Raw genomic sequence first — 144,179 nt, 5'->3', positions numbered from 1 at the left:
GGAAACATGACATGTGCTTCAGAAAAGGGACACATTTTGCAGATGTGACACTTGGACTGTACACTTTTTTTTAACAGAGCCGTAATGCAGCTGTGATGGAATTTTCATTTTTAGCCCTAAAGGATTAAAGGCCTTTTATACATTTTTTTTCTAATCTATGTAAAATAGCTTTATTAAAGTCTCTGTCCAGAGGAAAATATTGCTACTCCCCAGCCTTTAGTATATATCCTGTATACTAAACAAACATAACTATTAGATTCAAGCACGGGACAAGGCACAGAACATTAACCGTATATTGCACTTTTCTCCTGGTAGGCCCAAAGCACCAGACCTGCAGCCACTAGGGAATGCAGTAGCAGTGTTAGGGATTCTTGCCCGAGGTCTCCTTACTGAATAGGTGCTGTCTTACTGAACAGGAAGAGCCAAGGTTTAAATCCTGGTCTCATGTGTCAGAGGCAGAGCCCTTAACCAGTATCCAGCCATGTGTAAACCCTGGATTCAGCTGTTGAAGTGTGTGGTCAGAGGTCTGGGCCCAATGCAAGTCACTTTTTCACCTGAGTTATCTCCTAGAAAATAACTTTAATTTTCTCTTTAAATTAACTTATCAGCATTTTGCAATTGAAAAACAAAAAAACAAAAAGTTGTTGAAAAGTACTATCAAATTTATTTGGAGTATTTTCTTGCTTGCTGGTGGCTTAAAAGCCATTTTATGGCAAATTGTGAAAATATCACCTCAGGAGAAAAGGTGAATTGCATATGGGTCTGGTGTCATGCCTGGTGTTCTGTGGCTGGCAGGAAGGCTCCTACTGGTAATGTTGCCAATATTCTACTAATGCCTCCCCTAACCAAACGCCTACTTTAACCCTACCCTGGTAGAAGACACCCAGAGCCTCCACATCACAACAGTAGAACACACCCTGAGCCTCCACACCACAGCAGCAGAAGAAACTCTGTACCTCCACACCACAACAGTAGAAGACACCCAGAGCCTCCATACCACAACAGTAGAAGACACGCTGAGCCTCCACACCACAACAGTAGAAGACTCCCTGAACCTCGACAGCACAACAACAAAAGATGCTCTGAACCTCCACACCACAACAGTAGAAGACACACTGAGCCTCCACACCACAACAGTAGAAGACACGCTTAGCTTCCACGCCACAACAGTAGAAGACACCCAGAGCCTCCACGCCACAACAGTAGAAGATACCCAGAGCCTCCACACCACAACAGAAGAAGACACCCTGAACCTCCACATCCCTACAATAGAAGACACTCTGAACCTCCACATCACAACAGTAGAATACACCCTGAGCCTCCACAGCACAACAACAAAAGACACTCTGAACCTCCACATCACAACAGCAGAAGACACTCTGAACCTCCACACCACAACAACAGAAGACACTCTGAACCTCCACACCACAACAACAGAAGACACTCTGAACCTCCACACCAAAACAACAGAAGACACTCTGAACCTCCACACCAAAACAAAAGACACCCTGAACCTCCACACCACAACAGTAGAATACACTCTGAACCTCCACACCACAACAGCAGAAGACACTCTGAACCTCCACACCACAACAGCAAAAGACACCCTGAACCTCCACACCACAACAGCAGAAGACACTCTGAACCTCCACACCACAACAGCAGAAGACACGCTGAACCTGCACACCACAACAACAAAAGACACCCTGAACCTCCACACCACAACAGTAGAATACACCCTGAACCTCCACACCACAACTGCCTGGAACCTGGCACCGCAGCAATGAAGACAGGTCCACTTTTCCAGTTTACAGTATCCACTACTGAACAGCAGAAGAAACCTTGAGCCTCCACACAACAAGTGTCAGTTTGTGAAGGTTACAGAAGAGATATCGTGCTAAATACAAGCATCTCTGTCACCTCAGACACATTATCCATGTCCAAAGTCATTTTCAACATGAATGTTTCCATAAACTCATTACTTGGCGCTGAGCGATGGCGTTCCTCCTGATAGCTCGTAGAAGGTTTCATATTTTTGGTTCTAAGTGTCATTCGCTGTTCCTGGCAGGCTTTACGCGGGGATGTGCGCGCTCCTTACAAGTGGGAATTAAATATCACGGAAACGCATTCAATCGAGCATGACACTGGGTTTCGTGACCCCGCTGTTAGTTCTGAGCCGGAGGCTTTACAAGTTCCCCCGGGAGTACAGGAAAGAGAAATTCATTACAAAGATGCATTAATTATCATAGGGAGCCCAGAAACCGCAAAATTCCAAACAGATTAAGTGCCCAAGTCACTGTCCTTATTACATTCATATATAAATATAACAAAAAAGAATGTTTCTGCTGCGTTCTTTGTTATAAAATATATGAGGGTTCATCACCGTGGATGGACTGAATGCTGCAGAATTCTGTAGATGTTTTTTTAAAAAAAAAAACCTTGCAACGTTTTTATTTTTTTTTAATTAAGGAATTATGATCATGCAAATTTAGTCAATTAGTTGTGTGATATTCGGGCCACATTATACAATATGGTGACTGTGGCATTACGGTGACGAGTGCGGAAGCCTTGTCATCAATAAACAGGCGGAATTTGGCAGGTGGAGGTATAATGTATACGTGGCTTCTATGTGTAATAATTATGTGCTACTGGCCGTATCTGAGATCCTGGCTCATGCTGCTTTTATACGACTTGCTGCATACATGCCGCTTACTGTATAATCGCCCGGTTTATTATCCTGCTAGGAATATGTACAATTAGCAGTCACCAACGTTGGTGTTATTTAATTAGCGTAAGGTGCATTGTATTCAGTATTTATTTGCAGCGCATGAGCAAACATTACTACATTTTATCTCGATAGGTAGCACAGTGCTGTAGTGGTGGTTAGCTTATATCCCAGCCAGAGCAATAGGTGAACAAAGTTTTTATTTTCTCCCTGTGTTTCCTCTGGGCTCTCCGGTTTCCTCCCAAATCCCAAAAACATACAGATAAGTTAATTAGCTTCTGCCTAAAATTGGCCCTAGACAACAATACAAACACTACACAATACAAACATAGACATATGACTATGGGTCTCACCCCCCCCCTCCCCCCTGCACACCTGGGCGGAGCTACAAACAGCCAAACAGATTTCACCCATTCACATCAATGGAAAAAATGTAAAAGGCTGCAATTCTCACAATGATAAAGCCAGAGTTCCCAAACTTGGCACAGTTGGTCACTTGGTGACCAAGGTTAAAAACTCTGGGAAAGTGGGCAAACCATAAAAACAGCCAATCAGTCATTCATTTTACATGGCAAAATGCAAACTGTAGCCATTCCTACATTACTAATGGCAGGGTTGTCAAACTTGTAACACTTGCTCACTGGGTGACTGGGATTAATATTTAGGAAAGTGGGTGGAGCCTACAACAGCCAATCAAAATTCACCTAATGGTTTTGAGGGTGAATATTTAAATTGCTGCCATTCTTACACTGGTAATGCCAGAGGCCTCAAACATGCTACAGTTGGTCATTGGGTGACTGGGGTTCAAATTCAGAAAAGGGGGTGGCGCCAAAAACAGCCAGTCAAATTTTTTTTTTATTATTGATTTCAGTCATTCTGTTAGTGGCAGGGTTCTCAAACTTGGCACTGTTGGTCACTGGGTGACTGGGATTAATATCCAGGAAAGTGGGTGGAGCCTACAATAGCCAATCAAAATTCACCTATTGGTTTTCAAATGGAATATTTTAATTGTTGCCATTCGTACATTGTTAATGGCAGAGGCCTTAAACCTGGTACAATCGGTCATTGGGTGTTCAAATGTAGAAAAGGGGCAGAGCCACAAACAGCAAATCATTTGAGTCATAAACTGCTTCCATTCTCACATTATTGATGTCAAGGTCCCCAATGCTCACAAACATAGTCATTGAGAAATGGTGTGTCAGGGTGATAAAAAGTGGGCGGAGCCAACAACTACCAAATGAGATACTGCAGCTATTCTTAGACTGTTAATCGCAGGGTTTTCAAACTTGCCACAGATGCTCACTGGGTGAATGGGATTAATATTCAGGAAAATGGGTGGAGCCTACAACAGCCTACCAAAATTCACCTATTGATTTTCAAGGGGAATATTTAAATTGCTGCCATTGTTACACTGTTAATGGCAGAGGCCTCAAACCTGCCTCGGTTACTAGGTGAATGCAGTACAAATTCAGGTAAAGGGGAGGACCCACAAACAGCCAATCAATTTATTTGCTTGCTTTCAATGGGAAAATTTAAACTTCTTCCATTCTCACATTATTGATGCCAAGGACCCCAAAGCTTACAATCTTGGTCATTGAGTAACGGTGTGTTAAGCTTGGAAAACATAGTCGGAACCAGAACAACCAAATACATACCTGGGCAACATCGGGTCTTCAGCTAGTTATTGAAAAAAAAGATAAATAAATTAAAAAAAAAATCTATGAAACAACCGTTGCTTCTTCCACATTGGCGGGCTGGTTAGCCAGGTCTCTCCCATCTACTACTCCCACGAGCCTGCACAGAGTGATGGCAGCATAGCGCACATTCATCTGCCACCATGCAGCCTGTACCCCGTGACCAAGCAGTATATATGTTATGTGATCACACACATGCCATGAAGTCACAGGGTAAAAACGCCCTAGCGGAGATGGAGAGAGGACACAGGAGGAAGAGTTTCAGCAGACAGCCGAGTTACTGCTCCACTGCCAACACTCTGCGCGGGCCCAGGGAGCACAATTTTAGATGGGGGACCGGTGATTGTTGTGCACCTGACCCCCGCCTCTTTCAAGCAAGATCTTTCTGTCCAAAGCGATTGATAGTTTCTATTGATTTTGACAGGAAATCAATCAAAACTATCACTGGTTGGAGCATTGATTTCTGGCAGATTCCGTTGGATTGCCACCCAATGTGGCAAGTTATAGCTTTCGTTAGTGACCACTTTCAAGGCCCTTTTCACACTGGGACCATGCGGTGTGGTATTTTTACCACACCACACGGCAATGAAAGTTCATGGGGATTTTCATACTGACACGGTGCAGCGCGATGCGATGGAAGTAGCGTTTTCGCTGCATCCCTGCAAGGGCAAACCTACATTACAGTGCAGTTCTGTGTCGACCTGTAGCGGACCAGAAGTTATGTAAGTCTATGGCGACATGTATATTTTAAAATATTTTAAAATGCCCGTCGCAAGTACTCACGTCTTGCATGCGGGAAAACGTATTTTAGCATCAAGCTTCTGCGCACGTGATTGTTTCGGCCACAAGAAGTGAGCATCACTTCCTGCTTAGCCTGCCAGACGGGAATTACCTTATATACTAACGCGGTAATCCTCGAAGGCCTGTTTTTGGCAGTGTGGTACGGCTGCTGCTAATACACAGTGTGAAATCCGCCTCAGGGTTATAGTATCTGATTGGGAAAAATAAATCATATGTGTATGGCCTGCTTAACGTATCCATTCACTGTATGTTTATAAAGGTGGCGATACATGATACAATAAAATTATTTAATTATTTTACAGCAAATTCGATAAAAACAGTTGTACTTCGCAAAAAAATTTAAAGCTTTTTTTTAATTCAAGCAACAAATCCGATTGGATTTACCATTTTTTCTCTATATATATTTTGATCGGGAGTGGTGGATTTTTCTGATCAGTTTTTATTAAAAAAAATGAATTGTGTAGGGTAGAGTGTAAATTTCTTAATATACCTTATATACTCACGTATAAGCCTAATTTTTCAGCAGAAAAAAATGTGCTGAAAAGTTACCCCCCTCGACTTATATGTGAGTCAGTGGAGCAGAACGCACGGGGGGGGGGGGCGGGGGGCAGGTTTTGTTAGCAAAGTGTCAGAGGGATCAGGGATTCTTTCTGTTTGGCAATCTCTCTGTCTCATATCTATGATGCCATCTAGTGGCATCTTGAGACACAGCTGAATCATCTTGAGGCACACCTGGCTATGGGGAGTGGGGCTGACTTGTACTGAGGGCACATTTGGCTACTGTGGAGGGGGCTATACTGCGGAGGAGGGCTTATACATGAGTCAATCCCTTTCTCCTGGCTTATGAGGGAAAAGTGGGTACCTCAGCTTATATGCGAGTATATACGTTATACACCCAAGCAATTTTCTGAGAGTTTCCAATCTTTTTTTTCTTAATTAGGGAAAACTGAACAAATGTGTGTGATATAGCAGTCACTCAGTAGCACTATGCGATTCACATCTAGTTGCTACCATTTAATTCTTCCACCTCCAGAGATCCCATATGGGTGCAGGTTGAACTATATCAATGTTACTTTAGATCAGACGTGCAGTATTGACCACGCTCGTCCCGACTAGTTTCAGCCTTCCGCCGTCATCAGGGGATACCGGAAGGCCGAAACTAGTCGGGACGAGAGCGGGCAATACTGCACGTCTGATCACAAGTAACTCTGATATACAGTAGTACCACATTGGGTGGGAAGTGTATTTGTCAAGAGGGTCCCTACTGGAGTAGGACCTTCTGAATGTGAGTGTTTTTACTGCATATCTGGACATTTATGCTCAAATAAAAGTGTCTTCTTGAACATTCCACTGAGAGACTTCCTTTTCCATTGTATTTTTGTGCACTGAGTGGCACATCCAGGTACAACCGGCACCCATATGGGATCTCTGGAGGTGGAGGAACTAAATGGTAGCAACTAGATTTGTATCACATAGTGCTACTGAGTGACTGCCATACTCTATTGGTGGTGTCCAGGATACGCCTTGCAGTAGCTGCTTTGTGGCAATTGGAATACAGCAAAGCTACCACTCTGGGGCGCCTCTTATACAAGGGCTACAAATGTGTGTGTTACATTGGTCAGATTTTTCAAATGTTACAATCTGAAAAATTGTTTGTAATCCTTGAATTGAAAAGAAATGTAAAAAATAGTGTTGTGTGTGGCCACCTTAAGACATCAGCAGTGCTTCCTGTGAGTATAAGCATTTGCCACATGGACTGCAATGATATTTATGATCTAAACTTACAGCAAACTGTCTTTATGCAGACACAAGTTCCTCTGCCTTGTGGCCTCCTCTCTGTACACTTCATTAGTAGCTGCACTGCTTACAATTTATGTGCTGAGGTACAGGGAGGGTAATAATGTGCATAATTTCTGTATCTCTCTCCACATGATTACTGCATCCGCAAAGAAAGATAAATGTCTCCATGCATTAACTCAATTTACAGTAAATTCATAATGTTTTGTAGCGAGATTGCATTAAAAAATAGAAAGTTATATTTTGTTACAAACACAATTATTCTCCTTGGTGTTGCAGACCGTTTCTTGTATGTGCTCTCGCAGAATCAATTTCCACAGAAGAGCAGATCATTCAATTTTATAGCTGCCATTCTGTATCATCAAGAGATTTTTCTGACAGTTCCATCAGGTCCTGTAAGAAAAAAAATAAATGAGTGTACAGTCACAAAAACACGCACATACACACACTGCATATACATAGTCACACACTCACACAGACACACACACACTGCAAACACAAAGACACACACACACTGCATACACAAAGACGTGCGCACACAAACACGCACATACACATATTTCAAACACAAAGACACACACACACTGCATACACAAAGATGTGAGCGCACACACAGTGCAAACACAAAGACACACACTCTCACACACACATAAATACACACTGCATACACAAAGACACATAGATCACAAACACACACACACCAATCACACATACACAAAGATATACACATTGCATACAGACACACACACATCACAAGACACACTGCAGACATGCACACACACTGCATAAACAAATATAAATGCATACTGCATACATACACATACTTGTTTTGAAAGTTTGTAAACTCTTTTGAATTCATTATAGTTTCAGGGTCTTTTTACACTTGGCGTGAGGCTGTGCAATTTGGAGCAATCGCACCACAGCCAAAAAGTCGCATTATAGCCACAGTACAATGCAAGACAAAAAATGAACATGGAAGGAACCTCCAGTGCATTTCCGGGATTACCGCAGAAGTCACACGGTAACGCACTGCAACTTCTGCGTTACCCGTGACACTTCTGTTGCACCGCATTGCAGGAAGTATGTCATGTTCCATTGCCTGTAATGGCCATTGCAACAAGCTGTGGTAGGATAGACTACACTGATGCAACGCACCAGTGTACAAGGACCATAAGGCTGTATTCACAGTGAGACGTTGCGTTTTAATGCAACGTTAAAGTCTCAACATGTCTGCATTAAAGGATACCTGAAGTGACATGTGACATGATGAAATATGTACGTGTATGTACAGTTCCTAGCACACAAATAACTATGCTGTCTTCCTTTTTTTCTTTCTCTGCCTGAAAGAGTTAAAAATCAGGTATGTAAGTGGCTGACTCAGTCCTGACTCAGACAGGAAGTGACTACAGTGTGACCCTTACTGATAAGAAATTCCAACTATAAAACACTTTCCTAGCAGAAAATGGCTTCTGAGAGCAAGAAAGAGATAAAAAGGAGAATTTCTTATCAGTGAGGGTCAGTTCTTGTCTGAGTCAGGACTGAGTCAGCCACTTACATACCTGATATTTAACTCATTCAGGCAGAGAAAGAAAAAAAAGGAACACAGTATACAGTAGTTATTTGTGTGCTAGGCACTGTACATACACATGTCTATCTCATCATGTCACATGCCACTTCAGGTATCCTTTAAGAGGTAACGCACTGCATGCAGTGAGTTACCACAACGCAATATTTTTTAATGCGACTTTAACGTCGCACTGTGAACGGCCCATAGGATTAGCATTGCAGTGCGGTAATCTGCGTTATAAGACTTTATAACGCGTGACCATAATGTCCCACTGTGAATGCGACCTAAAGAAAAATGTGGATTAAGTTTATAAAATTTATTGGCTAAAAGATTTAAAGAGTAAATCCTCATTCACACCACATACAAGGTATGGTGCCCAACAGGGATTGGGACTTGATCTCTTTGCTGTCTTTGCAGGGCCGATGCTAAACAGAGGTGTCATTAGCCTACACGCTAGCAATGTGTTGTTGATATGGGGAGGACAGAATGGCGTGTGACGTGTGTCACACGGTGGGCAAGGCGAGTGGGGAGAGTAATGTGCTCACCTGAGCAATCTGGCGGGCCAACGGCTGGCCATGGCGTTGGGGGCAGCTGTGCACATGCTAAATACTTGACAGAGGCAGGCTTTCTCAGCGATTGCTATGATAATACAGTAGAGTCTTGGTTAATCGGCACTGACCGGCATCAGCTGATGACGGTTAAGTGTGCTTTCTGGTTTCTTAAGATTTATTGGGCTTGATTCATTAAAAGCAGCGCACCTTAATGTGAAGGAGAGGCCACTATGAATGCCTTAGGCTAGGTTTCCATTGCTGTGAATCCGGGCCGATTCCTCGCCCACGAATTCGGATGGATTTTAGCAGCTTATAGAAGTCTATGTAAGGCATCCGAATTCGTGGCCGAGGAAAAATCTGAGGCCCTGCAGCATAATTCTGTGCGGGACTATCCGAATCTCATAGCCGCGCATGGCACGGCTAGAGGGATTCGGCTGTGAGAGGCAGCAGCTGTGTCGGCATCGCGTCTCGCAAGACGCATGCCGGCACACAAGTGGAAACATAGCCTTACATAGCAGTGCTCGCTGCTATGTAAAGATGTAAGGAGCGTGCCTTCCTTGGATAGGAGCATGCCTTAACTATAGTTACTATGTATAGGAAGGCACTCTCCTATCTAAGGAAGGCACGCTCCTTACATAGCAGCGAGCGCTGCTATGTAAGGCGTGCATAGTGGCCGCTCCTGCACATTAAGGTGCGCTGCTTTACCAGTGCAGCTTAATGAATCAAGCCCCTTGTTAGAAATGGGCCTAGCTAATACACTACTATACCCCACTCTATATACATACTATGAACTCTTTAATAAATGTAAAAATACAGTAAGTGAAAGTATGTTAAACTTGTTGGAGCTGTGGAATCCAGTCTTTAAAGGGACCCAGAGCAGTGGTAAAAAAAAGCAAATCTGGACTTACCTGGGATGTTCTCCAGACCTCCGTAGCCCACAAGGTCCCTCAGTGCCCTCTGGGCCCCTTCCATGGTCGCGCTGGCGGCTCTGTAAACCTGGCAACTTTGGTCAAAATCGCGCATACGCAGCCCATCCACACACCCAACATAATTACGTGCCCATCGTCATAAGCATCCTGCGCATGCGTGGCTCAGTCTTTCGAAAACAGGAAAGTCTTTCAAGCTGAAGTTGCCAGGTTAATAGAGCCACCAGTGGGAGCATGGAGGGGAACCACAGGACGAGGAGGAACCTCATGGGCTACAGGGGCTGGAGGAAGCCCAAGGTAAGCGTATGTATTAATACTCATCAGTGAGCTGGGTGGAAGGTGAGCCAAATAACGGCTCTCCCTACTGCCGTTAAACTCCCCGGCGGTGTAAAATACTATTCCCCCTCTGACCCGTTGCTACTTGTGGGGAGATGTCATTCAAAGTCCGGCAATCACCGGATCCCCGAATTACTCTCATCGCTGCAATGGGACGTCTAGTTTCGGCAAAACTAGTTTAAGTCTGGCCTCGCATAAAGCAATACAACCCTGCTTCTGAGACTGGAAAATAAAAAAGAACTGACAAATTTATAGATTCAAAATACACAGTACTAAGTTAAAAAAAAAGTAAATTTCCTATTTCCCAAAAGGAAGCATAATATTTAAGTGCTATAACATTCAGAGCGAAGCGGCATAAAGCTGTACAGGGTGTGTAGGTAGTATATTTGCTGGAAAACATAAACTTCAAAGGCAAATTGGTTGCATTTTTTTACAATGACTTTGCCCAAGGATAGTCATGTAACCAAGGGTGCCAGCTAGGTGGAAAAAAAAAACTGCTGTTAGTGCTTTATCACAGGCCACAAGAGCTCCTTAAGGCATATGTCTATGCACAGGGCGAACGCAAGATGGAGATTTATTCATTTAAACTGTCGAGTCAAAAGGGATTCAAACTAAACGCTCTTACACTCATAATAGCTTTTAATACTAATTCTTGCCCTGGGCTTATGGATAGCCATTATAAAAACCAAATTCCGATCGGTTGCAGCCATTTTAAATAAGTGAGGTTTTAACAATAATTTGGGTGCATTGTTGTTTCTCTTCCAGTTCATGGTAATGAAATTCCAAATATAGACTGTTTTTTTTTTCTTTCTTTATCAAAGATAATTGCCACTTAATTGTCTATTGCTTAGCAATTCAAAAAATACAGCTGATTAAGCATTTTTGCCAAGGGCCTTTTTCTCTTCTGAATATGGATAATTCCTACAAGGGAGTCAAGCTTTGATCATCACAATAAAAGACATTGCAGCAATTAGCGAGGACTATTAGTAAACACAAGGCCTAGACCTCCTAGTATATGACTGTTTAGTGTAACGTGATAGAGAAGACATATTATAGCAACCAACGGCTTTAGGAAGGTACTAATAATTAGATGCTGAAAGCCAACACTCACTGGAGATGGGCAGTGATTATACGCAGATTGCTTGAACATTGTATTGGAAATGGCCCAGTCAAAATTAGTAGGAAGGGAGAGGCGGTAAACGGTATAGATTTCAATTACTGGAGTCCGAAAGAGGTTAATACCAGGCATACTGTTTTTAAAGAGGAACTGAAACAAAAAAAGGAGCCCCTGGGGGTACTTACCTCGGGAGCCAGAAGCCTCTGGATCCTAATGAGGCTTTCCCCGTCCTCTTCACCCACCGGGATCCAGCGCTGGGAGCCACAGAAAAATCCACCGACAAGCTTGTCGGCTGTGGCGCAGTACTGCCTGCAATATTTACATTCTGCACTCCTGCGCAGGCGCAGTAGTGGCTTTCCGATGGGCTCCGGCAGAAATAGCCGATCCGGTCTGCTCTACTTTGCAGGTGCGAGTAGCCTGTACCTGCGCAGTAGAGTGGACCTAAATAAGCTCGGCTATTTCTGCCAGAGCCCATCGGAAAGCTGCTACTGCACCTGCACAGGAGTGGAAAAGGTAAATATTTCCATGTGTCCTGTTTGGGGTCTGCCAGTGCTGGATCTCGAAGGGAGGAGAGGACAAGGAAGCCTTATTAGGATCCAGAGGCTTCCTCCTCCCGAGGTAAGTAACCCCAGGGGCACTTTTTTTTAAATTAGAGATCCTCTTTAAAATTACCAGGGGCATGTGACAGGTGCTGAATCACAACTTTAACATAGAATATCATCTTCTCCTCTTATGTTGCGATAGTCATGAAAGTTGGGGCTTACTAATTGCAGTCATTTTTTAAAAGGGGACTTGAAGTGAGGAAACTTGCTTCTGGTTAGATACTTACCTATGTAGAGAGAATGTTCTGGATACCATGGCACCCTCCTTGTCCTCGGTCCGTACCACAGTTCCTGCATCATCCCCTGTTGAAGTTACTTGACCTTCTAGGTCAAAAAGCTCTTCAGCTCTCCTCGGGCAGCGTTTGGAAGTATCTCGCGTCTTCCAGTGTTTCCAAGGATGAGCGCATCTATATTGTACAGGCATGAATCAGGACTCGCACATATAGTCTTTGGTACTCCGCAGCAGTGGCGTAACTACAATTCATGGGGCCCCACCAATGTTCACACCCCTCCCCTTGGCGCCCTTCACGGCCTTGGGTTCCATCTCACAGGGGTCATAGAACAAGTGTGGTCATCATGATCTCCTCACCCATAACAAGTATAACAACAAAAACACCTGATCTGAAGAATAGTCCTCTGTATTACAATATTAATTTATAAATGATTTAGTCAGTGTTTGTCCCTTGTAAAATCTTTCCTCACCCTGATTTACATTCTGAAATGTATCACTGGTGGTGACATCTTTACTTCTGCCAGGTGACCTGTACGGAATGTTCGTTACTGAGAGTTCTATGCACAGATGGAAATATTGATTGCTTGGCAGTTGGGCAAAGCTGTTATTTCCCACAATGCGACGAGCTTCACAGACAGCAAACTGTCATGACCTTGGTCATGACATTGGTCATGACATCACACTGTGGGAGAGATTTCATCACAACTTTTTGCTCGATATATCCGACAACGATCGTTTTTTTTGTCCAATGGGGGCTCATTCCTTGCATTTCTCAATGTGGCGTTGTGGGTTTGGGGGCGCAATTAACCAAATTATGTTTTGTGATATGCGGCAATTACAGCCGTCACGGATCAGATCTTTAAGATCCCTGATGACTACCACGCAAAGTGCCATGATCGTTTGACCTCCTGTTCGTGCCTGTCATATGCCATCAGGCGACACTGCGTGTTCAGGAAGATGGATCAGGGAATGCCTGTTCGTTGGGAGGTGCGGTGTGAGGTTACCCCATCCTTCTTCTGGCGTCTTCAGGTGAGTATTCAGCTTTAAACAATGCTCGCTTTACTTAGGTGCACACCAATGCATGCTACCTTATCAACAGAATTAACAGTAAAATTGCAGTATCTCTCCACAGTATCTATCTGGTCTGTCTATCCATCTACCCATGTAGCCCTGTAATATGTCCATATCTCTCTATACTATCTGTCTGTGTAAGATTCTCTGCCACTCGCTGCAGTCTGTGAGGAGTATCTATGTAGCCCTGTAATATATCCATATCTCTGTCTGTGTGGGACTCTCTGCCACTCTCCGCAGTGTGTGAGGAGTATCTTTGTAGCCCTGTAATATCTCCATATCTCTGTCTGTCTAGGACTCTCTGCCACTCTCCGCAGTGTGTGGGGAGTATCTATGTAGCCCTGTAATATCTCCCTATCTCTGTCTGTGTAGGACTCTCTGCCACTCTCTGCAGTGTGTGAGGAGTATCTATGTAGCCCTGTAATATGTCCATATCTCTCTCTGTGTGGGACTCTCTGCCACTCTCCGCAGTGTGTGAGGAGTATCTACGTAGCCCTGTAATGTCTCCATATCTCTATCTGTGTGGGACTCTCTGCCACTCTCCGCAGTGTGTGAGGAGTATCTATGTAGCCCTGTGATATCTCCATATCTCTGTCTGTGTGGGACTCCCTGCCACTCTCCGCAGTGTGTGAGGAGTATCTATGTAGCCCTGTAATATATCCATATCTCTGTCTGTGTAGGACTCTCTGCCACTCTCTGCAGTGTGTGAGGAGTATCTATGTAGCCCTGTATGGGAACGGGTAAAAAGGGCGCAGGCAGCTAGTGGACAAAAAGGGCGCAGCCATTCACTCCCATAGTAAATAAAGTTTAATGGGCGCCGAGCAGGAAAAAAGGGCGCTGGAGAGAAATAACGTTTTATAAACAGCGCCCGCAGCTTTTTAATGTTTTATAACTGTGCTTGTGATGATTTACGTTTACAAAATGCACATGTGACAAATAACGTTTATAAAAATACTAAACATATTTATCCTATTTATAACTAAAACATTATTTAACATTTTATCCCTTACTGTTTGTAAAACATTATTATTCACAAAATAAAGCAATCAGTACGTAACGTAAATTGCAATATATTTTTTACAGTCACGATTTGTAAAACATTACTATCCACATAATAAGGCGAACACTAAGGGGGGGGTCTTAGGTTTAGGCACCACCAGGGGGGTCTTAGGGTTAGGCACCACCAGGGGGGTAGTTAGGGTTAGGCACCACCAGGGGGGTCTTAGGGTTAGGCACCACCAGGGGGGTCTTAGGTTTAGGCACCACCGGGGGGTCTTAGGTTTAGGCACTACCAGGGGGGTCTTAGGTTTAGGCACCACCAGGGTTTTTTTAGGTTTAGGCACCACAAGGGGGGTCTTAGGTTTAGGCACCACCAGGGGGGTCTTAGGTTTAGGCAATACCAGCGGGGTCTTAGGTTTAGGCACCACCAGGGGGGTCTTAGGTTTAGGCACCACCAGGGGGTCTTAGGTTTAGGCACCACCAGGGGCGATCTAGGGGTTAGGGATAGGTACAGGGAGGGTTCTGTGTGAGAGTAGGGTTAGGTATAGTTACAGTACAATATACACCACCAGAGGATGGTTAGGGTTAGGCACAACCAGGGGGGTCTTAAGGGTTAGGCACCACCAGGGCAGGGCCGGCCCGCTCATGAGGCGGGGTGAAACTTTTGCCTCAGGCGGCAAATTTCCAGGGGCGGTCCTGCCAGCTACCCCTCCAGCTCGGCGGCCCCAATTTTTTAAAAAATTTGCCTCAGGCGGCAAAAAGTCTAGGGCCGGCCCTGCACCAGGGGAGTGGTTAGGGTTAGGCACCACCAGGGGGGTGGTTAGGGTTAGGCACCACCAGGCGGGTCTTGGGGTTAGGCACCACCAGGGGGGTCTTAGGGTTAGGCACCACCAGGGGGTGGTTAGGGTTAGGCACCATCAGAGGGGTGGTTAGAGTTAGGCACCACCAGGGGGGGTCTAGGGGTTAGGGATAGGTACAGAGAGGGTTCTGTGTGAGAGTAGGGTAAGGTATAGTTTTATTAACATTTTTGTATTACATAATAATTTTTTTACAACACTTTTTAGGAACCTACTTATATATATATCATCATTATAAATAATATTTTCTGATTTTATTATAAGAAGAAACGATAAATGAAGATTATTCACAATAAGATACAATTATAACGATTAAACTTTTATTACCGGTAATGATTTTTTAACAAACTTAATTATAAGTTTTACTTTTTAAAGAGGGAAGATTAACGATTTAACAATTGCCGATTTCATACACATTATTTAATGATTTATAAATTTGTAAATCGTTATTTGTAAATATTTCTATAAACAATATTTACACCCCGCGCCCTTTTTGTCCAGGCGCCCTTTTTGTACTTACGCGCCCTGTAATATGTCCATATCTCTGTCTGTGTGGGACTCTCTGCCACTCTCCGCAGTGTGTGGGGAGTATCTATGTAGCCCTGTAATATCTCCATATCTCTGTCTGTGTATGACTCTCTGCCACTCTCCGCAGTGTGTAAGGAGTATTTATGTAGCCCTGTAATATGTCCATATCTCTGTGTGGGACTCTCTGCCACTCTCCGCAGCGTGTGAGGAGTATCTATGTAGCCCTGTAATATGTCCAAATCTCTGTCTGTGTAGGACTCTCTGCCACTCTCCGCAGTATGTGAGGAGTATCTATGTAGCCCTGTAATATCTCCATATCTCTGTCTGTGTATGACTCTCTGCCACTCTCCGCAGTGTGTAAGGAGTATTTATGTAGCCCTGTAATATCTCCATATCTCTGTGTGGGACTCTCTGCCACTCTCCGCAGTGTGTGAGGAGTATCTATGTAGCCCTGTAATGTCTCCATATCTCTATCTGTGTGGGACTCTCTGCCACTCTCCGCAGTGTGTGAGAAGTATCTATGTAGCCCTGTGATATCTCCATATCTCTGTCTGTGTGGGACTCCCTGCCACTCTCCGCAGTATGTGAGGAGTATCTATGTAGCCCTGTAATATCTCCATATCTCTGTCTGTGTATGACTCCCTGCCACTCTCCGCAGTATGTGAGGAGTATCTATGTAGCCCTGTAATATCTCCATATCTCTGTGTGGGACTCTCTGCCACTCTCCGCAGCGTGTGAGGAGTATCTATGTAGCCCTGTAATATCTCCATATCTCTGTCTGTGTAGGACTCTTTGCCACTCTCCGCAGTGTGTGAGGAGTATCTATCTAGCCCTGTAATATCTCTGTATCCTATCTGTGTATCAGATACTGTGTGAGAAGTATCAGATTGAGGAGTTGATGATCTGGAGCTGTATTGCCATCATCTCACATATTTGCAGCTGAATAAATAGACTCCGCAGGAATCCTCTCCTGATTTATTTCTGCTGCAATTTGCACAGAACAGCTTTATACATTTCCTCTGCTTAAGATTTACATTAATTGGTTTTCTTGTTCTTTTTGTGCCATTTATAAAGCTCAGCAGAAGAAACAAGACAAGTCCATAAAAGCTATTGTCCGCCTATGATGGTTACTTTATTGGCTTTATGACAATTTCCCCGATCATGAGACTATGGGGATGACAGGCTAGTGCTTTTACATACAGTGATTCATACATCTCGGCAATGCATCAATTCCTGCATAAATCCAATAAATTACAATGAAACAGTATTATGAATAACATTACAGTCGTGTGACGATCGATGGTGCAGCAGTGATTTGAGATGGTTGAGAGCTCTCCTAGTCAGACTTGCATATTGTACAGAAGAAACAGGAAGTATGTACTGTTTATGTTGCAGATATCATTCATTGATTTATCCCCTTTTAACCCTTTAGCAGCCAAATACGTAGGCATAGCTAGGGTTTTCATTGTCCGGGGACAAAGACGGGTTTAGCGCCCCATTCCCCATGTTTAGGCCTGCGGTGCTTGTAATGCCCTCCTCTGACCGCCTGTGCCCTCCAGACGGTCTAATCAAGACCTTTGACCCAAAACTAATGGCTGCCGCATGCCCAGTAACTTTTCTTTACATGGGTAGACTGTGCTGTCCTTACTCCCAGCGGCTCTCTCTGCCAGGAAGTCACATTCTCCTCAGCTTAGTTTCTCTAGGTGGGGGGCGGGTATCTTTCGGGCAGGGAGGGGGGCTTCTCCCAGTCCCAGCCAGGCATGCTCTCCTTCACTACTGTATCTAGTTTCTCTGGTGGGACGGGCATCTTTCAGGCAGGGGGCAGGGCTTCTCCCAGTCCCAGCCAGGCTTGCTCTCCTCCACTGCTGTATCTAGTTTCTCTGGTGGGACGGGGTCGAAGAGGCTGCAGGATAATTGTTCATTCTGTGCATCATGGTAGATATGCTGCCAGCGGTAGTAGGCAGCGACTGAGCGCCCCTAAATCGCTGTGCTCGGGACATATGCCCCCTCTTGCCCACCCTTAGCTATGCCCCTGGCCAAATAAAGTGAGTGGGCGGAGCTCTAGCTGATGCAGCTAGCGTGTGTTCTGTGACGAAGCATCCCCCGCTTCACACGAATAGTGACTGGCGGCCAGCGTGTTTGATGTGCACGCGGATCTACACAAACAGGCAGCCTTACTGGTAGCCGAGCCTGCTACACGCATGGAAACTTGGCACGAGTATTACTACTTGGAGTACCAGCAGAGCCATGAAAGTACAAAGGAGACAACTCTACGGGTGAGATCCATCCATATTGTATGACACGTGTAATAAATGGTATGTGGAAAACATTACAGAAAGCTATCCTGGTCCTTATCATTCTGGAACTAGAACTTGTTGTGTATACATGGATTTGCCTCCTTCAGAGAGAGGAAGGGGGCTCCCCGACATTTAGACAGTGTGGCAGTATGTGTGGTTGATGCATGCGCGGAAGACTGTGCAATGTGACAATATTATTCTCTGGCCAGAGAAAGAAAAATTGTTCTTGTTGCTCAACCTATTTAATGATTGCTGGCTGCGATATGGTTATATACTCCACCATTGTTTTCTGGTTTTAATGGATGGGGAGAAGTTTTTCACATTGATTATTGTTTTTTGTATCTGGGGGGGGATTGTTTTTTAGATCTTTGTATACTTAATAAAGTGACATTTTTTGGTATACTTATGGTGGCCTTTTGACCTTTTATTAGTTTATTTGGCTGCAGGGCTGAATTTTTCCTGCTGCTGGGTAAGTGTGCCGTCCCCAGCCTGGCAGGCTCAGCAGGGTATGCAGAGCGGGCATCAGAGAGCCTTTATGGTTACCTATCCGGAGGGCTGGATCGGCTTCTTCTTCCTCCACCACGGCGGCGATGTAATCCCGACATGTTTTCCGACTCCGATTTCATGATATAACATGATAGGGATCCAGGAGACTGTGTCAGCATTACAGCCCCACCCGGTGGTGGAAGAGGGGTGATGGAAGGGTCTCCTCCATCTCTTGCATCACCCCTCTTCCTCCACCGGGTGGCAGTGAAACGGTGACAGGGACCCAGGATGTGATCGGGACCAAGAAGACCTGTCGAAAGTTCAGAGCCGCCGCTGGAAGAAGAGAAGCAGCCCCCCGGAACAGGTAACTATAACCAAACGAGATATGGAGACAGAGGTTTAAAATGCACAGCAGCTTTCAAACTAAACATTTTGTTTGAAGCTGCTAATAATTTAAAACATCAATAAAGAACATCTAAGTAGATGTTTAAAGGTGTACATATGGAACCATGTTGTATAATTACAGATCATGGGTTCCTGTGGAAAGACTTTAAAAGGGCTCCCCCAAGCATGGTTTGTCCCCCACATGACAAGCCTGGTAGGATGTGGTCTTGGTGTGACTTTTAAAGGGAACCTGAAGTGAGAGGAATATGGAGGCTGTTAGCTTCCGTCTATAATAAAAAATTCCAGCTGCCTGCCTTCTGTGCCAACGTGCTGCCTCTAATACTTTAAAGAGGAACTCCAGTGAAAATAAGGTAATAAAAAAGTGCCTTATTTTTACAATAATTATGTATAAATGATTTAGGCAGTATTTGCCCATTGTAAAATATTTTAAATCCCTGATTTACATTCTGACATGTATTACACAGTGACATTTTTACTGTTGGCAGGTGATATAGCTGCTGCATGTTTTTTTGGCAGTTGGAAACAGCTGTAAACAGCTATTTCCCAGACAGGAAACTGCCAGGAGTACGAACTTAAAGGATACCCCAACTGTAATGTGACATAATGAGATAGACATGTGTATGGACAGTGCCTAGCAAACAGATAACTATGCTGTGTTCCTTTTTTTCTTTCTCTGGCTGAAAGAGTTAAATATCCGGTATGTAAGTGGCTGACTCAGTCCTGACTCAGACAGGAAGTGACTACAGTGTGACCCTCACTGATAAGAAATTCCAACTATAAAACACTTTCCTAGCAGAAAATGGCTTCTGAGAGCAAGAAAGAGGTAAAAAAGGGGAATTTCTTATCAGTGAGGGTCACACTGTAGTCACTTCCTGTCTGAGTCAGGACTGAGTCAGCCACTTACATACCTGATATTTAACTCTTTCAGGCAGAGAAAGAAAAAAAGGAACACAGCATAGTTATCTGTGTGCTAGGCACTGTACATACACATGTCTATCTCATTATGTCACATTTCAGTTGGGGTATCCTTTAAGAGTTTCTTGTGGGAGGGGTTTCACCACAATATCAGTCATACAGCGCCCCCTGATGGTCCGTTTGTGAAAAGGAATAGATTTCTCATGTAAAAGGGGGTATCAGCCACTGATTGGGATAAAGTTCAATTCTTGGTCGGAGTTTCCCTTTAAAGCAAACCCGAAGTGAAAAAAAAAAAAAGTATGATATAATGAATTGCATGTGTAGTACGGATAATGACCGGCAAAGAACAGCAAAAAAAAATAGTTTCTTAATTTTATTTTCAGTTATGTCGCCTTTTTTTTTATAACATTGCATCATTCTGTCATATTTGCAGTTTACAAACCACACTCTGGCTGCTATGCAATTCACTTTTTCTCCTGAGTTTTCCTTACTTATTTGTGGTGGGGGGAATGGGGAGGCAGCAGCAAAGTGGCCTCTGTGGGGGGAGAGCAATTGAAGACAGTAGTGCTTGTTTGATCTTTAACCTCCTGGGGATAAATGTCATTCAGATGCTTTAAAGTGGAGCTGAACCCTTGCACAGGACAGATGAAAAACAGAGAAATGTACCATGAATGTATTTAGAGAGCCTGTCTAATTCCCCCTCCTCTGTGTCTAATCACAAATTGTAATTTATCTCTACAATGTGTCACCTGACTGCCACAACATCTAAGCTCATTTGAAAGCACAGGATGTTAAAAATATGTCTGCTTCCATAAAAGCAGGAAGTAGACACACTGCAGATTTATTGCAGGATTTGTATCAGCTGTAACAAAGAAATGTTTTTTATTTAAAGGTTATGTTGTTGCATATCTTTTAGAGCAGAGAGGAAGTTCTGAGTTCAGGTCCACTCCAATTACAACAGAACATCCAAAGTGGGTCTTGATAGGATGTTTGCTACTTACCTGTTCTCTGTTTTGGATGGGCTTCTCTCCATTGCACTGCCCTGCCACCTGTTTGTGGCTCCGACTGCAGCTAGTCGCACACAGAGGACAAAGAAGCAGCGCATGCTCTGGCCACTCGCGCTCCCTGTAATTTCTCGCTCCTGCCCATGGCCGGTACAGTGTTGTGCATTCTTGACAAGTACCGGTCATAAATCAGCGTCATTTCTCAAGTATGCATGCCCAGAACACTATCAGCTGCTGTGCACATCCGGGCAGGAGTGCAAATTACATGAATTATTTGTTGACTGGGGGGCAGAGCAACACAACTGAAATGAGCCCATTCAAACCAATGATCACTAGTCAGGGTGTTGGACAAAATATTTTTTTTTTGGGGGGGGGGGGGGGGGGGGCGGGAGGGGGCACTTGGTGACAGCAGGCCTAGGGCACTGGATAGTACAAATCCGGCCCTGCTCCTGATCACGTGATCACTACTATCACTGGCGATCGTCACTCCCCTCCGCTCTGGCTGGCATCTCTGCCTCTAATGTCATGTCCCGGCTTCATGACATCATCAAGCTGGGACCCAGAACTTAAGGGCAGAGCGAGCAGGGATGCCGGCCAGAGCAAATAGGGATAGAGCTGCTCATCGCAGGACCCTGGGAGGTGAGTAATGGCTGCTGGCTATACAGGGGACACCCATCTATACGGGGGACACCCATACCTAGCTATCTACAATGGGGATACATCTGCCTGGCTATATAAACGCCCCTTAATTCGATTTTTCTACTTTACAAACTTTTTTAAGTTTTTAAAAAATGTCCGCTTCCCACAACTGTTTCCCCGCTTAATATTTTTACTTCTAAAACACAGTGGCAAATTGTACATAATTATACCGCTTCAAAGGCATCATTAATCTAGACCTTATTAGAATAAAATAGAGATTAATATGGCAGAGACCCTCTGCTTAATCTATTTGTAAAATTAATTAGCAATATTGCTCACAGTGATTTTATAATGAGAAAGATTATGTATAATCTACATCCGCCAGACATGTTCAGCATGATCACAGACATAAATTGTAAGCTCATACAACCTCGCTGCTTCTCGCCACAGTTCACTGTCCCTGTGAATAATGGGCGTGTAACTCGCAAACCGCAGACCAGGAAAGATTAGCTGCACGGCGAAGCAATTCTCATACTAGCAGCGGGGACTCGGAGAACTACGGCAACTTGCAGTCATTTGTATTGGGCTCTGGTGCCGGGAATACAATCATCTCTCACTGACAACTCACTCCCTCTCTCTGCAGTCTGAGGCTCAAGTTACTCTGGCCACACTGCTCTGTTAACTCCATTAGGACTATATGGACTGGGCATTAAATAAGCATGGCATTTACACTTTATTGTTTTTTTAAAGAAGCACCATAGTGACATATAGTAGAATGCAGTAATGCATTCAGTATATTCACTTTTACAATAATTTTCCTGGTTTCAACATCAGAAACACTTCCTCTGTATACCGTAATTGCCGCTGTACAAGATGCAATTTTTCTCCCCATGTCCCTGGCTCCCCCCTGTATGGTCTGCTCCGCATGTCTCCGCCCCCATGTAATTAGCAGTGTAGTAGCAGTGAGTACCAAATCTAGAAAAGATGAAGCGCTCCATGGTGCATTATCAGGGGAAAATTTTTAATCGCAAATTAAAAGTTCTACTTACAGGAGGTAAAATGACAACTCGCTCATCAGCGGTACAGTCCACCGCTACACAGGCATGCAGGTTTGGCAACAACGCGCTGTGGCCAGTAGCGCGTTCTCCGATGTCCGGGGAAGCCGTCCCGCAGTGGGTGTGGGCGTGGCTGTGGCTTAGCGTGCGTATGGCGTCATTACGCGTTTCAGCGCTCTGCGCCTTCGTCAGATGACGCCCATACGCACTACACGCTATCTTTATCCGTCCCTGCAGCCATTGTCATGGCAACAGGGTGAAACATAATGAGTTCAAAAAAACTTTATTGAAAAACGAACAATTTGTATGCGTACATAAGGAAATCAGTACGCTTTTCTCATAAATACTGCACTTAGAAAAAATGGTAAGAATAATAAAAGAATCGCTTAAAAAAGTTCGAAATGAGTGGTAGTGTAATTCAAAATAAATAAACACAGGTTCATATCAATATGTCCTTTTATGTCTTTATTTTTATATCCATACGTTCACAGCGCGCTGTGAGCCAGCGCCATTTGTTTACCCATCTTTCAACTTTTACCCCAGTTTGTGCCCCCCCTTATTTTATTCATTGATGCATTTATTATTTATTTTGAATTACACTACCACTCATTTCGAACTTTTTTAAGCGATTCTTTTATTATTCTTACCATTTTTTCTAAGTGCAGTATTTATGAGAAAAGCGTACTGATTTCCTTATGTACGCATACAAATTGTTCGTTTTTCAATAAAGTTTTTTTGAACTCATAATGTTTCACCCTGTTGCCATGACAATGGCTGCAGGGACGGATAAAGATAGCGTGTAGTGCGTATGGGTGTCATCTGACGAAGGCGCAGAGCGCCGAAACGCGTAATGACGTCATACGCACGCTAAGCCACAGCCACGCCCACACCCACTGCGGGACGGCTTCCCCGGACATCGGAGAACGCGCTACTGGCCACAGCGCGTTGTTGCCAAACCTGCATGCCTGTGTAGCGGTGGACTGTACCGCTGATGAGCGAGTTGTCATTTTACCTCCTGTAAGTAGAACTTTTAATTTGCGATTAAAAATTTTCCCCTGATAATGCACCATGGAGCGCTTCATCTTTTCTAGATTTGTTGCCCCTTGCCAATTGTGATCGGAGCAGCACAGTGCATTGCGAAAAAGGAAAATCAGCATCTGTAGCAGTCAGTTATCAGGACAGGAGCGCAAGGTTTTTTGGGATAGTAGCAGTGAGTGCCCACTTCCTCTCCGCTTCCCCCCTTATGTTTGCGTCTCCCCCTCCCCCACCGTGTGTAATTAGCAGGTTAACGCAGGAGACAGGTTTGCGATCCCTGCGGGAGCTGCTAGATTAGGTAAGACACTGCACTACCATGCTAATTACACCGGGGGAGCAGAGACCCACAACGGGGGGAGCGCACATACAAGGGGGGGGGGGGGGGGGGAGCGGAGAGGGAGCGGCACTTACTGCCGTTACACTGCTTATTACATGGGGTGGGGGGATGGAGAGATGCGGACACATGCTGCCAGGAAGTGGACCACACAGATGGAGCCAAGGACACTAACATGGGCATACTAGCAATAGAAGGGGGCACACTAGGGACATAAGAGGACGTACTGGTGAGAGAAGGGGACATACTAGGCACTGAGAACAGAAGGGGACATACTGGGGACAGAAGAGGACATACTGGGGACAGAAGGGGACATACTAGGCACTGAGGACAGAAGGGGACATACTGGGGACAGAAGGGGACATACTGGGGACAGAAGTGGACACATGGGGGACAGAAGGTAACACAGGAGGACAAATGGAGGACACAGGAGGACACCAAATGTGGGAGAACATCTACAAGACTCTCCTGGAACATGGACGCACCAGGTTTAGTATCTATTTTTTCCCTGGTTTTTGCCCTCTAAACTTAGGTACGTCGTATATTTCGGAGCATCTTATATGGTGGAAAATACGGTACATATTATTATTTAGTATTTATGTAGTGGCAACATCTTCCGCAGAGCTGTACAACAGAGTATTTTGTCTTGTCACTTAACTGTCCCTCAGAGGGGTTCACATTCTAATCCCTACCATAATCAAATGTCTATGTATGTATCGAAGTCCAGAGCCAATTTAGTGGGAGGTCAATCAACTTATCTGTATGTTTTTTGTGATGTGGGAGGAAACCGAAGTGCCCGGAGGAAACCCACCCAGACACGGGGAGAACATAGAAACATAGAACATATACCTCTCATTTCAGATGTCCTTTAAAGGGGATCCACGATGAAAAACTAACTATAACAAGTAATATGTCTATATATCTTATCTAAAGTTTAGTTTACACAGCACATCTAGCACATCTAGCTGCAAACAGCTTCAACAGTTTATGATTATTTAGTCCTGCGTTACAATGAGAGCAGCCATGTTCTGTTTGTCACATTACACAGGGGCAAACTGATAGCATCTCCAGCCCTCAGCCTGTCCCCTGTCCTCCTCCCTCCTCCCCTCTGCCTCTGAAATCTCTGGCTAGCATTTTCCTCCTGCTCAGACTGGGCTTCCATAAGCCCTTGCTACCAAGGCTTAGAGCGCCAAGTCACACTGGAGAAGGTGTGGGTGAGGCTTGTTTAGTTTATAGGGAATTAGTATTAAAACAAACAAAAAAAGTATTTGGCTTGAGGAATGCCCTATATAAACTATATGAAAGGAACACAATTATGCAATCAGTAAAAGTTTATCTCGGATCCACTTTAAAGGATCATTCAAAGTAAATTATAAAGTGAAGAAAAATAAAAGCTATTTGAAAATGAATTGCAATAACCAACATAACTTGGGGATCCTTGAATTTAAAGCATTTTGAAATTTTTCAAGGTGTATAAAGATGTTTTTCTTACTTGTCTGGCTTGCAATTGGACCTGATCTCTTGCACAGGACAGAAGGAAAACAGAGAATTGCACCCTGTGTATATTTAGAGAGTTTAGCCTGTCTAATCTCCCCTCATCTGTGTCTAGTCACAAGTTGTAATTTGATCTCTCCCCGTGCCACTTGACTGCCATGGCAGATCAGCTCATTTAACAGGATGTTAACAATATGTCTGCTTCCATGAAAGCAAGAAGTAGACACACTGGAGATTTATTGTAGGATTTGTATCAGCTGTAACAAAGAAATGTTCTTCTTTGAAGGGTATTATGCTGTTGTGTGTCTTTTAGAGCAGAGAAGCAGTTCTGAGTTCAGGTCCGCTTTAAATATATAAATCAAGTAGGACAAGGCAAACACCTGCCAAGCCTTGTAACATCCAACCTGTCTTTATTAGGGCGCCAGCAGAAAAAAAATAAAAAATGCGTGCACGTGTCCCAGCGATCCCGGCTTCATTAATTCACAAAGTCCTGGCACGCAGTCCTGAGATCTTGTAGATGACTTCAAGGTAAATGAATTTATGACGATGGGGGGTCTCCCGTCCCTATAGGGGGCTGGAGATTAATGGATTTGTTGTGAGGGCCAACTCTTGGATAAGGTCACGTTGAGCCTGTTGAGAAGCTAAAAGGATGGTTGACATACACAGCGAATTAAATGTAATTATGAATTTTACATGGAAATGCAACCCACTCTCTTGCTTACGGAGGATTCCTCCATTTGTTTTGTAATTACGCCAAGCTCTAAAAAATCTCTTCTCAACTTTGACAGTAACATACGATCTAATGGCCATACATTAAAAGAGACGGGTTTGGGATCTCTGGGTGAAGGCGTATAATTTGTCTTTCCTGACGCGGCTCATTAATTTCTCGCACTACACCTGATCTGTTCCTCAAGGATTAGGAATGTTTCCTCTGGTAAATATTTCTTATTCGGCTTCGAGGCTGGCCTTTCTGGTTTGATGTAGTGGTCATTACCAAATTCAACTCTCACCTGGTCTTGTTACCATGGAAACTAATTCTGTTCTAAGTGTGCTTTGACTTTCCTGCTGCTTTGGGGCCGCAGTCCGCGAACTATGACCCGGCAGTCACCTGCCAATGCAACATTCCGACATCTGTGCCCCAAACACCATGCAGGTTTATTGTGAGGATGACAACATTTTGCAGGAAAGCTCAATTAGATCTGACAAGTGCAGGCTTGCAGGTTTACATATGATATACACATTTCCACTCTCACCTACCCCGACACCTTGGTTGCACGCAGAAGCAATTGACCCCGAAAAATCCTCCAGTCGAAGCCAATCGGCACAGTCTGCATTCTGAGCCTGCGCGGAGGGTGGGGATAGGTGATGGGGGCGCGCAGGGGGCTGGGGAAAATTGCGGAGGATCCAGGCGGTGTAGAAGGACAGCGCGGGAGCGATCAGCCGGGAGGGGGCTGGAGGAAGCCCCAGGTATTTATAATTTTTTTCTTGTCCACCATCTCTGGGTTACTTTAAAGGAAACCTGTCACTTTAAAAAAGTTACCCACGTTGAGCGAAGCCTCTGAATGGTCCAGATCCATCTTGGATATTACCTGATCCATCCTGCTTCCTGATCCATCTTGGATATTACCGCTTCTGTGCAGGGTCCCTCTGAACTTATCCAGCAAGAGCTTGTCAGATATATTCTCTTGACTGGCTCCCCTTCATGTAAGGGTGTGCTTGTACTGCGCATGCCTGAGTAGGGCTGCAATCATACACGGAGGAAAGCAGTACTGCGAACTAGAAGAAGGTCTGGGCAGCAGTGCTGAGGTCACAGGAAACCTCTGGACGATCCAGGGGCTTCCCTCTATGTGGGTAAGTATGTAACTTTTTTTAAGTTACAATTTGCTTTAGCCACTTAAGTACCAGCGGTCTCAGCCTCATTAAGGACCAGAGACAACTGGTACCAGAAACCACCACATACCAACGAAATTGCCGTACATACCTGCCGCAACCGCCATCCGCACTGCACACTCGGAACCTCAGGCCACTCTCTCTGCTGTCTCTTATGACAGCAGAGCTCTGTGCGCCGGTCAGGAGCCGCTTTCATTGGCTCCTGACCGTGTGATAAATGTAAGCCAATGGGGGTTGCTTACATTGATGACAAAGTCAGGAGCCAACAAAATCGGCTCCTGACCGGGTCTCAAGGCTCTGCCGTCAGAGAGAGACAGCAGGTCAAGTGAGCTGCAAAGAGCGGCGAGAACGGTGAGGTGACATCTATGCCCTGGCAGGTATTAGGGGATGAAAACAGGGCGTAGCATTCAGTCACCACCGTCTGTAAGTGGTTAAAGGGGGATTGTCAGTGTATAGAGTATATTATGCAGTCTACATCCTGACCCTGCATTCCAAGCATATCAATATAATCATAAATGTGTCTGTTGTAATGAATCTTACCTTAGTCAGCCCGGCTCTATTCTGGTACATTGCCAGGAAGAGGGAAGCTTGTTATGTCCCCTCCCACATTCCTGCTCCTCACTGATTGGCTGACGGCAGTTTAGAGTGACAGGTTGAGGCTGAGAAGGGAAATACACCTCACCCCTCTGCAGAATCTGCTGAAATTTTATCTAAGCTGTACACACATGTGTTTACAAAGCAAGCTAGATATGACAGTGCAGTTTCTAGGAGAAAAAAAGAGTAAGGGAGCAAATTACATTAGGATTGGCTTCAGTCAGGTGGTAAAGATGGAAAATGCCTGGAACAGTTTTCTCTTTATTTACTATATAAGATTCCCTGAAATCAAAACGTGGACAGTACAATACATATTGTATGCAAGTAGAACAAATATTAATCTGCTTAGATAGGTGTTTTTCCTTGGATAATATGTCTGTCCCTGCTGCTTTAAGTTACAGTTTGCTTTAAAGGAAGGCTGAGGTGAGAGGTATACCGGAGGTATACGGCAGGGTTGCCAAGCGTCCGTAAAAAGACGGACTGCCCGTACAAAAGCACTTAAAATACAGCTGTCCGTACTGCCCGTATTTCAAGTGTAGTCGTCCGTCCAAAACGCATTAAATGTGCAAATGTATTCTGCGCATGCGCCATGCGCTATGCACACTCTATTTTCCCCCTCCCTCAGCCTCCCCTCTCTTTGCTGGGTCCCTCCCTTCCAATCAGATAACCTTTTTTGGCGCAGGCGCCACTCGCTGCCCAATAATAGAGATGCAGGCAGCCAGCCCAGCCCACCCAGCCCAGCGAGCGAAGAGGAGGACTGTGAGTGTCACGGCTGGTCGGAGCTGAGGTCGGAGCGCCACAGGCAGCCAGCAGCCGAGCAGGAGCAGGCAGCCAGCCAGCCCAGCGAGCGAGGAGGAGGAGGAGGACAGTCAGTGTCATGGCTGGTCGGAGCTGAGGTCGCAGCGCCACAGCCAGCCACCAGCTGAGCTAGTAGCAAGCAGCCGAGCAGGAGCAGGCAGCCTGAGTCCACAGACTGATTGGAGCCCAGCAGCCGCCGCCAGGAGGGACCACCAGGGAGACAAACAGCCGACCAGCACACTGACTGTGAGTCACTTTGTATCTGTGTGTGAGAGAGGGGGGCCGCGGCTCTACCTGAACTACAAAGCATTCCAAGCTAGCCTGCCTCCTGTCACTTATGTGTCCCCACCCCCGATTCTTCAGCCTGAGTCCCCTACCTCAATCACTGTCAGCCCAGAAGCTGCCATAGGTCCTCCATAGTCTCCTGCACACAGCCCACCTCCTCTCTACAGTCACAGTGACCAAGTTAAGGGTAGAGATGGGACGAACGGTTCGCCGGCGAACGGTTCCCGGCGAACTTCGGTGGTTCGCGTTCGCCTCCCGCAGGCGAACGTTTCCGGAAGTTCGGTTCGCCCCACAATGCACTATGAGGGTCAACTTTGACCCTCTACATCACAGTCAGCAGGCCCAGTGTAGCCAATTAGGCTACACTAGCCCCTGGAGCCCCACCCCCCTTATATAAGGCAGGCAGCGGCGGCCATTACGGCCACTCGTGTGCCTGCATTAGAGAGAGTAGGGCGAGCTGCTGTCTGTCTCTCATAGGGAAAGATTAGTTAGGCTTAGCTTTTCCTGGCTGCATACCTGTTCAGTGATCCTGCCACTGCATACCTGTTCTGTGAACCCACCCACCACTGCATACCTGTTCAGTGATCCTGCCACTGCATTCCTGTTCTGTGAACCAACCCACCACTGCATACCTGTTCAGTGATCCTGCCACTGCATACCTGTTCTGTGAACCCACCCACCACTGCATACCTGTTCAGTGATCCTGCCACTGCATTCCTGTTCTGTGAACCCACCCACCACTGCATACCTGTTCAGTGATCCTGCCACTGCATACCTGTTCTGTGAACCCACCCACCACTGCATACCTGTTCAGTGATCCTGCCACTGCATTCCTGTTCAGTGAACCCACCCACCACTGCATACCTGTTCAGTGATCCTGCCACTGCATACCTGTTCTGTGAACCCACCCACCACTGCATACCTGTTCTGTGAACCCACCACTGCATACCTGTTCTGTGAACCCACCCACCACTGCATACCTGTTCAGTGATCCTGCCACTGCATACCTGTTCTGTGAACCCACCCACCACTGCATACCTGTTCTGTGATCCTGCCACTGCATACCTGTTCTGTGAACCCACCCACCACTGCATACCTGTTCAGTGATCCTGCCACTGCATACCTGTTCTGTGAACCCACCACTGCATACCTGTTCTGTGAACCCACCCACCACTGCATACCTGTTCAGTGATCCTGCCACTGCATACCTGTTCTGTGAACCCACCCACCACTGCATACCTGTTCTGTGATCCTGCCACTGCATACCTGTTCTGTGAACCCACCCACCACTGCATACCTGTTCAGTGATCCTGCCACTGCATACCTGTTCTGTGAACCCACCACTGCATACCTGTTCTGTGAACCCACCCACCACTGCATACCTGTTAAGTGATCCTGCCACTGCATACCTGTTCTGTGAACCCACCCACCACTGCATACCTGTTCAGTGATCCTGCCACTGCATACCTGTTCTGTGAACCCACCCACCACTGCATACCTGTTCAGTGATCCTGCCACTGCATACCTGTTCTGTGAACCCACCACTGCATACCTGTTCTGTGAACCCACCACTTCATACCTGTTCTGTTCAGTGGACCCGCCACTGCATACCTGTTCTGTTCAGTGGACCCGCCACTGTATACCTGTTTAGTGAACCCGCCACTGCATACCTGTTCTGTTCAGTGAACAGTTTGGTGTGTCAGTGTGAAGCAGTACCTTAATTACACTACCTGATTGATGTATACACATGCAAGATGTTTTAAAGCACTTTAGGCCTGTCATTTAGCATTCAATATGATTTCTGTCCTTAAAACGCTGCTTTGCGTCAAATCCAGATTTTTCCTGGGGACTTTTGGCGTATATCCCACTCCGCCATGCCCCCCTCCAGGTGTTAGACCCCTTGAAACATCTTTTCCATCACTTTTGTGGCCAGCATAATTATTTTTTTTTCAAAGTTCGCATCCCCATTGAAGTCTATTGCGGTTCGCGAACTTTAACGCGAACCGAACCTTCCGCGGAAGTTCGCGAACCCGGTTCGCGAACCTAAAATCGGAGGTTCGGCCCAACTCTAGTTAAGGGTCAACACATAAAGGCAGGTCATATCTTAATATATTGTGCAAATGTAAATGCTGCTGTTATCCCTGACTGTAATGGATGCCATAAAAGTGAGTGTTTTGAGCTGTGAACAAAGAGGGAAATAGAGGTTTCTAAATTTAAATCCTTTTAAACAATGCAGGTTGCCAGGCTGTTCTGCTGATCCTCTGCCCCTAATACTTCTAGCCATAGACCCTGAACAAGCAATCAGATCAGATGTTTTAATCACACAGCTGAAACAAGCATGCAGCAAAAGCAGTCAGACACTACTGCAGCCAACGAGCTTGCCAGGGCAGCCAGGCAACTGGTATTGTTTAAAAGGAAATAAATATGGCAGCCTTCATTTACCTTACTAGGGCAGTTGTAATTTAAAGGAAATCTAAAGTGAGGGAATTATGTTTTACTTACTTGGGGCTTCTTCCAGCCTCTCCACAGTCAATGACAGCCCTCGGTGTCCCCTCAGCCCACTCGGTTGTGCTGCTTTCACTCCTGGCTGTGTGCGCCTCCTTTATCGTGCTCTTGTGGCTAACGACACTGAGAGGAGCTCACAATTTAATTCCCACCATAGTCATAGTCTAATGTCCTACCATATTATTATTATGTATTTATATAACACTGACATCTCCTGCAGCACCTTACAGAGTACATAGTCATGTCACTGACTGTCCTCAGAGGAGCTCACAATCTAATCCTACCTTAGCCATAGTCTAATGTCCTATCATATTGCTATTATGTATTTATATAGCTCTGACATCTTCTGCAGCACATTACAGGGTACATAGTCATGTCACTGACTGTCCTCAGAGGAGCTCACAATCTAATCCTGCCATAGTCATAGCCTAATGTCCCACCATATTATTATGTATTTATATAGCAGTGACATCTTCTGCAGCACATTACAGAGTACATAGTCGTTCACTGACTGTCCTCAGAGGAGCTCACAATCTAATCCTACCATAGTCATAGTCTAATGTCCTACCATATTTATGGGAAAAAAATCTTCTCCGTTCAAGAGGGCTGCTTCACATGAGCCCTACGCAGCAATCTCCTGCTTCAGCTATGTTTCTTTACTCCCGAAATTCACAAAAAGTTCCCTAAAAAGCCCGCTACTGATTCCGCCCATGACTCCGCCCCCTGTCCATCCAAAATTTGGGGTGTCCAGATTTTTTGACCATTTTGTCCAGGAAAAATGCGAAATTGGGTTGGCAACCCTGGTATACGGAGGCTGCCATTCTGCTTTCCTTTTAAAAATGCTAATAAAGTGACTGTCGTAGATCTTTTGGCTTTAGTAACTTCCCACTCCTGGAACCAGCATGCAGCTACCGCAATGGTTCAGAAGGTGTGAAGGGTAGAGATAACCAGAAAAGCTATTTAAATAGTGTTTTCCAAAATAGAGTCAACAATAGCACCTTCCATATTACTCCCACATCAGTCTTCCTTTAAAGAGAGACTGAAGCGTAAAAAAAATCTCTGTTTTTACATTGAAATTCTCTTCAGCAGTAAAGCAAGAGCTGAAACTCCACATCCCTGCGGCACAACGAGGTTTTAACCGTCCAAAATCCTGGGGCAAAAATCCATGACTTTTGAAAGTCGTGGATTTTGCTGCCCGGGGGAGGCAGAGCATTGGGCAGTAGTTCTGCCTCCAGTCCACTCAATCTGCACTGATCGCCGCCTCTCCCCGCCGCAACGTCAGCGATTGGCTACACTGCGTGTGACGTCACACATCATGGGGTGAAGGCGTGTCTATCCAGCGCTGGCCGGGATTGCCATACTCCAGACGGAGCTCCGCACTATCTACTTACCAGCTGGAGAGCGCCCTTCACACCCCATTGGAGCTGGGCAAGTTGCCCGATGCTGCGAATCGACTACTCAGCAGTCAGTCTAGTCTCTCCCACTCTGCTGCCGGCCGGAGCGAGTGGGATTGAGCGGCTCCTAAGCTGTCCAATCATTGGTACTGAAGGAGTGTGAGTATTGCTGACACAACCAACAAAGCTTCATTGCAGGAATAAACGTATAAGCAACTGCTATACATCCTATCATGCCTATTACTATTCCATGCAATGCATGTGATTATTCCACAGAAGGAAACACAATATTATGCAAGCAAACTATCCTGAAAAGGAACTAAGTAACTTTAAAGGATCCAAGCAAGTTATTTAAACAGTGCACTTCACGATTGCACAGGAATACGTATGTCTGCGTTATTTTAATATTCTTTTTTTTTTTTTAATATTTTACATTTTATATATTTTTATGGCCATCTCTTCCCTACTGCAGTAGGAAAGGGGTGTAATTGTTTTATAGCAATGCGGGTGAGTGTCTGATTGCAATTTTTGACACAGAATCTATGTCCATTTTGATGTGAATAAATTATGATTTATAAGAAGCTTTAGCGCAGTCTGATATTATATACATATATAAGTAGATAAATACTTGAGCTACTTACATAACACATGTATTGTACTGTCCACGTTTTGATTTCAGTGAATGTTATATAGTAAATGAAGAGAATTCTGTTCCTGGTGGGAACCATGTCTTTTGCCCACAATTTAGGCTAAATCCTGATGTCATTTCTGCCCTTTACTTTTTTTTCTTTTCTCCTCCAATCGCTGAGTCACCTCACCCCTTCTTGTAAGCACAAGTGAGTTGGGGATTGTGTTTTAGATAAGCAGCTAGGCAGGGAAATAAATGAAAGAGGAGGAATATATTATAGATAAAAAGAACCCCCTGCATGTAAATGTTTGGCAATGGCAATTAAAGGGCCAGCGCTCCTAAAGTATGTGATAACTCCAAACCATAACAGCAGAAAAAGTTTTGCAAGTTTTGAATGCAGGATTAGCATCTTTATCACTTAATACACTCAGACCAGTTGCAGTTGAAATTTGACATTTATGGTGACACAGCGGCAGGGAGCGGTTATAGTTACCTGTTCCAGATGGCTGGATTGGCTTCTACTCTTCCTCCAGCCGCGTGAACTTCCGACATTTCTTATGGGTGCCAATCGCATCCGACCACATGATGTGAGATGTGATCGGGATCCAGGGGATTGTGTCAGTGAGAACACACACATAGCATTACATTAGCAAGTGCTTAATCACAAGTGTTTAGAAAGCTCTTGCAGTGTAAACCCGAGCTTTGGGTTAGTAGGCGAGGCATCCATCCACATGACTACAGGCAGCTTCTGTCCCAATGCCGAGTTGAATTGTCAGGTGGGTGGGACTGGCTACAGTCACTTCTGCAGGTGTATTCCAATACTAGCAAGTCATGGGAGCAGAGAGACCTGTCACAGTTATTATCATGCAGTAATACAGTGCTGACATCACCTGCAGTGGTTTAGAGTCAGAAGAGTCACGTTACTGTTACTCAAAGGATTTCACAATCTCATAAAAACCCAATCCTGAAGGCAACAGATCCAAGATCAGAATTTGATCAAGAATTAGTGATTCATATGGCACTTTACCCTCAGTAAAATAATACACTTAGGCTAGGTTCACAGTGGGCACTGCATTGCCTATAAAAGCTGCAACACAACAGAATGGGTGAGTCGCGTTATCTGCGTGTTGCGTTGCATACAATGAAACATGCAGTCAATTAAACGTATGCTTCACTGTCATTGCTATGCGGTTTTTACAGTAGCACACTGCATGTAGTGCGTTAGAATGACGCACGCCGTTATACAGCACTGTGAACGTCACATAGGTGGTGCATTGCGGAAAGCTGCATTACAATACGGCCGTTACGCCGCACTGCTACACTGTGAATGGTAGCCTTAGCAAATTATAGTACTGCACGTTTTCAGTCATTAAACTTTGCTGAATGCATGGATACCCTGGGATCCATAGGTTACTGGCATTAGATGAACATGATCAGGACCCTTATTTCATTCACTTTTTCTCCTAGGCAATCATTTTTGATCTTCTGTTTAAAGTGTACCTGTAGGTGAAATAAATAGTTTAAGTTAGATACTTCACCAGAAGAAAACCTCGGCACTAGTCTACTACCCAGCGAAAAAATAGGGCACAATTCTCCAATCACAGCACCCTCTGCAACACAGAGTGCTGAATAGAGTGTTTACTACAACTTATCAGAAACCTAGCAGCTTAAGAGGGTTCCATCCACTCAGTCACTCAGCAGAATTTCCCTATGAGGTTTGCTGCTGGGTCCCCTAGACTAGTGCCAAAACCTCTGCATAATCCAGAGTCTCCTCCCATCTTCCTTGCCCCCACCCATCCAGCGCTGGGACATTCCAAACGCATCTGACAAGGGCTTTTTGAATATGTTCATGTAGCCGCACTGCACAGGTGCAATGACAACTCGTGCCATATCATGGAGCCACTTGTGCATGCATTTTTCCTCCATGCTATGGCACAGGCTTTCAGTGTGCTTGTACAGTACAGCCGCGCTTGTACAAGGACAGGAGCATAGCCGTGAAGAGGCGGGTCCAGGCAAGCATCAGTGGGCTGCAGGAGGATTGGAGATGCTTCTGGATCATTCAAAGGCTTCCGTCTATTGAAGTAAGTACCGTACATATTTTTTTCTTATTTTCCCTCATAGGTTTACTTTAAGGCTAATTTCACATCAGGACGTTGCGTTTGATGCGACGTTAAGGTCGCACAACATGCCCCTAACACAACGCATGGTGCACTATAACTTGGACGTTATAGTGCATTCTTTAGCCCCGCATTTGGTGCGCCGTTTTCGTCGCACAGTGATGGAACAAAAAATGGCGCATGCGTTACATTAAAAAAAAACATTATTGAGCATGTGCAACACAACTAACGCAGCAGATTCATTGCTAAACGCACAGCATGCAGCACTTTCTAATAACACCTCACGTTACACACAACGCAACGTGTGCACTGTGAATGTCGCACAGACTTTAGTATTGCTGTGCATTAGTCTGCGTTATAAAATTTTCTAACGTGCGACTTTAATGCCGCATAGTGAAAGAGCCCTAAAGCAAACCTTTGGAGAGGGAATGCTCCTAATTCCATAGAGCCTTCCCAGTTCTCGCTACATCCCCTCGTTCCATTGCTGTCCCTTTTTGAAGTTATGTACTTTCCAGACTCCTCAGCAGTCTTCAGAAGTTGTCAGGAATGCGAGTACTTCCAAAGCAAGAATAAGGCCAAAGACGTTATTAATCAAGCTGGTTGAAGAACTTCACCAGGACCTGGTGCTGGAATGAAGGCACAAAGAGAGGACCTAGAAGGCTCTATGGGATCCAGAGCCTTCCCTCCTCAATCCCATAGGTCTCAATTTTTTTATTTACTCCAGGTTTACTTTAACCAGTTACTGGTTTGAGTACAGTATATCTACACCCCTTGAGATGTCATCTTAGCCTCAGGGGCATAGATATACATACTCCGCTGCGATTGTCCACCGCATGAGCTTCCGCACGTGTTCTGATCGTCACCTGTTAGTGCACTGATCGGTGAATAGGAACAGGTGTTCCCAAAGCCAATTAAAGTGCCTGTAACCAATGATACCCGGCATCAGTGAGATGCCGGTGGTCATTAACAAAGTGAAAGTAAAAACACACACACATTCCTTCCTGTGTACTGTTCACAGTACCCAGGAATAAAGTGGAGGGATATCTAGTGGCCAAATAGTAAAAACACACCTACAAACATTACATTAAATAAAAACAATCCCCTGTAACGATCGGTGAAGCACAGAAAGGTCTGATTACCGGTGATCTGCAGTATCACGGGGAATACAGACGTATACCAGATTATAAGTGATCTGCAGTCTCACCGATAATCCAATATACTAGCTAACCTCTGTTCACCTGAGTAGAGTGTAGTGTTTTGGTGTAACAGTAACAAGCCTCAGCGCAGTCGGAAGTACTGCGCTGATTCCTTCCGCAGATCTGGACTCTCCAAGACGGGAGGAGTCAGACTGATAGTAGGAAGGTTAGTCTGAAAGTGACACTCAGGAGGAGATGCCACTGACAGGACGGGGAACCGCCTCCAATAGTGAGGTCGGTTCTCGAGGTCGGACAAGCCAGGTCGATACACGCGGACAGATAAGGTACAAGATCAGGAGGCAAAAGCAGAGTCGAAGTACAGGCAAGGTTTGGCAACAGGGTATCAGATATATCAAGGTACAAAATCAGGAGACAGAAGCAGGGTCTAGGACGAGCCAGGGTTCGGCAACAGAGTATCACAGATATCGAGGTACAAGATCAGAGTTCAGGAGGATAGTCGAGACAGGCAAAGGGTCATAACAGATAATCACAATCAAACTAGTACTTTAGCTATCAACAGAATCTAGCTAAGTGTAGGATTACAGCTCCAGCTGGTCCCGGCACACTTGCGGATCTGACTACGGATCTGAGTGCTCCCACGTATGTGATCGCACGCCAGACAAGGAACAAGTGAACAGCCAGCAGTATATATACTCAAGGACCTTTCCAGGACCTCCCTAATTGCTGGACCAATGAAAGTTGTGGAAAATGTCAGCTGACCAGCCTGATCAGCTGACTACTTCTGGCTGTTATATAAGCTCTGTCTCTGTGCGCGCGCGCGTGTCACTCTGAATCCTGGTGGACTATCAGTCCCAGCCACACCAGAACTGTCTTGCAATGTATCTTGAGCACCACGTGTGGGGGCCGCTTCCAATGCGGATTCCGCCGCTCTGCCTAAGCGGCATGCGGCGGTTTTTCCGCGTTGTGACGCCCTGCTGGTCGCGGAAACAGCCGCCTCACCTTGAGAGACGGCGGCTTTTCCGCGTTTCCTTACAGTACCCTTAACCCCCCCCCCCCCCCCCCCCCCCGAGGAGTGGACTCCGGACAGCTCCTACCAGGTTTCTCGGGATGTAAGGCATGAAACTCCCTCTTTATGTCGTCTGCATGCATGCGTGTCCCCGGTACCCATTGCCTCTCCTCAATGCCGTACCCTTTCCAATGTACGAGGTACTGTACCGAGTTTTGTACCGTGCGTGAATCTAAAATCTTCTCCACCTCATATTCGGGTTGGGCATCTACCAACACAGGAGGAGGAGGAGTAGGACCCACCTGGACTGCTGGTTTAAGAAGGGACACGTGGAAGGACCTTACCCCCCGCATGCTGGTGGGGAGATCAACGGTATAAGTAACATTGTTGATCTTCCTGGCTACCGGGAATGGACCCACAAACCTGGGACCTAGCTTGTCAGAAGGTTGTCTCAGGGTCAAGTGACGTGTGGACACCCAGACCAAGTCTCCAGGTTGGAACCTCCACTCCAATGACCGTCTTTTGTCAGCTTGACCCTTCTGACTCAAAAAAGCCTTTTCCAGGTTACTCTTTACTGTTCCCCAAAGGTCCTTAAGTGACCTTTGCCAGGTCTCCAGGGCTGGGAATGGAGTGGAGGCTACTGGCAATGGGGAAAATTTGGGTGATCTCCCCGTCACTACCTGAAAAGGAGAAAATCCGGAGGACGAGTTTTTTAAATTATTTTGCGCAAATTCTGCGAAGGGCAAGAATCTAACCCAATCGTCTTGCGCCTCAGCAACGTAACACCTCAGGAGACCAGTGCGTGGTATCTGCCCCTTTCTTGGTGAGACTGGTAAGGGGAGAAATGACCGTAGAGTACCCCTTTATGAACCTCCTATAATAGTTGGCGAAGCCAAGAAACCGCTGAAGAGACTTCAACCCAACCGGCTGAGGCCACTCCAGAACAGCGGAAACCTTGGCAGGATCCATAGACAGGCCTGTGGTGGAAACTATGTACCCCAAGAAAGCGACAGAAGTTACCTCAAATATACACTTTTCAAGCTTTGTGTACAAAGAGTTCTGCCTTAGTTTGTTCAAAACGAACCTCACATGGGTCCTATGTTCAGAGAGGTTGTTGGAGAAGATAAGGATATCGTCTAGGTAGACTAGGACAAATTTCCCCAACACCTCCCTGAAAACCTCGTTGATGAGTTCCTGGAAAACGGCCGGGGCATTACATAGCCCGAAGGGCATCACCAGATACTCATAATGCCCGTCTGGTGTATTAAAGGCCGTTTTCCACTCATCGCCCTTTCTTATGCGTATCAGGTTGTATGCCCCCCGCAAATCCGGCTTAGAAAAGATCTTGGCGTCAGTGATCTGTGTGAACAAATCGTCTATCAGAGGTAGCGGATAGCGATTCTTCACTGTAATCTTGTTAAGACCGCGGTAATCAATGCAGGGCCATAGGCCTCCGTCTTTCTTTTCTACAAAAAAGAAGCCTGCCCCGGCAGGCGACCGGGAAGGGCGAATAAACCCCTTGGCCAAATTCTCCCTGATGAACTCCTGCATAGCCAATTTTTCGGGCCCCGACAAATTGTACAAATGACCCCGGGGGGGGGGGGGGGGGGGGTACACAACCGGAACGGAGATCAATGGGACAGTCAAAAGGGCGATGGGGAGGCAATTTATCGGCTGCTTTGGGACAAAATACATCAGAATATTCAGAATAATGGTCAGGTACACCCTCCACCTGGACTCTGGTTTGCCCCAATGTTAACTTCCCCAAACACCGCTGAAAACAATGCGGTGACCAGGTGGTTAACTGACCCGTGGCCCAGTCAATATGCGGTGAATGGACTTGGAACCACGGCATGCCTAGGATGATAGTGGAGGTTGACATATGTAACACAAAAAATTGTAATTGTTCCCCATGCAATACCCCTATGGTGAGCTTCACCACCGGGGTCTGTGACAGGGCACGATTCCGTTGCAGAGGGGAATCGTCCACTGCCGTGACCTGTATGGGGGGTCTCACGGGAGTGAGTGGAAGACCCAACTCCTGAGCGAATTCGAAGTTCATGAGTCAATAAAAGCCTCAGTGGCTACAGATTTATCATCCCATGTAACAGTACAAGGGAGAAGCAATTTTCTTTCTTTAACCTCCTTGGCGGTCTGATTCTTTCCAGATTTTAGGGTCTAAAAGCGGTGCAATTTTTTTTCACTCTTTCAGACCCTAAAACCTGAAAAAAATCATTCTGGCAGGGAGATCTGCAGCAAAATTTAAAAAAAATTACCTTCCTGGGCTCCTGGGCTGCAGTTTTCTCTTTGCCCACAAGATGGCGCTAATATACATATAAACAAACTTCTCTATATTTCTCTAATATAGAGAAGTTCGTTTTCAATGTTAGCCCCGCCCCCGATGACGTCACGCTGCCACCACCGCTCTGCTGCCACCACCACGGCTGCGCTGCTCCAACTGGCTGCCGGGTCCCCGGAAGAATAGCGGGTACATGGGGGATCCCGGCGGCCAGGGAAAGACCCCACACTGCCGGGGAGAGAGGCTGGAGTCCCGCTGTGCAGCAAGATCGCGCGCGGGACTCCACAACTGCAGGTAAAGCTCTGCAATGCCTAACCCGACCTGAGCTCGGGATCACCGATAGCAGCTGCTTTTTTCTACCCCGAGCTCAGGTCGGGAAAACCGGCAAGGAGGTTAAGGGGTGAAAATTGTGTGCCCAGGGTGTCACCCCCCACTACTCCTAGGCAAACTCGTTTCCCGACCTGTTAGGGCAGTTTCGCACCCTATGCCCTGCTGCTGCACAATACAGGCACAGCTGTTCCGTCATTCTCCGCCTTCGCTCCACCTGGGTCAGTTTCGATCGACCAATCTGCATTGGTTCGGGCGGAGGCAAGGCCGGAGAGGGTGAGACAGGCGGAGAAGGTGCTACTAGAGGTGCAGCGGACGGTGCCGCGTAAGATGTCACCCTGACACGGTGACTGCCCCTAGTCTGCCTCTGATGGCGTAGCCTGCGGTCAACTCGAATGGCCGATGAGATGGCCTCATCGAGTGTTTTGGGCTCGGGTACGGTTAGCATTAGGTCAGAGACCTCCTCCGACAACCCAGACAGGAAGTAATCCATCAGGGCATAGTTGTCGAATCTGGCGGTGACTGACCACCTACGGAATTCTGCCGCATAATCCTCGACCGAGCCTCTGCCTTGCCGCAAAAGTTTGAGCTTCCGCTCAGAGGACGCAGCAAGGTCAGGGTCGTCGTAAATTACGTCCATGGCCTTAAAGAATTCCTCTACCGAGGTCAGAGCTGTATCAGTGGGAGGCAGGTTATATGCCCAGGACTGGGAGTCGCCAGTCAGCAATGTTTTAATAAAGATGACCCGTTGGGTCTCAGTCCCCGAGGATCGGGGTCTCAACTCGAAATACGATAACACTCTACTCTTAAAATTCCGGAAGTCAGACTTATGGCCGGAAAATTTATCTGGTACGGGCATACGTATGTCATCACTAGGAGGGGATCGCACCGAATCAACTAACGTCTGAAGGGTTTGCACAGAGCCTGTTAGGGCATCAATCAAAGCTTTGTGCTGGCCCAGTGCTTGATGGATAGTATCCACCGAAGTGGCAAGCACGGTCAGAGGGTCAGCGCGTGCGTCCATCAGTTTATTGGTCTGGCGTTCTGTAACGATCGGTGAAGCACAGAGAGGTCTGATTACCGGTGATCTGCAGTATCACGGGGAATACAGACGTATACCAGATTATAAGTGATCTGCAGTCTCACCGATAATCCAATATACTAGCTAACCTCTGTTCACCTGAGTAGAGTGTAGTGTTTTGGTGTAACAGTAACAAGCCTCAGCGCAGTCGGAAGTACTGCGCTGATTCCTTCCGCAGATCTGGACTCTCCAAGACGGGAGGAGTCAGACTGATAGTAGGAAGGTTAGTCTGAAAGTGACACTCAGGAGGAGATGCCACTGACAGGACGGGGAACCGCCTCCAATTGTGAGGTCGGTTCTCGAGGTCGGACAAGCCAGGTCGATACACGCGGACAGATAAGGTACAAGATCAGGAGGCAAAAGCAGAGTCGAAGTACAGGCAAGGTTTGGCAACAGGGTATCAAATATATCAAGGTACAAAATCAGGAGACAGAAGCAGGGTCTAGGACGAGCCGGGGTTCGGCAACAGAGTATCAGAGATATCGAGGTACAAGATCAGAGTTCAGGAGGATAGTCGAGACAGGCAAAGGGTCATAACAGATAATCACAATCAAACTAGTACTTTAGCTATCAACAGAATCTAGCTAAGTGTAGGATTACAGCTCCAGCTGGTCCCGGCACACTTGCGGATCTGACTACGGATCTGAGTGCTCCCACGTATGTGATCGCACGCCAGACACGGAACAAGTGAACAGCCAGCAGTATATATACTCAAAGACCTTTCCAGGACCTCCCTAATTGCTGGACCAATGAAAGTTGTGGAAAATGTCAGCTGACCAGCCTGGTCAGCTGACTACTTCTGGCTGTTATATAAGCTCTGTCTCTGTGCGTGCGCGCGTGTCACTCTGAATCCTGGTGGACTATCAGTCCCAGCCACACCAGAACTGTCTTGCAATGTATCTTGAGCACCACGTGTAGGGGCCGCTTCCAATGCGGATTCCGCCGTTTTCAATGCGGATTCCGCCGTTCCCAATGCGGATTCCGCCGCTCTGCCTAAGCGGTATGCGGCGGTTTTTCCGCGTTGTGACGCCCTGCTGGACGCGGAAACAGCTGCCTCACCTTGAGAGGCGCGGCTTTTACATCCCCATTTATTAACCCCTTACCTCCCCTACTCTCACATAATTACCAAAATTAACAAATAGTGAAATAAAAAAAAAATTACATACAAAGTTACCTTAGGGACTTAAATTTTTTTATATGTACGTCATGAGGGTATATTACTGTTAATTTTACAAATAATCGCTTGTAATTAGTGATATAGTATAAATGAGCACAAAACTGAAAAAATACACCTTATTTTCAAATAAAATATTGTCGCCATACATTGTACTAGGGACATAATTTAAATATTGTAATAACTGGGACAAGTGGGCAAATAAATTGTGTGGGTTTTATCCACAGCAGCACATTTTATTTTAAAACTATAATGGATGAAAACTGAGAAATAATACATTTTTTCAATTTCTTTCTTATAATTTCCATTAAACTGCGTATGTATATAATAAAATAATAAAATAATTCTTCGCAAAAAGTACCACCGAAAGAAAGTGAATTGGTGGCAATAAAACAAAATATAGATCATTTTGGTGTGATAAGTAGTGATAACGTTATTGGCGAATGAATGGGAGAGCTGAAAATAGCGTTTTGTTGCAGTGATTTTTTTCATGATAAACACTCATTTTTCACTGTACCTTTTCCTGATTTTTGAGCGATCGCAATTTGTGTCTTTTTTAACATCACAATTGCTCAAAAATCGCTGCATGAACCACATTGGCGTTCACCATGAATTGACAGCAATTGTGGCAGTGAGATTACTGCCATATACTTTTAATTGCAAACCCAGGCTTCTCTCCCCGGCCGCCGGGATCCCCTTTACCTCCATCCTGATCCGGCGGCCAATCGGGACGGCAGAGCGGTGGTGTGCGGCGTGATAGCAGCGGGGGCGGCACAAAAAATTGGAAAAGTGGACCTGAACTTTCTCACAGGGCAGAAGGAAAAACAGAGAACTGCGCTCTCTATGTATATAGAGAGTTTAGCCTGTCTAATTTCTCCTCATTTGCATCTAATCACAAGTTGTAATTTGATCTCTCCCTTGTGTTACCTGACTGCCATGGCAGATAAGCTCATTTTAAAGCACAGACACAACAAGACAAATAACATTTATATCGCGCTTTTCTCCTGGCAGACTCTAAGCACCAGAGCTACAGCCACTAGGACACTCTCTAGAGGCAGTAGCCGTGTAAGGGAGACTTGTTTAAGGTCTCGTAGTGAATAGTTGGTGGCTTACTGAACAGGCAGAGCAGAGATTTGAACCCTAGGCGCCTCTGTCAGAGGCAGCGTCCTTAACCATTACACTATCCAGCCACAGGATGTTAACAATATAGCCATTTGGTTCCAAATCCTCTGCCTGGATTTTGACTACTCTCTGCCTGCCGCCTTCACCGACCTATGCCTGGATTTTGACTACTCCCTGCCTGCCGCCTAATACTGATAGCAAAAGGAATAAAGTCATAAAGGAATCTCGCTTCTACTGCCCCAATTGTGATGTCACCCTCTGCGCCATTCCGTTTCAAAATATACCACACGCGGGAGGTGTATTAGGTGCGTACGTACAAAAAGGGCGCCTGGACAAAAAGGGCGCGGGGTGTAAACTCTAAATAATAATTAATCATTAATAGGGTTTATAAATATAGTGTGCTATATTTCGTTTACAAATAATGTTTAACAAAATTATAAATCATTAAATAATGTTTATGAAATCGGAAATTGTGAAAACGTTAATCTTCCCTGTTTCAAAAGTTAAACTTATAATTACGTTTATAAAAAAACCAATAATATATGTTTAATTGTTATAATTGTATATTATTGTGAATAACCGTCATTTATGGTTTGTTCTTATAATAAAATCTGAAAATATTGTTTATAAAGATGATATAAATATAACTACGTTCGTAATAAGTGTTGTAATACATTAGTAATTATTACTAAAATTTTACTAAAACTATACCTAAGCCTACTCTTACACAGAACCCTACCTGTACCTATCCCTAACCCCTAGACTCCCCTGTTGGTGCCTAAACCTAAGACCCCCCTATTGGTGCCTAAACCTAAGACCCCCCTATTGGTGCCTAAACCTAAGACCCCTCTGTTGGTGCCTAAACCTAAGACCCCCCTGTTGGTGCCTAAACCTAAGACCCCCCTGTTGTTGCCTAAGTACCCCTCCATGTACCTACCCCTAACCCCTAGACCCCCCTCTTGGTGCCTAAACCTAAGACCCCCCTGTTGGTGCCTAAACCTAAGACCCCCCTTTATTATGTGGATAATAATGTTTTACTAATTGTGGATTCAAAAAATATTTTGCAATTTACGTTACGTACTGATCGCTTTATTTTGTGAATAATAATGTTTTACAAACAGTAAGGGATAAAACTTTAAATAATGTTTTAATTATTTAAATAAGATAAATATGTTTAGTATTTTCATAAACGTTATTCGGCACGGGTGCATTTTATAAATGTAAATCACCACAAGTTCAGTTATAAATCATTAAACATCGCCGGGCGCCGTTTGTAAACTTTATTTAGCTCCTGGCGCCGTTTATAAACTTTATTTAGCTCCGGCGCCCTTTTTTCCTACTCGGCGCCCATTAAACGCTATTTATTATGGGAGTGAATGGCGGCGCCCTTTTTGTCCACTAGCGGCATGCGCCCTTTTTTCCCAGCTCCGTATTAGGTATATATGTACTGTACATACTGTATAGTCTGATGCCTTATTTTGTAGATTCACTATTTTTTAAGTTTATTTATACATTACTTCAACAATTTTGTGTTCTAGTCTTTTATTTATACACAGGATGTCTACCAGGCCTTTATTATGATATATTTTGGTAAGTTAAGTTTAGGGCTCTTTCACATTACATAACACTTGCAGGAGCTGATTTCCTGCAAGCGTTATGATCTGTGGCGTGGACGTCAGGATGTTGCGATGCGACTCTGATTAGCAGCGGCAGTTCTAATTCACCCGACGGGAAAACACCGATGGCGTATGATTAAAAGCTCCTGGCTGCGTCGTACCGCAGCACGCATACCTCCCAACTTTTTGAGATGAGAAAAAGGGAAACTTAAGCCACGCCCCTGTCACACCCCTGGCCACACCCCCACCACGCCTCTAGTCACGCATACCATAAAAATTTCATAAGAAAAATATATTGTTTTATTATATATTATATATTGAATTCAAACCACACTGGTCCTTTCTATTCTGGTTAATTTTCCTTCATAATAACATTTTAAAATTAGTAATATATCAATTTAAAGGCTGGGAATAACGTTTAGAGTCAATCAAACACATGTTTAGTATAGAAATGTATATATGTATACAGAAAGAGGGACAAAGCCCTGAAAGAGGGACAAATCAGGGTGAAAAAGGGACAGAGGGACAGGGCTTCAAAAAAAAGGGACTGTCCCTCCGAAAATTGACCCTTATGGTCAATAACTTTCTCTCTGCATTTTAAAAAGCACCAAAAAAATACGAACTGACAAAATGATTCTGTGTATTCTCCTAAGTGAATTAAATAAAACCCCAGATTTGCAGAAAGTGTCGACCTGTGCATATGTCTATAGCTTTCTATAGTTTCTTGCTGTTAGCCATCCAGGGAGAGCTCACAACACTGGTATCCTAGGTTCAGACTGCCCACCCCACATTAGTACCGTATGTACTATAGCGCGACATTGCTATGTCATGTGTGCATTCATCAGCCCCCCCTCCTGACTCTGTGGGGGAGGGGGGTAATCTGCGTTATCCGCTCCACATACAGGTGCGGCTGTCAGCTGATCACATGACACAATGGAACGCAAATGACATCTGCGCAGGCAGGTGAAAGCTACTCATCGAGTCATGTGACCTCCGAGGAGGGGCAGGCAGATGGGATCTCCAGGGTGACGCGGACGTCACGGGAGGGGCGGGGCTGTGCGGGACGGAGGGCTGGTCACGTGGTGGGGCGCAGTAGAGGAACCGGTTCCTGGTTGCAGAGTGGAGGAGGAAACAGGACGAGCGGACGCAGCCATGGCCTCCCTGTTCAAGAAGAAGACTGTTGACGGTGAGTGAGACGTGCCAGCCCGCTGCTGTCATATGTTCGTGTGGCTTCCGCCTGGCAGCAGGTGGCATTGCTCTGCAGTGTGATCAGCGATCCTCTCCCCCACAGGGGGCTCGTTACTCGAGGTCCAGGGGCTGGCAGGGCACTGGGCTGGGGAGCTGAGCTCAGGAAACTCGGGGATGGGATGAGTCAGGGGGCTACACCTCTGTATCTATGGCCCCAAACGTCAGGGCACTGTATGGACTGCAATGCTGAGTCATGTGATCAGATTGGACCTGTGTTGCTATGGCCTCAGGAGACTGGATTGCAGCGACCCCTGTAGGTCTGGTCCTGACTGAGAAGTGATACTGACTTTGTTGTTTGCACTGGCCATAGAGTTTAGGGAACTCTTCTGGACCTTTGCAGTACTGGCCTTAGGAATCAGTGGACTGGACTTATCGCTTACTATGCTGGCCTCATTAGTCTGGTCTGATCGCTTGCTATGCTGGCCTCATTGGTCTGGTCTGATCGCTTGCTATGCTGGCCTCAGAGGTCTGGACTGATCGCTTGCTACGCTGGCCTCAGAGGTCTGGACTGATCGCTTGCTACGCTGGCCTCAGTGGTCTGGTCTGATCGCTTGCTATGCTGGCCTCAGAGGTCTAAACTGATAGCTTACTAAAATGGCCTCAGAGGTCTGGACTGATAGCTTACTAAGCTGGCCTCAGAGGTCTGGACTGATTGCTTTCTGCGCTGGCCTCAGAGGTCTGGACTGATCGCTTGCTGCGCTGGCCTCAGAGGTCTGGACTGATCGCTTGCTGCGCTGGCCTCAGAGGTCTGGACTGATCGCTTGCTGCGCTGGCCTCAGAGGTCTGGACTGATCGCTTGCTACGCTGGCCTCAGAGGTCTGGACTGATCGCTTGCTACGCTGGCCTCAGAGGTCTGGACTGATCGCTTGCTACGCTGGCCTCAGAGGTCTGGACTGATCGCTTGCTACGCTGGCCTCAGAGGTCTGGACTGATCGCTTGCTACGCTGGCCTCAGAGGTCTGGACTGATCGCTTGCTACGCTGGCCTCAGAGGTCTGGACTGATCGCTTGCTACGCTGGCCTCAGAGGTCTGGACTGATCGCTTGCTACGCTGGCCTCAGAGGTCTGGACTGATCGCTTGCTACGCTGGCCTCAGAGGTTTGAAGTGGGCTTCTTAGTACCCAAGATTAGGAATCCTGTATCTTTCCATGCTTGTATCTGTACCTCTACAGCTGCACTGTGCAGGTCAGACTGTAGTTTTTCCCATATCTCAGAGTTCTCTATGTAGTCTTTTTCTCTCTCTTCTTCCATGCATTGATGCCTCAGCTCCTCAAATGCAGTTTAGTTTAAAAGCCCATTATGTTCCTAGAACCTATGCACTGGCACCTCATCTGCTCACTATCCTCACTTGCCCACAATGTTTTCCGACTCTTTTATCCATTAGTTTCAAAGTGACATAAAAATTAGAAAACCTTATGTAATAGGCATACTGGTACTTGTAGTTCCAAAGTAGAAGAGCAAAGGCTTCCTATATAGGTCAGTTTTGTTGATGTGACAGCCCTTCTGCATTTCTTCCTGATGTCTCACTGTCATGCTTGACATTGTCCCCAATGGGCAAAGGTGTCTAGTATGATGTCTTGTGGTGTTTGGGGTTCTCTGTATCACACATAACCCTTGGCAAAGTGTTGCCCCTATCTCCTACCCATTGCTGTCACTGGGTAATGCTTAAACTGCTGTCCTCAAAGTCCATATATTCCGATTTCCTTTATGTCTGAGCTGTCAATCATCATATTCAACTTTATGCCCAGACTGTCCTTATAATCCCCTTCTCTCCTTGCCCTGACTGCATAGATGCCATTGTGCATTTGTTTCGTCTGAGTGTATGTTGCTCTGTGTCTGGCTGGCTCTCTGCACCTCCCAGCTAGGCTATCACTGCAGTGTCTACACGTGTTTGCTATGCTTTATTTCCCAAATATGCCTCTGCTTTAGAACTGTCTTTTTGTTCACCCAGGCATACATTCCTGAAATCTATTAACTATTTGCCTTTTAATTACTTGCTGTGGAGACTGTCTGGCCTGCGATCTTGATTTACTGACTTTTTGTATGTGGCTTTATAAATGTTTTCACATATTGTGGGATTATGTGCTTTTTGAGACCTGCTGCTCCAGTAACCGTTCTGTGTGTGTATTAGCCTGATATGCCTGTGACCGTAATCTTCAAAGAACTTGTCTGCAGATTTCCCAGGCGCTTTTGAGGATTATGCTAGATGTTGTGAATATTAAGTTTTGACTGTTCACATTCAGTTTATTAAGTATTGCCTTTATGTGATAATAGTATTTGGTTGGGTTTTGAGTACTTTCTTGTGTCATTTCTGTTGCTTTTGTAACTTTGAACAAGTTTTCTGTGGTTAGGAACCTCCCACGCTGACTCCTGTCTCTTATTTACACACGTGACACGGCGTATGACTCGAAACTGATGTCACTGACGTATCTATCAGGTGATCACAAGGGGCTGGTCGAAAGAGGCTGATTCACACTTAGTCATTGAAAATGTTCTGTGGGGTTTTTGTATTTTCTTTTTTCCTTCCAGCGTACATCAGTAGTTATAGTTTAACAAGCGCTGGTCTGTCCTCTCCTTTTTTCCAACATGGGTCTTTATTGCATGTCGTTACGCTATACCAGTTCTACCAGTATTTTTGGAGTTACCTGGGAACGCATTTCATTAGCTGTATTGAAAGATTTCTTTGCTTGCAAACGGAGGGAAAAGTTGCTCATGGCAATCAGCAATTTCCTGGATGATCATTGCACCACCAGTCTGCAATCTATCAGAGCAATTTTTGGCTACCTGGAGTCAGTGGTTTCATAAACTGAGAAGTCGGAGTTGGGTGATTTGGGCAGCACGTTGGCATAATGGACTTGCAGTGCTGGGTGCCTGGTTTGAATTCCAGCCAGGACACTATCTGCATGGAGTTTGTATGTCCTCCCAGTGTTTTATGTGGGTTTCCTCTGGGCACTCCAGTTTCCTCTCACATCCGCAAAACATACAGATAAGTTACCTTGCTTCCTTCTAAAATTGGCTCTAGACTAAGATGGAAACCTGACTATGGTAGGGATTAGATTGAGTTCCTCTGAGGGACAGTGACATGACCATGTACTCTGTACATCGCTGCGGAAGATGTCGGCGCTATATAATTACTAAATAATTATTTTTGCAGGGCTGTGGAGTCGGAGAAATTTTGTGTACCTGGAGTCGGTGGTTTCAATGAAGTGAGGAGTTGGAGTTGGATGATTTTTAAACCAAATCCATAGCTTTTGTAAAAATTAGACTAAGGAGACAGAGTTGGAGCAATTTTGGGTACCAGGGGTCGGTGGTTTCATAAACTGAGGAGTCGGAGTCTGGAGATTTTTGTACCGACTCCACAGCCCTGGATTTTTGTACCAACTCAACAGATAGATGTTATTATACTGTTGCTCTACAATGCAGCAGATTTTGCTGAATATAGATTTCCGCCCCCCAAGTAGATTTTGGTGGTAGGGGTTATGTGAAATTGTGGGGTCAGGTTAGGATTAATAATAGTACAGAGAATAGGTTAGTTGGGGCTAGTTTAAAAGGGTAGGTGAGCTAGCTAGCTGTTTTAGTGTAATCTATTTGGCAGGGAAGATGTTAAAAGACCACCATGGTGAAAATGTAACCATTCTGGTACTCCTGTAGGCAATCGGGGGAATAGCAGCGTAAAAACTCACAATACAGTTTGTTTTTAAAAATCTATTCAGAAATGTAATCCTTACTACTTCATAGGGTAGACTGGGTGATGGAGAATCCCCCTCTTTACTGGACACTGTAGAATAAACCTTTCTAATAGCCGTTTCTGTCATCTCAGTATTCTCTGTTCTGCTGCAATTCACACCACAGAACTGACTGACTTTGTTCATCAATGGGCTCATTCACATCTCATGTTCATTTGCATAATGCCAGCTTGCTACATTTCATTCAGACAACACATGCGGTTCTGTTTCTCATGCAGATCTCAGCATATTTTGAATCCAAGGTGGACTGATAAGTTTGTGCTGCTAAATGACTGCTTGGGTGATGGTCTAAGATTAGTGTTACACAGACAGAGGTGGTAGGCGTGTTGGGGATTGTTATGCCTGGTACACAACATGCAATTTCCCATCTGATAGACGGGTCGAAATGATTATTTCTGACAGATCTGATTTCCGATCATTTTTCTGATTGATTTTAGGTAGAAGTGATCAGAAAATCGATCAGACAGACTCGGAAATCAATTTGACTCGTCTTTCTGACAGGGAATTGCATTTTGTGTACCAGGCATTAGACTAGCCGAGTTTGAGTTATTGTTATGGTTGGCTGAGAGATTCGGTTCAGAGCAGGATGGGTGATCAGGCAACTCTGTGGGTATTTCATTAATGCTGGGAATACTCCATGAGATTTCTTTGGCAGGTAGGTGGTTCAGTAGATAATTTCCGACAGGTTTGATCTGAATTTTTTTTCTAGAAGTGATTATAAAAACAATTGGAAAATCCATCGGACAGTAAATCTGCTGAAAAATCTAATTGTGTATTCCCAGCATAAAGGTGCCCATACATTGGCAGATGGAGCAGCAGATTAGATCGCCAGATCTTTTTGCTGAAATCTGATCAGAGGGGTATATTGCTGCTGCACATGCAGACAAATTCCAATAGATTTTAGCATGCAGTCACAGTTGGGAGCGCCTATATCACCAGTGCATGTGTGTTACGTCAGTACATGTGGTGAGATCACTGGGATACATCTGCCCCTGGCGGCAATGAAGAGAAGACATAGAAGGTGGCGCGCCAGGAGACAGGTGAGCCTAAACTATGCTGCACACTCATCATGGGTCCAGGGATACATATTACATATCGGGGGTGAAGGGAAATGACACCAACCAGGGGTCCATCGGTTGTCGGAAATTGAACGTCAATAACGCTGCGCACCTGACTGAACGCTTTCAAACAACATCTTTCTAGCGAGCCAGGACACCAATCTGTGGCATCATTCTATAGCAGATTTGATCATCATGATTGCATTTGTGGGATGATCTTACTCAGAGGTACACACCTAGCCGCTCCTCCAATGAACTTCGCCTGACCGCCCCCCCCCCTGCATCCCATGCATGCCTCCAGGACTTCTCAAGAGCTGCTCCAACACTATGGAACTTCCTACCTCCACCCATTAGTGCAGCCTCCTCCAACATCTTCAAGAAGGCCCTCAAAACTCACCTTTTCACTTTGACCTACCACAGCTGAACTCTGGTCCCCTACTTTTCAAGTCCCTATCTCTCCCTCTAGATCAGGCATGGGCAAACTTGGCCCTCCAGCTGTTAAGGAACTACAAATCCCACAATGCATTTGCCTTTCAGTCATGATTGTGGCTGTCAGACTTCTGCAATGCATTGTGGGACTTGTAGTTCCTCAACAGCTGGAGGGCCAAGTTTGCCCATGTCTGCTCTAGATTGTAAGCCTTCAGGCAGGGTCCTCCTCTATTTGTGTCCTACCTGATCATGCACCTCCATTACTGTGCACCATGCTTTGCATTTGAGTGAACAGAACTTGCCTAATCTCCATGCTCCCATCCAGTGACTGACTAAGCATTACCTTGTACTCATACTGTGCCGTGTGATCTGGTTTTTCTTGTATTCATGTATTGTCATTGCTGTATGTCACCCTAAATATTGTCTGTAACCTGAACTAATGTCCAGCGCTGCATATGTTGGCGCTTTATAAATACAATAAATAAAAATATTAATGCCACAAATTTCTGTATTGGCACCTTTACTCTAATATTCTGTGCAGAAGTCACCAGGATAGTGATGCCAAAATCAGGGGTGTGCTGTAAGGAAGATACAATTATGAGTTCTTCATATTCACTTATAATGCAAGTCCTAAACTTTTTGGTGAAGTCACCCTGTAGTGAAAGGGATATGGCAGCTGCCATATTTATTTTTTCTTTAAACCGTGCCTAGTCCTGCAGATCTTGTACTTCCAAGACCTAGCAGCCTTGTGCACATGCTAGACAAAACTTCGGCTGTTTCAGCCAAAAATGATATGTGTGCTTGCAGGTATCCTCTGAGACTTCTTTAAGATCCTACACGCAACATAACACCGCTGTTCCTCTTCCTGTCCACTGGGAAACATTAAATGTCGCTTGGCTATGGCCAAGGGACACGTCAGTATGAGCTTGTGCTCAGAACTGTCTCCCTGTTGAATGAGTCCTGATTACTACAGGCAGCAGTTCTAGTGCTGTGCTGGTACCTAAGATCCTAGAGTCTCAATAGGTGGTATGCGAGCCTCGGAAGGCACTTGAACATTTTACTGTCTATCCATTATGAGGCGTTAAAGGGAAACGTGCACAAAGTTTTGAAAACTTCTCAAACGTACCGTGATGCATGCCGAAAGATGTAACCACCAGGGCTGTGAAGTAAGTACAAAAATCTTCCGACTCCTCAGTTTATGAAATATCCGATTCCGGGTAACCAAAATGGCTTAGACTCCGACTCCTTAGTCTAATACTTACCAGGACTCCTCAGTTTATGAAATCACTGACTCCGACTCCTCCGTGTACCCAAAATTGCTCCGACTCCACAGCCCTGGCAACCACATCAATGAACTACCTCTCCCAGCATGCATTACGACAGCCGAGTACACTGAGAATCACAGTGGGTGTTTCAAGCTGTGGTAGAGAACACAGAAAATGGAGACTTCCATAAAGACGGGACTAAGGAGCAGGCCCCCGTAGGTAAGTAAATGCATGTTGTACCCCACAAAACATTCACAATTAAACCTCCCTTAGGGGGTGGTTTTCTGAACTTATGAGCGCCCAGGTGCTCAGTATACTTTAAATATAAATGGATACACCTAAAGAGTAAGTATTTTAGTTGATTAATATAAAGGGATATTTAGACAAGCCTTTATACTAAAAATCTGTACTCTTTTGTAATATCTGTACTAATACTTAAGATGATTGTACGGTACTTTGCAAACAATATCTTTCATGAAAGGATAGGTAATAATGTTGAGGAACACTACTATGGTCCACAGACCTACTACAACTGTGTAGATCACATGCTCTGACTACAGTGTGACCACACACAAACCACGTTTGTTTGGCATGAGTGACTCAGACTAATCGGAGGCCAGAAACGCCAACAGGACAGGGTGGAAACTAACTGGAATAGTTTTTAAAAGGAAATAAAGTGGCAGCTTCCATATCCCTCTTGCTACTGGGTCACTTTTTGTAAGCATTGGGGGCGATGTACCATGGTAACCATGGATAGAGGCAGGAAAGTGTACCATTTAAGGAAACCAGTGTTAAAAGAAAAAAAAAGTAGCTACTTACCCGCGTAGAGGCGAGCCTTTGGATGGTCTAGAGCAGGCATGGGCAGACTTGGCCCTCCAGCTGTTAAGGTACTACAAATCCCACAATGCCTTAGCTTTCATGAGTCATGACTGTGGCTGTCAGACTCCTGCAATGCATTGTGGGACTTGTAGTTCCTCAACAGCTGGAGGGCCAAGTTTGCCCATGCCTGGTCTAGAGGCTTCCTGAACCATCATTTGTGCAGGGTTCCCTCCGAACATATCCAATAAGGGCTTGTCAGATATGTTCCCATGGCTGCGCTCCCCTCCATGTATGAGGGTGGGTGGCATGCACAAGTACGGCCACCCCTATGCATTAAGCCATGATGGGCTTCTTGCTACTGTCCAGGCCGCAGCCAAACTCTCACATGGGCAGTACAGCCATGCTTGTACATGGAGGTGAGCTTGGTCACAAACAAGAGGAGATTCCCAGACAGTGAGGTTGGGTTTGAGGGGGACATGGGAAGCCTCTCTATGTGGGTAAGTAGTATATAACTTTTTTTTTTTTTTTTAAATCTCACCGGTTTGCTTTAACCCTTTAGCTGCCAGTTTATTTAGAGCCTTTCAAGTGTTCCAGACCAAATTGTTTTAGCACTTTTTTTTTTTTTAATGTATGTGTTACATTTCCTTGCTAATAATTAGTACTGCTGTAATGTGTATTTATAGCCACTTGTCACTAGGGGGCTGTGTGAGACAATAACAGAGGACTTATGCTTTCTGTTTCTGCTAACAGAGAGACGTCAAAGTATTCCAAGGATTTACAGCAGGACGAGCTCTGCCCGAATGGGGCCAAAAGCAGTGCACTTATCTCAAACAAGATAATTCCTTTGAAGCTGCTAAATAAAGGGAACCTGAAGCAAGAAGTATATGGAGGCTGCTATATTTATTTGCTCTTAAAGAAAACCCAGGGCGATGGGCATATGTAGGCTGACATGCTTATTTCCTTTTGAACAATGCACATTGCCAGGCTGTCCTGCTGACCCTCTGTCTCTAATACTTTTAGCCATAGATCCTGAACAATCATGGAGATCAGATGTGTTTTGACTGGATTAGCCACTTGTTCCAGGCATGTGATCCAGATACTACTGCAGCCAAAGAGATCAGCAGCATGCCAGGCAACTGGTATTGTTTAAAAGCATTTTAATATGGCAGCCTCCATATCCCTTTAAATTCCTATATCTTTCACTATAAAAATTGCCATCTGCACATTGTAGAAGAGGAATGTTGACTGTGTCGCACATTTTGAAATAACTGCTCTATGATGATCTGTACTTGCACGCTAAGCTTGCCTTCTATTATCCTATTCCATTCGCTACATTTTCCATTCTAATCACACTGCTTGAAGGTGTTTATTTGGTCTCAGTTTCTGCCCAGCTACTCCCTCTTGTGGAATGTCTGGTTTCTGCAGGCCTTGGCTTGTTGCAATGCATCAAATTCATTCTGCCATAGTGTCTGCTTTTGTCTCTGCTGCAGACTGTGTATGAAAATAAACTACTGCTTAGTAATGCACACAGAAGCCATCAATGTCAGCCAGAGCTCAGCACATCTGACAGAATAATCTAACGCTTCAAATCCTTGCAGGTAGCAGGGGAAGGATAAGTCACTCTTTGTGACTTCTATTTGTCAGGACAGGGTGACAAAGCCAATTAGCTGCACAAACACCATTGTGTCTGTGGAATGTTGAGGCTGGACTCTGTCCCTGGAGTGCAACACTACATTTTTTTTTTTTTGTTGTTGTTCTGGATAAAACCACGAGCTGAAAAATTTTGCACTGGCGGTACTGAAAAGACTTGCAGTTTTCTTCATGTAGTACGCTTTGTAACTTTAAGAAACTTTATACAACAAATCCATCCTCCAGTTGCTGGGTGAAATTTAAAGAGAAACTCCAACCAAGAATTGAACTTTATCCCAATCAGTAGCTGATACCCCATTTTACATGAGAAATATATTGCTTTTCACAAACAGACCATCAGGGGGCACTGTATGACTGATTTTGTGCTGAAACCCCTCCCACAAGAAGCTCTGAGTACTGCGGTACTTTTGGCAGTTTGTTACAATGTAACAAGGTTCACAGACAGGAATTAGCTGTTTACAGCTGTCTCTAACAGCCAGAACAGCTAGGAGCAGCTACATAACATGCCCACAGTAAAAATGTCCCCATGTAATGTCAGAATGTAAATCGGGGAGAGGAAAGATTTTACAATGAGCAAACACTGACTCAATCATTTATACATAATTTATTGTAAAAATGAAGCCCTTTTTTGTTGCATTACTTTCACTGGAGTTCCTTTTTAACTACCTAAGGACCGCGTCACGCCAATGGGCGGCTACTGCTAATAACATCTGGGGGGGGCGATCAAACACCACCAACAGAAAGCTCTGTTGGTAGGGAGAAAAGGGGGGGGGGAATCACTTGCGTGCTGAGTTGTGCGTCCCTGCAGCGAGGCCTTAAAGCTGCAGTGGCCAATTTAGTGAAAATTGGCCTGGTCTTTAGGGGGGTTTAACACTGCGGTCCTCAAGTGGTTAAAGGAACCCTGAAATAATGTGTAACATGAGGTGCGTGTGTGCGTACAGTCGTGTTTTTTTTTTTTTTTCTTACTGTAAGGGTTAAGAATCCAGGGCTTTAAAGGAAACCTGAAGTGAAAAAAATATTCCCATGTACTTACCTGGGGCTTCTTCCAGCCCGCCTGAAGTCTTCCTTGTCCCTCGCTGTCATTCTGCGCTCAGCCATTCCTCCAGTGTACCCCTCCAACGCTGGATGCATAGCCCATGTTGCGCACCTCCAATGCACTCTCGTGGGTTACTATGCTTGCACAGAACTCTCCTGGCTGTGGGAGCACTATAGAGGACCCACACGGCTGGCACCATGCATGCACAGTGGCCTGGTTACAGAGGGGTACAGAGTAGGAATGGCTAAGTGCAATGTCACGGCAAGGGAGCAGGAGGACTTCAGGGAGCTGGAAGAAGCCCCATGTAAGTAAATGGGCATTTTTTTTTTTCATGTTAGGTTTACTTTAACACAACTATATAGGGAAAAAAGGCAGACCAGATGTCCCTAATTACTTGTCCATCTTACCCACACTGAAGATAGTGGGCGGGGCCAAACCCAAACACAGATAACTACCAACATATCATACAAAATTACGGGTTATCAGCCACCTTAATGTGCCAAGTATCAAACATTAATTGGGGAAAGGGAACATGGTGAATCTTCAATGATATACACATATAAAAAGAACACTCATGATTCAATAATTAAAATTGCATATGCAAAAGCTAGTATAGCCATCAAACCAGCAATAGACAATACATATTCCAGTTCAGTATAGCATATATATGGAGAATATCTCACACATGCATACTCCAAGCATCCCGCGCTAGCATACTGGTGCCCTGTGAATATTATATTCGATGGGGGCCCCCCTTAAATATTCCACACTCCAGTGGGAACTCCAGGCAATGGCCACAGTTAATGGAATAGAATAATTGCCCCACTATGTGTCCATATAGTCGGGGCCAACATGGCATATATCCTGGGAGTGATGACAGTTCACATATCCACATAGGGGAAATAAAGGATGGGTCTCACCAATCACAGATACTGGCGTTTCTTTGGCATTTCCGGTACACAGGATGCGGTTTCTCTCACTGCTCATAAGGCTGCTTGAACAAGTGCAGAGCCGTCCTTGTCATCTACTCCCCACAGCGATCAAGCTACCCCACTCTGGGTGCGATGCAGTCAGCTGTCTCCCTCCAGCGAGACCATCAGCGGGAGGATCAACCGGACACGAGACGCCAAGCACTCATCAGCGCGGAAGCGTGGCTGGAAGCTCAGGCTGCGTGGCTCCGCCCACCGACGTTTCGCGTCATGTGTGACGCTTCATCAGGGTGTGGCTTCAGCATACGGCTATGTGATTAAGAACAGTCTGAAGGCCCGCCCTATCTCCGCACTCGCAGCATGACCTCATGATCTACGGGCAGCTAGATAGGCTGACAGCCATACAAAAATGTGTCAATCTTGAATCGGCATTTGCACAGGACAGGCGTGCCAGTTCTTTTAGGTTTACTTTAAAACGGAAAACTCTTGCTGATAACTTATCAGAGGTCATAAAACCTCTGTGTGGCTGAGAAAAACATTTTGTGAGTGCAAGGAACAGATAAAAGAACTTCAGTAGTTAAAGATTTGTATTTCTGGCAGCCGAATAAACATTAGTATTCACCTAAAATGGTCAAAACGTTAATTGTTCATTTCTGGCCTCAACCTACCTTTTGTCGGGGGTGGGTGTTTTTTTTATTTTTTAGAATGAGAGACTCCTAGCATAAATGTGCAGCTGAAATATTTGAAATTGGATAGATTTTGAGCTCCTCTGGGGACTGCTAGTGACATGACTTCATATCCTATGTACAGCGCTACGGAAGATTATTATTATTATTATTATTATTTAGTATTTATATAGCGCCAACATATTACGCAGCGCTGTACAGTGTGTATATATATATATATATATATATATATATATATATATATATATATATATATCTTGTCACTAACTGTCCCTCAAAGGAGCTCACAATCTAATCCCTACCATTGCCATATGTCTATTTTATGTAGTGTAAGTACTGTAGTCTAGGGGCAATTTTTTAGGGGGAGCCAATTAACTTATCCGTATGCTTTTGGAATGTGGGAGGAAACCGGAGTGCCCGGAGGAAACCCACGCAGACACGGAGAGAACATACAAACTCTTTGCAGATAGTGCCCTGGCTGGGATTCGAACCAGGGACCCAGCGCTGCAAGGCAAGAGCGCTAACCACTACGCCACCGTGCTGCCCCCAAGATGTCAGCATTGTAGAAATGCACAGTGATAAACTGCTTGATGCAGTCACATCACCAAGGAATGTTTTTTAAAGGTGTCCATACATTACTCGATATTCCTGTGCAATCATTCATTCGATTTTATCATTCTATAGAATTAGAGATAGAATCGATTGTGTTCCATTCTGCTCAATCGATGGAAATTGGCTGCTATCTGGTCAACTCAACTGATTTACTCGACCGGACAAGATGGAAAATATTGGTCGATCTGTAATGAAACCGGCTAGTGTTCACATAATTTGGATCAACACAGAATCGATTTTTTTTAGGTTCAGAGCATATAGGCACAACATTGTTTAGATCGAATAGTGAAGGAGAATTGCATAGAATCTTGTTTGTTGTGTTTGGGTCAATATACATTGTACAACGATGCGAAAGAAGCCAGGGCTATATTAATAATAATAATAATAATAATATAATTCAGAGCTCTGCAGCACTACCAGTAGCAGAGGGTAAACTTTTCATTTTTTTTTTCTCTTGCTATGAACAGATTGATGTAACAGTCAGGGTCTCTTAAACTGTGTGCTATAAAATATTCATATGCACAAGTCATTGTGTAGCTCCTGCAGATTATTACTGCGCTCATCAGCAGCCGTATAACTGACCTAGCCCGTTATTAACACTGGCGTTATTAGTCTTCCTGTGTCGTGCAGCGGTGGTGGAGCGAGAGGGAGATGTGCTCAGAGAATATATGAATTTCTCCCTTTCACATTTATACGGAGCATTCTTTATGTGCTAACACTTGTCTCCTCCTCGCAGACATAATAAAGGAGCAGAATAAGGAGTTAAGGGGCACTCAGAGGGCCATAACTCGAGATCGGGCAGCTTTGGAGAAGCAGGAGAAACAGCTGGTAAGTGAATTAAACACTCCTATAGCTTTTAGTGTCTTTGTTGACGTTTTTTCAGTTTTTTGTGATCTGGCGCTAATCTCAGCAGCGGAGGTAAATGACTTTTATGTTTCATATCTTCTTCTTTTCTGTGTAACCGTAATATAATGAGTTACTAGGAAATGTGGGCCCATTGGGGACTGAGTCAGGTCAGGCCACAAAAATGTAAAGATTTTCCTGTAACATGGAAAGCCATTAGATTAAATTAAAACAGTCACAAGTTCAAAGTTGTAAAAGTATAACTATATAAAACTCACAGGGTGGTGTCGCGGCCCTCTGGTGGCCAGAGGCTCTGCTAGTAAGAAGCAGAGTGGCTGCAGCAGATTTAAAGGGAACCTAAACTGAGAGGGATATGGATTTTTCCTTTTAAACAATACTAGTTGCTTGGCAGTCCTGCTGATCTCTTTGGCTGCAGTAGTTGCTGAATCGCACACCTGAAACAAGCATGCAGCTAATCCAGACTGACTTCAGTCAGAGCACCTGATCTACATGCTTGTTGAGGGGCTGTGACTTAAAGGGATACTGTAGGGGTCGGGGGAAAATGAGTTGAACTTACCCGGGGCTTCTAACGGTCCCCCGCAGACATCCTGTGCCCGGGTAGCCACTCACCGATGCTCTGGCCCTGCCTCCGGTTCACTTCTGGAATTTCAGACTTTAAAGTCTGAAAACCACTGCACCTGCGTTGCCATGTTCTCAATCCCACTGATGTCACCAGGAACGTACTGCGCAGATACAGACCATACTGGGCCTGCACAGTATTCTCCTGGTGACATCAGCAGGATCGAGGACACGGAAACGCAGGCACGGTGGTTTTCAGACTTTAAAGTCTGACATTCCAGATGTGAACTGGAGGCGGGGCCGGAGCATCAGTGAGTGGCTGTGCAGGCACAGGGTGTATGTGGGGGACCATTAGGCCCCGGGTAAGTTCAACTCATTTTCCCCCGAACCCTAACAGTGTCCCTTTAAAGTATTAGAGACACAGGATCAGCAGGAGAGCAACTGGTATTATTTTAAAAGGAAAATATCCTTCTCAGTTTAGGTTCCCTGTAAAGCATACCTAAACTAGCATTAGACCTTAAACTTGTAGATATGTAGCAATCCTATTTAGAACAGCAATATCTATGTTTTCAAAACTAATTAGAGGCTAGAAACCCCCTACGTGGTTGTGCAAACACTTGTGAAGTTTGACAGGTCATCATTTATCTGTGTGGGGGCTGAATGAACCAGATTTAATGACTGTGACACAATTGCTGTTTGGACTTCAGGAAAACTAGTATGGTTGAGGTGAGCCAGCCAGAAAGGCCATAAGGTCTCCAATCAAGCAAAATCTACAATTTGAAACATTCTAATTGGTTGAATAGTGTGGGTGTTTTATAACTACAACCTATCTGAAACCTAGAAGTTTGGGATGGTGCTGTCCACTCATTTTAGTGGACTTTACCTAAGGACTTTCTCACTGGCTCACCTCAACCCCCCTAGTGCTGACTTCAGACCTGGATTTTCAGCCCTCAGAATGAAAATAGTATGTCACTTCAGGCAAGACCAGATACAGAACATTTATATTACGCTTTTCACTCAAAGTACCAGAGCTTCAGCCACTAGGGTGCACTCTATGGGTTGTAGCAGTGTTAGCGAATCTTACTGAATAGGTGCGGGCTTACTGAACAGGAAGAGCCGAGATTCAAAACCAGGTCTCCTGTGTCAGAGGCAGAGCTCAGTACACTATCCAGCCACTAGAAATACATATTTGGGATTAGTTCTACAGATAAAATTATTTGTCTCATAAGTTTATTTTCACCTTAGGTTTGCTTTAAGGACCAATTTATAAAAATCTAATGCTAGACTCCTAAAATCCATTTTTTTTTCTTTTACGCCTATTGTACACTGTGTTTATAAAGGACAGCAAATGTTCTGTGCAGTGTGGGGCCTCTGTCAGCATTCTATTGTGGGGTGTGCTGTACAGTACCAGTGCTAATCTCTACTGTCCTATTCACATAGTTCCAGAGCGGTGCTCTATCCATATAGCCGTTCAGCTTCAAGTAAGCACAGTTTCAATAACCATCACAAGCTTACCCAACGTCACTGTGTAAGTTCAGCTGTATCGAAAAGACCATCACATTGGAGTAGGAGCCAGGGACTATGCCGGAACATGCTGCAGCAGGGAAGACAGCTGACATGGATGGCTCCAAGCCAGGCCACGTGGCCATATTCCGCATATGACGTGACTTGACTCGTTTCACTAGCACATTGCTGTGCTCAATACCGCAGATCCTACACAGTAGGATATCCTGTTTTACAATGTCTAATACCAAATTAATGCCAGTTTCCTTAACTGTGGGTAGAACCCAGCTGATAGTTTTACCTAACGAATAACACCTCCGTAACCTTGGCCTGCCTAGAAGTGACCAAAGCTTTCATGTATCTTCCTCTAAAATAAATTAGACATGATCTGGACGTTATTAGACCCAGGCAGTAGTCTAGTACAGAGTTCCCCAACCCTATCCTCAAGGCCCACCAACAGTACATGTTATGCAGAAAACCACAAACATGCACAGGTGAGGTAAATAGTGTCTCAGCACAGCTGATTTACTAGCTGTGTGGATTTCCACAACATGCAGTGTTGGTGGGCCTTGAGGACAGGGTTGGGGAACACTGGTCTAGTATACCAAGTTACCCTCTAGCTCTTACATTCTTGGTGATGAGTTATTGTCAACTCTTCATGCCCTCTTGGAGTTTGTGTTTTCTCTCCACCTTGGAGCTGTTACCATAATATAAATTAATAAATACATAGAAGATAAATAATAACAAATGAATATTTATATTTTTCCCCTTATTAGGAAATGGAAATTAAAAAAATGGCAAAGACAGGAAACAAAGATTCTTGTCGGATTCTGGCCAAGCAGCTGGTACAGCTACGGAAACAGAAAACGCGAACATATGCCGTAAGCTCTAAAGTCACTTCTATGTCAACGCAGACCAAAGTCATGAGCTCACAAATGAAGATGGCGGGAGCCATGTCAACCACAGCTAAGGTGAGATGGGGGAGGTACTCAAAGGGAACCTTCAGTGACATGAGATAGACATGTGTATGTACAGTGGCTAACCTACAGATGCTGTGTTGTTTTTCTTCTTTCTCCCTGAAAGAGTTAACATTCAGCTATGCAAATGAGTTTCTCTCCAAACAGGACCCAGTCTACTATAGTGTCCTTTACAGCCATAAAACACTTTCCTGGCAGATAAGGCTTCTAAAAGCTGTGGATAGATTAAAAAAAAGGACAATAGCTCTTATATTTTAGCTCTGTGAGATACAAACACTGTCATTGAGCAGAGATTAAACAATAAATCTACTTTAAGGCTGCTTTCACAGTTGGACGTTACAGGCTGACGTTACAGCAGCATGTAACGCAGCCCAACTCACAGCAATAGTAAATCAATGGGCTGTTCACAGTGCCCATGTTGCGTTGGGAGTATAACGCAGTACGTTAAATGAAAGTGCAGCATGCTGTGCGTTATACTCGTATTCGGCTGCGTTAGACTGTGTGCACATGCGCAGTAATGTCTATTGTGAGTAGGCACATGGCTAATTATTATTCCCTGCATTGTGCTGACTTCACTAGTGGGACCATGTGATGCGGAGTGTTCCGATCACGTGGTCTCCACAGTCTAACGCGCACCAAGAGACGCGCAACGCGGCTCTATTTAGCGTCCACCGTTAGCACCACCATGCGTTGCGTAAGGGGAACGTTATGCGACCTTAACGTCCCCTCTAATGCAACGTCTGTGTGTGAAAGAGCCCTTAGTTTTTAAACACAGCTTAAAACTGGAATCTCTAAAGAAAAGTTATTTAGTATCAGGATAGATGCAATGGTTTCCTATCTGTTTATTTTTCACTCAGAGATGGAACTGTAGTGAAAAGCAGAGTTAGTACCTGCTAACGATGTTTTGAACAATCCTTCAGGGCAAGGTGAGACGTCGCCCCTCCCAGACGCAGGAACAGACAGCACTTCCCCTATAAAACATTGTAACAGTTAGTCCACCCTCAGTGCGTTTAGACAAGTACCGACAGGTGAACAACCAACTAACCCACACAAAGTGCCATTATCCGACAAAGACAAAACACCCGGGTGGGATCGTTGCCCTGAAGGATTGTTCAAAACATCGTTAGCAGGTACTAACTCTGCTTTTTTCCCACAATCCTTCAGGGCAAGGTGAGACGATTAACAAGTAATACAACCTCAGGGTGGGACCACTGCTTGGAGAATCTTCCTTCCAAACGCTTGGTCGTGAGCCGATAATGCATCCACTCGATAATGGCGAATGAATGTAGAAAAGGTCGACCACGTCGCCGCCTTACAGATTTGCTCAGGAGAAGCTCCTGCCCTATTTGCCCATGAAGCTGCCATGGCCCTTGTAGAATGAGCCTTAAAAGAAGCTGGAGGATCTACTTTCATTACTCTATAAGACTCAATAATAGCTGACCTGATCCAATTTGCAATTGTAGATTTAGATGCAGCCTGCCCTGCATTCTTGCCTGCAAATAATAAAAATAATGAATCTGATTTCCTAAACCTAGCCGTCCTGGCTAAATATTCCAATACTGACCTTCTAACATCCAATGTGTGAAATACTCTTTCCTTCTCACAACTTGGATCTACACAAAATGTAGGTAAGACTATATCTTGTGATCTATGAAATTTAGACATCACCTTTGGACAGAATTTCGGGTCAGTCTGTAGCACCAACCTATCCTGAAAGTCCTGAAAATATGGATTTTTAACTGATAAAGCCTGCAATTCGCTTACCCTTCTTGCTGAAGTTATTGCAATTAAGAACACTACTTTAAGCGTGAGATTCTTAAGGGAACATTCTGTCAATGGCTCAAACGGCCCTCTAGACAATCCCTGCAACACTATGGATAAATCCCATGGAGATACATACGGTCTAAAAACCGGAGATTTCCTTGATACAGCCTTCATGAATCTTAAAATTAGAGGAGATGAAGAAATCGGAAGACCCGACAGAGCCGAAAGGGCTGCCATCTGAACTTTTAATGTACTGACCGATAACTTCTTATCCCAACCATCCTGGAGAAAATCCAAGACTGCTGGGATAGATAGATTATCAAACTTTGACTTTCGCAACCAAAGGTGGAAAGTCTTCCAGTATTTTAAATAGATCTTTCTCGTAACATCTTTACGACTTCCGATCAATGTCAGAGCTGCTTTATTGGACACTCCTAATCCCCTTAACCAGTCTAATTCAGGATCCAAGCTGCCAGATTCAGGCGCTCTGGATGCGGATGCCACAGGTTCCCCTGAACTAGCAGATCCGGTATGAGAGGTAGCATCCAAGGCTCCTCGATTGTAAATGACTTCATCATTGCAAACCAGCTCCTCCTGGGCCAGCGAGGCGCAATCAGAATCATGCGTCCTCTCAGATCCCTCCATTTCATGAGGACAGCCGGGATCATATTTAGAGGTGGAAACACATACATCAAATGAAAATTCCATTGGTGATTGAACGCATTTACTCCAATCGCATCGTCTCTCGGGTTCAAAGAATAATACCTTTGTACCTGAGCATTCTCTTGTGTTGCCAACAGATCCACTGATGGTGTTCCCCATTTCTCCGCAATCTGTAAAAATATTTTCTTGTTTAAGGACCATTCTGAAGCCCGAATTGCATTTCTGCTTAATTTGTCTGCGTCTATGTTCAATGTGCCCTTGAGATGGACTGCTCTCAAGGACAACACATTCCTTTCTGCCCAAAATAAAATCTCTTCCGCTTCTTCCTGCAATAACAGGGATCTCGTGCCTCCCTGTTTGTTTAAGAACGCCACCGTTGTTATATTGTCTGACTGAATCAGGACGTGTGATTGACCCAGAATGGTCTTCGCTTGAATCAAAGCCAATTTCACAGCTCTCAATTCTCTCCAATTCGAGGACATTTGGGACTCTGTTTTTGACCATTTGCCCTGGAAGGCCAAATGCCCCACATGAGCCCCCCAACCCCACGAACTTGCATCCGTGGTTAAAATCTGATCTACCGGCTCTTTCCACAGTCTTCCCTTCAACAAATTGACCTCCTCCAACCACCATCGAAGGGACAGGGAGACTGATGCTGGAATTCTTACACGAATCTCCAGGCTTTGAGGCTGACCATCCCAATTCTCCAGGAATACACGCTGGAGTCTCCTTATATGAGACAATGCCCATGGCACTGCCACCATTGTTGAGGACATCAACCCCAACACTCGGGAGACCAATCTTAGCGTAGGTCGTAACTCCTCCTGCAATTTTTGAACTGCCAATTTTACCTTTTCCACTTTTTCCTGTGGAAGAAACAACTTTTGACTTAAAGAATCTATCAGAATACCCAGAAATACCATATTTTGGCTTGGATCTAGGCATGATTTTTCTCGATTTATAATCCAGCCCAAGGATTGTAAATGAGTTGATACTCTCTGCAGATGATGCTTTACTTGTGCCTCCGAATTTCCCAATATCAGTAGGTCGTCCAGATAAGGCACTACAAGGACCGACTCTTCTCTTAATGGCATTAGAGCTTCGCCTAGGATTTTTGTAAATATCCTTGGTGCAGAAGTGATCCCAAACGGGAGGCATAGGAACTGAAAGTGCCTTACCTGCCCGTCTATTTGGAGGGCAAATCTTAAGAATTTCTGTGACCTCTTGTGAATTGGGACGTGCCAATAGGCATCTCTGAGGTCTAGAGATGCCATAAAAACCCCCGGAAATAACAGATCTCTTACTGTAAAAATCGTTTCCATACGAAACTTTTTCTTTCTCATGAACGGATTTAGTCTCTTTAAGTTTAGAATCAATCGGAATCTTCCCGATTGTTTCTTTACTAGAAATATTGTTGAATAGAAACCCTCTTTTTGTTCCTTCTTTGGAACATTGCAAACCACATTTTGATCCAACATATTTTTTAATATTTGCAGGATCTCGGGAAAAAGAGCCGGATCCTTTGGATGTCTTGACACAATGAATCTTGACGGAGGGGGTAAAGCAAACTCTATCTGATAACCGAATTTGACTGTCTGCCGAATGAATGGACTTTTTGCCATCATCGACCATTTGTGGGCAAAGTATTTTAGTCTTCCCCCCCACCGCCACAAACGAGTCATTGTGGCTTCGTTTGAGATTCAGAGGGCTTAGACCTAAAACCCCCTCTTCTGGATTTGTCAGAGAACCATCTTTTGACTCCTTTCTGCTCTCTAACCGGTTCTTTTTGATCAGCTTTTGGTTTACGAAAAAAACGTTTATTTGCCGTTTTTTGCTTCTTAGGGAAGGTCTTTCTTTTATTCGAAGTCCTTTCTAGAGCCAAGTCCAAATCTGGACCAAACAGCAAATCTCCAGAAAAAGGAACTCCACACAGTCTGTTTTTGGATGCTAAATTACCATCCCAAGTTTTTAACCACAGAGCCCTGCGTGCCACATTCACCAGAGCCGTTGACCTAGCGGTAAACCTAACCGCTTCCGCCGAGGCATCTGCCAAATAGTTAGCCGCCTTATTTATAACCGTGATGGATTCCAATAACTGTTCAACTGAAGCACCCGCCAGAATGCTAGCTTTCAGTTGATTGACCCATAATTCTAGTGTTCTGGCTACACATGTAGAAGCTACCGCAGGCCTAAAGGAAGCTGCCGTTGCCTCCCAAGATCTCTTGAGATAAGCATCAATTCTCTTATCTACCGGATCTTTAAGATCCCCTAAATCCTCAAATGCCAAATCACCTGGTTTGGAAACTTGGGAAAAAGGAGCGTCCAATTTTGGACATTTGTCCCAAAGAGCCGAATCCTCAACAGTGAAAGGAAATCTGCGTTTTACTGTTTTGGAAATAAGCAGCCTCTTCTCAGGATCTTTCCATTCTCTAAGAATCGACTGCTTAATAGCATTGTGGACAGGAAAAGTAAGACCTTCTTTCTCCTCCATCCCCTTATATAATTGATCATGTGTGGACAGACCAGACACTGTATCCTTATTCAATTCCAGCGTATCATTAATAGCTGCAATCAAGGCTTCAGTATCCTCCACACGAAATTTGAATCTAGAAGATGTATCAATTTCAATCTCTCTAGAGTCAGACTCAGCCGAACTAACCCCTGTCTCCCCCTGATCCTGATTCTCACTTTCTGAGATAGGATTCAAAACAGGAACAGACACAGTAGCAACCTGAGAAGTAGAAGCACATGCTACTGTTAAAGAGGATTTAAATGAAGCCAATGAAGAGTTAATCTCTTCCCTAAAAGCCTGCAAAGTCTCCTGTACAGAGGGACCTGACTGCTCTCCTAAAACTTTCTCCATACACTGTTGACACAAAGTTTTGGAGTATGGCAATGGCATCTTAACGCTACACATAGGGCATCGCTTATAGGTAGGAGGAGGCCTCGCCTTATCTCCTGCATCATTCTGTTTAGTCTGAAAAATATATAGAGAAAAAACAGCAGATATAAGCACCATTCAAATGCACCTTAGCGTATGGCTCAGAAAGAGATCCCATACTCTCACCTTCTGAGCGGCTGGGTTACTCTCTGCCTTATCCGGCGCCGACATCCTGGAGACATCCAGCAGCCAAGACAGCAGTCTCTCCTCTGCAGAGTAACTAATGCCCGCCAGCCACGCACAGCGTTCTCTTATGCTTCCGCCTAGAATTCACAGAGGCGGAACCGGAAGTGACGGAGAGAAGGCCTGCACAAGCTAAAACGCGTCTTCCGACATACCCGCCGGAAGATACACGCCACAGGGGAACTATCTGGACCAGCGTCCATCATGCGCCATGCACCTCCCCACGCTCAGCCCGCAACAGCACGCCAGCGGCTTACCTGCGCTCCGGAACCAACCTCATTCAGAGCGGGAAAAGAACGCCATGCCTTCCACACTTGCCCTCCTACAGTTAGGAGCAGAAAGGTAGGCAAACTTCACTCGGGTGTCCAGTGTGAAGCGAAGGCTAGATGGCCTCGGTACCACCATCTCAGCCGCCCATAGAATTAAAACCTGCAGCCCAGCACACAGGCTCAATCCTTAGGGGAGATGCCGACCTGCCTGGACGCAGGAACAAACAGCACTGAGGGTGGACTAACTGTTACAATGTTTTATAGGGGAAGTGCTGTCTGTTCCTGCGTCTGGGAGGGGTGACGTCTCACCTTGCCCTGAAGGATTGTGGGAAAAAATAACATAATGAATAAACTTGCTTATTTTGTACAATATTCATTTATAGATTATTTAGTCAGTGTTTGTCCATTGTAAAAATTTTTCCTCTCCCTGATTTACATTCTGAAACCTATCACTGGTGGTGACATCTATAGTCTTGCCAGGTGATCTGTACAAAATGTTTGTTACTTAGCATTTTATGCACAGAGGGAGATATTGCTTGCTTGGTATTTGAAAAAAGCTGTTATTTCCCACAATGCAACAAGGTTCACAGATGGCAAACTGTCAGGACCATGGTCATGACATCAACCTGTGGATGGGGTTTCACCACAATTTAAGCCATACAGACCTCCCTTATGATCTATTTTAGAAAAGGTAAAGATTTCTTGTGGGAAAAGGGGGTATCAGCTACTGATTGGGATAAAGTTCAATTCTTGGTTAAAGTTCCTAATCAAGCTTCACTTTGTGTCACTAATAAGTGACTCCATGGTGTTGGAATTGAAAATTCAACCTTGAAATATGTAGAGACAGTACAGACACAGGACGATTTCTGTATTTGATTACACAGCAGCCCTTTGCTTACTAATAAAAAAAAAAACACAGGCAGTGTGTTCCCAGTGCCTCCTGCTCGAGATGTCATACTGTTTTTTTCTAATACACAGCTGGAAGAAGTTGTATAGAGTTATTTAAAGGAGCCATACACTACACTGATTTCTAAACTGATTGTGGAAGATCAGGTAATTGATAGCATCTAGATATGACAGAATGCTCTGGCTCCGAAGGTTTTTAGTTGGACTCTGGGGGTGGTCAAGTTATTGGATCTCTGATCTGAGGTTGTGTGGGTGGCGTGACGCAGGTAAGTATCTAACTTTTTGTTTTTAAATCCTTTTAAATCAGGTTGAAGAACATTCATTAATTCCTGGACACATTGAAGGATTATTGTTTGCTATACATTTTTGTTTTAGCTTGGAGCTTATTGTAATCCTATTTGTACTAATAGTACTGATCTGTTTCTTAGACAATGCAAGCCGTAAACAAGAAGATGGATCCACAGAAAACCCTCCAGACAATGCAGAATTTCCAGAAAGAAAATATGAAGATGGAAATGACAGAAGAAATGAGTAAGCATAGGTTTAGATTCTTCTTTGGACTCACTTATGTAGGCACATAAAGAGACTTTCCACTCTCACTCCACTTTTTTTTTTTTAGTTAAAAAATAGATTGAGGTTGCTAAAGTCCTTTTTATGATTCAATGTTATTAAAAATGTCTTTACATTTCTACCTGTAGCCAGCCAAGAATTTCCAAAATGGACAAAGTTGCACTTGTTCTTTGTAACCATAGCAACAGTGCTCTATGGCTATAGTTCCTGTGACTGTGTCCGGAAAGTCCCACATTACAGCAGGAATAATTAGCTGTGTGAGGCAAGAGGCGCTTACTGGCAATGAATTATTATTTTACTATCTCTTAGAAGCGCTGTCAGTTGTTTTGAATCAATTAGAAGCGCTGTGGAATGCTTATGTCATCAAGCTGAAAAAATGTAATCAAAGCTAGCCAACACCCATCTCCATCACTCTTAACCCTTTCCAATCCAATGTGGAGAACACTCATGTCTCCGTACGTAACCAACTGACCAAAATAATATTTTAGTCTACTTGGTTTCACGTGCCAGGCTTTATTATAGCCATTTTTTTGTTTGTTTGTTTTAAGCCTGACTGAATGTTGAACCCTGCCAGAGGAATAACACAGTCCTAGTAAAGTTTCTATAGGAATACTATGCCAGGATTTGAGTAAATTCCTTAAAGTGAACCCGAGCTGAAGCTTGGGTTCAAAATAAGTTCTTACCCTGAAGAGGGAAGCCTCATGATCCTATTAAAGCTTCCCTCTCTTGTCCGCAGCCCCTTGCTGCAGAGCACCCCCCCCCCCCCCCCAATAAACCCACCTCCCCCACCCACCCACCTACCTCCATTTCGGGGCTGTGCAGCTTCCCTTCCGTATTAATGGCCGCACTGTAGACTTGCAAGTCCGCCCGCTCTTGCGCAGCAGCACCGTGGCTCTGGCTTACTGCGCAGGTGAGCTCAGTCTGCTATTGTGTGGCCATGTACACGGTAGGGAATCTGTGTGGCCCGATCTGTTTAGCAACAATGCATTGCCACTAATTTTCTGGGGGGCACGGTCAGTGACGGTGGACATCAGGGAGGGAAGCCTCAATAGGATCCTGGGGCTTCCCTCTCTTTAGGTAAGTATCTGGTTTTGTGTACCCAAGCTTTGGCTCAGGTACACTTTAACAGCTTAGTGATGTTTGCAATACTTCTGTTTAGAATGGAGTACAAAGCCATTTCAGTCTGAAAATGTTACACTGTCAGAAGCCTGTAGACTGTCTGTCTGTAGACATTTTATAGTCTGAAGTAAGGCCCCATTCACACTCGAGCGTTCTGGCACGATTTCGGCAAAGCGCTCTAACGCTAGCGTTTTTTAAAAGCGCTAGTGTAATGACTCTATGGGCCCGTTCTTACTTGGGTGATTTGCGCGAATCGTCCAAAGCCGCGAAACGCAAACGCGTCGCCTGCACCATTCAGGCAATTCCCGGCGATCGCTTTTCAGTGCTATACAAGCGCTAAACGTGATTGCGGCAAAATCGCCGCAGTGTTCAGTGATTTATTTTTTTTCCGCGTGAAATCACGGAAAAATCACTCCTGCAAAAATCGTCAGCCTTTTCAAAATGCAAGTGTGAATGGGCCCTCAGCGTCATGTATTGGCCTGTTATTTGGAATACAAGGAGATGGAAGTCCTTAAAATCTCCTTCTCTTCATGGTGGCACTGCTTTATGCTTTACAGCCTGCCTCTGTGCTGGCCATTCCTCCCGCAGTGTGATTGATGCCGTGCAGGGAATAATTAGGTGTTAATCTAAAGACAGATACTGCTGCTTTAAAAAAATTCAGAATTTTAATCAGTACATAACTGGATTATAATGTGTATTTTAAAGTGTACCAAAGCTGACTTAATCTAAATGTTTTATACATACCTGGGGCTTCCTCCAGCCCCATCTGCTCTGATCGCTCCCACGCTGCCGTCCTTAGCCTTCTGCATCTGTACCGGGTCCCGTAACTGCGCAAGAGAAGTGCGCCCTCTACGTATCTCTCCGGGCGCAGTAGAAGGCTGAGGACGGCGGTGTGGGAGCAATCTGTTCGGATGGGGCTGGAGGAAACCCCAGGTATGTATAAAACAATTTAGATTAAGTCCGCTCTGGTTTCCTTTAAAGGATACACTGGAATGTGTAGGAGGCTCTCCTTATGCTCACCGCTCCAATGTTCTCCTCTGTCCTCCATTATGTTCTAATGGCCCCAGAAGCTACTTTCAGGTTAGGAGACTCAGTGAGCAGTGTGCAGGTACAGCCCCAGGACGTGCTTCCCAGATCACGTGGCCAGGGGGGTCTATGCATGTGCACTACGTAGTTGTGACCCCTGCGCACTGCTTAACCTGAAAGTAGCATTACAACATAACTGAGGGGGGCGGAGGAGAACTGGGAGCGGTGGGCATGAAGCCTCCTATATATGCCTGCTCCCCCGCTTAAATAACTGCATTAGAACAGCGCTAAGGTATCCTTTAACCATTTAAATCTCCTTGACGTAAAAGCTACGTCCAGGAGGCCATGTGCGCTACCGCAGCCGATCGCGTGCGTGCACACAAGCTCCCGGACGCGGATCGTTAGCCAGGAATCAATCAATCGGGACATGGTGCCCAATGATTGATTCCTCTCCCCCGCAGAAAAAGCGACCGCTTCTCTTCGAAGCCTCGCTTTTTCTGCCTCTTGCATCCCCCTATGTCTCTCTCTAAGCATACATGTTATGCTTAGGCCCCGTCCACACTTGCGTTTCTCTGCCAAACGGACCGGATGACCGGATCGGATCCGGATCGGAACCGTACGGTTCTGATCCGGATCTGGTCAGGTTGTATCAGGTGTACATCATGATGCGATCCGGATCAGTTTGGCAAAGGAGAGTAGAAATAAATAAACATTTTGGGGTCTGGGAGGTCAGCAGAAGGTGCACCTGTGGAATCAGGTCCTCCGCTGTTTAGGCCTCACCTCCACCTCCGACATACTGCCAACAGCTCCAGCACGTTAAGTCACTGCTGCTCCACTCCAAAATGCTTGCCCATGTGTCCCCATCCAAAATCGCCGCTAGAATACGCATAGGAAGTGGGGTAGAACGTCAGGTGTTTGTAGCCAGAGTGTTATGTGCTTCTGTTTCCCATTGGTTTTCTATTTCCGGATGGTGCAGTCAGGCTCCGGTCCGGGTGCGTGGGCCGGATGAGCCGGACCAAAAAATAGCGCATGCTGGAAAAGTGTCCGGATCCGGTCCGGCTCCGTACTGTACGGAACGGACGCGTGTGAACGTCCGCATAGCCTTTGCATTTCTATGCGGAACGTACGTTCCGTTTGTACAGTATACGGTCCAGATCCGATCAGGCGGATCCGGACAGGGACCGCTAATGTGAACCGGGCCTTAGAGTGACGTTGTGTAAACAAACTCATGGCTGCCATCTTGTGGCCAAAAAGTAAAACTACATCTACACACAAAAAAAATACTATTTACATCCCACCCTCCCAAAAATACCCAAATAAAATGTTTAATAAAAAAATTAAAAGAAATTATAATTTAAAAAAAACACACGGAAATATTTACCTAAGGATCTAAACTTTTTAAATATCTATGTAAAGATGAAATATTTCTCTATTTTTTTTTTTATTATTATTATTATAAGCTTGTAAATTTAGTGAGGGATGCAAAAAGGAAAAAAATGCACTTTTATTTCCAAATAAAATATTGTCGCCATACATTGTGATAGGGACAAAATTTGAACGGTGTAGTACCCGGGTGTATTAGGCAAAATACAATACGTGGGTTTTAATTATGGAGGCATGTATTATTTTAAAACTATAATGGCCGAAAACTGAGAAATGATGAATTTTTTTCTGTTTTTTCTTCTTCTTCCTGTTAAAATGCATTTACAGTAAAGTGGCTCTTAGCAAAATGTACCACCCAAAGAAAGCCTAATTGGTGGCGGAAAAAACAAGATATAGATCAGTTCATTGTGATAAGTAGTGATAAAGTTATAGGCTAATGAATGGGAGGTGAACATTGCTGAGATGCATAACGTGAAAACGGCTGAAGGCTGAAGTGGTTACGTTTACCAACAGTTAGGGCTGGTTCAGACGGACGCTTGCAGAGCGTTTACAGCCAGCGTTCAGGGCTTGGTGTTAAACGCTCCCATTCAAGTGAATGGGAGCATTTGTACCAAGCTTTCAAGCGCGTTTACACAAACGCGGCGTTTGGGTCCCGATTTTCCCTGGCGTTCAAGGAGCCCCTGGAAGCTACATGTAGCTTCCAGGGGAGGTTAACCGCGACGGCTAATGTCCCCCTAGGGGAAGAAAAAACGCGACCGCATCCAAACGCACACGAACGCTGCTGAACGCGACGCCAGCAAACGCAACGCCTCCAAACGTCCGTCTGAACCAGCCCTTAGTCTTTGAATGATACATACATGTATGTGTGTGTATATGTATGTATATATATATATATATATATATATATATATATATATATATATATATATATATATATATATATATATATATATATATATATATATATATATATATATATATATATATATATATATATATATATATATATATATATATATATATATATATATATATATAATTTATTTTTTTTTTAAACGCTTTCAGGGGAGATGCAGTGTTTTCACTAGACTTGAATCGTCTGTAACAAGCTGAAATGCCCTGTAGGGATAGACGTAGCCGTGAGTTGGATGCTGTGGAATAAAATAACAAAACAACCTCTGACCTTTATTGGATAATGCAAAGAGCAGTGATTCATACTGACAGTCTGGAAATAATCTTTCTGGCTGGAATATATTAACCTCTGCCTTCCCAGGCTGAAGTTTAATACTTTGAAGCACTCTCTGTTTTGAGGCAATTGGTGTCCAGTTTTGGGTGGTAAAAACTTCTTCCTGGATTATTTTGTACCAAGGTGAGGGGTGCAGAAAAGTGAATTTAAAGTAAACCTTAGATAAATACAACCTAAGGATCTATACTTACCAGGAAAGGTTAGATAAACTGGGTTTATTTAGTCTAGAGAAAAGACGCCTTAGAGGGGATCTAATCAACGTATAAATACATCAGAGGGAAATCTAAAAGCTTGGCAGATGAGTTGTTGTGTTTTTTTTTTTTGTTTTTTTGTTTTTGTCACTAGACTTTTGCAAAGGTCTAGAGGACATGTTCTGCGCATGGAGGAAAAAAGCTTTCGCTATATACAGTGGAGGAAATAATTATTTGACCCCTCACTGATTTTGTAAGTTTGTCCAATGACAAAGAAATGAAAAGTCTCAGAACAGTATCATTTCAATGGTAGGTTTATTTTAACAGTGGCAGATAGCACATCAAAAGGAAAATCGAAAAAATAACCTTAAATAAAAGATAGCAACTGATTTGCATTTCATTGAGTGAAATAAGTTTTTGAACCCCTACCAACCATTAAGAGTTCTGGCTCCCACAGAGTGGTTAGACACTTCTACTAAATTAGTCACCCTCATTAAGGACACCTGTCTTAACTAGTCACCTGTATAAAAGACACCTGTCCACAGAATCAATCAAGCAGACTCCAAACTCTCCAACATGGGAAAGACCAAAGAGCTGTCCAAGGATGTCAGAGACAAAATTGTAGACCTGCACAAGGCTGGAATGGGCTACAAAACCATTAGCAAGAAGCTGGGAGAGAAGGTGACAACTGTTGGTGCGATTGTTCGAAAATGGAAGGAGCACAAAATGACAATCAATCTTTTATTTAAGGTTATTTTTTCGATTTTCCTTTTGATGTGCTATCTGCCACTGTTAAAATAAACCTACCATTGAAATGATACTGTTCTGAGACTTTTCATTTCTTTGTCATTGGACAAACTTACAAAATCAGTGAGGGGTCAAATAATTATTTCCTTCACTGTATTTAGGAAAGTATTCTTTACAGTAAGAGTGATTATAATGTGGACTGTATTGCCACAGGAAGTAGGTATGGCAAATTCTATATCTGCATTTAAGGGGGCTTCGATGCTTTCCTTGCGCTGAAAGACATCATGGCTATAATTACTAGGTAATGCCCAGTGGTGTTGATCCAGGGATTTTATCTGATAGCCATCTGGAGTCGGGAAGGATTTTTTTCCCTTTTGGGGCTAATTGGACCATGCCTTGTAAGGGTTTTTTGCTTTCCTCTGGATCAACAGGGATATGAGAGGTTGCAGGTTGGTGTACTTTTTTTGGCTGAACTCGATGGATTTATGTCTTTTTTTTTCAACCCAAATAACTATGCAACTTTCCTGGAGCTTCCTCCAGCCCACTGTAGTCTGTGGACTCCCGTCCTTTCTCCTGCTGTCAGCCCCAGTAGTCACTGAATAGTGTGCATGCATGGCCCTGGCCATGCACCTCCTTAGTAGGGCCCCCGTGGCCGGAAGCATTCTGAGCATGCGCAGTTAAGGGCTTTTAGGAAGGCCAGGGATGGGCAGGTGAAATAGTTTTCCCAGGCTGACTGTGGCCAACCAGATGCATGGAGTAGATACCTTTTTGACAAGCAAGGAAACTACCACACATACATTTGTATATATAGTGCATGAAAGTGGGTTGTCATGTGATATCACCCCCGGGCCCTGTTCTGACCTTTGTGTTTCTCCTCCACAGTAAACGACACTTTGGATGATATTTTCGATGCTTCAGACGATGAGGAAGAAAGCCAAGACATTGTGAATCAGGTGCTGGATGAGATTGGCATTGAAATCTCAGGAAAGGTATGTAACCTTGGGATGTTTTTCAGTATCAGAAATGTTTTTAGCAGATTTTTGAACCGGAACTAAAGGTTTTCTTTGAATACCTGTTGCTACTTTGTTTCATTTGATGCTGACTTCAGTGCTGTCCATCAAATCTTAGGACTGTGAACATGGAGCTTAGAGTTCAGGTTGCTTTCTGGCAGCCTAAGTTTCAACTTTAGACAAAGGTCTGTGTACACCTGGTAAAACTGAGTAACTGACTTCAAAGTGCAGCTGACCTGGAGTTTACCTGCATTGAAACTAATTTGAAAGAGGGCCTGTAGGGGAAAGAAAATGCCCCTAGAGCAGGGGTGTCAAACTCAAATGAAAAGTGGGCCAAAATTGTATAGTCGCGAGCCAACCTCAGTGTCTACTGGCCACCTTCCTACCTTATAAAGTTCCCAGGTGGCCCCCTTCTTCCCCCTATACAGTTCCCTGGTGTTTAGTGCTTTCCCACTCCCTCCCCCATATGGCTTCCTTGGTGATCTAGGACTTCACCTTCAATTTAGCTTCCCTGGTGGTCTAGAGTGGGCCAAGCATAATGCAACGTGACCTTTGAGGGCCAAATTTAATGGCTCTGAGGGCCAGATTCGACCAGTGGGCTGGAGTTTGGCATGTGTGCCCTAGGGGTACTTACCTCAGGAGGGGGAATCCTCTGGATACTCATAAGGCTTCCCTCATGCTCCTTAGTACACTTGATCCAGTGCTGCCCCCCCCCCCCACACACACACCACGGCTTCCACTGCTGGGTGGTACCCTGAACACCTCGTACAGGCAGGCACAGTATCTGCTTGCCTCTCCGGCAGAAATGGCCAAGACCAGTCTCTACTGTGGGCTTAAGTAAAAATTTTAATTTTTGTTTCCTTTGAGAGAAGACTCCTGCTACTTGTTTGTTTTATTTGTATTTATTTTTTGGGGGGCAGGGGGGGGTAGTTTTACAAGGAATTGATATTTTTTTTATTTTGTGTTTTATTGTTTTTGCTTTTGCATAATATATCTTTGTTTTTGTTTTCAGATGGCAAACGCCCCATCAGCAGCCAAAGGCCTTCCCTCCGCAGCCGCATCCAAAACCTCAACAATATCAGACGAGGAGATAGAACGTCAGCTGAAAGCTTTGGGGGTGGATTGAAGACCTGATAATACAGTGTGGACTTGTGTTCCGGTCACTGCTGGGACTGCACAACATCCCTTTTGGAGAAGAGTGATTTATTTTTAAATGGAACAAGAGGGATTGACGTTCTTTCTTTTGCGTTTGCTAACGGACGCTAATGTTACCTGTATGATAATAATTGTACATAAGACAGTAACTCCTCAATGTAGAAATTATCCGGTTTCTCCCAGAAGACAGTCATATTGGGTCATCAGCACCTTTGCTTACAAGGCGTGCAAACCATTTACTGTGGGCTGAGCGAGTGATCAGCCAGCTAAACTCCAGTGCTTTGTGCAACACAAAATAAAAGCAGACTCATTTTATACAGCCATGTGCATGGTTAGAGGGATCCTTGAACTGCATGTTGATGACCTGCGTTTTTACAAGTGTCTTCAGCATTCTGGCAAACGGTGGTCAGTTGCATAAGGCGCACGTTAGAATAAGTGTGAACTGCAATGGAGACTGAACATAGACATTAATGCAAAGCTTGCATGCAGCGAGTTAGAATAACGTAATCCATTACAGCGCAGTACTGTGAACAGGCCCATAGAATTATTATATGGGCAGTGAATTGACACGCATAATTATTCTGCAATGCTACTGATGCACTGCTAACTAGCCCTTACCCTGCTTTGACTGGCAAAATTGCTCTAAGCAACAATCTGTCCCTGCTTAAAGGTTAAATATACTTCTGGTAGAGAGTAAGGCCCAATTCACACTAGTGTTTTGCCGCCATTTCGGCAAAACTCTCAAACTCTAATGAAACCCTATGGGCCCGTTCTTACTTGGGTGATTTGCGGTAATCGCCGCAAATCGCAAAACATGCCGCCTGCACCATTTTCAGGCAATTTCCCGGCAATCGCGTTTCAGGGCTATAGAAGCGCTAAATGCGATCGCGGCAAAATCGCCACAGTGTTCATTGATTATTTTTTTGTGTGTGAAATCGGGGGAAAATCACTCCTGCAAAACAACGGCGTTTTGCGTTTCTAAGTGTGGATGGGGCCTTAGAGCTCCTCTTTGCAATCACTAAACAGTGATGTGTATCCAACAAGCGTCTGCAGCGGATACCAGAATAAGCACATTTAACCCTTGAGTGGTGGACGGATGGTTGCCTAGAAAAGTTTGTCACTTGAAAGGGGCCGTGCACGGCTCGAACGTTGGCTTTTTAACTTTGCAATCAATAATAAAGAAGTTTATGCGATGTGCTGGCTTTGGCTTATCTGGGAGGAGCATCTGTCTATACATTATTCCCAGAGGCCAGATTTGCACACACAGCTGTTCATGTGCAGTTTCAGCACCTAGAATGACAGGGTGCTGTTCCTTGTATGGGCTCAGCCTGGTGAATGAAATACACGGGCAGACATGTATCTGGTCTCTGGTCTGATCATGAACCTTACAGCTATGTAAAGCAATGACACAAGCAATCTCTAGTCCTGTACAGACACACTGGGGGGGGGGGGGAGCTTAGTGAGCTGTGGAATATCAATTTAATAAAGGAAGTGAGCAAATTCTGTGTTCAGTTCACATACCAATAAATCGCATTGGCATTTTAAGAAAGGAAAAAAGATTTCTCTCCAAGTGATTGGATGTTTGAACTGGGCATAATGAACGCTCCGAATCCTACTTCGTTTCTCCTTTAAACTGAAAAGGCTTGGGGTTTCTTTAACAGTTTCACAGCATTAGAACTTTGTTTTTCTTACCAAAGCATCATTTTTAGCTGCATTTTTTACTAAGCTCCACCCATCAAAGAAAAAAATGATGGGATTTCCTATGTTGTTCATGCAACTGGGAGAGGTGACACAGGACAGTTGGAACTGTCTCATGCTCCCTGTCACCTCCTTTCAACCAAAAAGATGGCTGCCATCATGAAATCAAACATTTGCCTGTTCTTTTAAAACAGTGTGGGTAAAATATTAGATTACCTATCTATTTTAATTACCGTAACATAACTAATGTAACTTAATGACAGTATGTTTGTTTAGGCTAGATTTCTTCTTTAATTAATTAACCTCCCTAGCGGTATGATTCCTTCCAGATTTTATGGGCTAGAAGCCGTGCAATTTTTTTCACAAGCTCTTAGACCCTAAAAGCCCGGAAAAAAAAAATCATACCGCAGTGACTTCTGTGGCAGCCGCTGCACAGACCCACATCCCCAGAGTTCAGAACTGCAATTCTCTCTCCGTCCACCAGGTAGTGCTCTACCCATATAGTGAGATTGCTATATGTTGTCCTGAGGACAGATGGCAATCTCACCAGAGGGATCCAGAGCCTCCGAGGACCAGAAGAAGAATGGCTACCAGCATCTGCATTCCGGGGAGGTGAGGCCCTGTTCACAGTGGTCAGTTGCATTGCAGAAAAATTTTGCATGTCAACTCACTGCCCATACAATTCTATGGGCCTGTTCACAATCATGGATCGTGTTATTCTAGCTTGCTGCGTGCAAGCTTTGTATTAAAGGCTTTGACCAGTCTCCAGTGCAGTTCACACTCATTATAACGTGTATGTTATGCAACTGACCACTGTGAACCTGGCCTGAGATGCAAACGCCTGCTGTGCACAGGCTCTCCACATACCTCCCAGTGCTACCACGAGTCAGGGTTACTGCTTTGAGCTGTCGATTTTTGGCCTGAGCCTGACTTGGGTTATCGCTAGGGATGATTGAGATGCAAATGCAATTTGTTGCAAAATTATGCACATTTTTGTGCAAATGTATGCCGTTTGAAAATTGACCGATCAATTAAAACCCATGTTTAAATTGGTCAATTTTAAAGCTGCATATATTTGCATAAAATGTGCATACATTTGCATTAATTTGGAACAATTTGCATATTGGTGATCATTCCTGGTTATCGCTGAGAAGGTTAAAACTCTGGAGGAAGTATGATCATATTTGTTATCACAATAGACTGGGAGTGCAATTTTTTTGGAACATGCAGGTATGTGGTCTAATAATGCCTTTATCAGGTATGATGCCACAAGAAAGAAACACACAGCTTGTATTTGCAGTCTGTTGAATTTGCCAATAAATGGTGTCATTCTTAGTCCAAAAACTCTGCTGCACCTTGTTGGTCAGCAGTTGAAGCCACTCTGTTGTTCAGGTATCATGCATATTGTATAGAGCTTAGAGTGGTGCCAACCCAAATCCACAGGAAGTGTTTGGCTTAATTCCAATCTCCTTATTTGTGCTTGCCTGTTGAAATCATTAGCATTATATTGACCACCTCTATATAATCAGTCAAATTTTAATTAGCCAGAAGTCGCTTGGATTCGGTCTGTTTAAAACATCCTAGAGAACCTGTACTATAAACATGGGTGTTGGTGACTTTGTTTGCCAGATGCCTGTCATGTTCATCTGATGATGTCACAGTTGTACTGAGTCAGTGACCTGGATTTACATCTATATATAGCTTTCCAAATGCTGTCTATATGAAAATCCAGACTGTAGAACTGGGTCAGCGACTCTGTAAGGTTTGAGGTGAAAGGTGAGTGTGTACAAGGCATAAAGGGAACCCAAGGTGAGAGACATAAGGAGACTGACATTTGTTCCCTTTTAAACAATACAGATTGCCTGGCTGCCGCGCTGATCCTCTGCCTTCAATACTCTTAGCCATAGACCCTGAACAAGCACGCAGATCAGCTGTTTCTGACAAATCTTACAAGACTAGCTGCATGCTTGTTTCAGGTGTGTGACTGCAGCCAAAGAGATCAGCAGGACTGCCAGGTAACTGGTATGGTTTAAAGGGAAATAAACCTGGCAGCCTTCACATGTCTTTCCCCTTGGTTTCCTGTTGCAGGGAGCTAGTGAATTCTGAATTAAAATGCAGTATATACCCCCACATGCTATTGTTCATGCAAAGTGATTTTCTTCTTCCGTTCTTCCCTCCCCTGTACTGTCCTCTGTCCGCTTCTGTGAATGGAGCTCTATGAAATGTTCTAAGCAGTGCCAACCCAACCCTTCTCCCCAGACCATAATAGTGTGCTGTGCTCTGTAATGGGCCGGAGTTTACACTCTCTGCCACTGCCAGGAAGCTATGCAGGGGGAATGATCTCTGGTAGGCATGGTCAATGAGATGCAAATAATTGTGAGTTGATGCAGCCTTACGCAGATGTATGTTCTTCTGTTTTGGCAGAATTCTATTGGTCGATTTTTAAGCTGCTTAAAGGGTCACTTAAAGCGGAATGAAACTCAGCATTTCTTTTTTGCTCTAAAAAATTATTTACAGCATATTATTATATACTACCAGCATTTTTATTTTTTTTTTACTACAACAGAATTCATTTAGTTAAACACAGGTCTTGAAAGTTCAGTGCAGAGAAATCTGGAGGCATCTGAAGTGTAGATAATGTTATCTTGTGGTTTCTTAATTGTATCAAGTGAGGAATGTGACACATTCTCTGACTGTGCAGAAGCTCCTGGACACAGACACACTCAAAGCATTTCGGCTTTCAATACATAATGAATAAAACCAGTTATGAATAAAATGCAAAGGCAGCTCTTAAAGCAAAAAACTGTACTTTTGGGAAACTAATTTCTAAATTAATAATACTTATGCACAAATGCAAATATGATAACCGTATGGCATATAAAAAGTAGGAAACCATGTTTTTATTGAATATTATGTCAGGGTTTTATACTCCTTTAAAGCAAAAAAATAAAAAAGTTACTCACCTGGTGCTTCTACCAGTCCCCTGTAGCTGTCCTGTCCCCATGCGGTGTTGCTCGGATGCTCCTGTCCCCACTGTTTTCTACTTCCTGGCCGCAATAGCGCCCTCTATACTGCTATTGTGGCCAGGAACGCAAAGAATCAGTCGCGTTCCCAGGCCTGTCGCTGAAAATGGAAGTAGCTGTTGGGTACAGGAGGATCCGAGCGAGTAGTTTTTTTTCTTTTTTAGTCATAAGTGTCCCTTTAAATCTGCATACAAAATTTGCATAAACCTGCATCAACTAAAAATGATTTCCATCTTGTTGACCATTCCTATCCCCAGGCACTGCGGTCACAGAGTTTGTACATCACTGAGAACAAACAAAAAAAAACCACACCACACCCACCTAAGATTTTCTTTAACAAAGAATGATCAAGTGAAGAAACAAGCAATTTTACATACTTTAATGGTATAAAAATAAGTTTGAGCTGAGGAAAATCAGGAATGGTGTATGGGGAATGTTCTAGGAAAGCAGAGTTTCTTTTAAATAGTTTTTAATATCCTAATGGCATTGTCATTTTAAACCCAAACGAAAAAGCTTTACTGTTGAGAGGGGTTGATGCTGCTAATGGTAATTGCTGCCTGTTGGATACAGAACTACACTTCCCATGATTCCTAGCAGTAACTGCTGCCAGCGAACTACACTTCCCATGATTCCTAGCAGTAACTGCTGCCAGCGAACAATGGTGAATTCCAGTGCCTGGTCTTGGGGATGTAGCTTGATAATGGAAGTCACAATAGTTAACTTCCTGTTGTCAGTATTCCCTGTATTATGTTTAATTGGCTCATTTTCACCAACATCATCTTAGAATTATTTGCATGCCATTGAGTACCCATACAAACGGGGGTTAATACGTGCCTCTTCAGCAAAATATGTTCCCCTCACATAGTATGTAGTACTGTATATGCTATAGATTTATTTATTTTTTTCTATTCGGTACCCAAATGCATGTAGAAGAATATGAACTTTGTCATGTTATTTCTAATGAATAGCCAATCAGCTTCTACTTTATGGGTTAAAGGTCCTGCTGCTATTGCCCCATTCCTTCCCCCAGTGGCTACTTAGCTGGTGACTTTTCTCAGAGCTATAGCAGTCAGCAGATGTTCTGCACAGCAGAGTCTGCTGTCAGGCTTGTGTTGATGAACATATATGTATCTTAAAGAGGAACTGTGGTCTCCTTGAAAACCTCCCATGCACATTCTGACCATCCTCTGATCAGGTTCACTTTACAACATTTAATAAATTAGGCATGTAGTGGAATTTAGATAGCTTTGAATATCTTGATGGTCTGATCATTTTGACCTTACTGCAGCTTTGTAGCAGCAGGCCAATCGGGAGGGATTGATGCGGTCTCCTGAATCATCTGTCTGTTGGACACAGGACCACATTTCCCATAATCCCCACTGGTGACTGCTGTCTATGAATGTTCTATTGAGCACACTGAACTCTTCTGGCCAATGTCACAAACAGAAGTGCGATTAAACTAGCTTACTCCTTTTGACAGCAGGTGATTAGACAAGTAAAGGTTCAAAATATCTTGAAGTGGATCCGAGATGAAAAACTATAACGAGTACGTTGTCTATATATCTTATCTAAAGTTTAGATAGTTTACATAGCAAATATAGCTGCAAACAGCTTCAACAGTATATGATTATTTATTTTTGTGATGCAATGAGAGCAGCCATGTTCTGCTTGTGATTATTACACACAGGCAAAGCTGCTCTGCATCTCCAGCCCTCAGCCTGTGAAAACTTCACTCCTCCCCTCTGCCTCTGAAACCTCTGGCTAGTAACGCCACATCCTCCTGTCCAGACTGAGCTCCCATAAGCCCTTGCTACATCTGTCTCAAATTGCCAAGGCACTGGAGAAGCTGTGGGTGAGGCTTGTTTAGTTTATAGGGAATTGAGTATTAAAAAAAAGCATTTGGCTTGAGGAATGCCCTATAAACTATAAGAAAGTAACGCAATTATGCAATGAGTAAAAGTTTATCTCCGATCCACTTTAAAGTAAGCCTGTGATAAATACAACAAAAGGATTTATACTTGCCCGGGGCTTCCTGCAGCCCCCTACAGTCTGTGTGCTTTTTCAGTGTCCATCCTCCCCATTCTTCAGCTGTCATCCCCGGTAGTTGTGGACAACTGCGCATGTGTAGCCCTGGCTGCAAACCACCTTGTTTGCGCTCCTGTGGCTGGGAACATTTTGCACCTGTACAGTTAGTTAAGGCTTGTAAATGCACAGAACCTGGGTAGACCTGAGGTTTTATGTATAGCCATGTATCTGCCCATGAGTAGGGACTACTCCAGATGACCTCTAACTGTGTCCTGTTCTGAAATGTAACATTAACCCCCATATGTTGTTGTCTGTGCATTAATACACCTTTGCTTTTTTAATGCATTGTTGGGAGGACTGGGATCCATGGTTTTATTCCATTACCGTGTGCTTTTAACCTCTAATTTTGTGCCTTTGTAAATTAAAGCCTTATCATAACCATCTTATTTTTATTTTACATTCTGTATTTTATAAAAATAAATAAAAATAATTTACATAATGAAATGAGTGGTTAGCAGGTAGAAACAAACACAATCCAGGTCAATATTCTGTTGATGCTTTCCCCCAGTCCTCTCACCCATCGCACCCCTACCAGGCCCATCTGCCCCGGACCCGGCCACCATGTCCCGTAACTTTCTTGGCTTCTCCCCTCAATCCAGGATTCTGAAATGTAATTTATTATTATTATTATTTTAGTATTTATATAGCCCCGACATCTTCCGCAGCGCTGTACAGAGTATATAGTCTTGTCACTAGCTGTCCCTCAGAGGAGCTCACAATCTAATCCCCACCATAGTCCTATGTCGGTTTGTATTATGTAGTGTATGTGTTGTAGTCTACGGCCAATTTAAGGGGGAGCCAATTAACCTATCTGTATGTTTTTGGGATGTGGGAGGAAACCGGAGTGCCCGGGGGAACCCCATGCAGACGTGGGGAGAACATACAAACTCCTTGCAGATGATGACCTGGCTGGGACTCGAACCGGGGACCCAGTGCAGTAATTCGCCTCATTCCTATCTTAGAGAATACAGGTATATAAGCGCTTCACAACAAATAAATATTGATAAGGCTAAACAATACACCAAGATAGAGGTGGAGCGCTATCAGTAAACAGTTGAAACAGAAAAAAACAGATAAGCGCTCAAACAGTTCAGTCCTAAGGTGCAATAGAGGCACCCCTGGTGTGGTCTCAGCTGGTCAAAGCAGGTATAATTGGAATGGCGTCCAGGGTTAGACACAGATCTCCCCCCAATAATGTAACGACTCACCAGATGGTGCGGCCTAGAGGGCCCGTCTGCGCAGCAGGGGTATTGGCCACCCCTCAGCCTCTCTGGCGAATCTCCACTGCTGATCCCTCTTGCTGAACCTCCAGAAAAATATATAAGAGACGCTTCACATAGCGTAAAAGGGATTAATCCCGTATTTATTAAAAAGTAGGTTAGGTTTAAAAGTGAGCGTTGCTCGTGTTACAGTACTAAAACTGCGGTGTGGGACTTAGGCTAACATGCAGCCAAATGCTCAGAGGCAACCACCGGAGATGAACTCCGCAGAGCAAAATCCCCGCCGCCAGATCAAAAACAAAGATGGCGCCCGTCAGCCAATCACCGCGTCCGGTGACGTCAGACGCAACGCTGCTCCGTAGCTCCGCCCTACGCGTTTCGTCGCTATGGCGACTCCTCAGGGGCTACGGAGCCATTAGAGCAGCGTGTTTATATAGCGTATGTGAACATGCGCGCTAGTGGCTGCCTGCTAGCTCACTCCCACATCGCTTACATCATCCAACAGATAATAATGGGTAAACTATAAACAGTCCTAATCACTTAGTATCTCCCGTAGCAGCACATGATTAGATTAAATATAAAACTAAAAACAGAAGCATGTTTGTTAATCAGAAATCCTATACGGATTCCGTAAGTTACATTAACATTGAGCTTTCAATGCGAGAGTGACCCCTAATGGTCAATTCAGTGTCACACTACAAGGCAGATATAGCTAATACACGTAAAATTCATGTCTACCAGACAGTCAGAAGAACATTTAATGTTCTTCTGACTGTCTGGTAGACATGAATTTTACGTGTATTAGCTATATCTGCCTTGTAGTGTGACACTGAATTGACCATTAGGGGTCACTCTCGCATTGAAAGCTCAATGTTAATGTAACTTACGGAATCCGTATAGGATTTCTGATTAACAAACATGCTTCTGTTTTTAGTTTTATATTTAATCTAATCATGTGCTGCTACGGGAGATACTAAGTGATTAGGACTGTTTATAGTTTACCCATTATTATCTGTTGGATGATGTAAGCGATGTGGGAGTGAGCTAGCAGGCAGCCACTAGCGCGCATGTTCACATACGCTATATAAACACGCTGCTCTAATGGCTCCGTAGCCCCTGAGGAGTCGCCATAGCGACGAAACGCGTAGGGCGGAGCTACGGAGCAGCGTTGCGTCTGACGTCACCGGACGCGGTGATTGGCTGACGGGCGCCATCTTTGTTTTTGATCTGGCGGCGGGGATTTTGCTCTGCGGAGTTCATCTCCGGTGGTTGCCTCTGAGCATTTGGCTGCATGTTAGCCTAAGTCCCACACCGCAGTTTTAGTACTGTAACACGAGCAACGCTCACTTTTAAACCTAACCTACTTTTTAATAAATACGGGATTAATCCCTTTTACGCTATGTGAAGCGTCTCTTATATATTTTTCTGGAGGTTCAGCAAGAGGGATCAGCAGTGGAGATTCGCCAGAGAGGCTGAGGGGTGGCCAATACCCCTGCTGCGCAGACGGGCCCTCTAGGCCGCACCATCTGGTGAGTCGTTACATTATTGGGGGGAGATCTGTGTCTAACCCTGGACGCCATTCCAATTATACCTGCTTTGACCAGCTGAGACCACACCAGGGGTGCCTCTATTGCACCTTAGGACTGAACTGTTTGAGCGCTTATCTGTTTTTCTCATTCCTATCTTAAACACTTAAAGAAACGCTGAGGTCTCCTAAAATACAGCTTTTTATTGCTAAAAGCTGTTCAACATTATTGCCCTAACTAAAATGCCGCATCCCCACGGCTGAAATCTAACTAAATCCCCCCCAAACTCCCCTCGTAAAATCCACGACTTTCTTGGTCGTGGATTTTGCTGCCATATGCGCTTCCGTGGGAGGCAGAGGTTTCAGCTGCAGCCCTCCCTCCATGCGCATCTCCGCCTCTCCCCCGCCCCTCTCAGTGAAGGAAGACTGAGAGGGGCGGGGGAGAGGCGGCGATCTGCGCTGATAGATGTGTGTAGAGGCAGAGCTGTAGCAGAAAGCTCTGCCTCTCACGGAAGTGCTCACTGCAGTGTGCCCCGGGGAGTTTGGGGAATTTAGTTAGATTTCAGCCGCAGGGATGCGGCATTTTAGTTAGGGCAATAATGTTGAACAGCTTTTTGCAATAAAAAGCTGTATTTTAAAAGATTTCAGAGTCTCTTTAAGTGGTAGACCATCACCCAAAGGATTAGAAGGAGCTTACCAGTTGCTGATAACCCATGTTATAAGGCTGTATGTCTCACATTCAGTGGTAAGGGGGACCAGGAAACGACCAGGCTCCAAACTCCTTACAATCCAGTCTTCTGGGATCCTTCTTATCCCATCATGGTACAGACATATGACCCATTGTATCATCATACAATGGGTCATATGTCTGTACACTGATGGGATAAGAAGGATCCCAGAAGACTGGATTGTAAGGAGTTTGGAGCCTGGTCTTTTCCTGGTGCCCCTTACCACTGAATGTGAGACATACAGCCTTATAACGTGGGTTATCAGCAACTGGTAAGTGTCACGGAACAGCCGTGAGAAACGCGGGCGAATTGGAAGGATCAGCACAGTCCAATTTCTGATCGCTTTCTGGCGAAATTTGTGCAGCCATTACAGGAATCAGAACTGACATTCCTGGGGGTTTTTTTTCTTTCCCTCCTTCCACCAAAAGGCAACAGCCTGTTGCAGAGTGTCCCTGGCTTCAAGCTGTGCTGATGGCCCATCCATCAGATGTAGTTGATAAGCAGGATGGCAGAACCAATTTAGTTGAGAAGAAGTCAGACATTCTGGCTACCCTCCCAGCAGGGGAGCTGACACGTAGCTTGCTGCTGCAAGCTTCAAAAGAGCAGTCCCCTAGGAATGACCTGCTGTAAATCCCAGATGTATATCATATTCCATAAACTGCTATATGTGTCATATTTTCTGTATTGCCAGGCTGGCAGACCCTCCAAACTAACAGAGCATGTAGGGCCCTGTCTGGCGCTGGTTCTGAGAACGTTTCAGAACATTCTGAGGTAAAGACTGCTAGTTAGGCAGTTTGAAAGTGCCCTGATGATACCACAGGGGTCCCACCCCTCATGTTTGGTATCAGGCTGCTGGGTCGATCAAGACAGACCTGAAAATGTTAGTAAATCTGCCCTGACCTGTACGGTTCTGTGAGATAGAGCCCATATATGGTTAGATATTATTTCTGGTCCCCAGGACAAGGGGAGGACTCATCTCATCTTCTAAGGGGGTGTGTGGCTCCCACCCTCACTCTCTCCTACTGGATCAGGGGCATAAGAATGGCAGAGGAGCCAAACTCAGTGTCCTCCACTTTGAACATCTTCCTGAATTACATCCTTGCCAGCTTGAGGACATGCTGGCATCCGGTTTATTTGGACTTTGCTACTGAACCAAGAACTTTCTGATTTTCTCAGAACGGACATATTTCCACAAACCCTAAGTATTTTCTCCCTTTTTTTATTTCATACTGGCTATTAGTGTTTTAGTAATTGTTGACTTTAATGATTGTCTGTATATATTAATTATTTATATTGCTTTCAATAAACCGACGCTATCGTCATTTGTTGTTCCAGCTACCCTATTATTCAGCATACACAGAAACAGAACTCAGGTCTCTGAAGACACGCTACTATTGTTGATATATAGACAGAATACAGCGTGTTTTAACCGTTTTATTTACAGGTCGAGAAATAGCCAGTTAGTGAGTTCCTCTGTCTTAGAAAACAGAGGTGGTGGCAGATACCCTGAAATAGTGTGTAAAGTTGTAATTACCGTACCTCACAGGCTCCCTTCTAGTCGGGCTGCTGCCCAAGTTCCGTCGATTTCCGTGCACCGAGTGCGACCATAGCTTGCATGATCCGTGTGCTGAAACCGATTGGAAGGCAATTTGTGTTCGGACCACTGGGGCTCCTGTGACAGTAAGCGCCTTCTAATCCTCTGGGTGATGGTCTATCACTTGGATGTATAAACTGGATGTCCACTTTGGTGAAATACAGCTGATTGTGAAACAATGGATTCACTTATGATCTGCGCTGATTTTTAAATAGTTTTATCTGTGTGGACTTTTGGACAGTCTTTCCTCAGCAGCAATCTATTACCTGATTCCCCTGACGCTGATTTTTTGTCTATATATATCTTGAACACTACCAGGTTATATTCATCCCCGTGTGTAGCTGGGACTTTCACAAGCTCCTATGGGCGATCATAACCATCTTTTAAAGGGAATCTGAAGTGAAAATAAACGATGATATAATGATTTGCATGTGTAGCACAGCTAAGAAATAGAACATTAGTAGCACAGATGTGAGTCTCATTTTGTTTCCAGTACAGGAAGAGTTAAGAAACTTCAGTTGTCATCAATGAAAAAGAGCTTCTATAAACTCCGACCAAGCTTGGTCAGCTACAGTGCTGTTTTCTGAAGCACTTATCTCATCCTGCCTCTCACTGTTTCTTATTTGTTTAAGGTTTTACTGCAGGAAAGTTCAAAGGGTCATTAGCTCTGCTCTGTTTCATAGTTTAACCACTTAAAGGGGAACTGAAGAGAGAGGTATATGGAGCCTGTCATATTTATTTCCTTTTAGACAATACCAGTTGCCTGGCAGCCCTGCTGATCCTCTGCCTCTAATACTATTAGCCATAGCCCCTGAACAAGCATGCAGCAGATCAGGTGTTTCAGTGGTTCAGACTTATAAGTCTGATCTGACAAGACTAGCTGCATGCTTGTTTCTGGTTTTAATCAGATACTACTGCAGAGAAATAGACCAGCAGGGCTGCCAGGCAACTGGTATTGATTAAAAGGAAATAAACATGACAGCCTCCATATACCTCTCTCTTCAGTTCCCCTTTAAAGAGAGTCTGAAGCGAGAATAAATCTCGCTTCAGACCTCATAGATAGCAGGGGCACGTGTGCCCCTGCTAAACCGCCGCTATCCCGCGGCTTACCGGGGGTCCCTTCACCCCCAAATCCCCTCCGTAATGCGGGGGAGCGCTTCCTGGTTGGGGCAGGGCTAACTGCCGCAGCCCTGCCCCACACGCGTCTGTCAGCGCGTATCTCCGCCTCTACCCCACCCCTCTCAGTCTTGCTTCACTGAGAGGGGCAGGGGAGAGGCGGAGATCCGCCTCTGATAGACGCGACTGGAGGCAGGGCTGCAGCCGTTAGCCCTGCCTCCAGGAGCGACCAAGTCTGCGACTAAGTGTCGCAGTGGGGGGTTTGGGGGTCAAGGGACCCCCGTTTAGCGGCGCTATTGCGGCGGTTTAGCAGGGGCACACGTGCCCCTGCTAACTTTGAGCTCTGAAGCAAGATTTATTCTTGCTTCAGAGTCTCTTTAAGCCCGAAGGGTTGTTTATTTTTTGCATCTGAGCAACTTTTACCTCCCATTCATTTGCCAATAACTTTATCACTACTCATCACAATGAATTGGTCTATAGCTTGTTTTTTCTGCCACCAATTAGGCTTTCTTTGGGTGATACATTTTGCTGAGAATTAATTTATTCTAAATCCATTTTAACAGGAATATTAAGAAAGAAATGGAAAGAAAATCATTTATCAGCTTTTGGCCATTATAGTTTGAAATTAATACATGCTACCATCATTAAAATCCATGTATTTTATTTTCCCATTTGTCCCGCTTATTACACCATTTAAATTATGTTCCTATCACAATGTATGGCGCCAATATTTTATTTGGAAATGAAGGTGCATTTTTTCAATTTGCGTCCATCACTTTTTACAAACCCATAATTTAAAAAAAATTTATTAATATGCTCCTTTGACATGCATATTTAAAAAGTTCAGACCCTTACATAACTATTTATGATTTTTTTTATTGTAATTTTTTTTTTTAATTAAAAATTTTATTTGGGTATTTTTTGATGTGGGAGGTAAACAGCTAATTTTAAATGTTAAAAATGTATTTATTTAATAAAAAGTGGATGTGGGTGTAGTTGTACTATTTTGCCACAAGATGGCCACAGTCAAAAAGTCCTCGGAGCGTTCGATCTCTCTCCCAGGAACAAGAATGAAGACGGGGAACTTTTTGAACTCAGAAAAACCGCAGCGTCTGATGACGCTGTCGGCTTTTCTGCGGGGGGCTTCGATTAATGAAAGGGATCTATAATCCCTTTCATTGATCGCTGGGCTAACAGCCGGCGGCGGGAGCACACACAGGAGTGCGCGCAGCCCAACTGGACGAGAATGTTCGTCCAGTTGGGTTTAAGTGGTTAAAATACAGCGTGGTTTGTAAACTGCCAATATTAGAGAATGATGCAGTGTTATAAAAAAAAAAAAAAAGCTATATAACTGAAAATAAAAATATGAAACTCTTTTCGTTGATGCTAATGTTCTATGAATTATCTTTACTACACATACAATTCATTATATCATAAGTTTTTTTTCGCTTCAGTATCACTTTAACGCTGTTAGAAGTTTGTTGGCTGGTCATCGCCTATAGGAAGAAGGCTGTTCAGTATATATGTATATATATATATATATATATATATATATATATATATATATAAAGAGTTAATGTAGAGCTGGAGAAATTGAAGCTCCTTATCATCCCCAGCTGCTAATGGACTGAGCAGAAAAATGTCCCAGCAGAAATTCCATCTCAGGAATTGAATATCATTTTCATTATAATTTGTAGCAAATGGGATTTTTCTTACTAGGAATCTCCCCATGATTTGAAGTTATATGCCTGAAGTTTATTTATTTTAAACGATCTTGATAATTAGTGTGTATTGTACAAACGAGTCAGGATACCAAGTGCTCATATCTGTTTTAAAGGACCGCTATCGTGAAAATTGTAAAATGTAATAAATACATGTAAACACATACACATAAGAAGTGCATTACTTTCAGAGTAAAATGAGCCATACATTACTTTTCTCCTATGTTGCTGTCACTTACAGTAGGAGTAGGTAGTAGGAATCTGACAGGTTTTGGACTAGCCCATCTCATGGGGGATACACAGGGTTTGTTTTATTTTCAAAAGCATTTAGTGAATGGCAGTTGCTCCGTCCAAATGCTAAAAAAAAATGTGCAGGGAGGCTGTGCAGCATCTTTATGTAAATGTCTTTTTAAAGAATAAAGGCCATGCTGAGAATCCCCCATGAAGAGGTGGACTAGACCAAAACCTGTAGGTTCTCTCAGATTTCTACTACCTACTTAACCTGCCTGGCGTTCTATTAAGATCGCCAGGGAGGCTGCGGGAGGGGTTTTTTTTTAATAAAAAAAAAACTATTTCATGCAGCCAACTGAAAGTTGGCTGCATGAAAGCCCACTAGAGGGCGCTCCGGAGGCGTTCTTCCGATCGCCTCCGGCGCCCAGAATAAACAAGGAAGGCCGCAATGAGCAGCCTTCCTTGTTTTGCTTACATCGTCGCCATAGCGACGAGCGGAGTGACGTCATCGACGTCAGCTGACGTCAGCCGCCTCCGATCCAGCCCTTAGCGCTGGCCGGAACTTTTTGTTCCGGCTGCGCTGGGCTCAGGCGGCTGGGGGGACCCTCTTTCGCCGCTGCTCGCGGCGGATCGCCGCAGAGCGGCGGCGATCAGGCAGCACACGCGGCTGGCAAAGTGCCGGCTGCGTGTGCTGCTTTTTATTTGAGCCAAATCGGCCCAACAGGGCCTGAGCGGCAGGCTCCGGCGGTACTGGACGAGCTGAGCTCGTCCAGACCGCCCAGCAGGTTAAGTGACAGCAAGATGGGAGAAAAATAATTTATGGATCATTTTGATCTGGAAGAGACCTACTTCTTATTTGTATGTTTATATATATTTAAATTTTACAATTTTTTGCAATAGTGGCCCAGACTGTTAATCAAACTTTAGATACTGTTCTGTTCTTTCAACTGATGTTAAAAGTGAGCAGGGCCGGCGCTACCATAGAGGCAAAGTAGGCAGCTGCCCCAGGGCCCCAGAGCTTGTAGGGGCCCCCAGTGGCTACAAGAGGGAAAAAAAATTCAAATTGACCTTCTAGTTTTTGAGAAAATCGATTTTAAAGTTTCAAGGGAAAAAAATACACATTTAAAAACCAGCCGACTTTAATGGTTAATAGCAAATTCACCTTAAGTTGTAGAAACTCTAAATTTGCAGGATATGTTAAGGAGATCATTGGGAATAAGCGGAAAAAGCAATGTTTCAAAAAGACCTTATAGTTTTTGAGAAAATCGATTTTAAAGTTTGGAAGGAAAAAAGTATACTTTTAAATGCGGTAAATGTCACTTTTAGTACCTAACGGTAGTGTAATTTTACATGTATCGAAAGAAAGAGCAATAAATTTCCTGACGGGGTATCCAGGGGGTCCATACGCAGCCACAACGATTTGGCCAGGGATCGCTATACAGCCGCAATATGGCTGTATGAAGATCCCTGGCATTTTTTTCCTGTTTTCCCCAAAAAAAATTATGTTTAGAGTGTGGGAATTTTTTCTTTAAAAATTATGTGGGGTCCCCCCTCCTGAAACTTTTTAACCCCTTGTCCCCCATGCAGGCTGGGGTAGCCAGAATGTGGAGCTCCGACCGATTGGGGCCTCAAACCCTGACTATACCAGCTGCAAAAAAAAGGTCCCTTAATGCCAATTTTTGCTCCAGGGTATCTGTTGGGGGGGGGGGGGGGCAGGTTTATTTTGCCCTGGGGCCCCATTGTTGCTTAAACCGGCCCTGAAAGTGGGTTCAAGACAAACTAAGAATTATGTATTCTTCTAGCCAGTTGCTCCTTCTGCTAGAAATGACCATTAACATCTGCAAATTGTCAGCTTAGTACCTTAGACCTCAGCTCAAAAGTCAGCTCTTCCTCTGGCTGCAGAAATTTTATATATTTATTGATCTAAGAAATATCACTATTTGGAGTGGTGTAGAGAAGCCATGTAAGACAGAATGGAATTGGCTAAACATATACACTCATCAGTCACTACCATTAACCCTCCTGGCGGTATAAAAAAATACGCCAGGAGGCAGCGCGGCAGTTTTTTTTTATTTATTTTTTTTCTATATCATGTAGCGAGCCCAGGGCTCGCTACATGATAGCCGCTGCTCAGCGGCATCCCCCCGCCCTCTTCGATCGCCTTCGGCGATCTCCGATCAGGAAATCCCGTTCAAAGAACGGGATTTCCTGGAGGGCTTCCCCCGTCGCCATGGCCGTCGGGTCGTCATTGGGAGTCCCGGGCCACCCCTCGGCGCTGCCTGGCACTGATTGGCCAGGCAGCGCACGGGGTCTGGGGGGGGGGGCCGCGCGCCGCACCGTATAGCGGCGATCGGGCGCGCGGCGGCGGCGATCAGGGTGCTGGCGCAGCTAGCAAAGTGCTAGCTGCGTCCAGCAAAAAAAAAATTAAACAAATCGGCCCAGAAGGGCCTGAGCGGCACCCTCCGGCGGCTTACCCCGAACTACGTTCGGGGTTACCGCCAAGAAGGTTAAAGGGATACTGTAGGGGGGTCGGGGGAAAATGAGTTGAACTTATCCGGGGCTTCTAATGGTCCCCCGCAGACATCCTGTGCCCGCGCAGCCACTCCCCAATGCTCCGGCCCCGCCTCCCGTTCACTTCTGGAATTTCAGACTTTAAAGTCTGAAAACCACTGCGCCTGCGTTGCCGTGTCCTCGATTCCGCTGATGTCACCAGGAGTGTATTGCGCAGGCCTAGTATGGTCTGTGTCTGCGCAGTACGCTCCTGGTGACATCAGCGGGAACAAGGACACAGCAATGCAGGCACAGTGGTTTTCAGAAATTCTAGAAGTGAACGGGAGGCGGGGCCGGAGCATCGGTGAGTGGCTGCGCAGGCACAGGATGTCTGCGGGGGACCATTAGAAGCCCCGGGTAAGTTCAACTCATTTTACCCCGACCCCCCCTACAGTATCCCTTTAAGGCCCATTTCCATTGCATCTCGTGCACCAGCACTTGTGTTGATGCAAGTACACATCCGAATCCCTTTAGCCGAGCAGTGCACAGCTATTGGGATTCACATGTGTGATGTGAAAAACCCCCTTGTTTTTACAGCACATTAATTCGGAAGCAGCCTATTGATTTCAAAAATTGGGGATTTTTAAAAGAACAGATCTACTTACCTGGGGCTTCCTCCAGCCCCTGGCAGCTTTTGTGTCCCTAACCGCAGCCCTGCACCCAGCCGGCGGCCCAGGGTCCCCTCCGTTGGTCGGTAGCGCCTGCGGGAAGGCGTGAAACATTCTGCACAGGTACAGTGCTTCTGTGCCTGCGCAGAATGCTCACGGCTATGTGATTGCGAGTGATGCGGCCATGTGCTTGCGCAGGCGCAGATGCTGCCGACCTCGCGAGCTGCTGTAATGGAGAGAAGCCCGTGTTACTCAGACCAATGGCTGGCTGGCTACAGTGTAGGAAAATGTGGGTGCGCTGCGTTGGCGCGCACTTCCGCGATCGTCCTCCAATGACTGCACTTTGTCCTTGCTTCATCCCTCGGCAATATTACGTCAGGGGCGGCGTCATGGCAATAGACAACAATTCCATACAGCTGCAAATGTGCGAGACAGTTGCATTGATTCCCTATTAGCCTCTGCTCATTCCAGTTTCCTATGTACAGGACCATAGGGGTAGGTCCTGGATGAGAGATATAGTTCCCCAGACAGAGGTGCCTGGCTCTTCTACTGACCACATATGCTATTACTCCATTGTTATTGGATCAAACCTGTGAATTATATACATGGTTCAGCTGAAGTGAGGATATGGAGGCTGCCATTTTAAGCAGTACTAGTTTCCTGGCTGTCCTGCTGATCCTCTGCCTCTAATACTTATAGCCATAGACCCTGAACAAGCATGCAGCAAATCAGATGTCTCTGGCATTATGGTCAAATCTGACACGATTAGCTGCGTGCTTGTTCCTGGTGTTATTCAGACACTACTGCAGCCAAATAAATCAGCAGAGCTGCCAGGCTATTGTTTAAAAAGGATATAAATATGGCAGCCTCCATATCCCTCTCACTACAGTTGACCTGTAAGTGGATACATCTTTTTAAGAACATGGAATAATATTTTTTTAAATTCTTGTAGAGAGGTAATCTTTAGAGGTTTTGCCATTTTCCATCAACAAAGTTAGAGTTTCACTTTAAATGTGATTTGTAAGATTTCTAAGGCTAGATCTATAATTTTTCCACACCTGGGCTTACTTCTTAGGGCTTCTCTTTCATGTGCAGCTGCCCCCCTCCTATTTCTATTCTATGTCCAACCCCCTTTTCTCTTTAGTAATTAGACTGAAAAATGGAATGCAAACAATTCCAGACTTGCATGCAAGTTTTGGGTTCTCACGGAAACCTTATTCAGCTATATTTCATTTTGTGCAAATCAATTCACATGAAATGCTTGCCATTCTTACGCTTGGTGAGACAATGCTGACATCTTGTGGTCACATTGTATATAGCAGCCCGCAGCTGTGAAATGACACCATGTAGGACATAAATGTTACATTTTATTAAAATGTACATAAATAATAAATAAATCTAAAACAGTCCAATGCATGAAAACAAACAGTCCACGCTAGAAAGTAATTACAGTACAATAAAATCAGCAGATCAAACACTTACATAAAGAATATGTCAATCCATTTAAAAACAAAAAAAAAAGGTTTAAAGGAAACCGAAGGTGAGAGGGATATGGAGGCTGCCATATTTATGTCCTTGTAAACAATGCCAGTTGCCTGGCAGCCCTTCTTCTTCTGGCATAAGTATAGTCTGCGTCAGTCAAAACCCTGGAACAAGCATATGGCTAATTTAGCAAAACTTGAGTCAGTTGAGTCCAAGTAACTAATCTGCTGTATGCTTGTTCAGGGTCTATGGCTACAGGTATTACGGACACAGCACCAGGAGGACTGCCAGGCAACTGGTATTGTTTAAAAGGAAACATCCACATCCCTCTCAGTTAAGGTTCCCTTTAAAAGAAAACCCGGTTTGAGAGGGATATGGAATTTGCCATATTTATTTCCTTTTAAACAATACCAGTTGCCTGGCAGTCCTGCTGATCTCTTTGGCTGCAGTAGTGGCTGAATCACACACCTGAAACGAGCATGCAGCTAATCCAGTCTGACTTCAGTAAGAGCACCTGATCTGCATGCTTGTTGATGGGCTGTGGCTAAAAGTATTAGAGACACAGAATCAGCAGCAGAGTCGGGCAACTGGTATTATTTTAAAAGGAAAATTCCATATCCTCCTCAGCTTAGGTTCCCCTTAATTTCGCTAGCATTGCCAGGTATGTCTCATCTTGTCTGCTGTATGTTTCTGATGTTGCATCTGGTGGCCTTAGTTGTCATTCCAATAATAACCTAAAGGACACCTGAAGTAGGAGAAGTATGGAAGCTGCCATATTTGATTGCTTTTAAACAGTGCAAATTGCCTGGCAGCCCTGCTGATCCTCTGCCCCTGATACTTTTATCCATAGACCCTGAACAAGCATGCAGCAGATCAGGTGTTTGACTGAAGTCTCATTGGATTAGCTGGATGCTTGTTTTAGGTGAGTGTTTCAGATATTACTGATGCATGAAAGATCAGCAGGACACCAGGTAACTGGTATTGTTTAAAAGCAAATACTGTAAATATGGCAGCCACCATATCCCTCTCACTTCAGGTTTTCTTAAAGTGAACCCAAGGTGAGAGTGATATGGAGGCTGACTGTCATATTTATTTCCTTTTAAGCAATACTTGTTGCCTGGCAGTCCTGCTAATCCTCTGCCCCTAATACTTTTACCAAGAGACCCTAAACAAACATGCAGCAGATTATTTGTTTATGCTAATATTGTCATAACAATGACAATTAGCTCCATACTTTTTTTCTGGTGTGATTCAGATACTACTGCAGCCAAATAGATCAACAGGGCTGCCAGGCAACTGGTATTGTTTAAAAGGAAATAAATATGGCAGCCTCCATATCCCTCTCACCTCGGGTTTACTTTAAGGCAACCAGGACTGTCAGAAGTGGCCACCACAAACAAACAGAGTTTCCTGTAGTCCTAGCTCTTGAGTTGTCTCACTTTTCCTATCTATATATGGAACATGCTGGAAATGGGCAAGGAGCATATAAAAGTGCTTAACAAGGTAGGTGGACATTTTTACATTTTTAAAGCAAACCTGAACTGAAAATTACTGATCAGAAACATAATTGTATCTATCCTCCAATTCTTAAAATGACTTATTTTAAAATCTCAGGGTTTTTTTTGTTTGTTTAAAAGCTAAAAAAGCAGGTTTAATGTTTTATTGTCTCAGCTGAATTATAGTCTTTCACACAGGCTGACACAGTTCAGAGCCACAATCTATGAACTATTGACCTATTTTAATGTATTCCCTGCACACAGAAGCTGTTCTCTGCTAGGCTAAACTGTTTAATAGCAAGTTATTTGGCAGTGATTTTGATTTTTAAAGTATTTTTTTACTTTTAACATCATTGTAATTGCTGTAAAAAATGTACTTGTGGTGTTTTTGCAATTTTAAGAAGAACAAATCGCTCTAGTATATAACTTGGCATAGAATTAAATAGTCAACGAACTTTTTGAATTGCTGGTGAAACTAATTACTGAAAAAACACTTGCAGTGTGAAAGAGCTCTAGAAGTACTTTCATACAGTGTCCATTGCAGTCCTTCGTATTGAACAACAGGGCCGGGCCGAGGCAGAGGCTGGAGAGACTCCAGCCTCAGGGCGCAGTGTAGGAGGGGCGCACAATTCATTCAGCTGTCATTCCCAATTGTGTTTGAAGCAGAAAGAAATAAGAAAAGGGGATACATGACAGTGACTGCAAGCCAGATAACTAGAGATTAAGGTGTTGGGGAGGTTGGGGGCCTTGGGGCACCTATTAGTCTAATAGCAATCAGTGTGTGACGGCTGGGGTGGGAGGGATGGGAGGGCGCACTTTGGTGTCTCAGCCTTGGGTGCTGAAGGACCTTGTCCCGACCTCTGTTGAACAATATCATCGTAATGAAATGCAACAATATTCTTGGATGGAATTGGCTTTTCACTGGCATACAGAGCTCAGTTGTCTATTACAGGGTTTCCCAACGCTGTCCAAGGACCACCAAGAGCACATGTTTTGCAGGAAACCACAGTCATTCACTGGTGGAGTACGCTGAGCTAGTGAACTGCAGTAGCGCTGAAACAACAAAAAAGGCAGGAACAATGGGAGCTGGTGGCGAGAGTGATTGATATCTATGCCCTGGCAGGAATAACAGGCAGTACACAAGACGCAGATTTTGATTACATTGGACCGGAAGTACGGTAATTTAATTAAAGAACTCCAGAGTACATTACATATTCACTGGGTCCTCTTCTCCTGTAAAGTTATATTCACCCACCAGGTCCTCTTGTAAATCATACCGGGGCTCTGTGGCTTCCGGTGCATAGCCCTGCCCCCTCCCCCCCCCCCCCCCCCCCCCCCCAGCTGAAAAATTAGATAGAGATCATTGGTGCTCCCCTACCACCAGAAAATCCTCTTCTTACCATTAGAATGTGGCGCAGTGCCTCCAGAATTTTGCATGATCCCTCCCACCCAAGCAGCCCCTACTTCAAGCTCCCATCGGGATGCCGTTACAGAAACATCCTCCCCAGAACCACCAGGCGCAGGAACACCTTCTTCCCTTAGGCAGTCCTCCTTCTGAACTCGAGTCCGCCCCACCAGACCGGCCCTCTTGGGACACTTCTGCCCCCTGGTCAACACTCAGCCACTCACTCTGAACTTCCAAACCACCTCCTGTGCAGCCCTGTTCCTCACTCCGGCTACCCTTGAGTGCCCTATCTCTTACGTGCTGGTTCATGTCCTAATGTGGGTTTCAATGTTATCCCTTTTTGCATGTCATTGCTATGTTTGTCATATGTGTTTGTTTCCACTGCCATGGCCATGTGAACCACAAATAATTTTGGGTACGCCAGTTGGCATACTTGGCAAATAAAGGTGATTCTGATAGAGAAACGCGCCGGAAGTTGGTGGAACGCAGCCCCGGAAGTGATTTCCAAAAAGGAAGACCTGGCCAGTGATCAAAACTTTATACTTTAAGACTGAAGATAAAAAAAAATTATCTTCTAGGCGAAAACTTGGGAGATAAAGTGAATTGAAAAAGGGCCAATATCTGATATACACTGGAGCTCTGCTTTCAGAAGGCCGGCTTTTTTAATGAATTTGATTTATATATTTTTTAAGTAAGTTTGACATCAGATCTAATAAAAAATGGTATAATGGATGACCTGTTTAAGTTATAAAAGATTTCCAATGCAGCTACTGCTAATAGTACACTTGTATTGCATGTAAGGTGCATTTTGTCACTTTCTCCTCATCTGCAATCATGATGATCTTTTGTGAAGGCGCTGAAGTTACTCTGATGCAGACTGGTCTTCACTCTCTTCTCCCTCTGTCTTCTATTGCAGAACCACACCCGCACCACCTCTTTCTCCAGGTTCAGGCTCTCCGCCATTCGCATTATTTCCTGCGAGGAAGGCTTGCTTTGTTCGCCAAAATGGGATTCTAGAGCTTCCTTGGCTGCTATGCTGTATGGGACAAAATAGATGGGCTCTGTTACCAGAAGACTCAATAAGCAATGATGGGCATATTTTTTGTATGGAATGCTGACAGTTTTCGCATATGAGGGACTTTCTGACTGTCTGTAACTTTGGATAAGATTAGCAACCGTTGCTCTTAGTAGACATGAAACCTTGCATTTATGATTGCAATAAAATCATCCTGCAGTCACAACTGTGCTAAGATATGTTATTCGTCCTGTTTACCACAAGGTGGTGCTGGTTGCTCACAAGTTGTAGGCCTGGTTCATACATAATAGAATTTGTGTGCGAATTACGAACATGGAAAAACGCACTTGCCGAACATTTAATGAAAGTCAAAGGAGAATCGCACTTCTAGTATAAACTCACAAAATTGTGTTCGCGTTTTTACATACGTGAAAACAATTTTGCAACATAAGAGTGTGTTTCCACTAGGGGTGAAACACTGCAGTTCCCCACAGGCTAATGTGGACAGCATGCGATCTTGCATCAAACAGAGAAAAAGCACACCATCCCTACTGTGAAGCATGGAGGTGAATCTTTAAAGTGTGTGTGTGTGTGGGGGGGGGGGGGGGGGGGGGTGTCTTATGAGCTACAGTGGCGCAGGCTATTTGGTCAGAGTTTATGGCAAGTTGATTGCACCATGTTATAATACTGGGCACTTTTGCACGCATAACCTCAGAAGCCGTCCATGAACTTTTCAACATGACAATTATCCCGAACACAAGGCAAGATTTGGTAGAACAGCGAGGAGAACGCCAGCGCATACCACTAAGGCTGCATCTGAAATGACCACCAGCTCAGTGTGTAGCACCTATATAGACTTTCCAATAAATGTTAGCACTTGTCTTGGATGCAGGGCATGCATTTTTCAGTCTGGCAGAGGCGGTGTATGCCTGTGCGATTAACCATTCAATTGCAGCATGTGTGTAGGGATGCGCAGCCTTTCCTCCCCACCTTTCCTTAACAAGGTAAGATTGACTTTCATTGGCTACAGCAGAAAATAGTAGAGTTTCTGGAGTAACCATCATAGTCTCCTGACCTCAACATCAATGAAGTGAGAAAAGCTGGGACCTCAGTATTATTGAGCCACCTTGGGGAGATCTCAGACATGCAGTTCATGCAAGACAGCCTAAGAGTTTACAGGAACTGGAGGCTTTTTGCCAAGAACAATAGACAACTTTACCATCTGAGAAAATCATTCCCTCGTTCACAACTAAAACAAAAGACTACTGGTCGACATTGATGCTAAAGAGGTGGAATACGCAGTACTAATCACTAAGGGTTTGCAAACTTTTTAATAGGGACCATCTCAGGACTTTCTTAATTTTTATGTTTTCTGTAATGATTATGTTACCTTGAGATACATCATGGTTTAATTTGAATCCCAATGAAATAAAAGAAAAGTTTTTTTTGCCTGACTACGCATATTTTCCTTAAAGGATAGATGAGAAAAAAATTATAAATGCTGATCTGCTTACCTGGGGCTTCCTCCAGCCCCTTGAAGTCTCTGTGTCCCTCGTCAAAGCTCTGCCACTCTTCTGTGATCCCTTCCATAGCCGCCATGGACCCAGACAGGTCGGCGGCTTCTGCACATGCTCAGTATGCTCCCAGCCCCGTGAGTCCTGCCCCAAGCGACGTTTGTTACCCCAGAAGAGTGGCAGCCAGGAGGGACACAGAGACTTCAAGGGGCTGGAGGAAGCCCCAGGTAAGTAGATCAACATTTATTATTTTTTGCTAATGTATCCTTTAAAGAGTGATACACATTTTACAAAACCTACCAGTCATAAACATATGAGCACAACTGTATATTCCAATACAGGTAAAAGACCCGGTCAATGTAGCTCGTACCTTATAGTTGTTCTTCGTTTTCTTTTGCGTTCATTTCCTCCAATTTTTTCATTGTACAAAGCTGCTTAGAGAAGACACATCATAGTGGTTTCAGTAAAATGCTCACACCAAAGCCACAAGAGACAAATACAATATATTTATATGCCATAAATGACATATTTGGAATTAGCATTTGGTGAAATAATAAATAATCAAACAACAATGGACATACATATAAAATATGTGCAGATAAACTTAGGTACATAAAAGCGAAGCAGGAATTTTGGGGACAAAGCAATAGGCACGCTTCAGCGGTACCATAGACCGCAATACAAATAGCTCTATGGTGAGCTGGGGGGATTTTGTTTTGGGGCACATAGGAAGTGTGGTTATATTACTGTATTCAGTAGCCTCTGCAGGACGATAAAAGAGGTAACAGACAAAGTAAGGTATAACAATATTTACTTTTCATCGGGATGCTTTAAGAAAGCACCAATAGTCAGGGGAGGAACCGGGGGCATAATTAGAGGGGAGCAGATCCTGTTATCGAAGGGGGTCTCAGAGCTGTGGGGGTCCCCAACTACTAACCTTCCCTTCCTCCGATACAGGGTACTATACAGATCAGGTATTTTTTGGCTAAATTTTTTATGGCTGTGAAGATCATGATACCCACACTTGTTTTATGCCCCTTGTGAGATGGGCCCCAAGGCCATAAAGGGCACCGAGGGGAGGCAAGGGAAGTGGTGTGAAAATTTGGGGGGACCCATTGTTGAGGGGCCCAATGAATTATAGTTACACCTCTGTGAGGAACAGTAACTTGGGGTACCCATCAAAACTCCTCCAATGTTCCTACCTCCTTTCCTTCCCCCATAGTGACCACAATGGCCAGGGGACCCATGTGCCTGAGGTCATGCAAGAATTGTGATTAGAGATGGCCCGAACCTCCGATTTTCGGTTTGCGAACCTACCGCGAAAGTTCGGTTCGCACGAACTTTCATGAAGCGCAATAGACTTCAATGGGGAGGCGAACTTTGAAAACTAGAAAAATTTATGCTGGCCACAAAAGTGATGGAAAAGATGTTTCAAGGGGTCTAACACCCGGAGGGGGGCATAGCGGAGTGGGATAGATGCCAAAAGTCCCCGGGAAAATCCGGATTGGACGCAAAGCAGCGTTTTAAGGGCAGAACTCACATTGAATGCTAAATTGCAGGCCTACAGTGCTTTAAAACATCTTGCATGTGTATACATCAATCAGGGAATGTAATTAGTGTACTGCTTCACACTGACACACCAAACTCACTGTGTAACGCACCGCAAACAGCTGTTTGCGTAGTGACGGCCGTGCTGGACTGGTGCGCAACATGGCGAGAATGCTCTTCCTCACTCAGTGATGTCAGGTAATGTCTGACTGCCTTTTCAACTTTCATAGGTTTTTCTCTACCATTGTTAAAGCTTACATCTATTTTTTTAAATTACTTTTTCTGCTGGCTGTTTACTGCCTGTAACAAGAATCTGTTATGGAGGGCAAGTCTGCCATTGCGCGTGACCATGGGTAATGGCCGGGGAATCAGGGTTCGAGCCCGGTCCGGAGTGAGAGCCTGGGAACTGGTTACCACCATTGCACATCCAAGGAAGGCAGCAGGCACACTGTGGGAAAAAGAGCAGGAATGGCTACCACACATTCAAGGAAGGCAGCAGGGATACAGGAGGACTTTCGAGGCCCTGCTGTAGATGACACTGATAGACTGTATTACTTGTAACAAGAATCTTTTATGGAGGGCAAGTCTGCCATTGCGAGTGACCATGGGTAATGGCTAATACAATGTGCAGTCACACAGGTGCAGTTAACAGATATGCATGGAGTGGTATATCACACTGCGTGCACTCACGTAGGTAGGTTAGTGCACTGAACACAACAAGTAGGTATATGCAGTGATGAGGTAGGTGCACTGAACACAACAGGTAGGTATATGCAGTGATGAGGTGGGTGCACTGAACACAACATGTAGGTATATGCAGTGATGAGGTGGGTGCACTGAACACAACAGGTAGGTATATGTAGTACTGGGTATTACAATGTGCACCTGTCACACACACAGGTAGTCACTGAATGTGCTGGGCCTGGCTGGCAGTGGCACACACACAATATGAATTAGCAAGGCTGTCTATGCAACACAAGTGTCAGTGGGACACACAGAGAAAAAAAAAAAGATCACAAGAACAAGATTAGCTCTCAAAAGAGCTGTTGTGGGGTGCTATTTTAGCAATAAGGAATCAGCAAGGAGAAAGCTAACAAGCCTACAAGAGCCTAACTAATCTTTCCCTATGAGAGAGTCTACAGCAGCTGTCCCTTCTCTAATTAGTGCAGGCACACGAGTGAGTGTAATGGCCGGCGGTGCCTACCTTTTATAAGGGGGGAGTGGCTCCAGGAGGGAGTGTAGCCTGATTGGCTACAATGTGCCTGCTGACTGTGATGTAGAGGGTCAAAGTTGACCATAATGGTGCATTATGGGGGCGAACCGAACTTCCCGGAAAAGTTCGCCTTAGATGACAAACGCAAACCACCAGTAGTTCGTCGGGTACCGTTCGCCGGCAAACCGTTCGGGCCATCTCTAATTGTGATAACCATGACCCACCCCCATAACATCATGGCCACCTTGATCTTCCCCACCCATAACAAGTGTGGCCACACCTGCTCTGTTAAGGAGGTGCCGGTGTAAGATGGAGGGAGAATAGGAAGTTGGGGCACTTAATGACCTTGGGCCCCACTGTGATTGCAGCTGGTGCTCCCATATAATTATGCTCCTACCAGTAGTATCGTATGGAAAGTGCCTCTCACCTCCTAATCTGAGGATCCCGAGGGCTGCCAGAAGGAGGATAGTTTGGATTTTAGACATTATTACATGTAGAAATGTGCATTCATTTCCATACCTCCAACTTGCTCTGCTTCTTCTAGCCATTTCGATAAGATGGACTTTAATTTGCAAGCATTTTTAAAACTCAGCTGAAGGTTTTCAAAGCGGCAGATGGTTGTCTGGCTGAATTCTGAGCCATGGACGGCGGCAAGAGCTTCCCCAACATTTGTCTGAGTATATCCTGCTTGAGATGAATAGACATGTATGCGTCACCAAAGCTCCTCCTTAAAAATTAATTATGCTTATATCTTAAAATGAGACTGTGACCTATAATGCAACATACTTGTGGTTAGCATTGCTTACACTCAAAAGGAAATCTTAAGTGACATGCGACATGATGAGATAGACATGTGTATATACAGTGCCAAGCACACAAATAAATATTCTGTGTGGCTTTTCTTTTTTATCTGACTGAAAGGGTTAATATTCAGCTATGCAACTGACAGTTTTTCTCCAGTCAGGACCCAGTCGGACTATAGCCTCCTTCACTGATAAGGAATTACAGCTTTTGTGGCAGAGAACTGAGCTTCTGAGAATAGGTGATAGATAAAAAGGTCAATATTTCATATATTTTAGCACTCAGAGATAAGGGAGAGACTGTTTCATTGAGCAAATGCTGGGAATATACAGCTCTATTTTGAGCCATTAAAATGGCTCAATAGATAATTTCTGACATGTCCGATCACCGTTCGATCGCTTTGCCGCTCAATTCATCATTGAAGTGAATAAAAAAAAGATAAGAAAACGAGGGGAACATAAGAGAATCGAGCAGGCAAAACAATCAGGTGCAGCAGAATCGAGCGCCAGAATCGACCCGTACATTCCCAGCATAAAAGTCATTTTTAGAAGTAGGAAAATAGATACAATTATTTATCTCATCAGTTTATTTTCACTTACCGTATTTTTCGGACCATAAGACGCACGACACACGAGGAGGATCGCGGGAGGCTGACGGCATGAGAAAACACACGAGGAGGATCGCGGGAGGCTGACAGCATGAGAAAACACACGAGGAGGATCACGGGAGGTTGACGGCATGAGAAAACACACGAAGAGGATCGCGGGAGGCTGACGGCATGAGAAAACACACGAGGAGGATCGCGGGAGGCTGGCAGTATGAGAAAACACACGAGGAGGATGGCGGGAGGCTGACGGCATGAGAAAACACACGAAGAGGATCGCGGGAGGCTGACGGCATGAGAAAACACACGAGGAGGATGGCGGGAGGCTGACGGCATGAGAAAACACACGAAGAGGATCGCGGGAGGCTGACAGCATGAGAAAACACACGAGGAGGATGGCGGGAGGCTGGCGGCATGAGAAAACACACGAAGAGGATCGCGGGAGGCTGACGGCATGAGAAAACACACGAGGAGGATCGCGGGAGGCTGGCAGTATGAGAAAACACACGAGGAGGATGGCGGGAGGCTGACGGCATGAGAAAACACACGAGGAGGATCGCGGGAGGCTGACGGCATGAGAAAACACACGAGGAGGATCGCGGGAGGCTGACGGCATGAGAAAACACACGAGGAGGATCGCGGGAGGCTGACGGCATGAGAAAACACACGAGGAGGATCGCGGGAGGCTGGCGGCATGAGAAAACACACGAGGAGGATCGCGGGAGGCTGACGGCATGAGAAAACACACGAGGAGGATCGCGGGAGGCTGGCGGTATGAGAAAACACACGAGGAGGATCGCGGGAGGCTGGCGGTATGAGAAAACACACGAGGAGGATCACGGGAGGCTGGCGGTATGAGAAGACACACGAGGAGGATCGTGGGAGGCTGTCGCCATGAGAACACACAGGAGGAGGATCGCGCCGGCTGGATCAGGTATGGCTTCCGCTGTTGCGCTTAACTCTGAAATTGCCCGGAGGGACAGTGGTGGCTTAACAGACATCGAGCTGCTGCGGGGAAACTCTTTGCTGATCCTACACTTGCCGGGATACAGGCGGCTTAGCGGGGAGAGCGGCCATGTGGGAAAAGGTTTGTTTATAACTATACACTTGCCGGGGAAACAGGAGGCTTGGAGGGGGGTAGCGGTTACCTGGGAAATGGTTTTTATTCTGCACTTGCAGAAGGCTTGGCGGGGGAGGGGATGCCTTCCAAAATGTTTATTATGCTGCAGTCAGCAGGTGCTGGAAGAGAGTGAGACAGGAGGGGGTGGGGGGATATACCAGGGAGCAGCTTTTTTTTAATGTGTGCAGTTGCTAGGGGATACAGGGAGGTGAGAAGGGCTACTGCAGAAATACTTTGCCTTGCAGTTGTGTGATATACAGGAGCCTGGGTAGGGGGTGCCACAGGGGTGTGTATTTTTTTCTAACCCAGGGAGCAGGGGTCATTATAGCTGGGAGGCAGTGGCGGTTATTGTAGCTGGAGGACAGCAAAGCTTGGGTAGCTTGGTGAGAAAGCTCCACAAGACACCCCTGCACCATAGACTCACCAGGTTTAGTATATATTTTTTCCCCGTTTTTTGCCCTCTAAACCTGGGTGCGTCTTATGGTCCGAAGAGTCTTATGGTGCGAAAAACGGTAAGTATCTCTTTAAATAGTACTCACTGTAATCCATAATCCCTATGCAGTGTTTACTGAAGTGTTTACAGGTACTGTACAAGGATGATAAACAGTACATATTTTGCAATGCTATTAAAGTTTCCATTTAAAAAACATAAATACGGTATGTAAAATATCTAGTACTGTCTTGTTAAATGTTATTAGTTTCATGGTATTCTGGTTCTCCATAAAGGAACATTTAAAATAAATAATTGCAGATCCCTGGTCCAAAATCTATAAGTTACGTACAGCAGATACTGATAGTGTTCTTCCATATATCTGGGGGGCTCAAGGGCAAATACTTATCTGATCTCCTCACGGTTGTGGCTATGTTTCTGAAGACTGTCAAAACTCTTCCCAAAAAACTCTGAGTGGGTTGAGTGGTCCGTGACCAGCTCGGCAGCTGCGGCCTAATTGTTGGCTGTCAAACTGGGGTTGGCCATGGCATGGCAACACAGGTGGGGCTATATCCAGTGACCTTTTTATAGCTAAAAAAAATAGCCTTAGAATCAATAGAAAGGTGATGATTGGGTACGAGTGTGTGGCTTATCCAAAATTAAGCTATGTTGATTGGGTAATAATGTATTTATGCATGAGTTATAATCCAGGTGGGATTTAAGGTCATGTTTGGGGGGATGTTCAACCTCAGTTATATGCCTGAAAACTATTTTTCCTTCTGTGTCATTGCAAATCACTTGGTGAGTGTAAATGAGGGTTGTGTTAATCTCTGGGTGTGCAAACAGTAGGGCTGGTGTAACTTTCTAGGAGTAAGGACTGTGGGGATGGTTGAGTGACATCATATATGCAATCTTCCTTCAACTCAACTGACTTTAAATGAGTTTTAAAAAGGTCATAAAGATTAGTATGTGGAATTGCGTAGCATATTCAGGTGTCAAGCTTATTTTAGGCAGCTGCAGCCACTAAATGTACACACAGCAAGTCATCCAGGAGCTTTGGCTAGTTTTTGCCAAAGAATAAGTTCTTCTAGCTCCAGCTAGGACTCAATCCCTGGTCCCTTATGTTAAAGATAGTTTCTTTAGCCAGTACACTATCCATCCACTACTCCTGTAAGGCACACTGAGGCCTGGTGCACACTAAAAACCGCTAGCAGATCCGCAAAACGCTAGCTATTTTTGAAAAGCTTTTCCTTATTTTTATGAAGCATTTCACCTAGCGTTTTGCGTATTTGGGTAGCGTTTTTTGTGTAGGAGATTTCATATATTGTTACAGTAAAGCTGTTACTGAACAGCTTCTGTAACAAAACCGCCTGCAAAACCGCTCTGAACTGGCGTTTTTCAGAGCGGTTTGCGTTCTTCCTATACTTAACATTGGAGGCAGAAATGCCTCCGCAATCCAAAAAATGCCTCAGCCCGGGAGTATGCGTTTCTGCAAAACGCCTCCCCCTTTGGTGTGAACCACCTCATTGAAATACATTACCCTAGCGTACATTACAGCCAGCAAATAAACTTAAAAAGAGGTGCTTATTAGGATCATAATGTGCTAATTACAATTTCACGAAATTTGCGTAATTTTCGTAGTTATGATTATGATTGTAATGGAAAAATCATAGTCACGAAAATTATGTGAAATTTCGCATAATTACATCCATACACAATTTTTTCTTAATTACAATCGTTTTTGTAAGTACGATTGTTTTCGTGATGACGTATTCGTAATTACTAAAATTTCCATAATTATGAGTATTTTTTCGGGATGAATTTTCAAGTTAAATGGGAAATAACGATTTCGTGTTACCCGTAATTTTGTGTAATTTTCTAGTTTTACAAAAAAATTATGAGTAACTCAAAATTCAACAAGAAATTATGATTTAATGAGGAATTATGACACAAAATTACAAATTACGCATTATGAATTAGACATTTTCTGATAATTTTGAATTTCAATTTTGTGTCGTTATTACAAAAAAAATGCTACATTTCATCTCATCATCACTGGTGCTTATTCTTTTCTACATATCTTAAATTTAAATATTTTCTCCCCATGTTTATTCTTTTATTCATACTGGTTGAATATTATTACATGCCTGTACATCATCTTAAAATTTCAAGATCCATACCCAGCTTGATTCTTCTGACTTTGAACTCATTAGCAAACTTTTCCAGCTCTCGGATCTCTGGGGAGTCCATATCAATAGGTTCCTCCAGGGGCTTACACTTTCTTCTGAACTCCTGCTTGAAGTCGGCTACAGAAGTCTCATCCCCCAGGAGTGTTTGATGCACTGGAGCAAAGCCATGACCCAACGTACAAGAACTGGCACTCATAAGACAAGGCGGTAGACTGCCAGTATGGACACCTGTGGTATGTGGAGGAAGGCAGAGGTCACTGTACTATACTGTTCTGTATGGAAAGAACTGTTAGTTGAAATCTCCAAAAAACTAATTCTTAGCATTTTATGTCTAGTCATGTATATTTGGAAGTTTAAAGCTGAATAAAAGACAACATTTTAAATGGATATTTGAATTGATATGTGACATGATGAGATAGACATGTGTATGTACAGTGCCTAGCACACAAGTAACTATGCTGTATTCCTTTTTTTCTTTCTCTGTCTGAAAGAGTTAAATATCAGGTATGTAAGTGGCTGACTCAGTCCTGACTCAGACAGGAAGTGACTACAGTGTGACTCTCACTGATAAGAAATTCCAACTATAAAACACTTTCCTAGCAGAAAATGGTTTCTGAGAGCAAGACAGAGATAAAAAGGGGAATTTCTTATCAGTGAGGGTCACACTGTAGTCACTTCCTGTCTGAGTCAGGACTGAGTCAGCCACTGACATACCTGATATTTATCTCTTTCAGGCAGAGAAAGAAAAAAAGGTACACAGCATAGTTATTTGTGTGCTAGGCACTGTACATACACGTGTCTATCTCATCATGCCATATGTCACTTCGGGTATCCTTTAAGTTAGCTTTGCTTATGACAAACCTTAATATCTTTTCAGAAATGATGAAACTTCAGTACAGTGAACAATGACCATTCATCCATACTGTGCCCCTCCCTTAAACCCAAGCATTTTTTTTTCAATAACCATGTAACCTAAATTTCAAGTGGATTTCTAAGGTGAATGGTTATAAAGAACAAGTTTTTGATAATATTGATAGAGGAATTGAAGCTCGTGTATGTGTTTGAATTATTTCCCAGAACTTAAAGTGTAACTGAGGCTAACCTCAGGTAAAATAAAAAAAAATACTTACCTAAGAAGAGGGTAACCACTTGATCCTGCAGAAGCTTCCCATGCCAGCACAGTGGAGGGGCATGAGCTAAGACACGAGTGGCTGCAAGGACTATGGGTGTCACCACCTACCATGGCCCCTGCCGCTTCCCCCTAGGTACGCCACTGCATTACAATAATATATTATACAAACCACTAAAAAACAGCTTTCCAGCCACTGTGTAAGAGAGGTGTAAGCACAGCAAAAGGAATGATTTGTTAATGACCACCACTGAAGAGATCCTTTCCACTACAACACCAATACAGAGGGAATGCAGTGGCTGGAGGAGGTTCCTATGTGGATCGTATATTGCTATGTCACTACATGTAGTGTTTTTATGCATGTACTTGGGAAAGTATCAGTAGCATGTTTGTGTTAAGAAAAAAAAAACCTTGTAGCAGAGAATGTGTACACTCTGTAGAGCAACTTACCTTGCAAAGTGCCCACTCCGTTTACAACATTGGACAGGGGCATGCTGCATGTTTGTAAAATTCTTGTTTGAGAAATACTTGCAGAAAGCATCTCAGGAGCTGTAGGTTTAATCCCTGCAAATGAATTTGACTATTTAATTTCTCTGATATAGTATTTACATTACGATTACAACAATTATGACTACAAGGAATATAGCACACTATGGCACATATGCAATTCACTTTTTCACCTAGGTGATATTTTCAAACTTGTCAATAAAATGCCTTTTAACCACCTAATGACCACGTCACGCCAATGGGCGTGACCGCGGCGGCAGCCCCAGGACCGGCTAACGCCAATTGGCATCAAGTCCTGGGTCTGGCTTTTGCAGGAGATCGCGTGCGCTGATGCACACGCATCTCCGCTTGGTAGGTGGAGCTCCGCCCCCTGCCTTCAGTCTCCCAGCGGTGATCGACGCTCAGAGACTATTAGACGGCATCTTTTATTGCCGTACAGTAGGGATGCTCAAATTCGGATTCGGAAGATACCCGGATAGTTGCAATCCGGATATCTTCCAGTAATGCTGTGCGGGCTGGGCGGGGGGTTCAAGCTTACCTCTCTGACGTCTTCTTCGCTCGTCCCTCAGCGCCTCCCACGATGCGGTCCACGCGCATCACGTGACTACAAACGCTTCCTCCTTCAACCCGGAAGGAGGAAGTGTTTGTAGTCACGTGACCGCCGCGTGGACCGCATCATGGGAGGCGCCGAGGGACGAGCGAAGAAGACGTCAGAGAGGTAAGCTTGACCCCCCCGCCCAGCCCGCACAGCATTACTGGGAGATATCCGGATTGCAACTATCCGGGTATCTTCCGAATCCGAATTTGAGCATCCCTGCCGTACAGCACTGCAAAGTCTATGACAGCCGATCACGCTAATTGGCTGGCGGGGGAGGGAGGGGGGGGAGTATAAAATAAATTAAAAAAATAGTAACATTTAATAAAAAAATAATAAAATAAATATTTATAAAAAAAAAAAAACTGGATAGCAATCAGACAATCAGACCCCACCAACAGATAGCTCTGTTGGTGGGGAGAAAAGGGGGGGGGGGGATCACTTGTGTGCTGAGTTGTGCGGCCCTACAGCAAGGCCTTAAAGCTGCAGTGGTCTTTAGGGGTTGTTTAACACTGCGGTCCTCTAGTGGTTAACCACATTAGCCCCTTGTCACACATGTAGGCTGGAACCTGAACAGCGTGGAGCCCCACGTCCAGAGCCATAACAGCCAGCTTGGTCCATGATGGGAGGGCTCTGGAAGATGGATGATGGATCTACAGTCACTTTTTCAAAGTTAAGGGAAAGTTTGTGGTTTAAGTGGTATGAAACTCAGCATTTCTTCTTTGCGCTAAAAGATTATTCACAGCATAAAATCTACTACTACAAAAAAATTGTAGTAGAACAGCGATTTAAACAGTTTAACACAGCACTTTGTTCTTCAGCGGAAAGCTCCTTGCTTTCTGGCAGCATCCGAAGAGGTGATAACATTATCTTTTGTTTATATTTCTTTGTTAGATACAATTAGTATACAGCCAGAAGCATGCTAAAACTGAACTGCACTAAGCTGAGAAGAAGACAGAGGTGAGAAATGATCACTAGAATGTAATATATAAATATATAAATACAGGAGCTATGCAATAAAATGTAATTGCAGCTTTCAGAGCAGATACACTGTACTTTGGAAACTTGCAATTTGCAAACAGACAATATTAGTTGTGCACAAAAGCAAATATGGTAACTGTATGGGTAATAAAAAGGAGGAAAACACATTTTTATTGAATGTTATGTCACAGTTTTATTCTGCTTTAAGGGTGTTCAAGAGAGTGTAAAGGTGCGTACACACGCAACTACGGCGGCCAACGAAGGGGCCGTCAAACCCTCCCGCTGGGCAGACTTTCAGGCGACAGTAGCGCGTGTGTATGCACTGTCGGCAGACTGATAAGGCTGTTTCTGAGCGATCCGCTCAGCGGATAGTTAAGAAACAGCCTTATCAGTCTTCCTACAGCGCGTACACACGCGCTACTGTCGCCTGAAAGTCCGCCCAGCGGGAGGATCTGACGGACCCGTCGTTGGCAGCCGTAGTGCGTGTGTACGCACCTTAACAGGCCTCTTAAGGGGAACCCGAGGAGAGAGACATATGGGGGCTGACATTTATTTCCTTTTAAACAATGCAGATTGCCTGGCTGTCCTGCTGATCCTCTGTCTCCAATACTTGTAGCCATAGACCCTGAACAAGCATGCAGATCAGATGCCAACATGACTGGATTAGCTGCATGCTTGTTTCACGCGTGTGATTCAGACACTACTAACTAGAAAGATCAGCAGGACAGCAGGCAATTGGTATGGTGTAAAAGGAAATAAATATGGCTGCCTCTGTATGTCTCTCACCATGAGTTCCTTATAAGCAATTCTGTTTTTACTACAACCTTTTGAATGCCCATTTTCATCAACGATAAGCAAAACAAGTTCATTTAATCTTTTTCATGAGTAGTCATAAAGTTTTGCAAAAAAAAAAAAAATGTATATATAAATATACAGTATATAATTAGCACTTACCTGTCATCACCCCATATGTAGATTGTTGGTTTCCATAGTGGCATGATGGATTTGGATAATGCAGTCCAGCTGGTATATAGTCCAGATTAGGCACAGAGAAGTACATATGAAAGAGTTTAGGAATTTGGACCAAAGACAAAACAGACGGGACTGGTAAGAAAATATTCAAGATTCATTCATAGTATATGCGTTCATTTCATTATTGCCATTGTAATCAATTCTTTTACATATATATCTATTTATGTGTTATTTCATATCCTCTCACATTCTAGTATATGTCAGTGGCTTGGCTTCTAATTCTGATCTAATATTCTATAATAAAACAGACTCATTTAATAAAGTGACTTTTTAGTCGCCACACATTTCATTCATAATCAAATGTATTTAGATGCTTGCAAGTGTTCCACGCCAATTTATATTAGCACATTTTTTTGTTACTTATTTGCTACATTTCCTTGCTTCTAATTAGTACCGCTGTAATGTGTACTTCATTATATGTAATATATATGACTTGTTTACTGCTTTATAGTGATGGTCATGTCTAGGAGAACTCATCTCATGTGATCAGTTTGGTCAGTCTCTGATTTGCCAGTCATGATCATGTGCTAAAGCAGGATGTTATCACAGCAAATCAGAGCTTTGCAAATCTATCAGCTGATCAAACAAATCACGTGCTTCTCCATGAGTTCTCCTAGACGTGACAATCACTATAGCGGTAGGACAGCTTATAACTTTTGTGATTAAAAAACTTCGCCAGTCAAACAGGTTATGCCCGGATGGTGCAAATTTGCAAAACCGATCGGGAAGGAGATGGGCGACATTAAAACCTATTGCTGGCCTGCACACATGCGTGTTTTGATTTCAGGGTACTCATAGTCTGGGCCCTGTATGTAAATGCTCCTTTTGTGGTTTTACTTGATCTGTATTTCACAACAAAGCAGGCTACACTTAGTATTGCTGCTAATTAGTCTTTTATGATAATACCTCCTACACTGCATTGACTTTGATGGAAGGATGACATCATATCCTTGAGTTTTGTGGATCTACAGGATCATCTGGGACAGGCCAAGCTTCTCTTACAACTGTATAATGTGGGTTGCATGCAGGGGAGGACTGGCCAGGGGGGAAGGGGGGAGATTTCCCCCCAGGCCACCTCTCTTTTAATGATTTAGGGCTGGTGCAGGGCCTAGGCCTACTGCATTTGGGGGGGACCTTGGGGAATTAAGGTGGCCCTTCATCTGTCGACTCGGCAATCAACCAATTGTTTTGATAATTACTGTCAAATTGGATGAAAATCGGTCCAGCCACAAGCATACCCAATCGACGGTTTGACTGATTTTGGGTAGAAATTGGTTGAATCTGAAACGCTGGTAAATCTCAGGCTAATGTGGTTTATCGGTTGAGCAGTATTAATGGCAAGCGATAATCACAAATGACGGACACAACAAAAACCCCTGGCTGTCCCCCAATGCCTGTGCATTTATACTTTACCTGTCACGCTGTCCTGCAAGTTTCCTTGCTGTACTTACGCACGGTTGCCCCATGTGACTACCGGCATATAGCAAGTGGGGCACGAGTGTGATATAATTTGCGCTTGGGTTGCCATGAACGCGGGCCTCTAGCTTGTGTTTTCCCCCCAAGGCAAAAAGGTCCTAGTCCTCCCCTGGTTGCATGTGGCTGGTAAGCCTTATCCTTTTGGTTGGTGTTGGGATGCACATTTAATTGTAGAGTATTCAGATAACCTGGCACAGTGGAAAGTGGAAACTTTTTATCTGAATTTAAATTCAGTTTGTCCTGCGTTGATTTGCTTATGTTTCTTTTGGAACTTTGGACATTGTTCTCCCTTAGCAGCGGTCACTTATTGTTTTGCATTGGCGCTGATTTTCTCAGTTTTTGTTTTTTCAGTTACTGCAAGCTGTTCATGGAATTTTTATGTCCTTCCCGTGTTTGCATAGGGGTCTTAAGGGTGTTCTGACTTTCTCCCATATCCCATAAAACATTACAGATAGATTAATTGGCTTTAGACTGCAATAGGAATATAAGACAATGAGTGACTATATGCACGATATGTTAGAACAACAGCTCTTCCCTAATTGGGGCTATTATCAGCCCTGTACAGATATAAGGGGAGACAACACCCTAATAAAGATAGGATCACCAAAAGTAGGAAATATAGGTTACTATGTCCATAGGTATACCAGGTATACCAAAAACACTTTACTAGTACTAAAATATTGACAAATCAGCTTCAATAGCACTAAAATGCAAGAACAAAAGTAACACTGCACTGGGCGCAGTGCAAGACCCACTGATCAGCTGGGAGGTAGATCAGGACCTGTGGCTCCCAGAGCAGTACGCAAGTCGCAAGGAAGGGGTGAGATTCATCCACTTGCCTGAATTGTTTTGAGCCATTTGCCCGCAGCATGCAAGAGATAGATAGGCATGTTGTGCATAGCATAGCGGATCACTTTCTGCAGGTTGTATTCATCACAGTCATGTGCACTACAATGATGGGAGCCCCTGGACTATAAGACACTGGCATGTACTGTATGTTAGGTGAGCATGTGCGCAGACGTGTGCAAACAAATTCATGCGGTATCTCTGGCCAGGGAGACATGTTTTTTGATGTGCAAAATGTCATCACCATGTCACTGAGCAGCTAGAAGCTAATGATGCTTATGGCTGTAGCTTTGGATCAGCTTTTAAATGTTACAATCAATCAGAAAAATTGATTGTAAACCTTGAATTGAAAAGAAATGTAAAAAATCGTATTGTGTGTGGCCACCTTAAACTGAATTGGTCTGTGTGTTGTTAAACCTAAAGGTGGCCACTAATGCTGGGAGTACACGGTTCGTTTCTGCCGTGCGTTTCACCTCTCGATCGTTTTTGCCACTCGATTCTGCAGTGGATTCTCTTATCTTCTGCTCGTTTTTCTTATCTTTTCCCTTTCACTTCTATCAGAAATCGAGCGGAGAAAGAATCGAAAGGGAGATCGGACATGTAGGAAATTATCTATCGAACCATCTTATCACCTAAAAAACGAACTGTGTATTCCCAGCATAATGTTCCAATCTTTTTCATCCCATTTTACCAAATCTATGTAGTATAAGGGTAAATTGAGTGAATAATGAATGGAAAATTTAGGTAGTTCCCTTATATTACATAGAAGGGGTAAGATTGGATGAAAAAGATTGGATCATTAGTGGCCACCATAAGATGGATAAAAGAGAACATGTATGTATCACACATCATCTGAGACAACATCTTCTGCCTACGTTTAGCTACATATTGTGACATTAATGCGGCCTGGAGAGTGGTGTCATGAGAAACTAGTGTGAACACTGCAGTTATATAAATCACAGTACTAGATGATCTAATGTATGGATGAAGGGTAATTTTATAATTTTATAAAGAAATTTAGCATAGTGAAATTACTGAACATGTGCTATTGTGGTGTGTGAACCATGCTTGTCAAGGAGACCTTAGCATTTTTGAAAGCTTACTATTGCAATGTAATATTATTGTACTATAATTATAATAATGTTAAATAGTCAACATTTTAAGGCATTTTACTGCTTTATATAATAGCCAGCACTACTATTTTACAATAAAGTGAGATGCTGTGACAGGTCCTCTTTACTGCTTAGTCACAAGTGGCTTTATGAATCCTGGGTTTTTCTGGATGGTGGTTTACTCATTTGTGCTTGATGTGTGGTCAGAGGTCAGTTTGTACTACAGCAATATCATGTATACAAGCATTTTTTTCTGACCTGTTTTAGGAGTTTCTGTATAGGTGCGCTTTAAAAAAAAAAAAAAGAAAAAAAGTATTTTCTTTAACCAGAAAAATATTACCTATAACAAAAAAAATTGTGACAATTATTTGGAGCTCCCCCTACTGGATTAAAGGACAAGTTGTGGTAGTGCAATTAAGACCTCATTTTGCTGCAGTGCAATAAAAATAAAATAGCTCAACAGTCAACAACAGGCTGTAAATATCAGTCAGTTGTAATGTTAAAAGGTTTCTTACTGCAACATTAAAACTATACATTTTTCTCTTCATAAAACATGACCAAGTAAAGGTGCAGGTGGTCGCCGTTGAGCAAATACTAATATTTTTAGTGCTATACTTAAATAATAAATATAAATCAAATATGCTAAAACCACCCTATACATTTCCTTGAAAATATACCTGCCATGAAAGAGACATTATATATGGGCCATATGCAATTAACTTTTTCTCCCAAGTTTTCTCCTAGGAGGAAACTTTTCATATTCTGTTTGAAATTATTTTTCAGCACCCTGCAATTGAAAAAGTACCAAAAGTAGGTGAAAAAAAATACTGTCATAAGTATTTTCTTGCTTGCTGGTGGCTTAAAGGGAACCAGAGATGGGGACATGAAAAAGATGTTTTACATACCTGGGGCTTCCTCCAGCCCCATATGCTCTGATCGATCCCACGCCGCCGTCCTCCACTGCCTGCATCTATGAGAACTGGGTCCCGTCACTGATGTCATCGGAGCCAGCTATGCAGGAGAAGTGCGCCCTCTACATATCTCTCCAGCGGCTGCTGCAGAGATACGCAAACAGCGCACTTACCTTACGCTCAGACTGGCTCCAACTGGCGGCAGAGCGGGGTCCCGGTTCTCATAGCTGCAGGCAGCGGAGGATGGCGGCGTGGGATCGATCAGAGCGTATGGGGCTGGAGGAAGCCTCAGGTATGTATAACATATTTTTCCTGTTCATCTACGGTTCCCTTTAAAGGGCATTTTATTGATTAGCTTTGAAAATATCACCTAGGAGAAATCTTAGCAGAAAAGGGGGAATGGAATAAGGGCCATTGAGGTTGCCATTGCTGGGCTAAACTGCTGGTCCCATATCCATATCGACAGTGCACTTGCTTATAACAAAGCTAGAAGTGTTCTCCAGGAACCGGCATACATTTCTGGAACACCTGATATGCAAACTTGTTCCAGGTGACTTATTTAGAAAGTACAGTATAGAGAGGAGGAGCAAAGCAGAGGAGCAAAAGCAATAGCAGCCTTTATTTCTCTTCCCCACTTGGAACTCATTATTCCATACACTTTCATTATGGTTCACCAATTATAGTGCACTGGGACAGATTTATTAACCTTGCATGGTCATTTATTATTATGTTATTTTTGTTTATTTTTTGCCCTCATTTGAAACTTCTTTGGTTGTAGTATTTGATTTGCCTGCCTCTAATTCAAAGCTTGATGGACACAAGCAATTATTAGGTTAATTAAATACCAGACACATTTTCCATTGTCTGCAATTATATATGTAATTATTTGCCACATTTTTGACTAGGGTTGCCTCATATTGTTTTCCAGGACAGGAAGAGTTAAAAATGTTAACTTGTTATCTATGCAAAAGCGCTTCTCTGAGCTATTTGACCCACTGGATTAAATACAGTCCTGATTTCCACAGCACTTAAGCAGCCAGGAAACAGTAAGAGACCGCTTTAGATAAGGTTTTACTGCATGAAAGTTTAAAGGGTCATTATTTTTACTTTGTTATATAGCTTAAAAGAGAGTGGGCCCATATGCAATTCACTTTTTCTCCTGGGTTTTCTCCTAGGGGATACTTTCGTATCCTGTCATAAAATGCCTTTTAAACTACCAGCAAGCAAGAGAATACTCGAAATAAATTTGCTACTGCTTTTTCACCAAATTTTAGGTACTTTTTTTTTAATTGTAAAATGCTTAAACGTTATTTTAAAGAAAAAATGAAAATTATCTCAAAGGAGATAACTCAGGAGAAAAAGATAAATGGCATATGGCCCAGTGTGGTTTTAAAACTGCAACTGTGGCAATATGATGCAAATTTGCAATCTTTAATAAAATAAAAAATAATAAAAAAAACATTATCTATACTACACATACAATTCATTATATCATTTTTTTTCAGGTCAGGTGTGCTTTCGCAAGATTGTAAGCTCACAAGGGCAGGGCTCTCTCCCCTTTTGTATCTTGGAAATCATTATAAATTTTATTTATCGTGTTACTTTTATCACTGTCATTAACAATTCTGTATTTTGTATTATGCATTTTGTGTCATTTTTGTATTTTGTTAATAATTATCTTGTATATTGGTGTACACCATTGTCTGTATTATTATGTACCTCATGCTCGTTTCTAACTTTGTACAGTGCCACGGAATATGTTGGCCCTTTATAAATCAATAATAATAACAATGTTCATACACACAATAATACTGTATACAATATACAATTTTAATTACATTAAAATTAATTAAATACATACATTTTTAAGTATTAATATGATCAGCAGTTAAACGTCATGATCTTCGTTATTAATACACATGATCTTAGTTAACAAGTGATAGGGCTTTATGAATTTTTTTGAGAATAGCGCACAGCAACCAATCAAACGTCTCTTTAAAATATTCTGCCAAAACTGGGACATGAAATCTGATTGGTTGTCATGCCAATCAATAAATAAGCCAGGTGATTTGTTAACAGCCTATGTATACAACATGCACACAAAAGTACCTGTGGAGACCACATTGGTTGTGTGATTGGTGACTGGCAGGTATTCAGCAGTGCTATGGTGCATCCTAAGAGGGAACGTGGCCGAGGAGTCAGAATTTAAAGGCACAAAAGTATCAGCTGTCACAAAAGCCTGGAAACTCATTCCCCCAGACAAAGGTAGATCACAGGCAGATGAATTTTAAAAGTCTTCTCCAAGTCTTGGCCAAGTTTGCAATGAATCTTTGAATAAAATTGCTTCCAGTGCTTGCATGTATGCATTAACAAGCGGCCTGCTGAGTGTTTGGCGTGTGCAGGTATTTATACGCTTAGGAAATCCCTTGATCCATGTTAATGATTTTTGCCCAGGAGATTGTTGCATAAAGGCATTAGCTGCCCTTCCCATCCGATTTAACAATGCCCGGCCAATTGGTGTAGCTACACGGAAACCTGAGAAGCTGCACCTATTAAACAGCTTGTCTTCTCCGTACACCGCTGATCTCATGTAGTTAGAATTGTGAAGCCCTGTATAAGAACAACAGGACTCATTCACATGAACTGGCTAAAAGATAACTTAGTCGTCCATGGCAACAAAGGAGTGGAAAGTGACTGCTGTCAAAAGCACATTTTCCTTCCTCCAAGTTTATACATCACATCTAAGATGCCCAGTTTCAAACATTTTCTGACGAAACATAAATATTGCGTCTTAAAAGAGAACCTGACATTAAGGAAATATGGAGTTTGCCATTTTTCTGCCATAGTTAAAAATGCTATTTTCCTGGCTGTTGTGCTCATTTTGATTTTTGTTTTTCTTTTTGCTTTGTCCCAGTTGTAAATCCGCATTATATTTTTCTATAACACTGAGAAATTCTCTGCTGAGAATTTCTGTTAAACGCTTCCTTTCATTTCAGTCTTATGCTGCTATAACTCTTTAACCTTTTGTGGACCGGCGGTAGTAAATCCTACGCTGCACTTGTGGCTGCATTACTCTGATGCGGCGTAGGATTTACGCCACCTGTCATTTCCGCTCCCGACGCGATCGTGCGCACTCGTCATATGACAGCTCCCCTCAGTGATCAGGAGCCATAGCGTTTGGCTCCTGATCACATGATCACTATGATCGCTGGCCGATCGTAGTGATCACTTTTGGCAGCGGCGGTCTGAGGGGAAGAAGAGGACCGGGACTCACCTTCCTAACGTTCCCTCGGCGATCATCGCTCTGGCCAACATCCCCGCTCGCTCTGCCTTAAGTTTCGGGTCTCGGCTTGATGACGTCACCTAGCTGCGACCCGGAACTTAACGGCAGTGCGAGCGGGGATGCCGGCCAGAGTGGAGTGGGCTAGAGCTGCTCATCACTGGAGCCTGGGAGGTGAGTAAGGGCTGCTGGAAATACGGGGGACACCTGGCTACACTGGGGACTCCATGGCTAGCTATCTGCAATGGAAATCTTGCTGCTTGACCCCCCAAACGTGCCCCCCCCCCCGCATGAAAAATGGCCTGGTCTTTAAGGGGGGTCCTGGACCCAGCCGGTCCCCAGAGGGTTAAAGGACACCTGAACTGAGAGGGATATGGAGGCTGTCATATTTATTCCCTTTTAACCACTTCCCTACTGGGAGGTTTTTCCCCTTCTGGACCAGAGCAATTTTTACCTTTCCTCACTTCTTCCATTCATTCGCCAATAACTTTATTACTACTTATCACAACTAAATTATCTATATCTTTTTTTTCACCACCAATTAGGCTTTCTTTGCATGGTACATTTTGCTAAGAATTATTTTATTCTAAATGCAATTGGAAAAATAACAAAAAAAAAATTGAAATAATTTATTTATTTATTTATTGTATTTATAAAGCGCCAACATATTACGCAGCGCTAAACATTAATTTAGGTTACAGACAATATTTAGGGGTGACATACAGCAATATGACAATACAGGAATACAAGAAAACCAGATCACACACCATAGTATGAGTACCAGGTAATGCTTAGTCAGTCACTGGATGGAGCATGGAGATTAGGCAAGTTAGGTTCACTCAGATGCATAGCATGGGTTCACAGTAATGGAGGTGCAAGATCAGGTAGGACACAAAAGTAGAAGGACCCTGCCCAAAGGCTTACAATCTAGAGGGAGAGGTAAGGACACGAATGGTAGGGGACCAGAGTTCAGCTGTAGGTTTAGAGCACTTGTGAGGGGTAATAGGCCAGAGTGAAAAGGTGAGTTTTGAGGGCTTTCTTGAAGATGTTGAAGGAGGGGGCTGCCCTAATGGGTGGAGGTAGGGAGTTCCATAGTGTTGGAGCAGCTCTTGAGAAGTCCTGGAGGCGTGCATGGGACTGGGTGATGCGTGGGGCGGTTAGGCGAAGTTCATTGGAAGAGCGGAGTGAGCGGCTAGGTGTGTACCTCTGAGTAAGATTGGAAATGTAGGTTGGACAGGTTTTGTGGAAAGATTTGTAGGTCAGACACAGTATCTTGAATCTGATTCTGGACTGGATAGGAAGCCAGTGGAGGGATTCTAGGAGGGGATCTGCCGTGGTGGAGCGATGGGAGCAGTGGATAATTCTGGCTGCCACATTCATGATGGACTGCAGTGGGGCTGTTCGGGTCATAGGGAGACCAGACAGCAGGGCATTGCAGTAGTCAAGGTGGGAAATTATGAGGGCATGGATGAGGAGTTTGGTGGTGGCAGAGGTCAGGAAGGGGCGAATCTTACAGATGTTACGAAGGTGGAAGTTGCAGGACTTTGTGAGGTTTTGGATGTGGGAAGTGAAGGAGAGTGCAGAGTCCAGGGTGACACCCAGACAGCGGGCTTGAGAGGTAGGGCGAATGGTTGTGTGGTTAACAGTGACATGCACATCTGGGAGGTTCGTGGATGGCCGGGGTGGGAAGATCATACATTCTGTTTTGTCTAGATTTAGTTTCAGGAACCTAACGGACATCCAGGAGGAGATGGCTGATAGGCAGGAGGAGACCTTGTCCATGGTAGTGGTGGATATGTCAGGGGTGTGGAGGTAGATCTGGGTGTCATCTGCATACAGATGATAGTTAAAACCCATGGAGGAGATAACCTTGCCAATGGAGGATGTGTATAGGGTGAACAGTAAGGGGTCAAGGACCGAACCTTGGGGGACTCCCACCGAGAGGTGGTTGGGGGTGGACGAGGACTCATTGAAATCGGTCGTGAAGGAGCGGTTGGAGAGGTAGGATGAAAGCCAGGACAGGGCGAGATCGTGAATGCCCAAGGACTGGAGGTACTGGAGGAGTAGGGGATGATCTACTGTGTCAAAAGCTGCTGACAGGTCAAGGAGGAGGAGAATGGAGTATTTACCTTAAGCTTTAGCTGAGGCAAGGTCATTGACCACTTTGGTGAGAGCAGTTTCGGTTGAGTGGGCAGGCCGAAATCCAGATTGGAGTGGGTCTAGCAGTGAGTTGGCATTGAGGTACTGGGTCAGGCGTTTGTGAACCAGACGCTCAAGGAGTTTTGAGGCAAAGGGGGGGAGGGAGATAGGACGGTAGTTGGAGGGTAGCGAGGGGTCGAGTGTGGGTTTCTTGAGCAGGGGTAGTACAGTGGCCTGCTTGAAGTCTGAGGGGAAGGTGCCTGTGGAAAGGGAGAGGTTGAACAGGGTAGTGAGGACAGGGGCCAATTCTGTGAAGTGAGGCTGGAGTAAATCAGAAGGGATGGGGTCAAGGGGGGAAGTAGTGGTATGGGAAGTCTGCAGTAGGTGGTTGACTTCCTCGGTTGAAGGATGTGAGGGGAGGATAGGGTGGAGGAGGAGCTGGTTGGGAGGGGGTGGGAGGTGAAGATTGGAGATTGGATATTTCCTGGCGGATGGAGACAATTTTGTTGGTGAAGAGGGTGGCTAAATCTGTGGCAGAGAGGGAGGAAACGGAGGGTGTGGGGGTGGGTTTAAGCAGGGAGTTGAAGGTGGCAAAAAGACGCCGGGGGTTGGAAGCTTGTGCTCCGATGAGCTTGGTAAAGTATTCCTGCTTCGCATGAGCAAGGGCAGTGTGGAACTGCAGCAGGTTGGTCTTGTACTGTAGGAAATCCTGGTTAAGTCTAGTTTTTCTTCATTTCCATTCAGTGGCGCGTGTTTTCCTCTGGAGGATGCGAGTATGGGTAGTGCGCCAGGGCTGGGGGTTAGGGGGTTGGTTGCGACAAAATATTGGTGGAGCAGCTTTCTCTAGGGCTGATGAGAGAGTTTGGCGATACTGAGCTGCAGCAAGATTAGGACAGGTTAGGGTAGGGAGAGTGGAGGAGAGGGCATGGAGGGGGTCAGCAAGGACACTACGGTTGAGCTTGCGTAGGTCTCACTGCCATCGACCAGGTGGGTGGGTGGCTAATTTGGAGGTGCCTTCCGTGAGGAGGTTGAAGGTGAAAAGGTCATGGTCTGAGGGTGGAAAGGGTGCGATGTCAAGGTCTGCAATGGTGGTGGATTTAGTGAATATAAGGTCGAGAGTGTGACCTGCAGTGTGAGTGGGGGTGTTGGTGTGTTGTACTAGTCCAAGTGAGTTGGCAATGGTGAGTAGCCGGGTCACAGCGGAGCTCTGGGCTTCATCGATGGGAATATTGAAATCCCCAAGGATGATGATGGGGAGGTCAGAGGAGAGGATGTGAGGGAGCCGGAAGGCAAGGTCATCGAGAAATTGTGGGGTGGAGCCCGGAGGGCGGTATAAGACCGCAACAATGGCAGGGAGGGGGTGGTAGAGGCGGATGGTGTGGGTCTCAAATGATGTGAATTGTAGAGATGTAGGTGGGGTGAGGACACGGAAGGTGCAGGATGGGGAGAGGAGCATTCCCACCCCTCCCCCGGTCCTGTTGTCTGGTCTGGGGGTGTGACTGAGGTGAAGCCCCCCGTAGGAGAGGGCAGCCTCTGCGGCAGAGTCAGAGGGGGTGAGCCATGTCTCAGTGAGAGCGAGGATGGTTTGCTCTAATCTACATTATATCTAACCTTGTGTTCATTTTCATTATAACACATTTTATTACACTAGTATTATTGTTTATTGTTTGTAAATTCAAGTGTTTACTGTCCACATTTTATTATGTCTAGTATTACTTTCCATTTTCTAACATGTAACATTGTTTAGTTCTCCCATAGGACTCAAAACGCTTACCGTATGTATCATTATCATTATCCAATTTTTCTGAATAATCATAAAACTGAGAGTCAAGGTATTGATTAAAATATTTACCAAACAAAAACATTCTCACTTACCTGACCTAATGGAGATTTGTTAAAATTCAAAAAACTGATATAAAACTTCACTGGTAAATGATTTTTTTTTTTTTTGGGGGGGGGAGGGGGGGTTCTTATTATTTAAAATGTATTTATTATACAGGCTGAGGAGACTGTTGGTAACCTTTCATGAAAAAGAGCAGTATGGGGTTAGTAAGGGATTTTAGGTTTAATGACGATATCTACGAGCATAGAGCCAATTAGCGGTCTGAATGAAAGACACTTTCCCATGCAGCAACACAATGTGGCAGGTTTTAGCAAACATATAGATGGCTTATTGGTCTTGCCGCAATGCCTGCTTCATTGGGTTTTCAATGCAAACCAGTGTAATTGCATTATAGGTGACAATAGCCCAAAGCCAGAAATAGAAGAAAATGGACATATTAGGTAAAGAACAAATAAAGTTAGATTTGTTTTACCGAAACACCTGTCCCTGCTCTCATCTGTCCTTACAGAAAAATATCTATAGAAATAGAAAATGTATATCTCTGGCATGACAATCACTTTTAATTCCCACGGTTCTAACCAACAGGGTTCCCATAAGCTTGCAGTACACCTAACTCAACAATGTATACAGTATTAAAAAGAAAAGCATGACAACTGGTTAAAGCAAAACTATCCACCACACATTATGTTTTTTCATAAAGTGCCCTGTTTGAATTGCCAGCTAGGTAGTATTTTTTTCCGATGTACAGTATGTTCAGCCTTCTGCCTTACTAACCCTAGGCAATTTCCTATAGTGGTGTTGAATCAAGGGCAACATGTTTTTATATGCCTAACTTGTTCAATAAAGATTTATTGTTGAAAAGTCAACTTCTTTCATTGTACTGCTTCAGAAGTTAAAGGACAACTGAAGCAAGAAGGATGCGAAGGTGGCCATATTTATTTCAGCAATTCAAATTGCCTGGCTGTCCCGCTGATCCTCTGCCTCTAATACTTTTAGCCATAGACCCTGAACAAGCATGCAGCAGACCAGGTGTTTCCGACATTAATGACAAGGTTAGCTGCATGCCTGTTTCTGGTGTGATTCAGACACTACTGCAGCCAAATAGATCATCAACTGGTATTGTTTAAAAGGAAATCAATGCGGCAGCCTACATATTCTTCTCACTTAAAGCGGTTTCAAACCCTGACATAATATTCAATAAAAACATGTTTTCCTACTTTTTATATGCCATACGGTTATCATATTTGCATTTGTGCATAAGTATTAATATTCATTTCAAAGTTATAGGTTTCCAAAAGTACAGTTTTTTGCTTTGTGAGCTGACTTTGTGTTTTATTAATAACTGGTTTTATTCATTGTGCATTGCAGCCAGGCATGGTTTGACTCTCTGCCTGTGTCCACCAGCTCATGCACAGTCAGAGAATGTGTCACATTCCTCACTTGTTATCTTGTGTTTACTTAAATGTATCATTACCTGAAAGTTCGGCTGCGGCAGCATTTCTCTGCACGGAACTTTCAAGCTCTGTGTGTAACCCTAAAAAAAAAAAATGCTGGTTGCATATAATATGCTGTAAATAATGTTTTAGAGCAAAGTTGAAATGCAGGGTTATATTCCGCTTTAAGTTGTTCTTTAAAGTGAACCCAAACCGAAGCTTCAAAACAAGTTCTTACCTTGCAGAGAGGGAAGCCTTAGGATCCTATTGAGGCTTCCATCTCTAGTCGGCAGCCACCCATTGCAGAGCGTGACCCCCCTCCAAATGAGGGCCGCGCATCTTCATTTCCGTATTAATGGCTGCGCTGTAGCCTCGCGAGCCTGCCTGCTCATGCGCAATTAGCACAGAGCCCGTGGCTCCAGCTTATCGTGCATGTGCGGGTGAGCTCAATCGGCTATTGCACGGCCATGTACACAGAAGAGGTGCTGTGTGGGGGACATTAGAATAGCGAGAATAGAGAGGGAAGACTCAATAGGATCCTGAGGCTTCCCTCTCTTTAGTTATCTGGTTTTGTGTACACTTTAAGAAATTGGGCAGAAATATAGCCTCGTCTCTGCACATTTTAATCTCCCAGCATGCATCTTGTTATCTACTTTTAGTTAGGCACAATTATAGTATCATAGCTAAACTGGGAGTTTTCATCTATATTTTTTACTGTAAGAGGTCAAGAAAATCAAGGAGTGCGCTTTCTTCTAATGACATATGCACAGGGGTGCAGCTAAGGTTTTGGTGGCCCCAAGCAGCCCATGACTTGAGGCCCTCCCCCCTAAAAAGAGGGCATGGCCAATATGTGCTGTGGGTGGAGCCAAATACTAGCAAAATTCAGCTAGTTCCCAGTTAACATACGAGATAGCGTACAGGTGGTTCCCTCAGTTTAGGTAGCGAGCTATAGGTGCTGGAGTATAGGTAGCCAGGTACAGGTGCTGCAGCATATGTAGCCAGGTACATGTGGTGACCTTAGTATAGGTATCAAGCCATAGGTGCCGTAGTATAGGTAGCTAGGTACATGTGGTGCCCTCAGTATAGGTAGCTGGCCATAGGTGCTGCAGTATAGGTAGCCAAGTACAGGTGATGCTCCAATATAGGTTGCAAGCTATAGATGCTGCATACAGTACAGGTAGTGAGCTTTAGGTGCTGCAGTATATAGGTAACCAGGTACAGATAGGGCCTTCAGTACAGGTAGTGAGCTATAGGGGCAGCAGTATATAGGTAACCAGGTACAGATGGAACCTTCAGTATAGGTAGTGAGCTATAGGAGCAGCAGTATATAGGTAGCCAGGTACAGATGGGGCCTTCAGTATAGGTAGTGAGCTATAGGGGCAGCAGTATATAGGTAGCCTGGTACACATGGGGCATTCAGTATAGGTAGTAAGCTTACCTCTTCCAACGCGGACTCCAACTCGCCACATCCATGCTACTTCCGGCGACACCTCTGATGTCATTAGAGGTGCCGTCGGGTATCCATGGAAACAGGATGCCAGCAGCGGTGGCGACACAGGAGGAGAGAGCAGGCCAGCGACAGGAGGAGATTGCTGCAAGGAGTCTGCACAGGAGTGAGGCTGCGTAAGTATAACGGGGGACCACCCGGGGCTGCACAGAGGGGAGGTTGGCGGCCGCCATCGACGGAGCGAGGCCCCCTGTAAAGTGAGGCCCAAAGCAGGGGCTTGCCTCACTTGTATGCTGGCGACACCCCTGCATATGCACAATTCTATAGGTCTGCTTTATAAACAGCTCCAGGCAGATTTGTGTGTTCCGTCTGTTGAGTAGCTGCTGCTCCTGTTTTCGATCAGTGTTACTTACATAGGTGCTTAAAACTCAGAAAATGCATTCAGAGTCGATCAATTGAACCCTTTTAAACAGCACAGGTGTTGTATTTTGAGTCCAGAGTAAAGTAGGTGAGAAGGAACACATCTTATTAATATGGTTTCCACTTCACATGGAAATGTTCAAGTACAACACCACAGCACTGCTTAAAGTGAACCTCCAGACTAAAAATCTACTCAGCAGCACTGAAAAGGCTTGGTGTTTCTTTAACAGTTTCACAGCATCAGAACTTTGTTTTTCTCACCCAAGCCTCATTTTTAGCTGCACAGAAGCTAAGCTCCGCCCCATCAAAGAAATCTGCCTGGGCATTTTCCCCTGATGCTGTGCAAAGCATGATGGGATTTCTGATGTCGCAGCTGGGAGGGGTGATCAGGGCACAGGACAGTTGCAACTGTGTCTCATGCTCCCTGTCACCTCCTTTCAACCAAAAAGATGGCCGCCCCATGAAATCACAAACATTTGCCTGTTCTTTTAAAACAGGGTGGGTAAGAGATTATATCACCTATCTACTTTAATTAACATAACTAGAGATGGGACGACGAATCCGGCGAATCCACGAATCCCTCGAATATTGGGAAATATTCGAGATTCGTGGATTCGAATCCCGACGCCATTTTCCACTTTACGAATCCGCCGAATCCCGACGCTGCATCGCCGCGCATCCGCCGCTCGCACTCGTCCTCCTCCGACCCGCGCCTCCTCCGACCGCCCCGCGCCTCCTCCGCCCGGCCGCCCGCATACTTTGTATCAACTCACCCGTCCAGTGGAGCGCAGACAGAGCGGCAGACCTCTCGCTGACTTCCTGGTTCCCTCTAGTGACGGCTTTTACAATGACGTCATCAGTAAAAGCCGGTCCGGCCACTAGAGGGAACCGAGAAGGAAGGACGAGGTCTGCCGCTCTGTCTGCGCTCCACTGGACATGTAAGTTGATACTTATGCAGGGGTGAGCGAGGAGGCACAGGGGACGGAGGAGGCCATGGGGGTGAGCGACACCTACCTACCTACCTACCTACCTACCACTTTACCTACCTACCTGCCACTATACCTACCTAAAGGCCCCCTATACGTACCTACCTACCTACCGGGCACTATACCTACCTACCTACAGGCCCCTATACCTACCTAAAGGCCCCCTATACTACCTACCTACCACTATACCTACCTACCTACAGGCCCCTATACCTACCTAAAGGCCCCCTATATGTACCTACCTACCTAAAGGCCCCTATACCTACCTAAAGGCCTCTATACCTACCTACCTAAAGGCCCCCTATACGTGCCTACCTACCTAAAGGCCCCTATACCTACCTACCTAAAGGCCCCTATACCTACCTACCTATTTACCTACCTATACTTAAGGCCTTATACCCTGCTACCTATACTGAAGGTCCCTTTAACTACCTACCTACCTACAGGACACTATACCTACCTACCTACCGGCCACTATACCTACCTACCTACCTACAGGCCACTATACCTACCTAAAGGCCCCCTATACGTACCTACCTACCTACCTACCTACCTAAAGGCCCCTATACCTACCTTCCTACCTAAAGGCCCCTATACTTACCTACCTACCTACCTAAAGGCCCCTATACCTACCTACAGGCCTCTATACCTACCTACCTACTTAAAGGCCCCCTATACGTGCCTACCTACCTAAAGGCCCCTATACCTACCTACCTAAAGGCCCCTATACCTACCTACCTACATACCTACCTATACTTAAGGCCCTATACCCTGCTACCTATACTGAAGGTCCCTTTACCTACCTAAAGGCCCCTATACCTACCTACATACCTACCTATACTTAAGGCCTCTATATACCCTGTTAACTATACTGAAGGCCCTATACCCTGCTACCTATACTGAAGGTCCCTTTACCTACCTAAAGGCCCCTATACCTACCTACATACCTACCTATACTTAAGGCCTCTATATACCCTGCTACCTATACTGAAGGCCCATATACCCTGCTACCTATACTGAAGGCCCCTATACCCTGCTACCTATACTGAAGGCCTATATACCCTGCTACCTATACTGAAAGCCCATATACCCTGCTACCTATACTGAAGGCCCATATACCCTGCTACCTATACTGAAGGCCCATATACCCTGCTACCTATACTGAAGGCCCATATACCCTGCTACCTATCAGAGGCGGGACAAGGTCCTCCAGCACCCAAGGCTGAGACACCAAAGTGCGCCCCTCCATCCCTCCCCCCCAGCCATCACACACTGATTGCTATTAGACTAAGAGGTGCCACAGGGCCCACAACCTCCCCAACACCTTAATATCTAGTTATCTGGCTTGCAGTCACTGCTATGTATCCCCTTGTCTTATTTCTTTCTGCTTCAAACACAATTAGGAATGACAGCTAAATGAATTGTGCGCCCCCTCCTACACTGCGCCCTGAGGCTGGAGCCTCTCCAGCCTATGCCTCGGCCCGGCCCTGCTACCTATACTGAAGGCACATATACCTTGCTACCTATACTGAAGGCCTATATACCCTGCTACCTATACTGAAGGCACATATACCCTGCTATCTATACTGAAGGCCCCTATACCCTGCTACCTATACTGAAGACCCATATACCCTGCTACCTATACTGAAGGCCCATATACCCTGCTACCTATACTGAAGGCACATATACCCTGCTACCTATACTGAAGGCACATATACCCTGCTACCTATACTGAAGGCACATATACCCTGCTACCTATACTGAAGGCCTATATACCCTGCTACCTATACTGAAGGCCCATATACCTTGCTACCTATACTGAAAGCTACCAATATTGAAGGCACCCATAGCTAGCTATACTGAAGGCACCTTTACCTCGCTACCTATACTGCGGGCAACTATACCACGGATCGCACAATTCGTATGTGCAGGATTCGTTAGATTCGGGATTCGAAAGGTTCGAGATATTCGAGAACCTTTTTAGATTCGGATCCGGATTCGGATTCGAAGAAATTGTGGATTCGTCCCATCCCTAAACATAACTATTGTACACTTAATGACAGTATGTTTGTTTAGGCTGAAGTTCTTCTTTAAGGAATAATTACGTTTTTGCTTAGATAAACGAGTGTAGCTGTATTGTTAATATTTTCCTAAAGTCTGAATCTCTCAGTAATCTATTTTCCTATACTGCCATGTAATATGATGACCATTTTTATTCCTCTGCGGTCATTGGTCAGCAGCAGTAGCAGTTAGATAACCGCAGTTTTACATTCAGCCAGGTGATGTTGCCTTTCTTGGTACTGCTGACCTGTACTTTACACGTTGGGCTTGAATATGTTAATGAAATCACTTTGCTAGGAAAATGTTTTGTTTGTTACTGAAACTCAAACCTGCAATCCCGAGGAACAGCTGATGTTTGTGTCACTTGATGCACAAATATTCATCACTGCAGCCAGTGACCTCAGGTAAGGTATGAATAGAGATGAAGATGAGTATTTTCAGGGAGTGCGAGTGATGATTAGAATTAGCTATGAGTCCCTTGACCAATAAATGACCTTTTTCAGAGGCTTATGTACTGATCTGATTGTGCTGTTTTCTAATCTGTGTTCAGAAAAATAATAATGACTATTGGACCTCCACTTATTTATTGCCTTAGCCTTTGCAGTTGGGCTTTTTTCTTAATGAACTATCAATTTAAATTGGAACAATCTGAATCATAGCTAGACTACTCATGTTCACCAGTTTCCAGGCGTAAATTTAAAAAAGGCGCCGCAGGAATTTGGGCGCCGGAGATACCGCAAGTAGAATATGGGTAAATTACTGATATTCTACTATGAATCAATGAGCAATTCCAGAAGTAAAATGTCGGTAATTTTTAACGATATTTTACTATGGCCCAACCTAACATTACTTTCACACAACCCCTTCCTCTCGATGCCTAACCCTAACAACCCTCCCCCCTACCGATGGCTAACCCTAAACACTCCCCCAAAGATGCCTAACACTAAAGACCTCATTGCCGATGCCTAACCCAAGGACCCTCGGCCAATGCCTAACCCTAAGGAGCCCCCCCAGCCATGCCTAACTCTAAGGACCCCTTCAGAGATGCCCAACTCTAAGAAGTTCACCTACAATGCCTAAACCTAAGGCTTCACCTGTCATTGTCTAACCCAATCTGCCAACAATATGGCTGCTGCCAAAGGCGCCTATGTTATTGGCTGCGATTAGCAGCTATGACTGGCAATTACGCAGCTATCACGCTGCTATTAACATAGGCGATTATGGTGGCACCAAAATTAACTTCTTCAGCTCCCAGGGCTTCAGTCCTATTGCTGAAAGTCAAAAATTTAGTGATCTAAAGAAAATCATTAAATGTAGATTTAGTCTCAAATAATATTAGGTGAACTGATTTTGTCATTTTGTAGAACCATTTATTCCTCACAGAACAATCAGGCAATAGCAACAATTTCTTTTCTACCATCCCTACTAAAACCACCAGACTTGTCCCAACAGGTGATGTCAATACCATTTCATTTACTTTGTCTTTAAAAAGATTTGAACCATGTGGAATGAACATGGTCTACCTTAAAGAAAACCTGAAGCAATTGTTTTTCAACTTTATCCTGTTTCTCTCATGGTCCACATACCCAAAACATTTGTTTTAATAGCAGTATTTGTCATTTCACCTTGCTTGTAAGAGCTGTCTCTAGGGGTTGCCAACTTGCATTTGCACAATGTAGACAGGGCTTTATCAGTAGTGGTGGGGAGAGCTGCTGCAGATACTAAAGGGTTTTGTGTGCCTCTGCAACTTTCTAAAAATAAGTTTGTTTATACTGAATGTCAGAGGGGTTTCAGGCAATAGTGTAGACATCCCAGTGCCTTATTATAAACATAAAAAGACATAAAAAGAAAGGAACATATTAAGTGTAGTATTGTCTGTCTTTTGTTATTTTTTAAATGAATTCCTGGTGAGTCTCAACTGCACTGTATCTCCAACATTGCTAGTAATCCTTTTCTTTCGATCTGACCACTTGACCCCCATGAGGTGGGAAATTGTACATTTTGTAAAGCTTTGAAACTGTTAGGTAGTTTAACTTTCCATTTAGGAATCATGCACAATGGCCAGTAATATTATATTTTTACTCAAGTCTAGAGAGGTAGTGAGGCAATGCACAACTTTCCTAAAAAAAAGTTATTTTTTAGTGCGTCAAAGTTTGGAGTCTTTAGAGCTTCTTCAGAAAAAAAAAGTGGCACTTATAAACTGCCTGTGTACAGTTTTAAGACTTTTCTAGGACTGCCTCCACCTTGAATCACATTTATACAAGCCCTCGAAACTCAGCGTTTCAAATTTACCTACACATCCTTTTTACTTTCTTTGGGCCCTTTTACATGAATAAAATTGTGTAAAAGTCCCTTTTAAAATCGTGATAAGCATTGCAAACTCACTGTGATGTGAGTGCAAGATTAAAACCAATTATCAAATGGAGGGAAAATGCAGCACTTGGAGCGATCAGTGAAAAATCGAAGCACACTGGTGGAGAAAGGTTGCGACGATTACCATGTTATCACAGTGCCCTTGCGATCGGCAAATCACGGAAATCTGGAAACGCTACTGGTGTAAAAGGTCCTTACCGCCACTAAGTCACAGTTTAATTTCTCCTATATTTTGTATACTATGTTCCTCAACCAATAGTTTGTAAATTTGACTGGACTGGCTTCTCCCTCATAATTTATATTTGCTTTCTGTGCAAGTTTGTTCTCTAAATACCTCTTTATTGTTTAGGACTCTGTAATAGGTTGGCGCTGTATAAATTAAATAATCATAATAACAGGCGCAGCACCACCAGAAGCACTTTTTAATGTTACAGATGTAAACTAATTGCTTTTAATTAAATCGCTTTTTGAAATTTAATTTTATTAAATTGCTTTTTGTCTTGTCATAATTCAGTTGTTAAAATTATGTGAAAAAATATATTCAATGGAACTGAGACAAATAAGTAGATCAATAAAAATAAATATAGCAGTCTTCATAAAACTGAGCTTATTCAGAGTTTTAGCTATGGTTTAAGAAGTTCTTTTTTGAAATACAGCTGTTTTACCAGATAACCAGAAATGGTAACATTATTTTTGTTATTCTCTGTATATAGTATTTAAATGCAACATACATTTTATAAGCATGGACAAATTAATACAAATGAAATATTTACATTTTGAATTTTTAAAAAATCTGATGCTTCTGTGCACACTGCAGGTCTCAAACTATTAATAAAATGTATTTAAGTTTATAACACAGTATGGTTTAAAATTTAGTTGTATGCACATTATTTACATTTGGGACAAGGATCAGTTTTATCTTGGTCTCCCCACTTTAACTTAACATTTGGGGCCGTATGCAATTCACTTTTTCTCCTAGGAGATAATTTTTTATCTTCATGTTACATAAACCTTTTAGCACTTGCAAAAAGCACTAAAAAGTAGGTGTTTTACCGTATCTTCTTTTTTTCTCAACCGTATGAAAACAACCCACGATATTTAAGATATTTAATATTTAAAAAGGAAAAACTAATTTAAATGAATGAAATACCAATATGTCCCTAAAAAGGGACTCTCTTGACAGTGTATACAGTATATATAAAGGCATTCCCTGAAAAAGATTTATACAAAGATGCTGACCAGCCTCCCTGCTCACTGCACACTTTTTTGGGCAGTTGGACGGAGCAACTGCCATTCACTAAGTGCTTTTAAAAATAAAGAAAACCCTAAGAATCCCCCATGAGAAGATGGGCTAGTCCAGAATCTGTCGGTAATGCCACATTTCTACTACTTACTGTAAGTGACAGCAAAATAGGAGAAAAGTTATTTATGGCTCGTTTTACTCTGGAAGAAACAAACTCCTTATTTGTACAGTGTATGTTTACATGTATTTTACATTTTACAAATTTTCGCAAAAGTGGTCCTTTAATGAGAAAGTAAAACCTAACATCTTCAAACATTTTTTAAATTTTCTTGTTTTTTGTTCAATATTAGTCAGTTTGTGTACTTTTGAGTCAGATGATTTTTATTAGTGAATCATGAATTTAGCTTAGTACAAAAGCCACACAACTAGTTCCACTGACACTGAAAGTTTATCCACACTAAACAATTTCTGAAGCCAGAACTTTCCACTAAAAATATCTCAGCCTTTAACACACAACACAAGCCTGGCTACCTTTATATGTAATGAAAGCAGGTACCTGAAAGGTGCAGTCTAAACAATGTCCTTAATCCAGAGTCCGTCATATAGAGCTTCATGTTTGGAAAACATTCCTAATAGGCAGCACATTAAAAAACTGAAGAGATTATATCCAGATTATTATACCGTCTATTGATTTCACAGTCCTGGATTTATTATGATTATAGCTGCTTGGACAGAGGAAGCAAACATTTATATAGGGAATCAATAAATTTATTAAATGAATACTGAATGTTTATGAGGATAACTGATTTATATTACTTAGTACTTGCACCTGCCGTGTGGGCCGTGCATGTCATGCATTTTAAACTCCATTGCGGAATAAACTTCATATATATTATATCAGTACTTAGTGATGAACATATTCATATAAAAATTCAATTAATATGTCCATTCTGAGCATTTAAAATAATGTTTTCATAAATTCAGGTAAAATAATTAGTGCCAAAAATATATGAAAAATAATATTAAACCCACATTTCTCATGTAAAACAATTGACTATATTTATAGTTCACAACATATAATACATACTTAAAGATAATTTGCACTTAGACTAACTCCATCACAAAACAATTTTAATATGTGTTAAAATGCTAAAAATAAATAAACCAAACAAGGATATTTTTAGCAATTTAAAGAGTATTTATGAATAAAATTAATTGATTTTGTCTCTTTTATTTCAGCACACATGACAGTAAATTACCTTTAAAGACCCCTTAATTGGAAATTCACTCCCCTAAAAGTAATTTTCACAGAATGTTTCTTTTTTTTCTTCCATAATTAGATAACAGAGGACCAAGCAATGTGCCATTGACTTCATCATTACACTCTTTAAAGCAGATCTGAGATGAAAAACTAACTATAACAAGTAATTTGTCTATATATCTTATCTAAAATTTAGATAGTTTACACAGCATTTCTAGCTGCAAACAGCTTTAACTGTTTATGATTATTTATTCCTGTGATACAATGAGGGCAGCCAAGTTCTGTTTGTCACATTGTCACAGGCTGAGGGCTGGAGATGCTATCAGCTTGCCTGAGTGTAAATTCAGTCCCCTCTCCTCCTTCCTCCTCCCCTCTGCCTCTGAAATCAATGGGTAGAATCCTCCTCCTCCTGCCCAGACTGAGCTCCCATAAGCCCTTGCTACAGTGCCAAGGCACAAAAGGAGCTGTGGGCGGGTTTGTTTAGTTTATAGGGCATTAGAGTAATGAGTAAAAGTTTATCTCGGATCCACTTTAAAGGATCTTATTATACTTTATTATAGTAGCGCAGTAGCAGCAACAAACTACAAGATCAAAATAAAATTAAATAGTAGCCTATAAATTGCTTTCTAGCTTATTTATTTACATTTTTAAAGCACCAACATAATATGCAGCGCTGATGAGTGATCTTGATGATGTCTGTGGTCAGCCCAGATGCTGCCAAAAAAACAGAGTGGCCTCTCAACTAACAATTAATAACAGTTCCCTTCCAGGCTGCTAGTGGCACTGCTGGAGGGAATAAGATAGGCTGGATCACGAAAAGGCAGGATGCATCATCGGAACGCTGTCTAGGTGAGCTTGTTAGGTCTGGTTTCCACTGTGCCGGCGTGAGCTTTGGAGGATGCACGCCGGCATTTGCAGTGATGTGAGGACACTTCCCAATAGCTTAGCCATGCCATGCACAGCTGTAGGGGTTTGAGTGGGTGTTGCTGGAAACTGAAGCATGGTGTTCACTGAAGTGCAATTCAGAATGGCAAGCCATAGGAGGAATAGGCAGTGTTTCCCTTCCCGACTTGCCTGCAGGAAAACACTGCAAATTCAGGCCTAGTGGAAACTTATGCTATAAATTGTCTCTCCTTATTTCTTGATCTCACAATTTATCTCTCCTTTCTCTATTTTATCTCACTAATTATTTTGCATCTAAACTTAGATCTTAGTCTTAGACATGATTTATTTCTCTTTATCTGTTTATTTTCTCTCCTTACAGCTATGGAGAACAGGGGTGTTGCTAGGATCCTAAGAGATCTGGGGCAGTTTTGAGCATTCCAGCTGAAAAATGGGCGTGGCCATGCACCAGAATGTGGGTATGGTCATGTGTGGGGCCAAATTTACATGAACTTAACAGCGGTCCAAGTAGGCCTAACCATTAAAATGTTGGATGAAGCCTCCCTCTCCATTAATATAGTACATAAATACAGCATATCACATATATAACTAGGCAGAGTTACTTGGTTTCTGTGCTAGCTGGTCTGACTTTCTACTGGGGAGGCTGGCTACTGGCGGGTTGTCTGGCAGCCCCCTCCCCCCCCCCCCCCCATAGCAGTGGTCCCCCTACTATGCTTCCACAGGCCTCCCATTGAGGCACCACAACTCCCAGCATGTCCCCATAGAATAACCAAAGCTCCCTGCATGCGAGCACTGTGATTACAGCGCAGGAGATTTGGGCGCAGCCGGCTCAGTAATAAAAATTATGGCTATAGCGGTACACAGTCAGTAACTTCAGCGCCGTCAGAAGATGGAGCTGAAGTTGCATCTAAAACACTGTAATTCGCCACTATCCCTGTCGACCTAGAGGGGGGCTAGTATTTAACGCCGCCGAGAACTTGTGCAGCAGCGGGATCAGCCATACCGACAGTATCCTCTGCCCAAGTCTCCTGGTGGCTAATTCATATGTATGCCCTGCATGCCCCCATAAAACCACCACAGCACCCAGCATGGCACCACAGCACCCAACATGCCCCCATAGAGGCCCCACGAGAGCCAGCATACTCCCCATTAATGCATCCCAGCTCCCAGCATGCCTGACCACCACTGAGGCACCACAGCTCCCAGCATACCCCCATAGAGGCTCCACAGCGCTGACTCTTCCTGGGCGACATCCAGGGAACCCCAGCATAGATCCGTGGCACGTGCCACTGATCTTTAGGGCTAGCAACGCCCCTGATGGAGAACAATAAGTAAGATCATTTGGGCGTGATACACAAAAGGCTGGTAATTTTGCTTCTGCCAGTAACACAGGTAGGTAATAGTGTTACAGCTCGGCATTGCTCTCCTGGCATTAGGACTGACAAAGTGACCAGCCTTTCAAGCATCAGGCCTATTATGATATACATTTTGGGTATCAGGATGGTAAGCTTCAGACAGAGGCAGATCATGGCCAGATGGATCGTGGATCTCTGCCGAGAAATGATTGTTCCCCAATCCATGTAGCTGAAATCTGCAAAAACCCCAAATGTCAATGAGGATAGGAAAGATCCTTCAGGATTTAAGCCAACATGGGAGTCTTTCAAAAATGAAATGATTGCTGCGGGTGGAGTGCATTGTTAAACATTGTTAATTAATTTGCATTAAACGATGTTCCATGATATCGTGGATAAAATCGTTTGTCACGAAAAATCATTTGGAAAAATCGTTAAGTGGGGATGGGCCTTTAATACTTATAGGGTTTTCCTCCCTCCGGTTTAACCCATTAGCAGCGTCAATAGAGTTATCTTGTTTGAGATAAGTGCACTGCTTTAGACCTCAGTCGGCAGAACTTGGTGTGCTGTAAATTCTTGGAATGCTTTGATCTCTCCCTGCTATCAGAAAATATAAAAACTGAAAGCAGAAGTACTCTGTAATAGTCTCACACTGCCCCCTAGTGACAAATGGCCATAAATACACATTACAGCAGTACTAGTTAGTAGCCAACAAATGTAACAAATAAGAAATAAAAATTATGTACTAAAATAAATTGGCCTGGAGCACTTGCAAGCATCTAAATAAATTGGCTGCTAAAGGGTTAAGGATACATTTTCTTTTTTTACCTAGATACGTTTTTAATAAGTTTGGGCTATCGAAATTAGCAGCATTCATTTCACAAAGCTGAGAATCGCTGGTTTATTTGATAAAAGGATTCCTCAGTAAGCCTATGGGACAGACACACTGCTCTAGTTGACACACAAAGTTAAAAGCAGGTACTGACAATATACCTTTGTTTATCCTGCAGAGCACCCCAAGAGCCCCCAAACCCGAGACATTCAATATGCAAATCTTGCTTTCCTTTTTTGTTTTACAACATATCTCTTTATTAGTAAACAAATTAAATTTTAATGAAGCGGTTATAATTACTTTGTATATGCAAATTTTGATTTTCAGCTTCAAGGTCAGAGCTCTGTATTGTTCAGAGAGGGAGCGCACATTGCATTCAGGGATGCGGGAAGAGGGTAGGAGAGATTTATTGAAGGAGGATTACAAGTTTATTGCTCCAATTTTCAGTCTTAGAGTTTAAAGGGAAATTGCTGTGTTTCCATAAAATAGCGACAAACATATATTGATGCTACATGAATCCTTTTGTAATTCAATGTTATTAAAGTACCCCTGAACTTAGAGGGGGTTTGATTGATCTAGGTGGGGTTTTGTGATTCCTCTCAGTCCAGTGCCCCCTGTGTCCCCCGCTTTAGTCAGCTGAAATCTTCGACTGACTAGAACATTGAATATGGGCAGGGAGGAAATGGCAGTTATCCTCCCTAGGAACACCCCTGATCATGCCCACTTGTAACTCCATAATCTTTTGACCTGTTAAAAAATACAGAATATAACTCACTTACTCCTAGTTCCCTTCACTGTGTTTTCCACCCTGTCAGCTCTCCCGTTCTGCCACTGTGTCCTCTCGTATCTACTGGCATCTTCACCATTATAGTGCTGACCCGGAAGTACTTTCGGGTTACTTCCGGGTCATCGCCATACTGGTGAAGATGCCAGTGTTGTGCCTGATTATGCTGCCTGTTAATTTGTGCTGCCCCGCATGCGCAGTAGGAGACTGTGCGGCCACAGTTCCTATTTAATTATGCTGCTGGTGGTAAAATACTAAATATCTCAGTTTCCTCACATCCTACACTCCCCAAATTTTCAGGGTAGGGAGGGGACCCCCCAAACTACCTCTATGCCAAATTGCAGCCCCCGAGCCCCACTGGTTCCCGAGATAGGTTTCTCTAATCTATCTCCTGAACCAGCGGTGTTCGGGGGCTGCAATTTGGCATAGAGGTCGTTCGGAGGATCCTCTCCCTACCCTGAAAATTTGAGGAGTGTATGATGTGTGGAAGCGGAGATATTTATTATTTTACCACCAGTAGCATAATTAACTTCACACTGAGCATGTGTGCTACTCAGTGTGGAAGGGCAGAGCAATCAGACATTACACCGGCAGATACAAGAGGGCACCGCGGCAGAACGGGAGAGCTGATAGGATGGAAAAGACAACAAAGGGAACCAGGAGTAGATGAGTTATGCCGTGGGTTTTTTTAACAGGTCTAAAAATTTCAATTTCAATTTAATTTGCAGGCAGCTATTAATTTCTTAACTGATTGCAAGTTCAAATTGTGCTTCTTCCTGACCATGGCATGGGGACAGTACACTGTTTGCCATGTAGACTGCCTATGAACTGCCACCTTATACTCAAATATTCAGCTGTTCACACCACAAGCCATTGTTTCTCATCATCTCAAACATCTCAGCTCAAACCCACTAGAAGCCTTTTCTAAGCACTAGTGATTTCAGAAAGCTTTTGCTAATTCAGTGCTATGGGGGATTTCTATAAAATCAAATCACTCAAGTGGGATCACACCCATTACATTAGCAAGAGCTTTTCAAATCACAAAGCACTCTGAAAAGCTCTTCTAGTGGGTTCCAGGCCTTAACCGCTTGCCGCCCGCGTCACGCCAATGGGCGTGGCCGCGGCGGCAGCCCCAGGACCAGCTAACGCCGATTGGCGTAAAGTCCTTGAGGCTCACAGTGCAGGAGATCGCGCACAGGCTGTGCGCGCATCTCCTGTTAGTGGGCGGAGCAGAGCTCCGCCTTCAGCCTCCGAGCGGCGGTTGCCACTCGGGAGACTGTTAGACGGCGGAATCGCCGTCTAATTACATTGTACAGTGCTGCGATCAGCAGCAGCGCTGTACTGGGGACACTAGAGAGTGATCGGCTCTCATAGGCAGAAGCCTATGACAGCCGATCGTCGTTATTGGCTGGCTGTGGGGTGGGAGGGAGGGAAAAGAGCGAAAAAAAGAGGCAGATTTATAAAAAAAACACCACAATATTTATACCAAACAAACAAATAGTCGTAGGTGAGTGTGATGCACACCTTCAGTTGCCCAAAAGGGGATGTGCCAAGGCTTAGTCCAGCAGTACTCCAGACATTCAAACTTGAGAAGAAGAAAGGCCGGCACCATCCAACGTAATTTTCATGCTCTTTTATTTTTCCAATTCATTACAGCAAATACATAGCGACGTTTCGAGGATAACCTCTTTATCAAGCTCTTGCTGCAAGTGAAATACATTGAAGCTAACAATCGACATCTTTATGTACTCTCCATGGAGTGCACCTGACCAATGAACCACAAATTTCATTACCACCAATCATAATGGTCCTTGTATATAGCGGACCTGAAGTGGAACTGTCTTAACTTACTCTCATTGGTGCGTTTAAACATGGGTCCCTCCCACGCCCACACACAACCGCCTTGGATAACGTCTGCATCTCTCAAGTGTCAGCCGTCACCGCCGCCCTCCCGTCTGGCCGCCGTGGCGGACCTGACAGAGAACTGCCGTGATGACGTGTACATTTCTGCACGCATGCGCAGCATGACGCGTCAGGCCGTCACTGTATGACGAGTGCTGCGGGACGCGCCCGCAGACTCTCGTCATAAGATGGAACTGAGACGCTGGCGTACCCAATGGGATGAGACCAGGAAGTAAACAATGCGGCATGCGGCCGATGGCTCGCATTCGCCGCTATGTTACAGCGCCATATAAACGTCATATAAGCGTTACACTACAGACATCTGTCATCACTCTAGCTACTATGCGTATATGCATACATAGTTACACATATAAGTAAGAACCCAACTAAATATAAAGTTCAAT

General features: G+C 44.2%; 2 protein-coding genes across 3 annotated transcripts; one reads left to right on the top strand and one right to left on the bottom strand.

The window, feature by feature from the left end:
- Window positions 1–46,511: 46,511 nt before the first annotated feature.
- Window positions 46,512–79,204, top strand: CHMP2B (charged multivesicular body protein 2B). The gene is made up of 6 exons (XM_068270489.1): window positions 46,512–46,646; window positions 59,673–59,764; window positions 62,638–62,832; window positions 69,993–70,095; window positions 76,729–76,835; window positions 77,869–79,204. Exons 1-6 carry the CDS (start codon window positions 46,613–46,615, stop codon window positions 77,980–77,982), a joined length of 645 nt encoding a protein of 214 aa, XP_068126590.1. The 5' UTR covers window positions 46,512–46,612; the 3' UTR covers window positions 77,983–79,204.
- Window positions 79,205–101,190: 21,986 nt separating this feature from the next.
- POU1F1 (POU class 1 homeobox 1) lies at window positions 101,191–122,136 on the bottom strand. 2 transcript variants are annotated; one of them, XM_068266106.1, is made up of 7 exons: window positions 121,626–122,136; window positions 115,094–115,162; window positions 112,507–112,620; window positions 110,919–111,155; window positions 106,303–106,470; window positions 103,393–103,453; window positions 101,191–101,529 (listed from the first exon to the last, which is right to left on the bottom strand). In XM_068266106.1, exons 1-7 carry the CDS (start codon window positions 121,765–121,767, stop codon window positions 101,316–101,318), a joined length of 1,005 nt encoding a protein of 334 aa, XP_068122207.1. In that variant the 5' UTR covers window positions 121,768–122,136; the 3' UTR covers window positions 101,191–101,315. The 2 variants fall into 2 exon arrangements, with proteins under 2 accessions (XP_068122207.1, XP_068122208.1); XM_068266107.1 differs by having other exon boundaries at window positions 106,303–106,467.
- Window positions 122,137–144,179: the final 22,043 nt, after the last annotated feature.

This window comes from Hyperolius riggenbachi, chromosome 2 (genome assembly GCF_040937935.1).
Source record: "Hyperolius riggenbachi isolate aHypRig1 chromosome 2, aHypRig1.pri, whole genome shotgun sequence".
Classification (NCBI taxonomy): domain Eukaryota; kingdom Metazoa; phylum Chordata; class Amphibia; order Anura; family Hyperoliidae; genus Hyperolius; species Hyperolius riggenbachi.
The sequence above is the reverse complement of the archived record's forward strand: the minus strand, read 5'-3'. Positions and strand labels throughout refer to the sequence as shown.

What these genes read in the sequence shown, in the direction of transcription:
- CHMP2B (XM_068270489.1), top strand. Translation starts at nt 46,613, where the DNA reads ATGGCCTCCCTGTTCAAGAAGAAGACTGTTGACG. An exon ending in AGAAGCAGGAGAAACAGCTG is followed by an intron (nt 59,765 to 62,637) that starts GTAAGTGAATTA and finishes TCCCCTTATTAG; the next exon opens with GAAATGGAAATTAAAAAAAT. An exon ending in GGAAATGACAGAAGAAATGA is followed by an intron (nt 70,096 to 76,728) that starts GTAAGCATAGGT and finishes TCTCCTCCACAG; the next exon opens with TAAACGACACTTTGGATGAT.
- POU1F1 (XM_068266106.1), bottom strand. Translation starts at nt 121,767, where the DNA reads ATGAGTTTCCAGGCTTTTGTGACAGCTGATACTTTTGTGCCTTTAAAT. An exon ending in TACATATGGGGTGATGACAG is followed by an intron (nt 112,621 to 115,093) that starts GTAAGTGCTAAT and finishes ATTCATTTGCAG; the next exon opens with GGATTAAACCTACAGCTCCT. An exon ending in AAACGAAGAACAACTATAAG is followed by an intron (nt 101,530 to 103,392) that starts GTACGAGCTACA and finishes TGTCCCATACAG; the next exon opens with CATAGCAGCCAAGGAAGCTC.